The sequence below is a fragment of the Balaenoptera musculus genome, chromosome 11, assembly GCF_009873245.2.
Source record: "Balaenoptera musculus isolate JJ_BM4_2016_0621 chromosome 11, mBalMus1.pri.v3, whole genome shotgun sequence".
NCBI lineage: Eukaryota > Metazoa > Chordata > Mammalia > Artiodactyla > Balaenopteridae > Balaenoptera > Balaenoptera musculus.
This window is the reverse complement of record NC_045795.1, coordinates 16,848,461-16,992,639: the sequence shown is the minus strand read 5'-3', so window position 1 is coordinate 16,992,639 and position 144,179 is coordinate 16,848,461. Positions and strand designations below refer to the sequence as shown.

The window sequence follows — 144,179 nt, the reverse complement described above, 5'->3', positions numbered from 1 at the left end:
TGTGATCATCTTTATCATCTTTGCCCTTCACAAGAATCTTGGGGTAATTCTGAGATGTGAGGGTTCATGTACCAGATCAGGAGACACCAATTCCAGGGTTTTCTTTTTAAGAACTTGGTACCTTCTATACTGCTTGCACTGTGCTAGGCTTGAACGTGAATTATCTTTCTAGAACAACCCATGAGGTAAGGAACTAGCATTTAATGAGCCCATACAAGAGGCCAGGCTTGATGCCAGGTATGCTCCATGTGTTATTCCACTAGATTCTCACAATAGCTTTATACATCACATAGCATTCTTTCTATTTAACAGCTTAGAACACTGAGGCTTAAGGAGGCTAAGAAATGCGAACATCCTTCACAGCTGGTTGGTCTAAGAGGTAGCATTGTAACTCAGGCTTTCAATAAATCCAAGGCTCCCTCCTTACCACAGCTGTGATAATAAAGCCTAATACGCAAAGGCATTTTGGAAGCTCTTAAAGTGCCATTGAAACAATGTAAATTCAATAAATAACAATCAAATATTTACTGTATGCAACGAAACAGAGAAGGTAAATTTGGGGAAACTAATTATTTAAGGTCTAGTTCCTGTCCTTCAACAATTGCAGTCCAATGGAAGAGACCACTGGACTGGAATTCTTTCTGGAGAACTGGAAAGGTGGGCATTTCATTGTGTGCAGGACCTTGGATGGCAGCATGCGAATTTTGTGCTTTACCCTGGGCAAGGGGGAATCTGGCAGGTTTCTAGCAGAGTCTGAACACCAGATGCCTGGAATGGCTTCCCTCCCTCCCCCTTTGGCTTTCAAATGATAGCCAGAGTGAAGATCTGAAAATGGATAAGGAGATAATTTTCCAGGAGAATAGGGCGGGTAGCGTAAACGTTAGTAAATATGGGTTAGAGAGATATTGTACTACAGGACTCAAAGGAGGGGAAAAAAAAAGGCATAATAAAATAACCACAAAGAAAAATAAAGCATACCAACCTTCCACCCTGAGAAATCCAAATGGGTAAGATATATTTGTATTCTTACCAGAATTCTTAGTGTTTTCTTGACATATGGATCTATCCAGATGCTCCTTTAAAATAAATTATTTTAAATTTATGATTAAATATTCTGAACCCTAGCATTATCCAAACCATGTGTTCTGATTCGTGGGTACCCCATAAACCCAGGGAAGAGTTGGTAGGTGTGGATGTCCACGTCCTAGCCCTTTGCTTTCTCACTTTCTTCAGAATCCCTTAATGCCTCCAGCACCCCTGCCCCCTTCCCCCCCCCCCCCCCCCCCCCCCCCCCCCCCGCCCCAAGCAATGTGAGCAGAAAATCCAGGCACTCAGCCCACCCTATCAGCTTACATTTTTTCTTGGCACTTATAGGTATTCAACTAGGAACCGACAAAACTTGCTTAAGCAAGTATTACTGATTCACATTTCTAATGCAGCCCAGGGCCAGAGCAGTATCTTAAAAGAAAAGTGGCTTCTTATTCTTAAAATCTGAAATTTATGTTTTCTATTGATCCAAATTATCTGAAAGAAAAAGTCATACTAAACTATTTGGTCTCTCAGGTTTATTATGCCTTGTACCACCTAACACATAAGTATCCCTTATGAATAAAAACTGATTCAGAGGAAAGAAAGTACAAAAATGTTTCCTACATTTACTCTATCATCTCCTAGGAAGGACACACACTTTACTTAAGCTTTTGTTTTTAAAGCCATGTTATCGAAATTCTTAAAGAAAATAGTTAAAGCATCTGTCCTTACATGGAAAGTCAAGGAAGAATAAATGTAGTTCTAGCAGGAGAACCCTACAAAATAAAATATACTTGAAAAATTACAACATATAGTTTTCATTTATGTCAAGGTTTTCATACTTTGGATCTGAAAAAATTAAACAATCATATTATCACTACCATGAACAAAAAGCACTTTGTAGAAGAGTCCTTTTACAAAAGTCTTTGAAGAAACTTAAGATACATTTTTTTTTAAGATCTTTTTAAAAAAACGATATTACCATTACAGAACACAAATGCAGTTAAAACTAAATGTATTAGTGAACACATGAAAGAAAAATTTGGAGACTAGTAGCTAAAACGATCTTTAAAAGATGAAATTATACTGAAACGTGATAGTTGTATTGTTTTGGAGGGGGGAATTACTGCTTTTCATTGACCAAAAAAAATTGCTTGTTTTGGACTACAGGCTCCAAAAATCTCTTCGTCCAGCTGTACATTCCAGGATGAAGGAGACTTCCTTACCTACAAGCAATCCTGATGATTAAAGGGTTATTTCCACATACGTCTGCTTATTAACCCCTCCTCTCCAGTGCTGAAAAACTAGAAGACATATAAAGCAGACATTTTTAACAAATATTTGGAAGGGAAGATGGGTTTTGCTAGTTAATGGAAATTGTTAACCCTCAAAGTAAACAGTAAATTGTGCCCCTTAGCAAGGTGCAGGCTCCAAGCCAAATACCAACAGGCCTTAGGAAATTCAAGGCACTTTTTTCTGCTTGCATACACATCTCATTAATACTGTGCCTGATGATTATAGAAAGTATAAATCTCCACTAGCTGAATGTGTGCTATTCCCAGATTTGGGGGTGGGAGGGGGGGAATCTTTCCTCTTAGCCCTCATGGAGTCAACTTCTCCAGGTCACCCTTACTGTTGGCTTTTCATTTACATGAATAACCACGTTGGTCATGGCACAAAACGGAGATTTTGGCACCACGTGAAGCTGTTTTTGAGGAAAATGCATACTTTTATATCTCGTAACTGGTAATGCCTTTCTCCACCACAATATATTGGATAATTTAACAGGCATATTTGTTCTTAATCTGTGGGAAACAAGCCGCTAGTAACTCTGGGCAAGTCAAGGAGAAAGCAGCTTCAGGACCACAAAGTTAAAAAAAAGATCAGCCTGCAGGTTTCATCTGTAAGGAATTCTGTCCATGTTGCCCCTCCCCCCTTTTTAAAATTCAAGACAAAGGGCGCTTATTTAAATAGGGTAAACTCAGAAAATTCCTAGAAAGCATGTAGAGTTGACACATACTCAGCTGACAGCATCCTTTCAGGGTTAGGGCCTGTGAAATCTCCGCAAGAGGAACTTAGTAATTATTCCTCAATAAGATGGCATTTAACAGGCCTCTCTGAAACTCACTTGTTTCAAAGCTAAGGCAGATGGTGTAGTTTCTAGAAACCATAGGGCCCTTCCAATCTTAGGCTTTGGGCATAATAATGACAAAAGTCAAGATTTAGGGTTCAGTTCCAGCTGATTTTATTTCCTTCTCAAAAAAAGTTATTTACAGAAGGTATATATCAACAATCTGACAGGCAGTGAACTTGACATGATTAGCTGGCATGATTTTTTTCTTTTTTTTTCCCCCAAACATTGTTTTTTGTGGCCTTGAATTTTAAGACAAATATTCTACACGGCATATTGCACAGGATGGATGGCAAAAAAAAGTTTAAAAACAAAAACCCTTAACGGAACTGCCTTAAAAGGCAGACGTCCTAGTGCCTGTCATGTTATATTAAACATACATACACACAATCTTTTTGCTTATTATAATACAGACTTAAATGTACAAAGATGTTTTCCACTTTTTTCAATCTTTAAACACAACAGCTATAAACCTGAACACATATGCTATCATCATGCCATAAGACTAAAACAATTATATTTAGCGACAAGTAGAAAGGATTAAATAGTCAAATACAAGAATGAAAAACGCAGTACATAGTGTCGCGAACTCAAATCGGCATTTAGATAGATCCAGTGGTTTAAACGGCACGTTTTTGTTTATAAAAAAAGTGCAAAAAAGATGTGGTTTACAAGTTAAAGCTACAGGATCCCTTTTTGCTGTAAATGCCCCAGTTTTAAAGCCTCTGGATAAAACAGTATTTTGCTTAAAAAATTTGTTTTTCTTAAAATCATACAGTGTTTGGCTAATTCTCCTCCCCCTTTTTATAGGACTGAGATCGAAGGATGGACACTGGTGGCAGGTTAAGGGATACTGTCACTTTAAGAAGCCTGCAGATTGAAGTGTAAACATGGAGAAATTAGGGGCTGATTTTTTTAAACTGTGAGATATTAACCAGCCGCCCTATTATAAAATCAGGAAATCCAAACAGCGATTTACACCGATTAACACCCCCTTTATATATTTTTTACAAAAATACACTGAGAAAATAATCAAACGTTTTCATCTCTCTTGTCTTTTTTTGTTTTTTTAAAAGTGTCAAAAGTCTACATTTAAATATAAAAAATTAAAAGTTAAAACTCTAGCCCTTCAGTGAAGGAGACGTAAAATGGCGTGGGTAACAACAACTACAAAAAAAAAAGAAAGAAAAAAAGGAAGGAAGGAGTAAATAAGTAAGTAAAAAGAAAAAAAAAGCAAAAGAAAGAAAAAAGGGACAAAATAAAAAAAAAATGTTTGGCCAGTATAAATACGTCCACATATAAAATGGCATCTGATTACATTTACAAGGAAAAAGAAAAAAAGAAAAAAAAAAAACGAGGATGGAGCATCGGTGAGGGAAAAAAACACGTCTTCTCATTTACACCTATAAGGAATAAACACATACACACTGAGAAAAAATTTGGTCCTGAATTGTTTTTTAAAGTCCAGCACAGATTTGAGTTGCGTTTGAATCCTTTAAAGAGTTAAGAATGAAAAAAAGCTGGTGATAATTTCTGTCGTAGGAATCAAACATAGCGCCATCTATCTGCTTTTTATATTATCCTACACTATTTTAAAAACTGCTCAACAGTCTTATACAGAAATCTTTAAAAGATAGACAGGATAACATGCTATATTAACCCCACCAGTGAAATAATCCAACACCATCACGATTCCGATTAAGAGAAGCAAAAAACCTTTTTTTTCCCCCCGACACCACTCGCCCTCCACTGCCCCGGTACCACATCAGACAGTCTCCTCTCCTCCGCGCCTGCGGGCCTTGAAGTCTCACCTCACTGATTTCAGAGATGCGGGAGGCGGAGGCCCAGGAGACGCCGCCACCTTCTCCCCAACGTGCAAATCCATTTCAGTTTTATTATTCGCCCCTTTCCAGTTCGTGTCTTTCTCCTCCCCGCCCCTCGCCCTGGCTGGTGTGGCTTTCCAACTAGGTTCTTGGGTCATTTCCGAGCGCCGGTCACTCAACATCTCCTCCTCCGGCTGCAGGGGCAAGGAAAAAAAAAAGAAAAAGAAAGAAAAAAAGAAAAAAAAAAAAAAGGAGAGAGAGAAAAAAACCCCTCCAAAAACAAAACGGGAATTCGCCAGCGTGGAGTCTCTCAGTCCCGGCGCTCGGGTCCGTGCGACCCTCCAACATCCGCCGTCGGTCAAATTCGACTCCCCGGAGCCTTCTGTCTTCTTGGGGGAGGGGGGGGTTGGCGGAGAAGAAGGATGGGGGCGGGGATGCTGAGAACAAAACCCCCCGGGGGCGCGCTGGATTTTTTTTTTTTTTTCCTTCTCCTCTCCGGATCAAAAACCAAAAACCAAATATAAAACGCCAAGGGGGCGATGAGAGAGGAACGAGATTCCTTCAGTCTCTTAGAAAACTACCAACTCGGCTTCTGGCCGGGGGTGCAGACAAGTCCGGAAGCTCGTTGGAAGCGGTGCGGGGCGGGGGGGGGGGGCTCTTCAAGCAAAGGGGAGGAAACTCGAAGTCGCTTTTTCGCCATCAACAACAACATCAAGAACAACAATAAAAGGTCGCCCCTGTCTACCTCCGCCTCCGCCGCGTCCCTCCGGCCGGGGAGGTGGGGGATGGGAGCGCGGGTCCCCAAACGCCGCCGCGCTGCTCTCCGACCACCGGGACGCGGCCCAAGCCGGCCCTGCTCACTTTTTTTTTTTTTCCTTTTCCTTTTTCCTTTTTTTTTTTTCCCTTTTCTCTTGCAACTCTTTCTCTGTCCGCATTTTTTTTTTTCTTTTTCCTCTCTGCCCCCTCCCCCCGCCCCCCGGCCCTCTTCTCCCAGCCCGCGCGCCCTTCAGTAGGTGAAGACCAGGTTGGAGATGCTGGACTCCAGCCAGTCTCCCGAGATCATCTCGCTCACCTCGGGCGTACAGTAGTCCGGGAACTCGAAGTGCGAGCCGGAGCCAGGCTCGAAGTTAAAATCCAGGTCCCGGTCCAGCGCCGACGACGAGCTGAAGCTGCCCAGGGACATGCTCTCAAAGTTTGAGCTGGGGTTCAGGTCGAGCAGATCGTCTTCGAACTCGTCGTCCGAGGACGACGAACCGGAGGAGGAGGAGGACGAGGAGGAGGAGGAGTGATGGGACGAGGCCGACGAGGACGCGTGCGAGGGCGCGCTGGACGGGGCGGGCGAGGCGGCGCGCAGGCTGGCGTAGCTACGGTGGTCGGCGGGCGAGCGGCCGGCGGCCGGCGACGAAGCGGCGCTGCTGCGGCCGCTCAGGCTCGGCCCGTCGGGCGAGCAGCCGGCGCCCCCCTCCTCGTACAGGCCGAGGGGGTCGCTGGGGTCGGCGCCCGCGCCCACGCCGCCGACGGGCGAGGACGACGCGCCCAGGCCGCCGAACAGGTAGACGCGCTTCACCTTTTTCTCGGTCAGGTGTTTACCCGGGGCCGCGAGGCCGGCGGAGGCCGAGGCCGCCGCCGAGGCCGAGGCGCCGGGAGTCCGCGTCTTGTACAGCGAGTGGTGGTCGGCGGCGGCGGCGGCGGCGGCGCCCAGGGGCAGCAGGGCGGCGGCCCCCGCCTGCTCGGCCGCGAAAGAGGCGGCGGCGGTGGCCGCCGCTTTCCCGCCGCCCCCGCCCGCCAGGATGAGCTTGGCGTGGGGCTTGCCGACCCCGCCGCCCGCGCCGCCCGCCACTTTGGAGCCGCAGCTCTTTTTCTGCGCGGGTTTGGAGTTGGCGCCGCCGCCGCTCGCGCCGCCGCCTCCTCCCCCCGCGTTGCCGCTCCCGCCACCGCCGCCGCCCCCGTGGCCGCCCCCGCCGCTGCCACCGACCTTGTCGCCCTTCTCCCCCAGCTTGGAGGAGGAGGCGGCCGAGGAGCCGGAGTTAGCGTTGCCGGACTTCACCTTCTTCCTGGGCCGGTACTTGTAGTCGGGGTAGTCAGCCATGTGCTTGAGACGCAGCCGCTCCGCCTCTCGAATGAAAGGGATCTTGTCGCTGTCTTTGAGCAGTTTCCAGCGTTTGCCCAGCCGCTTGGAGATCTCGGCGTTGTGCATGTCGGGCGACTGCTCCATGATCTTGCGCCGCTCGATCTGCGACCACACCATGAAGGCGTTCATGGGCCTCTTGATGTGCCCGCTCGGCGTCTTGCACCAGCTCGGGTCGTCGGCCTTGCCGCCCGTGGAAGCGGTTGAGCCGGGAGTGGGGGAGGAGGCGATGCCCAGCTCGAGGCCGGCGCCCGAGTCCGAGCTCTCGCCGGCCAGCAGCGCTTCCGTGTTCTCGGCGTTGTTGGTTTGCTGCACCATGGCCCCGGCTCGGCGGGCGCCCACGCGCGCTCACACCCTTGCGGCGGCCGCGGCGCAATCGCCGGGCCCTCCCGGCTCCCGGGGCCAAGCGCACGCCGAGCTGGGGCACGCGCGCGGCGGCCGAGCGGGCGGCTCAACTCCCGGCCGGGGCGGAGGTGGGCGAAGAGAGAAAAGTCTCCAAAAGATGCGGGGCGGGAGTACTCCGCCTCTTGCAGAGGAGTTATAGTTCCCAGGCTGGAGAGTCTCCCTCCCTCTCTCTCTCGCTCTTCTCTCTCTCACCGCGCCGCAGTTTGCGCTGTCTCTCGGCTCTTGAGTCCTGGAGACCGTGCTAAAGTGGAGAGGAGTTTCTTGAATGCTGGTTGCTGAAGCTTCGAATGCAAGTTTCTCGCCGCCTCCCAAGCAAGTCTGTTTTTTTTTTTTTTTTCCTTCCCCTGAAGCAGTTGATTCCAGTTCACGAGCGTTCTCAGGAGCTCAGGAAAGCGACATAGTCTCTATCACTTAGTCCCTCTCCTACAATGCAAAGCAGAAAAGACTCTGGCTCCAGGACTCTCTGTGGGCGGAATCGGTACTAAGGAGTTTGTGCAATTATTTTGTTGCAAGGTAGGAAGCCAAAAAGCCTTCATGCAACAGACTGGCATGAATAAATGTATGTTTCCCCCTCCCTTCTGCAAGAAGGGAGCTGGTAATGGCAGAGTTCCTCCAATGCAGACTCTTAAAGAGCGTGCAAGAACCAGAGACCCGGGAGCGAAACAGGCCTCTTCCCCTCACACACTGTTTCCCTTGCTGCAGCTTAGAGCAGACCCCAATTCCGCCTCGCGTCTCTTTATCCTTTCCCAGTCTTGGCCGCGGCCAATCAGCCGCTGTAACCAACGCTTCCTCGAGCCAAGCCCCTCCCCCGGGCTTCCCATTGGCTTGGAACCCGATGCAATAATAATCTCCGCGTGCAATGAGAAGCTCCAAATCTGACCTCATTCCAATTTACAGAGCAAACTTTTTAAAAGGGCTAGAAGTACAGCTGAGATTTCTGCTGCCTCTTTTCCTTTTGCTGTGCGTGCCTGCGTGTGCGTGTGCGTGTGTGGTGTGTGGTGTGTGAAGAGGATGTTAATGCATGAAATTATTAAGGGGAGAGACGGAAATGTATTCTAACCATTATGTTAGATAACAAGGGGCTTAGAAGGGGGGGAAGGGTGAAATACTGTAAATGGAAGCTCTCTGCTTAAAAGCCAAGTGATTATTTTTATTAGTTCTTTTCAGTATTGGAATAAAGAATCAGCAGCCTCTAGTGCAAAATCTGTTCCTCGGCTCTTTCATAAAGCCAAGGATGTAAAAGGGGGAGGCAAAGCCATGACAATAAATCAATAGATATTGAAAATCATTAAGAAAGCAGTACCTAGACACCTGTCATCACAGTTATTTTAACAATTCCAGGTACAGCACAGATGTTGAAGTATTGTGTAAATCCCTTCAGAGCTATTTTGGTGCTGTTTCTGGAAGGCAGAGAAGAGGAATTTTTGCAATAATTACTTGCTCTCTTAACCAAACAAGGGTTAACTATGGTCATTTAATGATTTAAACTCCCCTATAAATCCTGGATAGCCCAAACAGAGGAGCTTTCCACTGGAACACATTAGGCAGTGTTCCATAGTTAACTCAATGGGAGAATTTCCGTAGAGTTTTGTGTAAGGTGATAATGGCAAGTAAAGGATGGGAATCAATTTTACTTTCTAAATATTTGTTTTCCACATTTTCAAAATTAAAGATAGCTTCACTCTCCATCCTTCTCTCCCCCACACCCTCCTCCTCCTTTCCTATATATATATTTTTTCTCCTATGTTTGTTACTTCAATCAAATGGAACTAAAAGGCCAAGGCAAAGAGAAACTGTAGAAGGCAGTGGTACTGGTAGCAGAGGAGAATGGAAACTCTGGATTTATATTAGACCTGGCTGCTAGTCCTTCTCACTGGTCCTGTGACCCTGGGGATGTGACCAAGTCTCAGTTTTCCTCATCTGTGAGGTGGGAACACTAGGAACTACTTTATATAGGGTTGTTGTGAGGGTTCAATGAGCTTGATGTATAATAAGCCCTCAATGAATGCAATTATCCTTCCCTTGATAATTCAGATTCCAGAGACACTCCTTAAAGTAGAAGCAGCATGTTGTTCAAGAGACTAAAATCGAGGATGGCCACCAATGTGAAAAAATAATTACAGGTCATGGATGTGAACCATCCAAGGACCACAGTGGCAACCTTGTCATCCCAATGATTTGAAAAGAAACTTCATGAGCATCGTGAAGAATGCGGCAAAGAAAAGGTGCCTAGGTAGTCAGAATACATGTTAATTTGGCCACAAACGTTGTTCCAAGGTATGAAAATTAAAATTTTAGTAAAAATTGGTCTTCCCTAACACCATAATAGTAAACTGTTTTTCTACAGGCCAGTGATAAGTGGTTAGGTAGGGCTAACCCAACACAATTAGGTCAGCTTTCGATTCAGATCAAACTAGTGCTAGGCAGCAGATTTCTATTTATCTTGTCAAACTTTTGAAGTATGTAGGCTGGCGAGAAGCCCAGGTTGTCAGATTTAGAATTTTACTGGAAAGAACACCCTTTGGAGACATCTGACTGGATCTCTGAGGATCAACCACAAGCAAGAATGTTTTTGTGGGTAAAAGCAAATAATTTTTGACCAGTAGTTACCCAAGTTATATATTTTTTCCTTTAGAAGGAGAAACAAATCTTGAAAACAAACAAAAAACCCACAGGCACCTCTTTTGCATATAACAAAGTTGGGTGTGTCATCACACTTTTCATTTTCTTTAGTATTCCCACTACAGCACACCCCAACATGTTACCAATCTGACATAAAAATTACTCTAAGAGGTCTATTTATAAAATCAATATTTTCACCAGAATAAAAAAAAGAATAAATACTACGTTTATTTTGGGATTTGCACCAACTCATGATTTGAGGGTATGGCTAGTTTGTGATATTTCAGTCAAGGTGAGTGAATAATCAATGTAATTGATTATATTTCCAAAGCCATTTATGAGTCTACCAGTGAATATGATCAGGGAAAGGTGGAAGTTAATCAAAGCAGTCAGAGTACTTTTGTTTATGTTTAAAGCACGCACACGCACACACACAAAAGCACACAGAGTTTTTAAAGTGTGTACTAAAAATAATATCCACTGGCCTATTTCTATTGTTAGATGTCTTTTCTATACTTCAACAAATCTAATCGATGTCTTTAAGACATACCATAGTCACATGCCATTAAGGGAGAAAAACTGCCAATGAAACTAACATCCCCATGGTTGTAAGACACCTGAGATGTTAAAAATGAAGAAGTTCTTCTTAGAATGAAGAAATATATTAGTAATTTCTATTGACTATAAGATTATTATAGTATATATGAATGCTTAGACTTCTGAAGTAGGTTTGTTCTTATGTGTTAGTAGTCCTCTTAAAATGTAAGAAAACATGTGACAAATGGCCTTTTATTAAAGTCATCTTTCTCACAAACTGAGTATGTGCACACTGGAATGTATTAGGCCTCTGAATACCAAATAATGAGATAAGATTTCTGTGTTCTCATTACCTAACTTCATGTGCTTTGTAACCAGTTTTCCATTACTGACACTTTTTCCCAAATACCAGATATTTGGTGGCCCCTACTAAATCAGTACTCAGTGTTCCCTCTGCTGGCTTTGCAGTACATGAAGTAATTCTTAATGCTACTCTTTAAGCCATATTAACAGTAAACTAAGATAAAAAATTTTGCAGAAAAATTTCTGTTTTAGAATAATAGACTAATTGTCTTTATTAGCAATGATGCTAGACATTCCAAATTTTGAATTAAGGTAAATATTTTATCTTATTTTATTTAGTTTCCATTGAATAATGGAACTCTATTTGAGATGTAATGTAATATTTGCTAATTCATTTCTTTTCTTCTGCTCTCACACACCTGAACAACATAAAATCTCACATCCATAAAATGGTATGGGGTATAGATGGAAGTAAGATTCTATCCTACTGCTAAATATATTTCTATAGTATAGAGGGAGAAAAAAAACCTGAAGGGAAATTAGTTTAACAAATCTCTTAGATTTGAACTGATTTGCAAGATTTTGCCTTGCCTTGGTTGTAGAAATTGTGACTGTAGGACCTAGTCTGACCTGAAAACTATTCAGTTCAAAGAACATAAAGAGGGGGGTGGGGAAACCTGCCTTTGTTACTTTAGCAGACAGGGAAGAAGTCTGAGAAATTGGATGTCATTGGCCTTTGCCAACTGAAAGGCCCCAGGCTTTTTGGTTCCACACCTTATGGAAAAGAACCCTCCATCCGAAGCTGATTTACTTCTCCATCAAGTAGACAAACATAACTTGCACTTCGTCTTTTTGGGCTGATGAAACTGTATTGGAACTGGACTTCCCGGGGAAGGGGTGGGGTTGTATTGAAAAACAATGTATGGAAGTAATTCTTATTTGCAAAATATCAAAATAGGATTTGAGGTAAAATGAAGTCCACGAATTATTTTTACTCTTGGAATAAACTAAGAGATAAGAACCCTGCATTTCTAATAATTTTTACCATTTTCTCTCCCCTCCTAACCAGTGACTGGCACCTGGTAGGTGTATGTATGCACTTCATACCACCGCTAACTCACTTTTCCTTTCCTTTCAATTTTCTCATGAGAACAAGCAGAAAATGAGTGTTTGCACCGGGCCACGTAGATTTGAAGCACGAATACGAGCTTCTGTCCCATTTCGCGAAGCAGGAGCAAGGCACACCCATCGGGAACCCCGGTTTGCTCTGCCACCAGCCGGCCCCCAATCCGGGGAGAAGCAGCCGCCAGGTGGCAGCGCTGAGCCTCTCTGCGCCCACGAGCAGACGTGGGAAAACGTGGGGACGGTCGGACTTCTTTCTTCTCCCCCTTCCTCCTCTCCCGAACCCCTATCATCCTCCACTACTCTACCTTCTTTAGGTAGCAGTTTAAACGATCAGCGGTTAATAGGGTGTGTCGGTGAATTCTGATCTTTTTAAAATCATAAATCAGAGTTTAGGGCAACGAACCGCCGCCTCCTGTTCACTTGTCAGAAGCTCCCAAAGACTGGGGACGCCAAGGCTGGCTCCCGTTTGGATCTAGTAACTGAACCGGGAGATTATCAATTACCGTGTCAGTGTCTTGCCGAAGCCGGAACGAGTTAGAAGGCTCTCTCCGAGGTGCGCCTTACTTAAGGACTAGGAAAGGCCGCCCCTCCTCCTCAGAAGATGGTTTCCCCCGGCCCGACGCCTCGCCGAGCGCCGCGACTCGCTGGCGCAGGCACCGCGCTCTTCCTGCCCTGAGCTCGGCGAGGATTCGGCGGGGATTAGCGGTGCTCAGTGTCGCTCCGCCGCGGCGGCTGAGCCTCGCCTGTCGATTACAGTTACAGGGAGGAAATAAATTGGAATCGACTCCGGCTGTGCTTTTTGGAGGAAAGTCTTTCCTACTGTAAACATGTTTCAGGCGATCCTGTCAGCAGCACTTTAACACCCGTCTTCCGTTAAGGGTTTACGACCGGGGAAGAAGCCGAAGAGACACACACACACAACACACACGCCCCCTCGCCCTCGCCAGCTCCTAGCCCTCCTTTGAAGTTGCAATTGGCCGCGCTAGCCGTGGGGTGTGGGGGGGGTCGTTTCCCGGGCGCTCGGCTCCTCCATCCCCCCACCCCACCCCCAAAGCCAGCTGGGCCCTCGGCTACCTTGCCCAGTTCCGTCCCTGACCGGAACTGACAGCCACTTGGCCCCCGATCTCCAGCGCGCCCACTGCCTTCGCTCTGGACGCCTGAACGCTCTGTGCGCGCTGTGCGTCTGGAACCCACGCTCCGGCTGGCATACGACATTCGTACACGGGCTGGGCAGCCCCTCCCTGGTCCCGTTGAGCGTGCAGCTGTCTGGTCTCTTGCAGGAGGGCAGAGCAGGGTGTGTACGCGGCGGGCGAGGGGAGGAAAAAAAGCCGCAGGGCGAAGGAAGGTTGACAATTGGTTGCACCCGACCCTTCAAGAGTCCCCAGCGACTTCGGAGGGGCCAGCGTGCCTCGGTGCCCTCCCTCGTGCGGGAAGGCGGGGTGGGGGTGGGGTGGAGTGGCGGTGCCAGGGCCCCATGGCAGGGGCGCACCGACGCCCCCAGTGCCTCGGCCCCGGGTCTCAGGTCTGGGAAGAGGGAGCTTCTGGCGGGTAAATCACTCGTAGAGGCTGCGCCCAAGGCGCAGTTACTTAGAAGTAGAGCGTTCTGGAGGAGGGGTTCTGCTCGCTTTGTCCCCCTTGGATTCGCGTGTTTCTGGCTTTCCACAGGCCACCGTGGCAGCCAGGCCCGGGAGCAGGCGTCCGGGTGGGGCTGCCAACACCGTCCCCCCGCGGGGCTCCCCGAAACCGTCCCAGTGACCCCAGCACGCGGTGTGGATGGGAGCACAGCCCGTGGGATCCCCATCCCCCCAACGCAGCAGCCAAGTCGAAGCAATTACAGTTGGAGCCCCACGGGGGAAGCGGCTGATTTCACTTATGGAAAAACGCTTCAACAAGAGCTAACCTAAGCTAACGTTAGCAAACGGGTTGACCTACAATTGGAGGGTGTGCGAGGGCAGGCTGGGGTGGGCGCGTCTGCCAGGGAGGGAAACCCGCTGGGGAGTGGGCAGAGGGAAGCGAGGCAAAATGTCAGATAAGAGACCGAGAGGAAGAGGGGAGGGGGAGGAAGAAAGGCGCTCGATTGCCGAGAGGGAGGGTGGGAAGGCGCGGAGACTGCACGGGCTGCCAGGTGACGCGAGTCAGAGGCGAAGGGAGGCGGGCGCTCGGCGGGCAGCGGGCGCAGGACGCGCGGGCTCCGCCAGGCACCAGATCTCCTTGCTCCCAGCCCTCCCCTCCCCGGGTCCCTCTCGGCCCGACATCACGTGTGGCACCGAGGGCGGCTCATGGGGATGGGAGGGGTGGAGTGGAGCAGGGACCAAAGAACTCCGTGCCCCACACCGCGCTGCACACCTGGCACCCGGGACTCGCCATCTGCTCCCAGCTCACCGCCTTTCGGGCCAGGGCCGGGGGCTTGGAGAGATGTAAGGATAGTGCCTGGGGAGAAGATGACTGCGAGTCAACCGAGGCAATGAACTCAGTCAGTCGATGTTTATGGTGCCCCTACTGTGTGCCGAGTGTCCCCTCCAGCTGCTGGGCTCAGGAGCGCACCATCTGTTCCGCTGCGTATGTTGTACATTGTAAAATAAATTCACAATTCGAACGATTATCTATAAGAAAATTCGCCGTGCCAGGGAGGGCGGTTGAGGCGGTTTGGGGGTCTGGAGAGGTGATGAGTCTGGCAGAGTAAGGCATGAAAATTCTGTGATTTTCCTCTGCTTTCTTAAGGATGAGTGATCCCCCCTCCCCGTGCTTCCCGTCCCACATTCTCAGAACACAGAGATCAAAATTAACAGTAACAATTTTAAAATAATAATTTAGTGACACTTAATCTGGGCTAGAAGGGTCCCCAAGTAACTGAAGCCTAGTTCATAAACGCTCAAACTTAACTCATTAATTTCACAAATATCACACCCAAACACTGCCTTATCAGAACCAGTGTTTTGTAATGTAACTTTACTATCCTGAGAGAAAATTTGTAGATAATATAACCTACTATGATTTAATATATTTTTTGAACCAACATAATGCTCAAACTACAATATAAAGGAGAAATAGGCACAAAATTTATAATACAATAATATACATTTAAAATGTGCATGCCCAGACTGTATTTCACTAGAACATCCAAAATGTTGTCTAAAAGTTCCAAAATTCTCCCTAGGGAGTACTGTCCAGATGTGAATTATGAATTAAGGGTGCCAGGCAAGTACTAAGGAATGGGAATGCTATTGATATACCAAAGTCTTTTTTTTTTTTTTTTTAATAAAGCCTTGAAACTGCAGTCTTTTTTTTTTTTGTTTTTTTTAAGAAATTCACGTTCTTTTATTTGTTTATTTATTTATTTATGACTGTGTTGAGTCTTCGTTTCTGTGCGAGGGCTTTCTCTAGTTGCGGCAAGTGGGGACCACTCTTCATCGCGGTGCGGTGCGCGGGCCTCTCACCATCGCGGCCTCTCTCGTTGTGGAGCACAGGCTCCAGACGCGCAGGCTCAGTAGTTGTGGCTCACGGGCCCAGTTGCTCCGTGGCATGTGGGATCTTCCCAGACCAGGGCTGGAACCCGTGTCCCCTGCATTGGCAGGCAGATTCTCAACCACTGCGCCACCAGGGAAGCCCCCAAAGTCTTAAATTCACAGTGGATGATGTGGATTCTTGCAATAAATCAGCCTTCTGGTATTTATGCCTTTCGTGGATCTTACCCCATCCACTCAGGATTTGGTCACATGACTTGTTTTGACCAATGGGGCATTAGCAAGCATGACCCATGCAGAGGCTTGATAAGTGCCTGCACTTTGGGGTTTGGCCACTGGAAATCTAAAGAGCATTGTGTTGTGAAGAAGCTAGTCTGACTTACGGAAGGATAAAGGGCCCTATGGGGAGAAAGTGATGCCTTGCCAGCGCTAGTGTCCCAGGCATGTGACTGAGGCTATCTTGGACTTCAGTAGGATTGTCAGATGACTACAGCCACATGAGTGATCCCAGATGAGTCCAGTAGAAGAATCACTAGATTGACAACGCACAGAATTATGAGAACAATACATCGTTGTTTTAAATCACTATGTCTTGGGTGGCTTGTTATGCAGTAAGAGACGACAGAGTAGTAGTAATTACAGTACCATGTGATAGATGCTAAAATACAAATCTACCCAGAAGATTATCTTTCTTTAGTGATTCCAGATCTTCCTTATGAGTTCAATCAATATATTAATTAATGCTCATGGTGGATATAGGTGTTAGCTGGACTTGAATAACCCAGCTAGCTTATCTATTCTCGTTGCAAGTTGGGCTCCTTTACCATTTCCCAGATTTTCCTGAAATTCTTTCTCCTCTCAGGAGACCTGCTGCCACCAGCACTGTTGTTTGTCTGTCATCTCTGTCACTCCTTCTGCTGTCTGTGGCCTTTCCTGGCTAGTGTGTTTCTCTCCATTATTTTCTTTTTTCTTTTTCCTTCTTCCTGGTCTCACTTTTCATTTTCTGCTATTGCTTCATTTATTTACTTATGATCCGTAAACAGACCAACCATAGTAAGCCTTCAATTATTTGATTCTTTAGCTTATCTTGGCTTTTTAGTCATTGCTCCTGCTTGTAAATTTCTTTCAGTCAATTGTTGGAGGTGGGATGAGTATCAACTCTCTAGACCCTGGAAAAGTGTAGTGGTCACATACAGGGTGTGATTCTAATGCCATGGGATGGTGTACTAGTTAGGGTTCTCCAGAGAAACAGAACTAATATATATATACTATATGTATATAGTATATATGTATAGCCATATATATGTAGTATATATGGCTGACAACTCTCAGGATTTAAAAGCCAATGGTGTGGTTTTAGTCCAAAGGCCAAGAGACTCAAGACCCCAGGAAGAGCTGATGTTTCAGTTGGAGTCTTAATGCAGGAAAAAAGCCAGTGTCCCAGTGTGCAGGCAGTCGGGCAGGGGGAATTCTCTCTTACTTGGGGGAGAGTCAGTCTTTTTGTTATCTTCAGGCCTTCCTTCGACCAACTGGTTGAGGCCCACCCACGTTAGGGAAAACCTTCATGGAAACCTTCACAAAAACTCCTTCACAGAAACACTCAGAACAATGTTTGACCAAATGTTCTGGGTACCTCATGACTTAGTAAAGTTGACACATAAAATTAACCATCACAGACAGTTACCAGTAGTCCTGCTTAGAGCATTGACTACTCAAGGATGGCCTTCAAGTATAGGTCGAATAAGTAGCCATCCAAGAAGGTGTTTTGATGAAAAATGGGAAGATCTTTAATCCTCCCTTCTGACATCTTAACCTTTCCCCCCACCGACCAATAAATAACAGCAAAGCTCATCCCTTTAGGTTATATATTTTTCTAATTAAAATGCAGATTATCCAAGAAGGTGTTGCATTGAGCTACTATTAGGCAATAACAGCTTACAGTACAGTTGTTTACAATAGCTTTTCTAGTAGGTTCAAGTAGGTTTTAACATGAGTGGGAGGGGTTAAGGAAAGGGGTAAAAGAGAAGATCACTTTGAGTAGGGAAGGTTTAAATGCAGTGCTCTCGGCTACAGAGTATGGTATGATGGATGAGAAAAGGAAGAACTAAAGGTTAAAATTTGCTGCCCCCTTTAAACATATAGCTTTAATTTCCTGAGACTGGAAAGTCCCTGATGTTAATATGTACAATAGTATCACTAAAATTACTTCAAGTTTAAGGTATGGTATAGCTTAGCTCAGAATAGATATAGTTTTTCCTTTCATGTATATGCCTCAAAGGTAAAATGGAAAAGAAAAAAAAGACTCCAGAGGAAACTGCATACCTTGTAACTAAAAGGTATTCTTCACTAACTTTCCCTTAGAAATAATTTTATTGTGATAACCATTGCCTATAACATCTAGTAATCCAAACAACAGTTTCTAGAATATTAGAATTTGGAGGATTTTAAAAAAACAGTAATCTGAGAAAATGCTGTGTCTTTGTGTGAGTTTAGGTATTCCTTGCTGTATTTGCCTTTATAGGATGGACAATGCTGAGATGTAGATGTGTCCCGAAAACTCAATGACTCGACACATTAAAGTTCTTTCTTACTGATGCAAAGTCCACTGTGAGCCCAGCAACTCTGCAAAGTGGCTCCCTTTCCCAGCAGTGGCTTAGAGAACCAGGCTGAGTGGCTGTATATCTAAACTTGTGACCTTCCTGGTTGTCATGAAAGGGAGAGTGTAGAGAACTCTTCCTCATGTTTAAATGCCTCTTCTTGAAAGCGACACATTTCATTTATGCTCATAGTTCATTGGACATAACCGGACACATGGCCCTGCCTGAAGGCTTGGAAATATGGCTGTCCTCTCTGCCCCAGGAAAGAGGAAAAACGGGTATGAGTGAACACTAGAAATCTGTTCCACGTTATTTTGGAATTGATAAACCTCATCTAACTTTGCTATAAAGTGGATTTATTGTAAGTGAATCTCATTCTCCTTTCAGCTGCATTTAAAATCAAAATTACACTCTACCAGGAAAAAGTTGTATCTGGACTAATATTTTAGGATATTTTTCTTTGTTTTTTATTTAAGCCACATTAAGATTAAAAAAATTATTAAAGACATGAACATTTCTGTTTCTGAGTATGATGTGGTAGTAGCAGAAAGCTATCACAACTAGAACAAAAGAAATTACAAAGTCATATTTTTAAAAAATATTGGAGAGAAGAATATAAGATTAGAAGAAATAAATTTTAGGGAGAGAAGAGGCTAAGGCTGCTGGGCATTTTCTTGCCTGGGAGCATCTGCTGAGTCTGGTCATAGGCTGTCGTAGTAAAGGAAAGGGGAAAACCAAAATTTTTTCTATCCATGTTGATTGGCATGGGCAAACTGGAATCTACAGGATCATCAAATAGCCATTTTCTCCCAGAGAATATTTGCTGAGTGCTAAGGCAGTATAGGACAGGCAAAAATCTAATTGTTAGTGATAGAACTTAGAAGACACTAAGGACACTGTCCATGAGGAGTTGACTGGACATGGCCATGAAAGAACCTTATAGAATACTTGAAATATTCAGTACATTTATCTGAGTAGTGTTTAAATGGGTATATACATGTGTAAAAATGAATTGAGCAGTTCACTAAAGATCAGTGCTGTTTATGCCTTTAGTGTCCATATGCCTCAATAGAAAAGATAAAAACAATCAGAAAAAGACAAAAGTTATTTAAAGAAAACCTACTTTTCAATACTTTAAAGCAGGAGTCAGCAGACATCATCTGTAAAGGGCCAGACAGCAGATATTTTAGGCTTGAAGGCCGTATTCTCTATCACAGCTACTTAACTCTGTTGCTGTAGTGCAAAAGCAGATATAGACAATATATAAACAAGTGACCATGGCCGTGTTCTAATAAATTTTATTTACAAAAATAGGTGGCAGGCCAGATTTGGCCTGCCAGCCATAGTTTACGGACTCCTGCTTTAAAGCATTAGCAAAGATATAACCCTATAGTTAAAATAAGTCACAAAATACAATTCCTTCGTCTATAATTTGAAGTAATTGTAGTAAGGTTTCTTCTAGCCCAAGTACAGTATGATTTTTTGAAGTACTGGAAGTAGGGTGGGTTTTTTTGTTTGTTTTTATAAAAACAAAAAGGAGTGTCAGTAATCATACCAAAATAGTTGTAAAATATCTCTCCCACTTTTTTCTTTTTCTATACCTTCTCCCTTCTCCCGTACTGAATCAGGAATGAATTTTCATTCAACATTAATTCAACAAAAACTTCTGGGACACTTATACTCTGTCAGGAACCAGTATGTAGTGGAAATCGAATTAGATATGGTTCCTAACCTCAAGAAACTGTCTGATCAAAGAGTCAGAAATGAGATGAATACACACAGAAATAAGTATGTAAGCATTGTAAGGAAAAATTAAACATGTGAGAAGGTAGAGTAGAGCATAATTTAAAGATGGAGTTGGTCAGGGCAGACTTGTCTAAGGTTGAGTCGTTAAGTATGAGACCAAGTTGTCCAGGTTAAGAATGGTGAGGAATGTGGGAGAGGCAGGGAGAGCACACCAGGTAGAGGGAACGAAATGGGCCAAGGCAGGAGAAAGGAAAGCTTGGTACATGAACCAGTGTGACTAGCATGTAATGAGCAAGGAAGAAAGTGGCACAGAAGAAAAGGAGTGGTGGGTAGGACCCAGACCATTCAGGGTACTGGGTTATATTAAGGAGCTTAGATTTTATTCTAAATGCAATAGGGAGTCATGGATTGATTTTAAATAAGTGAATGGCATGACCTGATTAACATTTTAAAAACTTCACTCTATTCTTGTTTTTATTTCCTTTGCTTTAGGAGACAGATGCAAAACTGTTGCTACAATTTATGCCAAAGTGTGTTCTGCCTTTGTTTTCCTCCAGGGGTTTTATGCTTTCCAGTCTTATATTTAGGTCTTTAATTCATTTTGAGTTTATTTTTGTGTATGAGGTTAGAGAATGTTCTAATTTCATTCTTTTACATGTAGCTGTCCAGTTTTCCCAGCACCACTTATTGAAGAGACTGTCTTCTCTCCATTATATATTCTTGCCTCCCTTGTTGAAGATTAATTGACCATAAGTGCATGGGTTTCTTTCTGGGCTCTCTATCCTGTTCTGTTGGTCTATGTGTCTGTTTCTGTACCAGTATCATACTGTTTGATTCCTGTAGCTTTGTAGTGTAATCTGAAGCCACAGAGTGGGAGAGGGATTCCTCCAACCCTGTTCTTCTTTCTCGAGATTGTTTTGGCTATTTGAGGTCTTTTGTGTTTCCATACAAATTTTAAAATTATTTTTTTCTAGTTTTGTGAAAAATGCCATTGGTATTTTGATAGGGATTGCACTGAATCTGTAGGTTGCCTTAGGTAGTATGGTCATTTTAACAATATTAATTCTTCCAGTCCAATAACAAGGTATATCTTTCCATCTGTTTGTGTCTTCACAATTTCTTTAATCAGTGTCTTATAGTTTTTGGAGTACAGGTCTTTTACCTCCTTAGGTTTACTCCTAGGTATTTTATTCTTTTTAGTGTGATGGTAAATGGGATTGTTTCCTTAATTTCTCTTTCTGATAGTTCATTGTTAGTGTATAGAAATGCAACAGATTTCTGTATATTAATTTTGTATTCTGCAACTTCACTGAATTCATTGATGAGCTCTAGTAGTTTTCTGGTAGCATCTTTAGGATTTTCTATGTATAATATCATGCCTGCAAACAGTGACAGTTTTACTTCTTTCATTCCAATTTTGATTCCTTTTATTTCTTGTCTGATTGCTGTGGCTAAGACTTCCAATACTATGTTCAATAAAAGCGGCAAAGGAAACCACTGACAAAATGAAAAGACAACCTACTGAATAGGAGAATATATTTGTAAATGATTTGACCGATAAGGGGTTAATATCCAAAATATATAAACAGCTCATACTGCTCAACATCAGAAGAACAAATAACCCAATTAAAAATGGGCAGAAGATCTGAATAGACATTTTTCCAAAGAAGACTTACAGATGGCCAACAGGCACATGAAAATATGCTCAACATCACTTATTATTAGAGAAATGCAAATCAGAACTATAATGAGGTATCTCCTCACACTGATCAGAATGGCCATCATCAAAAAGTCTACAAATAATAAATGTTGGAGAGGGTGTGGAGAAAAGGGAATCCTCGTACACTGTTGGTGGGAATGTAAATTGGTGCAGTCACTGTGGAAAACAGTATGGCATTTTCTCAAAAAACTAAAAATAGAACTACCATATGACCCAGCAATTTCACTCCTGGGTATATATCTGAAAAAAACAAAAACACTAATTTGAAAAAATACGTGCACCCCAATATTCATAGGAGCATTATTTACAATTGCAAAGATATGGAAGAAGTCTAAGTGTCCATCAACAGACAAATGGATGAAGAAGATGTGGTGTGTACACACACACACACACACACACACACACACACACACACACACACACACTGGAATACTACTCAGCCATGAAAAAGAGCGAAAATTTGCCATTTGCAACAACATGGATGGTCTTTGAGGGTATTATGCTAAGTGAAATAAGTCAGACAGAGAAAGACAAATACTGTATGATATCACTTATATGTGGAATCTTAAAAATACAACTAGTGAAGATAACAAAAAAGAAGCAGACTCACAAATACAGAGAACAAACTAGTGGTTACCAGTGGGGAGAGGGAAGCGGGGGCAATATAGGGGTAGGATATTAAAAGGTACAAACTATTATGTATAAAATAAGCTACAAGAATATATTGTGCAGCACTGGGAATATAGCCAGTATTTTATAATAACTATAAAATGAAGTATAACCTTTAAAGATTGTGAATCACTATATTGTACACTCTAACTTATTGTGTATAATATTGTACATCAACTATAACTCAATTTTTTTTTTTTTTTTTAGAAATTCACGTTCTTTATTTATTTATTTATTTATGACTGTGTTGAGTCTTCGTTTCTGTGCGAGGGCTTTCTCTAGTTGCGGCAAGTGGGGACCACTCTTCATCGCGGTGCGCGGGCCTCTCACCATCGCGGCCTCTCTTGTTGCGGAGCACAGGCTCCAGACGCGCAGGCTCAGTAATTGTGGCTCACGGGCCCAGTTGCTCCGTGGCATGTGGGATCTTCCCAGACCAGGGCTGGAACCCGTGTCCCCTGCATTGGCAGGCAGATTCTCAACCACTGTGCCACCAGGGAAGCCCTATAACTCAATTTTAAAAAAACTTCACTGTAATCACTCTGTGGAAAATTCATGGGGAGGGCAATAAGATAGCAGGGAGAATCTTTAGAAGACAACAGTGGTAACCCAGTCTAGAGATGATGATGGTTTGAGTAGCAACAAAGGAGAGAAGTGAATGGTTTGGGGTACATTTTGGAGGTAAAATTGATAGAACTTAGTGGTGGGCTCTTTTATGGAGATGAGGGAGAAAATGATTTGAGAATAGTAGGGAAGTACAAAATAATCATTAGGAAAATGATCAAGTGAGTTTACTGGAGATACATATTTAGGTTGCCAAGCAGTGTTTAGGTTGGAGATGTTGACTTTTCATTGAAACCAATCAGTTCAGTTGTGTGTTTTCTCCAGTTTGATCATGAGAACAAAAGGATAGATGGTTGGGTTCATCTAGGGTTGGGGTTTGGTGTGTTTGACAGAGGACAAAGAAGCATGGGGATTACTATAGTGTTTACAAAGGAGTTATTATACTGAGGGACTGTAAGTATCTAAATAAATAGAGAAGTAGGGACTTCCCTGGTGGTCCAGTGGTAAAGAATCTGCCTTCCAATGCAGGGGACGCGGGTCTGATCCCTGGTCGGGGAACTAAGATCCCACATGCCGTGAGGCAACTAAGCCCGCACGCCACAACTACTGAGCCTGCACACCTAAACTAGAGAGCCCGCCTGCCACAAACTACAGAGCCCACGTGCTCTGGAGCCCACGCGCCACAACTAGAGAGAGAAAACCCGCACACCACAACTAGAGAGAAGCCCACACGGCGCAATGAAGAGCCCACATGCCACAGTGAAGACCCAACACAGCCAAAAATAAAAAAATAATTTAAAAATAACAAAAATAAATAAATAAATAAATAAAAATAAAGATAGATTAGATTGGAAAAAAAAATAGAGAAGTAAAGGCAAGAGGGGCTCATGGGCAAAGAGAAAGCCATGGGGTTCTGGATTGGAAGTCTTCATGAGATGGAAGATGGTGGAAGAGAGGGGTGATGGTTTGAATAAGCTGAAAGTAAAAGTTTTATTTGAGAATGGGACATCCGATTCTGTGATTTTTATAGGTTGCTGAGGCAGAACTAACAGCTCTCCATTTTGCATGGGTCTCCAGTATATGTTGAAGTGGTCTTAAATGATGACAGGAGTTAAGGTGTACTGGAAGATTGGAAGCCAGGTGTTGAAATCTCAAGTGAATGAAGAGAAGTGACAGCAGGTGACAACAATAAAGAGGAGGAAAGTGTGACTCAGCTGAATGGTATGGGTCTCAAAGGAGAGGGAGGAAGCAAGTTTAATGTCTGGAAGTTTGGAAGCCAGGTGTTGAAATCTCAAGTGAATGAAGAGAAGTGACAGCAGGTGACAACAATAAAGAGGAGGAAAGTGTGACTCAGCTGAATGGTATGGGTCTCAAAGGAGAGGGAGGAAGCAAGTTTAATGTCTGAAAGTAGGCAAACATGGACCCAACTACCAAACCTGAAGTGAGAATAAGCAGTTTCTACTTAAGAGGGCTACAGGGGAAGTGATGTTCTTGGACAGGCTTAGGTTTTACCGAGGCAGAGGTGGAAAGAGTGGGGAGAGCAAGGTGGAGAGATCGGAAAGTTGGTTGAGCACAGAGCAGACATTTTCAAGGCTGTAATGACGTCCAGAGTTGGGTCAAATGGAATGATGGATGTGGTAAGCAGGTATGAGCTGAGAGATGATGAGATAAAGGATTTCTGGAGAGACTTTTATATCTGGCAGAGAATTTAACTCCTGAATGGTTTTTGGAAGAAGGTGAGCACTTAGCCTAACACTGAAATCTGAAGGGTTTTGTTTTAACATCAAATATGGTAACTTTGGGCGACATTTTCATTTTCAAGCTCTCTTTCCATTTTAAAGTTGATAATAAAAATACATATAACAGATTAATGAGTATAGAGATTCTCCTTGGGGTGATGAAGCTATTCTGGAAATGGATGGTGGTGATGGTTGTACAAGTTTGTGGGCGTACTTCATGCCACAGAAATATACACTGAAAAGTAATTAAAATGGTAAAATTTATGTTATATATATTTTACCACACAAGAAAACAATATTCAGCAAAGGTTGTGAACTAGCATCCCATTGGCTAAATCTGCTCCCAGACATGTTTGGTTTTGCTTCAAACTGTTTTGGACATCATGGTGTGTATAAAAAAAAAAAAGAGAAGGGGAGGGGATGGGAGGGAAGGGATTAATATCTGACATTTAGAAATCTGGAGATTTTGTATTAAATCCCTTTAAAAATTGGTCTATCGGGCTTGCCTGGTGGCGCAGTGGTTAAGAATCCACCTGTCAGTGCAGGGGACATGGGTTCGAGCCCTGGTCCGGGAAGATCCCCCATGCCACGGAGCAACTAAGCCCGTGCGCCACAACTACTGAAGCCCGTGCGCCTAGAGCCCGTGCTCCACAACAAGAGAAGCCACCGCAGTGAGAAGCCTGCGCACTGCAACGAAGAGTAGCCCCCGCTCACCACAACTAGAGAAAGCCTGCACGCAGCAACGAAGACCCAACGCAGCCAAAAATAAATAAATAAATATTTATTTATTAAACAAACAAACAGCAGAAAAATCTGTCTCCTAATTGTGGGCGCACAGTCCTACTTGGGCAGGCCCAGCTGGAGCCCAGGGACACCTGCTCCCCTCACTTGGAGCCTGAGCTTCCTCACTGTCTTCTTTTCACCACCGAGGCCTCAGCCCTCCAGCCAGTCAGCCTGATGCTTGCCCTGTTGGCTCTCTTTACAGAATTCATAGAATGGTGAAATAATTTTACAGCCGAGCCTCTGCAAAAATGGAAAAATGAAAGGTAGACTGAGCAGGGCCTTGTGTTTCAAGAAAAGTGGGAGAAAACACATTTGTGGGTGGAAGTAAAGCTGCGTGTTTAATGTGTAAACAGAGTATGTCCCGAGAATACAATCAGGTACACTTCAGTTATTTTTATTACCTGCCCAACTCCTGAGGGTGGTTGTGTTTGCCTCCCTGATTTATATAAACTGTTTATAACTTTAAGTTTTAAATAATTCGTGTAAAGCTGAAAACCTAGCAACATTTGAAGGCCATAGAAAAGCTTGAATTTTCATCTAGTCTTTGGCTAATAAAAGTATCCTGAAATAAATTTATAAAAGAAAAAAAAAGGGACTTACCTGGTGGCGCAGTGGTTAAGAATCCGCCTGCCATTGCAGGGGACATGGGTTCGAGCCCTGGTCCGGGAAGATCCCACATGCTGCAGAGCAACTAAGTCCATGCGCCACAACTACTGAGCCTGCACTCTAGAGCCTGCGAGCCACAACTACTGAGCCCGCATGCCACAACTACTGAAGCCCGTGCGCCTAGAGCCCATGTTCTGCAACAAGAGAAGCCGCTGCAATGAGAAGCTCGTGCACTGCAACAAAGAGTAGCCCTTGCTCGCCACAACTAGAGTAAGCCCACGTGCAGCAACGAAGACCCAATGCAGCCAAAAGTAAATAAATAAATACTAAAAAAAAAAAAAAGGATCCTGACTTTGAGCCTTTGGGGAGCAATCCATGGGGTATTAATTCATTAATTCATGAATTAAATTATTATTCTCAATATTTGCTCATATGAAAAATACTGATATATTTTCTGTTTTATATGTGTCTGTGTGTGCAAGTTAGTAAGAGAGAGAAAAGGGTCACGTAGATCTATTCTTATTCATTGGCACAGAAATGCATTGTTTGTGCCAAATCAATCAGTAGAAATGGGAACATTAAATCGTGTGTCAATATTGCTGTGAAAAAAAAAGTTCTAGTACACAAAATGGGCATGTACTGTCACCAGAAAAAGTGCACTGACTTCCTTTTGAAAGTAAAAAATATAGTAAACACCAGATATTCTGGTACTATGACTGACTCTAGTCTAAAATATCCTAACACTTCTAAATTTACGTAGAAGGCATTTTGCCTTTCTTTTTAGTTCTCTTCCTACTGGATGAACTTAACCTTTGGACATCTTTGCTTGGGAATAACAGTACATTGAATTACTGTATCACTGGAAGAGAGTTGAAAACAACACTTAATAAGAACGAAAAGGTCCAGTTTCTACTTAAAAATGGAGAATTGCCCCAGTATCTGTTGACCACAGTCTGACTTCTGTCGGTGCCCTGTGACATTAGGAAATATACCCATGACCCCGGCTAAGTTATATATAAGCATAGAGGGTATATTAGTTTCCTAGGGCCACTGTAACAAGATATTGCAATTAACATGGCCTTAAACAACAAAAATATATTCTCTCACAGTTCTGGATGCTAGAAGTCTGATATCTGGGTGTCAGCAGGGCCATGCTTTCTCTAAGGGCCCTAGGGAAGAATCTGTTCCATGCCCTTCTCTTAGCTTCTGGTGTTGCCACCAATCCTTGGCATCCCTTGGCTTATAAACACATCACTCCAATCTCTGCCTCTGTTGTCACATGGTGTTCTCCCTGTGTGTCTTTATCTGTGTCTCTCTGCCTCTTCTTATAAGTCATATTGGCTTAGGGGCCACTGAATCTTGACTACATCTGCAAAGACCCTATTTCCAAAGAAGGTCACATTCACAGGAACCAGGAGTTAGGTCTTCAACGTATCTTTTTGGAGAAGACAATTCAGCTCATAATAGAGAGACAGAACAATGGCCATACCATGACCATTGAATTAGCTCTTTAGTTAGACACTGGCCCAGCCATTTCTTTCTTTCTTTTTTTTTTTTTAATAATTAATTTTTATTGGAGTACTCAGTGCTCTGTGGTGACCTAAATGGGAAGGAAATCCAGCCATTTCTCATCTCAGCCATGGCAGCCTTGTTTCCTTCCTCACTTGTTTCTGAGCCTTCTCCTGCTTTATCCCTCTACCATGACAAACTAGTCAATGCTGGTCAACTTTCATCAATTTACAACAGGTGCCTGTCTGTAACTAGTCTCCCTCCTAGTGTGCTCTCTCCTTACCCCAAACCCTGGAAATAGAATCCCTTGATCAGAACCTGGAACGCCATTCCCATGAATTGCTTCTGTCCATCCTTTCCTCCTATCTTTAATTCTTCCCTGTTTGTTTTGATTTTCTATTGTCATCACTTCAGCCACCTTGCAACTCTCTTGCCCTGTCATCCCTCTCTTCCACTCACTTGTTGAAACCCAGTCTTGAAAAAGTCCAACTATTTTGTCTCTGGGCTCACACCTGAGCACTGTGAGAGGAGCTCACACAGCTGTTTTCCTCATCAGCTTTCTCTCAGTTCCCTGCAGAGGCATTTCATTCTAGCCATAAGCTCCTTAATCCTGTGACATCACTGATTCCCCCTCATTCACACCTTTCTCTTCAACTCTTGGTTCATGGAGAAAATACACAGGTTCCTTCTTAACTTCATGCCACCAAGTCTACAAATTAGCCTTGATCTGCACCCAGCACTTTTCTTCTTGCCAGTTGCAACAAAGTAAACAAAGTCCATGTCAGGTCTTCCCCGCCCCTGTCTCTGGACTCAGTCCCCTTTCCGTCTTCTAGCGAACTCCATGGCTTTGAATCATTTCACCTGTAGCTTCACTCTCCAGCCCCTTCATTGGCTCTTTCTCATCAAAATTTTGTCTCTTTCATGTTCTATAAACAAACAATCCTTCTGTCACCAACAACTCTTCCCTTAACCTGATGGTCACCTTCAGTTTTTTTAAACCATTATAATATGCTTCATTTTACAGTATTTTACAGGTACTAAACCTTCAATCTCTGTTTTCTGCAGCTCCTCCCATTCTCAGGTAAACTTCCTGAGTTATCTATCTTTGCTGTTTACAATGACACACACATGCATTCTTCGACGTAATAGAATCTCAACCAACCACTCCAAGATCATTGAAGACTTGCTTGTTGCTGAATCTAATAACATTGTTTTGTCTTTTATTATTCTTGCTTTTTCAACAGCAGGTGACACATTTTTACTTTCTACTTCTTAAATTTCTCTTCTTAGCTTCTAGATACCCAGTACTTCTGGTTTTTCTTATAACTCTCTGATGTGTCTTATTCTTTGCAGACTTCTCCTCCTTTCACTGTCCCTTAAATATTAGTGATCTTTGGTTCCTGCCCTTGCCCATCATTGTTCCTTACTCTATACAATTTCCCATGGGATTTCATGAATTTACATGCTGATAGTTTCCAGATCTGTAACTGTAGATCATATTGCTCTCCAAAGGCTCATATTCACGTATCCAACTGTCTCCTAAACACCTTCACTTAGATGTCCCATGAGCACCTCAAATGAACCATGCCAAAAATGAAACTCATAATCTCTATTCCCCACTACCCTTCTGTCTTGCTTTAACCCCTGGGTTCCCCATCTCAATTCATCCTTACCCTACTGACCCACACCAGAGACTGAGTGTCATCTGTAGCAAATATTCTTTGGGCCTCACCATTCCCTGTGCTCCTGCCCATTTCCGAAGGCCTGTATCTATGTCTTTTTTGCCTGAGGGCCTTTAAAGAAGCAACAGAAAGCTGCTCTGTCTGTGCAGAACAGGCTGGAAATGCTGGGGTATTAAACCTATCAGCCAGTGACTCATGGCAATTGGTTTATAAATTCCCCAGCTCCTCAACCTCTTGGGTGGGAGAACTCTGAGACATTTGTTTTATAGCATTTCCCAGGATTTCTCCATGACATTAATAGCATAGTTGGCTTGATAAAGCACTCTTTCTTGGCTATATTTCCTCCTTGATAGCACTTCCTCATTTTCCTACCCATATTCCCTGTTCTTCTCAAATGAAGTACTTGCCCTTGAACCTTTTCCTTGAGATCTGTTTCTGGGGAAAACCAAAGTAAGATATCATCCTTCTTTCCAATCCCTTCCTTCTTCCAGTTAATTACCAAATTCTATTAATTCTACTTCATCATCATCTTGAGAATCTAGCCACTTCTCTCCAGCCCGGCTGCCATTTCCCCGGTACCCACTGCCATCCTCTCTAGCCAGGATCACTGCAGCAGTCTCCTACTGCCCTTCACTATTGTCCCCCTTCAGTCTTTTCTCTTCCCTGCAAGCAGTGATCTTTCAAGTATGCAAATTTGATAATATCACCACCACAGTAAACTTTTCAGGTCTCAATTCAGAATTGAGAAGCTTTCCTTAACCTTTCACTTATGGGGACCTGTTAAAAAGAGCACCCTGTGCAGCCACTATGGAAAACAGTACGGACGTTCCTCAGAAAACTAAAAATAGAATTACAATATGATCCAGCAATCCCACTCCTGGGCATATACCCGGACAAAACTATAATTCAAAAAGATGCATGCACCCCTATGTTCATAGCAGCACTATTCACAATAGACAAAACATGGAAACAACCTAAATGTCTATCGTTGACAGATGAATGGATAGAAAAGATGTGGTACATATATACTACTCAGCCATAAAAAAATGAAATAATGCCATTTGTAGCAACATGGATGCAACTAGAGATTATCATACTAAGTGAAGTAAGTCAGAAAGAGAAAGACAAATACCATATGATATCACTTATATGTGGAATCTAAAATATGCCACAAATGAACCTATCTATGAAACAGGAACAGACTCACAGACATGGAGATCAGACTTGTAGTTGCCAAGGGGGTGGGGGAGGGAGAGGGATGGACTGGGAGTTTGGGGTTGGTAGATGCAAACTATTACATTTAGAATGGATAAACAACAAGGTCCTACTGTACAGCACAGGGAACTATATCCAATGTCCTGGGATAAACCATAATGGAAAATAATTTTTTAAAAAAAGAATGTCTATATATGTATAACTGAGTCACTTTGCTGTACAGCAGAGATCGACACAACATTGTAAATCAACTCTACTTCAGTTAAAAAAAAAAAGAACCCTGTTATTTCCCTATTAAAGCAGTTCTAACACTATACACGAATTGCCTATTCACTCAGCTGTATTCCTCACAATACTGTAAGCTCTAAGAATAGGAACATTGTTTTTTGTCTTTCTTTTCTTTTTCTTTCCTTTTTTTTTCTTTGTTGCTGGACTCCTAGGTTGTAACTCAATATAGGGTATAGAGTAGAAACTCAGTGAGTATTTGCTGAATAAATGAATGCTTAATGGGTCATTCCTGTCTTGCCCATCTTGGGCTGTTTCTGGAGGGCCAGAATCAGAAAGCTAGGGAACACGTTTGCAATTTGTACCTGTGTTTACTCTTCTGTTCTAAGAATTTTTTTCTATAAATAATGACAAGTGATCTCATTAGGGGATGAATTCATCAGAGGATGGTGTCAGGCATAGGACTGATTTTGTTTAAACCTTAATAGGTGATCATTCCTGTTATTTGGTATAAAAAGAGGTATGGATAAGATGGTAGCTTGGAACTTCCAAATTCTTTACATTTGGGGACTTTCCTTAATTCTTTACATTTATTCTTTCATAAGAATTTATTTCATAAGAATGTATTTCTTTTTTTTTTAAATTAATTTATTTATTTACTTATTTATGGCTGTGTTGGGTCTTCGTTTCTGTGCGAGGCCTCTCTCTGGTTGTGGCAAGCGGGGTCTACTCTTCATCGCGGTGCGCGGGCCTCTCACTGCCACGGCCTCTCTTGTTGTGGAGCACAGGCTCCAGACGCGCAGGCTCAGTAATTGTGGCTCACGGGCCCAGTTGCTCCGCGGCATGTGGGATCCTCCCAGACCAGGGCTCGAACCCGTGTCCCCAGCATTGGCAGGCAGACCCTCAACCACTGCGCCACCAGGGAAGCCCAAGAATGTATTTCAAATTTATTCTTTAAAAGAATAAATTCTTTCATTGAGAATAAATTCATTGAGAATTTAATTCATGAATAAATTCATTCATGATAATTATCATTTGAATTCTGTAAATTGAATTTCCACTAAGATAGACATGTTTGTATTTAAAAAGAAAAAAGCAACCATTATAATTCCTACCCAATTCTATAAAATTCAAACTGCAGAACTTTTGATTCTTATCCATGCCTCTTATTTAGAGTTTTCTTCTCCCATTTAAAAGTATTCTAACATTTCATTATTTATTCTAATTACATTGATAAAAACAGGTAGCCTGGATTCTAAATCATATTATTTGTAATATGGAATTTCAGCTACAGGACAAAAACCACTTTATTTTCCTCTCTCCTTTTTTTGTTAGTAGAGGGTACTTGTTAAAGGCACAGGTTTTCAAATGCAGTGGACAGGCTAGAGTCCTCATTCTGTCAATTATTAGGATGTGCGAGCAGAGGTACTTTGCTTCATCTCTCCAGGCCTCAGTTTCCTCATCTTTTTAAAGAATAAAGTGATATCTACGTCTTAGACTTGCTATGAAACAAGTGAGACAACAGATGTAAAGGGATTAGCACATAATAAGCACTCAATAAATGCTGTCATCATCATCATTATTTATTAGCTGTTAGTTGGAGAGGATGTCCTTTTATTATCTTATTTAGTCCTCATAACAATACTATGATGTGACCAATGCTGTCATCCCTATCTTACAAATACAGAAGCTGAGGCCCAGAGAATTTAAGGAAACTTGCCTAACAATTATAAAATAATAATAATAGAAAAAAATTATAAAGTGTTCGCTATGGACGAGGCACCATTCTAAATTGTTTACATGTGAATTCATTTCCTCAATCCTAATAGGTATATCTTATCTTTATCCCCAGTTTGCAGAACGAGACTAAGATCCAGAGCTATGAAGTAACTTGTTCAAGGTCACACAGCTCTTAAGTGGTAAAACTAGGATTCAAATCCGGGAAATCTGGTTTCAGAGAATGTGTGCTTAACCATATGTATATGCCTCTCTTGTGCTACCCTGGGGTGCTGTGCCTTGATAAAACAATGAATGAATACAGAATTGGAAGCTTGAGAAGAACACAAAAGCATATTTTGATTTTAAATTTAGGAACAACAGGTAAATTCCTATCTATATTCTGGTACAATTCAGGGCATACAAAACAAAAGAAAACATTTAACTGACCTACCTTCTTTTCGGTTCTCTGCAATGCATTTTAGGATTTTTTCCCCCAGCTTTATTGAAATATAATTGAGAAATAAGATTGCATATATTTAAAGTATACCACCTGATGATTTGACATGCATATACTTTGTGAAATGATTACCACAATCAGGTTAATTAACACATCCATCACCTCATCTTTGTGTGTGTGTGTGTGTGTGTGTGTGTGTGTGTGTGTGTGTGTGTGTGTGTGTGATGAGAATGCTTAAGGTCTACTCTCTTAGCAAATTTCCAGTACACAGCACAGTATTATTAACTATTATCATAATTCTGTACATTCGATCCCCAGAGCTGAAGCCTTGGATCCTTTGATCAGCATCTCCCCATTTTCCCTCCCCTGCTACCCCCTAGTAACCATCACTCTACTCTCTGTTTCCAAGTTTGACTTTTTGTTGGTTTGTTTTTAGATTCCACATATAAGAAAGATCATACAGTATTTGCCTTTTCTTTTTTTTATTTTATTAAAAAAATTTTTTTGGCTGTGTTGGGTCTTTGTTGCTGCGTGTAGGCTTTTCTTAGTTGTGGTGAGCGGGGGCTACTCGTCATCTCGGTGCATGGGCTTCTCATTGCGGGAGAAGCGGAGCACCGGCTCTAGGAGTGCGGGCTTCTGTAGTTGTGGCACGCAGGCTCAGTAGTTTTGGCTTGTGTGCTCTAGAGCACAGGCTCAGTAGTTGTGGCACATGGGATCTTCCTGGACCAGGGCTCGAACCCATGTCCCCTGCATTGGCAGGCAGATTCTTAACCACTGCACCACCAGGGAAGTCCCTATTTGCCTTTTCTCTCTGGCTAATTTCACTTACCATAATGTCCACCAAGTTCATCCATGTTGTTACAAATAACAGGATTTCTTTCTTGCTTATTTCAGCTTTGCTATTGAGTTGTATAGATTCCTTATATATTTTGGATATTAACCCCTTCTTATCAGATATACAATTTACAGATCTTTTTTTTTTACTATTCTGTAGGTTGCCTTTTCATTTTGTTGATGATTTCCTTTGCTGTGCAGAGCTTATTAGTTTGGTGTAGTCCCATTTGCTTATTTTTGCTTTTGTTATATGTGCTTTTGGTGTCATATCCAAAAAATCATTGCCAAGACCGATGTCAAGAAGCTCTCCCCCTATGTTTTCTTATAGGAGTTTTATGGTTTCAGGGCTTACATTTTAATCTTTATACCATTTCAGGTTAATTTTTGTGAGTGGTGTAGGGTAGGGGGTCCAATTTCATTCTTTTGCATGTGAATATCCAGTTTTCCCAGTAGCATTTACTAAAGAGACCATCTTTTCCCCATTGTGTGTTCTTGTGCCCTTGTCAAAGATTAGTTGACCATATTTGTGTGGGTTTGTATCTGGGCTCTCTATTCTGTGCCATTGGTCTATGTGTCTGTTTTGTACCAGTTCCATAATATTTGATTACTATAGCTTTGTAATAGAGTTTGAAATCAGGAAGTATGATGCCTCCAGGTTTGTTCTTCCTTTCCAAGATTGGTTTGGCTCTTCAGGGTCTTTTGTGGATCCATATGAATTTTAGGATTGTGTTTTTCTATTCCTGTGGAAAATGCCAATGGAATTTTGATAGGGATTGCACTGAATCTGTAGATCTCTTTGGGTAGTATGGGACAGGTTAAACAATATCAGTCTTCCAATCCATGAACTTGGGATATCTTTCCATTTTATTTGTGTCCATCCTCAGTTTATTTCATCAATGTCTTGTAGTTTTCAGTGTATAGGTCTTTCACCTCCTTGGTTAAATTCGTTCTTAAGTAACTGTTTTTAATGCTACTGTAAATAGGATTGTTTTCTTAATTTCTTTTTCTAATAGTTTGTTGTTAATAGAAATGCAGCTGATTTTTGTATATTGCAACTTTACTGAATTTGTTATTTCTAACAGCTTTTTGGTGGAGTCTTTGGGTTTTCTACGTATAACGTTATGTCATCTACAAACAGAAAAATTTACTACTTTATTTCCAATTTGGATGACATTTATTTCTTTTTCTTGTCTAATTGCACTGGATAGGACTTCTGGTACTATGTTGAATAGAAGTGGTGAGAGTGGACACCCTTATCTTGTTCCTGATCTTAGAGGAAAAGCTTTCACCTTTTCACCATTGAGTACAATGTTAGCTTTGGGCTTGTCATATATGGCCTTTATTATGTTGAGATATATTTCTTATATATCTAATTTAAGAGTTTTTATTATGAAATGATGGGATGTTGAATTTTGTCAATTTCTTTTTTCTGCATCTATTGAAATTATCGTGTTTTTATCCTTCATTCTGTTAATGTGGTGAGTCATATTTATTGATTTTTGTATGTTGAACCATCCTTGCACCCCAAGGATAAATCCAACTTGATCATGGTATATGATCCTTTTACAGTGCTGTTCAGTTCTGCTTGCTAGTATTTTGTTGAGGATTTTTGCATCTATATTCATCAAAGATATTGGCCTGTAGTTTTCTTTTCTTGTAGTGTCCTTGTCTGGCTTCAGCATCAGGGTAATACTGGGCTTGTAAAATGAATATGTAAGTACTCAAATTTTTTGGTAGAGTTTGAGAAGGATTGGTATTAATTCTTCTTTAAATGTTTGGTAGAATTCACTAGTAAAACCATCAGCTCCTGGACTTTTCTTTATTGGGAGATTTTCGATTACTGATTCAATCTCCTTACTCATTATTAGTCTGTGCAGTTTTCTGTGTCTTCATGATTCAGACTTGCTAGGCTGTGTATTTCTAGGAATTTGTCCATTTCTTCTAGATTGTCCAATTTATTGGCATACAATTGTTCATAGTTGTGTCTTATGATCCTTTGTATTTCTGTGGTATTAGGTTTTTTTTTTTAATTTTTAAATTTATTTTTATTTATTTATTTTTGGCTGTGTTGGGTCTTCGTTTCTGCACGAGGGCTTTCTCTAGTTGTGGCAAGCGGGGGCCACTCTTCATTGCGGTGCGTGGGCCTCTCACTATCGTGGCCTCTCTTGTTGCGGAGCACAGGCTCCAGACACGCAGGCTCAGTAGTTGTGGCTCACGGGCTTAGTTGCTCCACAGCACGTGGGATCTTCCCAGACCAGGGCTTGAACCCGTGTTCCCTGCATTAGCAGGCAGATACTCAACCACTGCACCACCAGGGAAGCCCTGTGGTATTAGTTTTAATGTTTCCTCTTTCATTTCTGATTTTATTTATTCGAGTCTTCTGTTTTTTTATAGTTAGTTTAGTTAAGGTTTGTCAGTTTTGTTATCTTTAAAAAAAACAGCTCTCAGTTTCATTGATCTTTTTCTATTATTTTTCTGGCCTTTATTTCATTTCTTTCTGTCTGATCTTTGTATTTCCTTCCTTCTGCTAACTTTTGGGCTTCATTTGTTTGAATTTTTCTAGTTCCTTGAGGGTCTAATGTTTAGGTTGTTTGAGATCTTTCTTTTTTCTTAATGTAGGCATTTATTGCTATAAACATCCCTCTTTGAACTGTGTTGCTGCATTTCATTAGTTTTGATATGTTGTGTTTCCATTTTCATTTGTTTCAAGGTATTTTTTATCTTCCTTTTGATTTCTTCTCTGATCCATTGGTTGTTCAGGAGTTTGTTGTTTAATTTCCACATATTTGTGAATTTTCTATTTTTCCTCCTGTTACTGATTTCTATTTTCATACCATTGTGGTCAGAAAAGATACTTGGTATGATTTCAGTCTTCTTAAGTTTGCTGAACTTGTTTTGTTGCCTAACATATTATCTATCCTAGACAATGTTCCTTGTGGGCTTGAGAAGAATGTGTATTCTGCTGCTGTTAGAATGTTCTATAAATGTCTGTTAGGTCCTTTGGTCTAAAGTATAGTTCAAGTGTAATGTTTCCTATTGATTTTCTGCATGGATGATCTATTCAGCATTGAAAATGGGGTACTGAATTCCCCTAATATTATTGTTTTGTTTATTTTACTCTTCAAATCATTTAGCATATACTTTATATATTTAGGTGCTCTAATGTTGGGTGCATATATACTTCAATTGTTATGTCTTTTTGATGAATTGACTCCTTTATCATTATATAATGACCTTCTTTGTCTTTTGTTAAAGTTTTTGACTTAAGGTCTGTCTTGCCTGATACAAATATAACTACCCCTTTTCTCTTTAGGATTCCATTGCATGGAATTTCTTTTTCCATTCCTTCACTTTGAACATATGTGTGTCATTAAAACTGAATTGAGTCTCTTGTAGGCAGCAGACAGTTGGGTCTTCTTGTTTTATCCATTCAGCCGCTCCATGTGTTTTGATTGGAGAATTTAATCCATTTACATTTAAAGTAATTATCAATAGGTAAAGACTTACCATCTTGTTAATTGTTTTTTGGCTGTTCTCTAGTTCCTTTGTTCCTTTCTCTCTTGCTGATTTGCTTTGTGAATTGATGATTTTCCATAATCTTTGTGTGTCTATTGTAAATTTTTGCCTTGTGGTTACTATGAAATTTACATAGAACATCTTATAGCTATAGCAGTCTATTTCAAGCTGATAACTTAACTTTGATCACGTACAAAAACTCTACCCTTCCCCCCCCATTTCATGTTTTTGATGTCACAATTTACATCTTTTTATATTGTATATCCATTAACAAATAATTGTAGCTATAGTTATTTGTAATGCTTTTGTCCTTTAGCCTTTATACTGGAGTTGATTAACACAGTACCATATTACAGTATTAGAGTATTCTGAATTTGACTATACAGTTACCTTGATCAGTATATCTTATATTTTCATATCTTCTTATGTTACTAATTAGTGCCCTTTCATTTAAACTTGAAGAATTTCTTTACTATTTCTTATAAGGCAGGTCTAGTGATGATGAACTCCACCAGCTTTTGATTGTCTGGGAACGTCTTTATCTCTCCTTCATTTTTGAAGGATAGCTTTACTGGGTAAAGTCTTCCTGGTTGGCAGTTTTTTTTTTTTTCAGTGCTTTGAATATATTATCCCACTCTCTCCTGACCTGCAAGGCTTATGCTGAGAAATCTGCTAATAGCCTTATGGGGTTCTCTTGTATGCGAGGTTTTTTCTTTCTCTCTGTTGGTTTTAAAATTCTTTGTCTTTGACTTTAGCTCATTTTATTATAATCTGCTTGGAGAAGATCTTTTTGAGTTGACTCCTTTTGAGGACCCATGAGCTTCATGAACTTGGATGTCTGTATTTCTCCCCAGCTTTGCAAAGTTCTCAGCCACCATTTCTTTAATTTTTCTATCTGTTTCTCCCTCTATTCTCCTTCTGGTACTCCATTAATTCATAGATTGTTTTTCTTGATGGTATCCCATAATTCACATAGGCTTTCTTCACTCTTTTTCATTCTCTTTTCTTTGTTCTCCTTTGTCTGGATAATTTCAAATGACCTGAATTGACTTCACAGCTTCTTTCTTCTGCTTGATCAAGTCTGCTGTTCATGCTCTCTATTGCATTTTTCCTTTCATTCATTGTATTTTTCAGCCCCAGACTTTCTGTTTGGTTCTTTTTTATGATTTCTATATCTCTGTTAAAATTCTCATTTTGTTTCTGTACTGTTTTCCTGATTTCTTTGAATTGTATTTCTTTTTATCACTGAGCTTCCTGAAGACAACTATTTTCAATTCTTTTATTGGGCAAATTGCAGATCTCCACTTCTTTAAAGTTGGTTATTGGAAAAATATTGTGTTTATTTGGTAGTGTCATGTTTCCTTGTTTTTTCTTGTTCCTTGAAGTCTTGTTTTGCTGTATTTGCATTTGAAGAAGCAGTCACTTCCTGCAGTCTCCACTGACTGTCTTCAGGAGAGAAATACCTTCTGCCAGCCCTGCTAAGTATTCTGAGGTTCTCTCAGAAATTTTCTATAGATATACATGCTCCACACTTCTTGTTCCCCCTTGGGGGCGGGGAATTCTTAATGATGGTATTCTTTCTCTTGATCCTGCAAAGGCTGGCTGAGTGCTGACAGCGTCCCATTTGCCTTCCCCAGGGCATAGCTGAATGCTCAAGTTCTTATGCTTTCTCCCAATCCTGTAGAGTTGAGCCAGCTTTCTGCACATACTCACTAGCTGTCTGCAAAGACTTGCACTTGTTGCCCTTGGGGGCATGAGCAGGGAGCTGGCCGTGTAGACATGGTGGTGGTGGTGTGTGTGGGTGAGCTGTGCAGAGTGTTGAGGGTGTCTGTGGGCCAGCTGGCAGGATCCTCAAAAGAGGTATCCCCAGTGACTTGTGGTTGAGCTTCCTGATGGATTCTGCATGGCATTTAGTGGATCTGCATCCCTTTCTGACCTCTAAGAGCCCTGGCTACTGTTTTTTAGCCCCTCCCCTCCTCTAAGTTGTGTAGCACATCTCAGTATTCTGGATGAGGCATGAACAGGACCAATGAGGTGGGCCTCTTTGGCTGCATCCTGTACAGCTGGGAAAGCCAGGCACTCACTCATGTGCTCTCACTGACATAGAAGGTCTCTCTTAGCACTGAGCTGTACCGTCTTGGGGCAGGGGGTTGACTTGGGTAAAGTGAAATTCTTCCTCTTACCTTCTTCATTGTGTCCAATCTCGGATTTTTTTTTTCTCCAACAATGTGTTGGAACTTCTCTGTTGAACTCCTGAATGCCCACAAAGGCACTCTCATTTGTGTGTCAAAATCGGTGTTCCTTGGGAGGAAGACAGTCAAATTCCTCCATTTTGTTGTCACCACTCCCTGCATTTTATGTTTTGCAATGCAAATGGCACAAATATCTAAGCTTTTGGGAAGAAAATAATTTTAATGTCAATGCAATGGACAACTATGGATTCTGTGTGGTTTTGTTCGACATAGACCGAGGTTTAGAACCTTTGCTCCTTGGAATTACACTTTGAACTCTGCTGGAAAATGTTACTCTTCTCTTTTCTCTATAATATTGATATACCTGTCACATTCAAGTAAGACCCATGATTAATCTAAATGTGCAGGTGTTCCTAACTGAGGCTGGAGGTTTGAATTTGCTTCATTCTATGCAGTCTGTTTTAATTTTGATTAATTGCCATCAGGAATAATAACTCCTCAGGGCAGATCATTAGGAAGCTACAGAATTGATTATATTTAGCCACAGAATATGTAAAACTAGTCACCACCACTGAAATGATCATAGATACCCTTGATGTTGCATTCACAAGGAATACTTAGGTCATTCCAACCGGATTTCAGAAACAAATTAAAATGGAATTGGAAATGCTTTTTCATAAATAAGTTAGCTTTCAAATTTGCCCTTTTTTTCCTCAATAGGTTTCCTTAATTCTGACATGAAAATTAGTAACCTCAGCTGGTAGTCATGGTTGGTAGGAATAATATGCTTTAGGTATATGCTAGGGAATTTATCTCAGTACACATTTGCAATAATTAATTGGGAGACTCATGATTCCCCGCTGCATAAGAAAGGACCCAAGCTTACCTGCTGTCCTCTACCTGAGACCACTGCCTTGGTGGAGAACTGAGTGCTTCACTTTGTGGCTAATGTACTAGCCTCCTAACTTCTTTACTTCTGGTGTAGTTTCTTCTTGGCCCACTCACACCTGAGTCTTTGCTCTTTCCTAATTAGAGCACACCAGCTCCTACCTTTGCACATGGCTGTCACTATCCCTGGAACACTGTTAACTCCCTTTTCCATCTACCTATCTCTATTCATACTTAGGACTTCTCTGAAATGCCACCTACTCCAGGAAGCTTTCTTTGTTGCATCACTCCCCCCACGTGGCTCTTCTATGTGTCCCATTGCACCTTGGACCGTTTCTACATAACTGCTATCATATTTATTGTCACTAAGTGTCCATCTCCTCTGTTAGAGGAAAATTTGTCTTGTGTCTCTACAGCCCAAGTTCAGTGGGTCCTAACCCTTTTGGCCTCACACACGCCTTTGAGAACCTGGTGAAAACTATAAACTTCCTCTCTAGACAAAGTAATCTAAATTCTGCAAATAATTTCAAGGGGTTCTGGGATACTCTAAATTCATCTGTGGGCCCTAGGAGTTCATGGACTCTAGGCTAAGAATCCCTGCACTAGCTCCTGGATACATCAAAATAGTTATAACTTAACAGATGCTTGTCGCTGTTCTGAGCACTTCACATGATCTGCCCCATTTATTCCTTACAACAACCCTATGAGGTAACTACTATAATTATCCCCAATTTACAGATGAGAAAACTGAGGAACAGCACGTAATTTGACCGAGGCTGTTCCTGAGTCTTCTCTTAACCAGGCTGCTCTGTTAACCATGGCACTACATCACCTCTCTGCCTCACTATGGTCCAGTTCATAAAAGGTACTGTGTGAATGTCTATTGAGTGACATCCTTCAAAGGATAAAGGAAAGTAATAGTGTTATACACCACGAACCATGAATAAGGTTAAAATCATGCAGAAAATAAAGAGGCGTAGCATTCAAATGGTTTGTACATGCTGTGATCTTTTTCAGTGGAGTAGATAGCATAGGAGATAAGCTACATTTAACCTTCAGTTAGCTTTAAGGATAAGGGGTAGAAAGGCAAAGAACTTGCACTGAATACTTAATACATGCCTGACATTGAGTTTGTACTTCCTAAACAGACTACATTATATAATAGTACTACTAGACCTGGGAATATAGTTGAATTTTGAGTACAGTATTGACTCTGGGGAAGGACTGAATGGGAAAATATAAAGTGCTGTGCTCTTTAAAGCAAGCATTTAGAAAGCACAGTTTGTAAAAGCCTAACTGTTGACTCCCTGTGGCATTAGGAATGGAAGTTTCACTGCTAGAATGGAGAAGGGTTAAGGAGGCAGGGGTGGGGTCAGTTTTTTCTTTCTTTTAGAAAAGATAAGCCTTGCAAGTCTTTTGTGATAAGAAGAAGTTTTACAATTACAGGTAGATGTGAATAGGACCTTCACTCAAGTGTGCACACACACACTTCTGCTCTGGTTTCAGAAAGGCAAGGAGGGAAGGTGGGAAAGAGAGAGGATGCGAGATCAATATGTCATTATCATGTGCCAGTAATTACATTAAATGATTCCAAATAGACACTCCCAGCTGATCTAGCCTCTAGCTCCTACGATGGCCAATGGTTCAATGGTCAGATGTCAGGTACTTGGTTGCAGAGGGGGCCTGGCAGGCGAGGCAGCAGCAAGGAGACTTTTCATGCTCCAAGAAACTTGCAGTCTTCTTCGGAACCTTATGAGAATACTACACTAACAATTCTAATCGTTGCCCATGAATAATTTTAACCATACTTGAGAAAATGCCCTTGGTGTCATTCATTCCCCACTGTTAAGAAAGTTGATATTACTGTGTTCTGCGTATCTGAGTCAGGAGATCTATCTCCAGGTATCCCTTGAACCACTTCTAGCCTGTGTGTAGAGGTGGCTCAGGTCCCCGCAGGGCCCATGTCTACCCATGGAGCTCTCGAGGCTAGGAATCTACATGTCTGGTGGGGAGGCACGTCCCAGATCAACCCCAGAGATCAAGGGTGTATGACGTTGGTCATTGTCCGGATTTCTGTCCTCTCTGTGGAGCTCCTCAGTAGTCAAAGTACTTACAACTCCATTTCACAAATTGTGGGTGTGGTGATACTTTTCCTATCAGTCGTTTTTATTGGCCTCACACTTATCCACATCACTGACTCGAGGTATCTTCGTTTCTCAGTGTTGACATATTTGGGTGAAGGAGAATGATATAAAGAACAAACTAAGGCTGGACTTTTGGGAACTAAATTTGGGGAAATTTTCATTTTTTATAATACAAAAAAATACTGTCTTTAAATGTTTTAGCAAGCAATTTAAAAATATTGAGTTGGAAATGTTTTAAAATTTTTCTAATACTAGCTTGAATATTCTTTATAACTTAGCTGTCTTAAACTACAACCAATATGGAACTCTTACTTTGAAATATAGCCATTTTCTCTAACAAATCATCAGAAGAGGGCTAAATCAAGCCAGCTTTCCACTGAGTTACAATTGGAGACTCTAATTATCCAGTCTGCATCTCAAGTTGTGTCATAATTCATTAAAATACTTTTTGCCCCTTTTCACTTAGTTGCATTTCAGCATTCTAAATTCTAGTCTCTTCCTGTTTCAAAAAAATGTAGACAGTTAATAAAGTATATTTGTATTTCATTTGTTTGTTAATTTGATTTTGTAATGATCTCTTTGTCCCTTCATTTCTATAACCCATGGCTGTGCCTATATTACCAGTCAAAATGCAGATTTTCTTAGAGTCCAGCCGCAACAGTCCTTAGCAAAAGAATTTTGATCTTGCAAAATGATTTGCATTTGGATGAAGGATGCCCACCACATGTATGAATTTGCACCTGGATGCAAATCCAGGGAGAGGGGGCTCAGTGGTGGCCTGTGGGAGAGGGAGTTGAATTCTTTGGGGTGAAGGAAGGTATTACCTTATGTGAGGGATGCAGCCTCATGCTACAGAACAGGAATGAGATTTCAATCCTTTGATTTTTGCCCTTTTGGAAGTTCTGCAAAGGTGTGTAGCTATAAGATGTTGGCAGGTTAACTGCATGTTGTCGGGGCAGTTGAGTGTATGTCAGTATTCCGCCCTTTGGCTTTCAAAGATCTTTCTGGGCAGCCCAACTAGGAGAGGTTATCTGGTCCCCTGCCTGCTTGGTGGGGACCACTATTTAACTTGTATAAACTTTGGGTGGGAATGTGTATCTTTCCTCACCATGGATCATATCATTTTTGTAACTAGGCGCCCAGGGAAGTCTGGAAGTATCCCTCCTAGGGATGCATAGCCTTGGAGCTGCCCATGTGAAGTTTATCTTTGTTTGTTCTAATGTTTGCTATCTGGAGAGGATTATCCAGGGAATAGTTTGGCTTAGGTGTGAGGCTGATCTTTTCATGTCTTCTCCCCCAGTGAAAACATCAGGGCTTTAGATTACAAACCAAATGTAATTCCATCAGGAAGAGTGGACTCTCAGGAGAAAATAAGAGTCGAGGATTACTGAAAAATGGGATACAATGTGTTTTTCTCCACAATTTTTAGAGAAGAAAGGTCTATGATTTATACTGGAGTTCTGCTTTGTGTTTTCAGATGTGAATCAGAGAATCTTTTAGACACCATTGCTTGCCCCAAGTCAAGAGGGGAAAACGAAGCTAGAAATAACTTTTAATACATATCCAATTACCTGAATATTATTTTACAGGTCTGAATAAAGAGAGAGAGATGATATTATATATATATAATAGTTCAATATTTGTTAATAATCTCATATAAAAATTAAATCAGATTGTGTATCATGTACTCTATATTTTACTTAATGTAGTTTTAATAAATAGGGATTTTCAAGCACAGTTCCCTTATTGCTAATCACAGTGAGTATACCGGTTAAGGGTTACACACTATAAGAAGATAAAAATATTTGAGCTGATTTAGGAATTTTGTCTAATTACACTGGTCCATTAAAAATATATATAGTATTTACTAAATGGCAAAATCATAACACCTAAATTTATTGCTGGAAATTCAAATGCTATCTTCCTAGCTTTCTCTTCTTTTATCCTGTGGAACATGGTGTACCAAAGATCTTATTCTGCAAGTTTTTGCAAGATGATTTTAACAGCCCTCCCTCTAAATTCCTTCTGCAAGAGTCATTCCTTTTTTCAAAGAGTGACTATATTTATAATTTGGGCCTTGAACCCCTGGGAACACTTGCAGTTACTTTAGGGAGTCCTGGAATCTATATTTATACCAAGTACTATCAAGGACAGAATAAATAATGCATTGGAATATATACACTACTATTTTTCATGTGGAAGTTGCTGTTGTAATGATTAATAATACAAAATATGCTGCTTTCATGGTAGCTTTTGGTATCCTCAATCAACAGGGACTAAAACAAAACTATTATTAGGTAAAACATGGGCTCCCATACTTGAAAAGATTGGAAACTACTAGAAAAAAGGAGTGGAAAGTGCCACGAATATGGCACATTTCCATTTGAATTGAAGTTCCTTGTTTACCTCTGAATTGCACATGGTCAAAGAGTTATTCAAGTCTAAGAATGAATCATGCTTATATAACACACTGGTAACAGAAGTGTAGAGTATTAGGATTTGTGGGGGGAAAAAGGAGCACATTCAAATGATCTAATATGAAGCCTTTTTTTTTTTTTTTTCCCATAATGCTCTCAAATTACCACATTGCGGCTAAGTAGATGACAGCTGGCTGCAGAGGTCTATAAACTCATTTTAATCGTGCTTCCTGCCAGCCAGCATCCACTGAATCAAATTAAGGAGAGGACTCCACGAAATGCACCCAACTCCACCCCCTTTCCCAAGCTGAGCTCCACTTCTCCCCACTTAGGGTTGATGCTGAGTGATGGGGGCAGAGTCCAGCTGGAGGCAGATGTACCAGAAAGTACCAAGGCCAAGTTGCAAAGAGAAAACGTCCTACTTGTTGAAGGATAGAATCTCGAACTAGCAGAGGGAGCACACAATCAGTGTCGAGTCCACTCCTACCCTCTGATGGAAACAAAACCTATAGTCTAACGTTTGAACATAAAGGACTAGGCAAGGGCGAGCACAGCACCAAGTTGTCAACTACCCGGAAAACGTCTGCTTCTCCTCTGAGTAGTCAAATAAATCCATTCACTTTATACACTCCGCAGAAGTTTTTATTGTTTATAAATAACTACAGCTCTCTTTCATGTTTCCACATTCTGGGTCTGAGGAGAGAAGGGAATTGGGCCTGTTAACCTTCATGTGCAACTAAGAAACAGTTTATGGCTGGCCAGGTGCAAATGCCCTATCTAATCTCTCCCTGTGTCTGTCGCGGAACAGCTGCAGCAGTTGGAGGGAGTTAGGGAGTTACGAAATATCAAGGAAATGTTTGTGCCAATATTGTCCCAGTTAGGGAGGTAAGAGAAATGTACAAGTTGTTTTCCATTTAGAAAGAGTGACAGTCATCACTGGGGAAAAGCTATTTTTACTGAGATCTCAACAATGGGGGTGAGGACGAGGCAACCAAGTCCAAATGGAAATTTGAGACCTTTTATCAGTCTGTTTCCTTTTTGGAACCATGGCCCCTATAGTTGCAAAAGCCTTTACGTGTACTTTTGTTACTGCCACTTGTTCTCTGTGATCATGGACAGGATACTCAGGTCTCAGAGCTAAAGTATATTAACCTGGAAAACAAAAATTTTCTTTAATTCCTCATGAACGCCCAAGGGTATTTAAAAGGTTAATAATATAATTCTGGGTTCAGTAAAATGAGATATTGAAGAGAGAGAGTATAAGACAAAAGGAAGTTTTGTATGAATTATTCAAATGGGGTGGTGCAATGCAGTGAACACTGGCTGAGAATCTGAGAGTGAGCACAGGCTCTAGGACTTGCCAGAAGCCTGAGTTGGGACAAGGCTTCTGAGCCCCAGTTTCCTTACCTGTACCATGAGAAGTTGATCTTTGCAAGACTCCTTTCGTTTTACAAATCTATACTGAATGCATACCACTCATCTGGGAGAGGGCTAGGCACTGTGTCAAATGTAAAAGAAATAAGACATAATCCATATGCTCTCATAGTGCTCATAATGTAGACAAGACTAGCACAGGTGAAACAATGAGCTGTTGACATGAACTTTTTACAAGGATATTAATGTAAGAACAATCTCTCTCTCTCTCTCTCTCTCTATACATATATATATATATATATATATGTAAAATCAAATCATCATGTTGTACACCTTAAACTTACACAGTGTTATATGTCAATTATATCTCAGTAAATCTGGAAAAAAAACAATCAAGCTGGAGGATGGTTTGTAGTGATATGCCATAGTTCTGTCTTTAGCTCTGTTCTGTTTCAGTATCTTTTATTTCCCCCAAATATTTAGATGAGACTACAGATGGCATCTGGAGCCCACAGAAATTGCATTTGCTAAATGCAACAGCACCCTGACGACAGAGGCTTAACCAAAGAGGGGTTGTTTTTGTCACAAGACAAAAAGACTCTGGGGATGCCTAGTGAAGGGCCTGTGCAGCTGCTACACAATGGCATCATGCCCCAGGCTACTTTTCTTTCCTCTCCATCTTTCTTAGAATCCGGTTTTCATCCTCATGGATCTGGCCTCTTTAATAAGCTTGCCTGGAAGCCTTCCCAGTGACTTCTGCTTTTACGTCACTGGCCAGAACTGTATCACATAACCACCCCTAGCTGCAAGTGATGCTGGGACATAGAGTTCAGTTGACTCTTGAACAGTCGAAACTCCCTGTGTAACCTTATAGTCTGCCCTCCGTATCTGGGCTTCCACAGCCTTGGATTCAACCAACCACGTGTAGTACGATAGTATTTACTATGGAAAAAAATCTGCGTATAAGTGGACCCGCACAGTTCACTCTCATGTTGTTAGGGGTCAAGTGTACTTTAATTGAACCCATTGCTACAATTTAACGCAATCAAGCATTTGTTAGTAAAGAAGAAGATGAAAAATGGATATTGGGTATGCAGTAGCAGTGGGTGTCACAGGCTTCTCCTGAGATTCACAGATCACACAGTCTGGGGAGGACAATAAATACATTGAAGAAATCAGAACACAGAAGGATCTTAGGAGAATGGAAGAAAAAAATGAATCTAACATGCAAAATTCAGTAGAGTTAAAGTCTTACCCCTGAGTCTAAAAGAATCAACTGTATACAGATAGAATGGGAAAATGTTTCTTAACAGCACCCTATAAAAACTCTATTAATTTAAATTTACCACGAGTAGTAACAGCAATCAAAATAATATTTTACATTTCTTGATTGTTTACTATTAGTTATCTCATTTAATTCTCATAGTAATCCTCTGAGGTAGATTTATTATTATTACAATCCCTATTTTATTCTTGAGAAAACAGAGAATTACAAGGAACTTGACTAAAGTCCTATAGCTAGTAAGTGGCTAAGCCAGGATTTGAACCTAAGGCCAGGGCTCTTATGAATTACCTCTATAGTATACTGTTTCCTAAGGAAAAGTGATCTACTGTCTAAAGTTAATTCGGTTGTGGACTACAGTCATAGTTTCACAATATCTATGTCTAGGAAGTTAACAGTCTGTCTTTTCTGATCAGAACGTGTTTGCAGTGTTGCTCGTAATTCTGGAAACCACAGTCAGACAGACAGTAGCTCCCTCGTATACCCATACCATCTTCGCTTCGGTGTCAGAGGATAAGAAGGATGCTGAAGGCCAGCTTCTCCTCCAAGGATGTACTCGGCCTCATCCTCTGTCTCTCTGGAACTCCATCATTTAACCCTTCTATCTTCCATATCTCCAATTTACCACTTTTTACTAATTATTTTTCCTCAGCCAATAACTTTATTTTTAAAGTTTCTATCCTAAATAAATACCCCCCAAATCTCATGTGTAGAAATATGTACCTTTTTTTTTTAAATTAATTAATTAATTTATGGCTGTGTTGGGTCTTTGTTTCTATGCGAGGGCTTTCTCTAGTTGTGGCAAGCGGGGTCCACTCCTCATCGCGGTGCGCGGGCCTCTCACTATCGCGGCCTCTCTTGTTGCGGAGCACAGGCTCCAGACGCGCAGGCTCAGTAATTGTGGCTCACGGGCCTAGTTGCTCTGCGGCATGTGGGATCTTCCCAGACCAGGGCTCGAACCCGTGTCCCCTGCATTAGCAGGCAGATTCTCAACCACTGCGCCACCAGGGAAGCCCAAAATGTACCTTTTAAACTACTCCTTCTAATGAGTCTTTGTTAACCATAGTTCTTAAAAGAATATTTCACATATGCTGTCTCTACCTCTTTGCCTCCCATTCACACCTTCCTCAATTTCCAGCTATGTTGAACGTCACCAGCCATTGCACATACAACTGGCAGCCGTCTTTATAAGTCAAAGGAGTTGAAAAACCGGATTCTTGTTGGATGCTTGTACGTTAAGGGCTGTTCATGTATCTGATTTGCATCCAGAAAGCATTCATAAATCTGTTACGAAGTCTAGTTTTCACAAATGTGTTCTCCTACAAAATCAGGATGACTTTTAATTCACTTTGAAACTGAACCTAAACACTGCATGATTTTATTGGCTCATTATTGGTTTTCTTATTATATTATTCTTAACATAACAAGGCTGACTACTTCAGCTCTTTCATACTTAGGAAATAATTTTTATGGCTGTAACACTAACGTATTATGGAAATGGTGGTATGTTGAGTGATACAGTAAATGAAAACTGGCTGGTTCCATTTTGAATTATCAGTGCAATAAGCATTAGTGACGTGAAGGATCTGAGAAAAGAAAATGTATTGTCTGCATCTACCCTGGGATTGGCACTGCCCAGCACCACGTCCTCTGAGAAAGGAAGAGACATGAGTCCCTTTGGCAAAATGCTTTGTAAGCAGATAATTTCACGATGGCATAGAAAACCTTAGGTTTTAATTGCAAGCATAATAGAATCATATTTCTAAACTTCCACCATCTAGAATATATCAGGAATACTGGTGGTGTTCAGAAGTTCTATTTCTTACCAATTTTAGCTCTTGGACTCTTTCTGTATTCAGTGGATTGTAGCAAGCAATATCCTTCAAGGGAAAATCCTAAAATTTCCTAAAGGTAGAAGGAAAATAGTAATTAACTTAATATCCTGCTAAGATACAAAGAACAAGTTTTCTACAAGATTTGGCTTTTTGCAGCTTTTTGGTTTTGACCATTTGCAAAAGCATGATTAGAACAAGAAATTGCCAAAGACAGGATGGAATGAGAGGCAGGGTCTAGGAGTAGCGTGGGGGCGGGGGGGGGGGCGTGGAGAGTGAGCAGTGGTATACAACCAGATCATGTGCGATTACTAGAATTTACTCAAAAATTTAAAGAATACTGTTACATTAGTGCCTGTATTTTAAAGTAGCACTTCTAACTTTTTAAAGCACATTCACGTGCGTTATGCATTTGTGTGCATTACTCACAAAATGTATTCATTCTCAGCTTAAAATTAATAAGCCTGAGATGGAGAAGGTAAGTGATTTGCCCAATGTCTTCTATCTCCTAGCTCAAAAACCTCTCTCCCCCATGCCACAGGCAAGCACTTATTTACTTTTATCTCATCTCTTTTAGCTTCCATTCCCGAAATGAGAAAGGAGACAGAGGGAGAAAGAAATACAGCCAGACTTGTTATTAGAATAAAATGGAATAAGAAGGCAGTGATACTTGGGGAGCATTCTGCAAGCACATCTAGATGCTAGAAAGACCCCTACATTAATAAACAAACAAGAAGCTTGCACAGCTATGTATTTTTCCAAAATAGACTGCATTTACGATCAACTTTTAAAAGCTAATAACCTTTACTCTACATAATGCAGGAAAAAGAAATCATTTCGTATTGAGTTCTAACCTATACTTAGAGCCTACACTCTAGTATATTTTACCAGACAACATTGTTCAAAAGAGTTATGGCTTAGCATTAAACAGAACCAAGGCAAAAAAAGAATAACTTTAAAGTGTTCCACAGGTACAAGAAACAGTTTAGGGAATCTTCTATTAAACCTGTTTTCATCTTCTATTAAACCGTGTTTTCAAATAGCATGCAGTTATTTAGTAACTGCCTGTCAGCCCCTTGCTGTAGCTCCTTGCTCATTTGGTTATATGTGCTTTACAAATTAGTGCCCCCAAAGATCTAAAAAAAATATTACACAGAACATGGTGATTATCCTTAGAGTTACTTGGTTTCTCCAAGGGTAATTGCAATTTAAGTTGCTAGGTCTGAATTCCTATCATGACCTCATGGTATTCATGTACTTACAGGGTGACTTTGCGTGGCTGTTGGAGCCTCAAAGTATTGTGCACTGGCTAAAGTATGGGAAAGCGCTTGGGAACAGGTGCGAATCCAAAATGGTGAGTGCAGTGTGTTTGTACGTGCTCCTGGCTCTACAGGGCTTGCAATAAATATTATTGAATGCATGTGTGAGGGGGAGCACATGCAAACATACACCTGCAGGCTCCTTTGTTCTCGCAAAGGCTGACCAATTCTCGGAGTGAGCAACCTTTTACCCAATCAAGGGTCACTCCCACTTAATAAGCTACATGCATTTGTTACGTTTATTAGATAGTCAAGGGAAGAGAAATACAAATGTCTCAACTTCCTTTAAAATCAAGAATAACAAAAGTAAAAACATCTTTCATTAAATACAAGAAGTACAGGCACACAGTTTGGGAGGGAGAATAAGAAAGATACAGGAGACTATCTAAGACCTTGAAGCAGCAGAGAGCTGGAGTTTAATCAGAGAGGTGAAGACTGTCCTGAAAGTAGAGGCATTATAAAATGATATGGCTTTTGGAGGCTTCAAGGGAACCCGCTGCTTGAGCCCAAACTGTGGTGCGCTGAGGGCTACTCCTGTTAGCTTGCTAGCACCAACTGTTAAATATTCAGGAATCTTGGGAACAGGTTGTTACTGTTGGAATCTTGAAACTGGCCACAGTGGGAGTATTTACACCATGAAAATTGGCAAACACTGCAAGCCAGGGCTCCCAGCCCCAACCCAAGCCAATTTATCAGCATGCCACTGAGTTCAAGTATCGTTAAAGGAACACTATAATGAGAAGCCCAGTTTTCTAATAATTTGTGTGGGACAGGGTCTCCCTACTCATCAACTCTCAGACTTTAAGCCTTCCCCTGAGTGACTCCAAGTCTCGCTTCCCTTCCTTCCTTCTCTCTCTAGCTCTTCCAACCCTCAAGAGACTATCACAACTGAACACTAATTTGTAAGAAGCCTGTATCTGAATATGAATAGGTAAGAGCATAGATTTGAATTTGAACCCAGGTCCGACAACCTGGGTTGGAATCCACAAGCCTGTATTTACCAGATGTGTGATTTGAATAACACCTCGTCAAGCTTTGGGTTGTAAAAGGGGCATAATAGCTCCCCACCTAATGGAGTGGTTGTACGAATACTAATATCTTCCTTAAAGTGCTGCTGGAGGTATTAAATGAGTTGTTATATGTAAAACATTTGGAACTCTGGCCATAGAAGGCCCCACATGTGTCTCTATTATTGTACTTACGATTGGGAAGACGATCATGTGCACAGGGGACACTGTAGACACTCACTAAATGGGAATTGCTTTTCTTCTTCTTTTTGCAGTTCCATTATTAGACAGAATTGGCATTGGGGTTAAAACACCTTTTTCTTTAGCAGCTGGCAGGCTGATGTCTCTTGGGCCACAGCCTGGCTATTTGGACAGTCTCTGTTGTCACATCGGATGCCATTTTCTGGGAGTGGAAATTCAGCTTTAAAAATGGACAAGCACCAAGTGGTTGGGCTAGGAGACCCACAACCCGTGGAAGCAGGCGGAGCAGGGAGAGCCTGGCGACCCGTCCTTTCTCTGAATTGACAGAACTTACTACCTGTAATAGTCTGTAAGAACTGCATGCATTTGTTCTGTATTCCCTTGGGATTTTATTAGCGCTAAGGGTACCATGGTGATAACTTTATCCCCTTTTTGCTCTTTTGTGGTTGGGCTGGGATGGGTGGAGGTAAGCAGGGTTCTGCCCCCACCTCTTCTCAACTGCCTCTCCACCCTCTCCCTATAATAGTGGTCCTGTGTTCAGTGACACTGACTGCAGAGAGGCCCAAGGATGGGACAGACCTGTGAGACCCATTCCAAGGACATGCCAGTGCCAACAGAAAATGGGGAGAGGAGTGTCTCCCTGGCTTGTAACGCTCTGGATAGAGCTGACTTGATGTTCCAACTCCTGGGCCTCTGAGAACTAAGTCTTCCCTGGCCTCCAGGCAAAGGGTCTTCCCTCAAAGCTCAATCTCGTTAACAGGGGAGTTCTTAATTCTGAAAAATACGGTATGTTTCAGCAGGTGTGCAAATTGGCCATTAGACTCTACAAGTGAAAACGCATTCATGAGGCTATAGGACTATAGGTGCAAGAGGCCTGATTGATTGCATGTGTTGTGTACAGTGATCCCTAATACAGTGTATAGTTTTAATTAGGCTTCTCTAAAATCTCTAAATCATGCTGAAACTACATCCATCAATAATTTCTCTGTTGAATTGTGGTACTTTCTTAGCTTCTACAATTTATGCAAAAATAACACCAGCCCTTCAAATCTCTATTATCCACAAGAGTCAGGAACCTCAGGGGAACCCTCCATTCTCCAGAATCCTAAATTGGTTGTATATGGTTTTTTTGGCTTTGTTTTCTGCCTGTAATCCCTTAAAAATCTCATCAGTTATTTCAGGGCAAACAATGTCAGTCTGCCATGATGATGAATTGAATAAGAAAAAGAAGGAGGAGGAAGAAGAAGGGGAAAATAATCATGGCTAACAGCCACTGGGAGCTTAGCCTGTGTGAGAATCCATGCTAAGCAGCTTATATGCACCACTCTATGAATATACAAAACAACCTGTGAGGCACACAATATTATGAGCCCTGTTTTATAGAAGAGGAAGTTGAGTCTCAGGGGAGTGAACTTACCCAAGGTCCCACAGATAATAAGTGGTACAGGATTCAAAGGTAGGCCCTCTAACCTGAGAGTTTCATGCTTAACCATTGTGGTTTATATCCTTAAGCATTTTGGATTCTGGGGTTGAAATAAAGGAACATATGATTACAAGTTGGCATTATTAAATATATTGCAGCATGTTAACCAGCTCTCCAGAAAAAAGCAACAACCCTAAATTTTTAGTATTTGTCCGTTTCCATGGTGTAAATATTCCCAGTGTGGCTAAGTTCAAGTACCCAGTTTTTAAAATCCCTGCACATCACTGACTAAATATCAGTACGAAATGGGAGAGGGTTTGCTGTAGGTTTAGGAGAGTTGGGTCCTGGGCTGTCTTCCCTCTTTACTTACATGCTGCTGTAGCAAGACTCAATCTTTTTTGAACTTCAGTGCACTCCCTCATCTATAAAACAAAAAATAGAATCCACTGCCTTTGGGGCTTCCCTGGTGGCGCAGTGGTTGAGAGTGTGCCTGCCAATGCGGGGGACGCAGGTTCGCGCCCTGGTCTGGGAAGATCCCACGTGCCACGGAGCAACTAGGCCCGTGAGCCACAACTACTGAGCCTGCACGTCTGGAGCCTGTGCTCCGCAACAAGAGAGGCCGCGACGGTGAAAGGCCCGTGCACCGCGATGAAGAGTGGCCCCCGCTTGCCGCAACTAGAGAAAGCCCTCGCACAGAAACGAAGACCCAACACAGCCATAAATAAATAAATAAATAAAATGCTGGCTTAACTCCTAGAGAGTTTCATTATTAAAAAAAAAAAAAAAAAAAAAATCCACTACCTTCACTTTTTTTTAAGCCTCAGGAAGGGTCTCTATAATGTGACTTGACAGTTTGGAAAGTATAGTTTTTTTAATGTGAAAATGAGGAATCTGCTAGTCACTAAAAAGGTCACTTTTGAGAAGAAACGTTAAGTTTCAAGTTTAATGAAGTTCAATAAATACAGTCATCTATTTCCCTCCCTCCACCTTTATCTTGTCTAGGCTCTTTTTTTTTTTTTGGCTGCACTGAACAGCTTGAGGGATCTTAGTTCCCCGACCAGGGATCAAACCCGTGCCCCCTGCAAAGGAAGCACAGAGTCCTAACCACTGGACCGCTAAGGAATTCTCATTGTCTAGGCTCTTCTTGAACTTTGCTTTCTTATTGGGTGATTGTTGGAGGAAAGACAATCAAAGTCACTTTGCAATTTTACCTTGGAAGTATTTTGATTTTCTAAGGCACAAGTTCTTCAGCTAGGATATTTAGGACAATTAGTTTTCTTTGTAATCCCATTTATTATATTGTATATGCATATAAAAGCATCCTTGAGAAATGATCCATAAACTTTACAAGACTACCGGAGAGTGTATGGCAAAAAAAAAAAAAAAAAAAAAAAAAGCACATATCCAAATGGAGAGTTCCAGAGGGCTTAGGAACAGAATTTTTTTTTCCTCATCTGTGCTGGGAGAGGGCAGATTTCTAGCAAAGGCATGAGGAGCCACCACTTCATTGGCCTCACTCTCCAAAATGAAAAGGAAAGTAAAACATGTGCCTTACTTTTCTGAATATTTAAATTTAACTGAAATTTATTAGCCATTAAATACTAATGGGATTTTGATTGACTTTTATAAAGCATGTCGTCCATTTTTCCACCACCACCCCCCTTTTTTAATCTTTCCTCAAAGCCAACTATAAATACTGGCTTTGAGTCAATATTTATAGTTGAGAATGAACATTCTTTCAGTCATTGGGAAGCATGTTCTTTCAGGATAATCTACAGTGAAGGAAAAGCTTGATCTTCTTGTGTTGGAAACTTGGGTATCGCTGAACTGTCTTCTCTCACAGGAAGACATCCTTTAGCATTCCCTCATTCCTTTCACAAATATTGAGGACATACCACTTGCCAGGCAGAGTGAAGGCACTGGGGCCATTAAGACAAATGTCCCCTGCCCCTGCCATTGAAGAGCTAAGTCCACGGAGGAAGACACTAGGTGAGCAAAAAGTCACAATGCAAGGTGCTGAAAGAGAGGAAGGAACAAGTTGCTGTGGGAGGATGTGACCTCCACAGGTGGCCAGACAATTACAGAGGACATATGGGTATATCGCAGCTGCGTAGATGTCCTCGATTGAAGTTAGTTTTTATTGATTTGTACAGAATTTTAACAGTAAAGATAGACACATTTAAGGACTCATTTTTATTGCTTAATTCTCATATTCAACTAAAATATATATTGTGTATTTGAATTTCCAAACAAAATTCACATGTGCATAAAGGAACACATTGCATTATTTAATCAGTAGTTCTCCATGTTGGATACACCGTAGAATTAATGACCTGATGGCAGGGGTGGCGGGGAGCTTTTTAAAAATACAAATGCGTGGGCCACTTTTCCTTGGCGGGCAAGGACCTGAGAGAAATCACAAGGAAAGATGGGATGCCCTTGAAGGGGAAGAGATGTTGCCAGAGTGTCTCCTGCCCCCATGACCCACACTGACCATACATATTGAGGGCACATGCTGGCTTTAGTGGGCTCCAGACCAAGCCTTACCTGCTCCACTGGCAGGTTAGCACCACGGGCACAGACCTGCCATATGATGGAGATGCAGACTCCCTGGCAGGCCTCCTCGCCCCACAGAAATGATTTCCCACCTGGAGCGCTGGTGCTTGAAATCCCCCCATTAGATAGCCGTGGCTTTTCTGGAAGTCTTGTGTTCTTCAAAGACATAAGTGCCTCTGAGGAATTACACGAAAACTTATTGGTTATTTGTACCATCCGGGGGCTCATTTCCTGAGAGCAGGTTTTGAAAGAAGGCGGCAAGGTGAATTTATGAGATTTGGATTCTTGACTGAGAGCTGAAAAAGGGTACAGGAAGAGAAAGTGTCTGTTTGGTTCTCTCCAGGTGGCATCCCTCACCATGGACCTGCACCCACTGACCACCTCAAAGTAGAATCACTGCTTTGTTTAAATGTCACTTACGACTCTTCGTAGTTCCCTAATGACAGGAAGATGCTCTTCCATCCAGTTTTGACCTCTCTGTTTGCTATGGAAAAACTTCCTCTTTCAAGTGGGATTCATGTCAAGAGAACCAAATAAGAAGCAAATAGAAAAATAAAATTCATAAGGCACAAATGGGGAGAAAAATCACTGAATCCTTACAAAACAACTGGCATTGGTCAAGGTGGTGCTCCTCTATATGCTACCTGCATGATACATCGATATATGTGTCCTTCTGGCTCAGAACCATAAGCACCTCTCCTCAGAGAGGCTGGGCGTGGATTGCTCTGTAGAGCACTTAGCACATCCTGAGTGCTCTGTAAATGTCGGGGATATGACATCATCTTCAGGGGATGTCGCCTCAGAGGAAGGTGCCATGCGGATACTAGTATTGTTATTCTTTTAGCACAAATTTATAATTGACTTTCTGTTAAACATTGCCACAAAAATTAATTCTGTATGATTACAGTCATTAAACAAATGCCTGGTAATGAATGCTTTCTTATTAGCATTCCTCAAATCACTGGGGTAATACCATATAAGGCTGTTGCTCCATTGTCAGATTAATTGGGATGCACAACCTGCCTTTTGCAGTAGAGCCTGCACACAGCTTTATAGCAGCCGGACCATGATTTAAGGCTACTGCTGGACTAATTTATCTTCGAGTTTTTTTCCTATTGCTCCGTTAGGTACAATTTACAAGTTAGGTACATTCCGTTAGGTACAATTTACAAGTTAGGTACATTCCGTTAGGTACAATTTACAAGTTAATTACAGCATACAAGTAGCTTAAGGCAATTTCTACCTGCTAAAAAAAAGCAGTGTGTTTTTTAAAACCAAAATGCAGGCGAGAGCTCTCCCACCATTCTTCTTTTGATGCCGAAACTAACCCAAATAATAAGGACTGTGAAGGTTTTCACCTGTTTTTGCATCGGGACGGTCACCCCAAGAATCACCTGCCTTCTTAGCAAGCAGGACAGAAATAGTTAAGTCCCGAAGGCTGTGAGTTAAAAACTCTGCCTGAGAGACACTCAATGTGAGGTGTGCCTGCCAGGTGTGGGGTGGCACTGCCAGGTGTGGACGGAGAAAGGCTGCCCTCCCGCAACTCCGCTTCACAGTCAAGGTCGTCTGACTGGTGCCACCTTAGAAACTGGCCCGGTTCTGTAGAGGACATTGAACGATCACACCCTGCAAGTCAGCTGACTGCCGTGTCATCGCTGCTGCTTTCTGCATCATCGCACTGCCCCAGCCCTGGTTCCTGCCGTTTCCTCATCACAAAGCATACAACTAGGCAAAAAGCGACAGTTGGGAAGTGTTCTTTTCCTGCTGCTACCTAGCATTTCTTCCGTGAGGAGTATTTACCTTTGTTTAGCCAGGAGCAGAGAAGCAGTCTGCATGCACACAATGGCTTCACACTTGGCAGCGTGCATTTCCAGCAGAGCAGGTACTGCTTGGAGCCTGGTGGCCAGATTGCCCCTGGTGGAGCGCGGCTGGGTCCCCAGCACTTGTGGGAATAGCGTGTGCGGGCTTCTCACGCCGCGCCGCTCTACCTGCAGGAATACAGGCTAGGACAAAGGAGATGCTGATGCCGTTTGTCTGGCTGGGGCCCGGGCAGGCAGACTCCACCGAACTGATGCTGTGTGACTCTCCCAGCTCCCAGTTCGGGCTGGTCACGGGGGCTGGAGCAGATCCCCGCTCCTCAGTTAGAACACGGTTTAAAGGAGAAACCAGACTCACTGACCTAAATGCATCCCAGTCCTCTCTGGATGCGGGGACAGCTGTCGACTAGCAGTGACACAGCCAGCCATCAAGTGGAGAATCGTTGCGACTGCAGTCTGGGTGCAGGTGGAGCCCGGGAGATTGACAGTTTAATTGCGGTCCTCCGATGGCTTCTTATTTTCCTAAATAATTGTGCTCGCTAAGTGTACAGTTGCCTGGATTAGTCTGCCTTCCACACAGTCTTCATCTGCGCTGGTGGGAAATCAGGGTGCCAGGCAAGGCTGTTTAGTGCTGGCTCCTTCCTGCGTGATGTGATTCAACTAGGATGGGTCACACTGACAACAAAGAAGGAAGCAGAAAGCATCACTTTATCTTCTCTTGTGATGTTAGCGGAACACAACTGTTCTTCTTCGCAGTGATGCCCTCCTCTGTGTGTGTGTGCGTGTGTTTGTGTGTGTGTGTGTTTTAATTCATCTAATCGAAGAGCCTAACAGATATCATCATGGATGTGTGCCTTTTTAAAAATGATTTGGAAAAAAAGGCAGCCTGTGGAGACAGCGATTTGAGACAGCTGCACATTTAGGTTATTGCCAATTTGAAATACTTTGGTTTGTGAAGCCGAGCCCTAAGAGACAAGCTGGGTAACTGAGAAAGAGATCGTAGATAAAGAAATAAAAATGACAAGCGTAATGGAGGCTCTGTGGAAGGACTGTCAGAGCATCAGTTCCTGGATGGCAATTTCGCCAGGCTGAGATTGAATAATTCATAGATTGAAATTACCCTGCTTTCACCTTTCCATTTAAACCGGCATGATCTGAATCTCTAATAAATTTTCCAGATAAAGTAAAATGCCAGTTTGAATCTGAAGAGCTTTTAAAACCAGATGCTGCATCCCTGAATCTTTCGGTATCTTTCACAATTATCCTGTGAGGACTGCACTTCATCACGAAGCAGCATTACCAGTGAAAATTACTGTGATTACAATAGCAACAGTAGAATACCGTCAAATGATCTCTAATTTACCTAATTTGCTAAGACTGTGTGCTTTTAACGCCCATTGTATGTCACCCTGCCGGGCACCCGGGATCTCTCTTGCACCGAAACAAAAGTGAGGCAGTGTATGTGATACCTTAACTCCCAAAGCAAAGAACATTCTCCTAGGTTACAACGTCTCTTTCGTTGGGTTTGCATTTGTGTGTGTGTGTGTGTGTGTGTGTGTGTTTCCATTGCCTATACCCCAAATGTCCATTTGGGGAATTGGTGAACGTGTTGTGTATTTGGGGTTGATTCTTGGATACAGGAGAGCACAGACTTCTTAATTTATACACCCTTTTAATTTTAATGTATACAAGCATGTGTTTACCAGAAGGGAGGGAAGATTCTGTTCTAGGAGGAGTTTAAAAATGCAGCCAAGATGAAGTGTTCATCTTTGTTTCTTTTTTGAAACCCCTCTCTGCTTTCAGGTTAGAGAGTCTTTCAGGGAATTATAATCCTGGTGTGATGTGTTAAAACAAAAACAAAAACAAAAACGTTTCAGATTGAGAAGAAGCTCAAGAGATATCCAGTAATAACTCTGTGCAGCCCTTATTGAGAGCATGTGTGCCTGAGTGAGTACAGGAAGCTTTGGTCCTAGACTTTGGTTGTGTTTGTGTCTGCTCGCTCTCCAAGTAGAAGTCTCACCCAAATAAGTGCTGCAGGTTTTGCCTCAGGGGTCACTGTGCCACCTGCGAGAGTGGCATGGTTCTTCAAGCCTCCGTGGAGAACAGACTGTGATCATTTGATAGGCACAGGCACTTGTGGAATTTCACCCTCAGTAGCAGACAGTATGTGGGCTTCTGCTAGTCAAGTGATTTAAGTTTGACTCTCTAGGTAGGGTTTCCGAGGGATGACAATCTCTGCGGAGGAAGGTGGGTTTGAAACATACCTGTCTAATATTGCGAGTTGTTTGCTGAAGACCCTGAGCTCTGGTATATTTCTTAATCCATTATCCCAGCTTTACCTCTTCCTGCACGCCTGCAAACACCTTTGGCAGAAGGAGGTAAGTTGTATTTCTAATCATTTCTATAGTCGATGATGTTCCTTGTTGTCTGGTTTCAGTGGGTATATGTTTTTTATGTTATACTTTCTTTCCACTTATTGTTATTCTCACTAACCTTGGGATAATAAACAACTTTTTTTCCTGTGTTTTTTCTAAAGACAAATGAAACATGGTATTTTTAAAAAGTGATTTAAATATAGTTTTTTTTCCCCTTTGTCTGAATACATACAAAGTTTTAAGGCTTTCCAAAGGAAAGGGGGAAACAGTTTTACATTGTAAATAATTTGTTTAAAAATAGCAGCAATTCACTAGAGATCAATTCTGTTACCATATTGTTTTGTGAGATAGCTCACATTTCTAATACTGAACCTATTATTCTTATCTTTGGAGGAAGAAGCTTGGCTCTTAGTGACAAAGGGCTTTTCACAAACCCACACTGCCTAAGTGCCAAAGTGTTTTCTTTTGTAGCGGGGTGGGGGGGGGGGAGAAAGAAACATAGTCTTGATATTCTGCACAAGGTTTGAAATTCCTGGCATTTTAAAGCTCTCCAATAGGCAAAATTGGAGCAGGGTAATTAATCATTGATTGAGCAAACTGGTTTACAAGTCTGATATTTAAGTAGTAACAGGTATCCTAAAATTCTCTAAGAATAATTGGAAATCAGATTTTTGTTACTTTTTTGGGAATGAGAAACTAATTGTATTCACTTGATAAAATAGCAAATTTGAAACTGATAGTTTTATGATTCAAGTATTTGCACTTCATATTCTTGGAAAATGAGAGGTTTGTTTTATTTTGTTAGGATGCAAGTGCCACTAGTGCTATCATGTGTTAGTGCTTGATGATATTGATGATATTGAAATTCCCTTGTTTTGCCACAAAAAAGAAAAGATTCAACATTTAGAGCTGCTAACTTAAAAATCTTGAACTCCAGTATTTCTCTAAAATTAAATTTTCTTTTCAAACTATATTTAAGTCATTGAATGTAAATGATCATGGTATTATAAAATAAGTTCTTTAGATAATTTCTAATCCATTGTTGACAACTTTTTTCACTATGGATATGTCTTACTTATAATGCTCTAGATAAGCATAACAGTTGAAAATGACTACCAGGATAACTTTACAATTGCAAGTAATTTGAAAAAATTAAAGAATCAACTGTAAAGTAGGGATTACTTTGGGTGAATCTCAGATACTGTCATGGCTTAACACTATTTTGTACCTTTTTTTTTTTTGATGGGCGTGAGAAAGATAGGTATGGGCGTGAGAAAGATAGGTAAAAAGTTATCCCCTCCCTCCTAACTCCTAACCCCCAATCACTACAGAGCGTCAGCTACACTTAGCAGGAATGATTTAAAATGTAAACACCAGAACCACACTTATAGAATCCACAAGAATGCCTCGTATTTTAAGATAGGACGTGCAAACTTTATCACTTAATAATTGCAGTCTTTTCTGCAATACAGATACTTTGGTGAACAGATGCATTTCACATATAGTCAAATAGAATATTCCTAGTTGATATGAGATGTCTCTAATTAACATATGCTACAAGGACAATGGCAGAATATAGTTTTCCCTAAGTTTTAGGAGTGTAGTAATGAAACATGCTTTTACCAAGTACAAATATTTGTGCTATCCTAGGCTGCCAAAGAGAAAAAGGCAGGTGAGACAAAAGAAACAGGTGAAGATCAAAGAAAAGCACTCACATTATTCAGTGAGGCTTTTTTTTAAAAAAAATAGCATGATCAAAAAGACTGAAAATCTTGTGTCTGTGCACTGTCTTTTTAAAGAGCCTCTTCTCTCTAGTAAGAGAATCTTTCCAACATTTTACCATGAAAAATTTCAAACATACAGAAAAGCTGAAAAGTTGTAAACAGCCAGATACCAACCCTCTAGACTCTGTAAATACCATTTTCCTGTACTGGCTTCATCACAAGTATATCCAACTATCTACCCTTCTGTTTATCCATCAATCCATCTTATTGTTTTGATGCATTTCAAAGTAAGTTGCAGGCATCAGTGTACTTTACCCCTAAGGAGATGCCTGCTGAAGTGTTTAACTAGAATTCAACATTTGTTTATAGTGTTTTCCTAAGTAAAATTTATATATGATGAAGATAGAATTTTGAAAACAACATACTGTTTTTTCTTACGTGGCATTAATTATTTCTTTAACGTGATGAGTGGCTGCCTGCAAACCCTCATGATCCGATGTTTTAAAGGTACAAATCCCCCATTAATGGTGGAGCAAAAGAAGCCCTTCCCAATCTCAATCCCCATCGCCCAGGTGAGCCTTCATCCGCTGAGCCCGGGGACCACTAGTAACTCAGCATCAGTATTGGGATGCAGGAGGTTTCAGGGCATACGTAATTAATTCCCAAGGTCTATCCCCATTCTTGAACCAGCTTTCCCTTCTTTTATCTGCAGGCCCTTGAAAAGTAACCCCTTTGCCTCTGGAACAATCACCAGCTGTTCTTTTACTTGGGTTCTTCTCTGCCTCTTCCCTTTCCTCCCCTACCTTTCCCACTTGGTTTTTCCCTTTTCCACTTCCTTCTGACTCCCAATTTTTTTTTCTCAGAACAAAGAACCAAATCTCTTCATTTTTCAAGTCATTCTTCTGCATGCAATTTCAGGGAAATGATTATGGGAAGCAAAGGTAGGGAGTTAAAGAATCACAAGAACGCTTAAAGGGATTGGTCATTTATGTTATAAAAACATAAATGAGTTAAGGATTGCCCTCTCAAGACCTCTTCATGTATCCATCTCTTGAATGCAGTCTTGTGGGTGAGATTTATCCAATCCTCTCTTAACTGAACCCTAGACCAAGCTTCTTTATAATCTGGACTGGTGTAGTTCCTAAGAATAAGGACATTCTCTCTGCTTCCCAAATGTGCTAAGTTTCATAGACTCAGCTTCTGGTCACCAGCTCTGGTCCATAACATTTCCATCAGTAGCAGCACAAGGCCTGCCTCTTAAATTATGCTTGGCCTTGACCCCCCAGGATGAGGAAATTCTCAAATCTTTGGTCCATGTACACATGGCACTTTCTAGGTGGCTTCTCCCTCGGGCCATCTTTCTTCATTCAGTTCAGCATGCCTAAAGCTTTCATTAGATATTAGATAAAAAGATCATTAGATCGTTGTGGCTGGGTCTATCTTTGGCTGGATTGCCACCAATTCGCCTATTTTTATAAAGTACTAGTTGGTTATAACAGACCAGTTAAAAGTTTAGGTTTTGTTAATTAGACAAACCTGGATTGTAATCTGTATTGCCACTTAACTAGCAACATTACTCTAAGCCAAGTTACTCAACCATTTTGAGCTTCACTTCTTCAAAGGGTTGCTGTGAATATTAAATTACATTTATATATTATATAACATATACATATTATCTATATATAAATAATATATAAATTATAATTAATTTATATATATATATTTTTAAATTTTATTTATTTATTTATTTATGGCTGTGTTGGGTCCTCGTTTCTGTGCGAGGGCTTTCTCTAGTTGTGGCAGGCGGGGGCCACTCTTCATCGCGGTGCGCGGGCCTCTCACTATCGCAGCCTCTCCTGTTGCGGAGCACAGGCTCCAGACGCGCAGGCTCAGTAATTGTGGCTCATGGGCCCAGTTGCTCTGCGGCATGTGGGATCTTCCCAGGCCAGGGCTCGAACCCGTGTCCCCTGCATTGGCAGGCAGATTCTCAACCGCTGCGCCACCAGGGAAGCCCTAATTTATATATTTATAAATTTTTATTTATATTATAATTATATATTATTTATATATAAATGAAATGTATATATTATATAATATATATAATTATATGACATTCTATTAAGTATATATAATGTATTCAGCACAATGCTTGGCACCCACTTGGTACTCAGTATATATTAATGTCCTTATCATCATCATCACCACCATCATCATCATATCAACCGAAGGTGCCATCCTCCTAGAACTCAACTGGCCCTCCATCAATCTGGGTTCTCTAATACAGCAGTCCCTAACCTTTTTGGCACCAGGGACTGGTTTCGTGGAAGACAATTTTTCCATGGACTGGGGTGGGGTGGGGGGATGGTTTCTGGATGATTCAAGCACATTACATTTATTGTGCACTTTATTTCTATTATTATTACATTGTAATATATAATGAAATAATTATACAAAGCAATTGATTTATATGGTGTCTGTGCGGTCAGACCTCTCTGCTGATGATAATCTGTATTTGCAGCCTCTCCCCAGCACCAGCATCACTGCCTCAGCTCCACCTCAGATCATCAGGCATTAGATTCTCATAAGGAGCGCGCAACCTGGATCCCTCACACGGGCAGTTCACAGTAGGGTTTGCGCTCCTATGAGAATCTAATGCCGCCTCTGATCTGACAGGAGGCGGAGCTCAGGCGGTAATGCGAGTGATGGGGAGTGGCTGTAAATACAGATGAAGCTTCTCGCTTGCCCGCCACTCACCTCCTGCTGTGCGGCCTGGTTCCTAACAGGCAACTGACTGGTACTGGTCCGTGGCCCGGGGGTTGGGGACCCCTGCTCTAATAGATCCTAGCAGACTGCCCTCTCTTACCATGTCCAAATTTGCTTATTTTAATGGACCTCACATTAAATTTCCCCCTTTTTTTAAGGTCTAAGAAGGCCCCTCCCCCCAGCTTTCAGTTTGGTGTGGAGCAAAAACAACCAATAGAACTCACTGAATGATCAAGCTCTTCCAGGTGAGGGCTCCAGGTTTTCCTCAGCTGTTCCCCATGAGACTGCCCTCCTTCTTTCAGAATTCTACATTACAAAGTCAAATTGTGGAATATGTGCAAGCATAGGTTTAATTTAATTTTAACAAAAGGGGGAGACACAGGGTCTTTCCGTCTAGGAGGGTCAAAGGTAGAATTGTGGAAGATTAATTTCCTACCACATCACTGCAAAACATAGCAGATGACTGAGGACGTACCAGAGAAACACAGCCTTTAGGCTCAGCAAGAGGGGCCTCTGCCCTGGGCACCGTGCTTTTGAGAGCTGCACTTCAGAGGGCCCTGCTCTGCCCCTCTGCTGTCATGCCCTGTCACAGCACCCCCCACAGGGCAAAGTCAGTGGGTCAAGGGGACTCGTCCATCCAGAGCCTGCGCTTCCCCTCCCTCCTAGAGCGCGCTTCCTGGAATCCTGAATTCCTGCATAAGCATCCCTGTGTAAACATCCGCGGCTGAGGATGAAGGATGCTGCCAGTGTCTGTACTCCTAGGCCTGAGAGGCGGGCAGAGGAGGCCGCTGGGGAGCAGCCTCAGGGTGTAACCGAGCAGGACCCTGTGGGGCCTTCCCGGGAGAGACCCCTCCCCCATAGCCTCTGCTGAAGCTCCTCTCTCAAGTGCCCAGGTAACAGTATCTGATGCACGTTTCTTGAGTTGTTTTACAGATGAGAAAACCTCCACCACGTGGAAGACATTAACTGCTTGATGACCATGAGCACGTAGCCCTCTCGCCTACTGGGGCCTAAGGATTGAGCACGTTAACCCCTGTGACGCCTGTTACCTCACCATCAACCAATCAGAGAATTGTGCACGAGCTCATCACGTACCCTGGGACGCCCCTCCCTCACCTGGCCTTTAAAGATACTTTGCTGAAACCCATGGAGGAGTTGCGTGTTTTGAGCACTAGCTGTCTTGGACGCCTTGCTTGGTGCCCTGCAGTAAACGCTGCACATTCCTTCATCACAACCAGGCGTCAGTAACTTGGCTTTACTGCGCGTGGGTGAGAGGACCCAAGTTTGGTTGGGTAACAAGGTGGGCTGGAGCGTCCACACACGTGGGAGACGCCTTTCCTAACGCAAGAAAGCACCGGGAGTGAGCAGAGGGGTTGGTCAGGCCAGAAGCTGCTGCCTGTACCGCCGCCTCATTCTGGCCTAGAAACCCGGAGCAGGGAAGAACCGCACGTTCCGTTCTGGTCTTGGGAAGGAGGATTTGTCAAGGTAAGAGAGTAGAATTTATTTTCTTTAACAACATGTTGGCTTTATTTGTACCTTTTAAGTATTTAGAGATGGTGTGGAGGCCTCTGTCTGTACTCTTGCCCAGACCCTGCTCATGGTGGTCAAGCCTGAACCTGAGCTCGCTTTTGGAGGCTCAGTCCCCCCGAAACCTGATTGGTTGGCCGTTATTGTGTTCGTGGACAAGTCAGTCTTTACTGTTAGTACAAAGGGAAAAAGGCTGTTTGCTCACTCAAATCTAGGAAGCTCATTCTCTAATTGAGGTTTTTAATCCCCAAAGTTTTTGAAAGTTAGTAAATTCAGAAAGTATCAAAGTTCCATTTTGTATTTATGTATAGAACATTATGTGGGTAAAAAAAAAAAAAAAGTGAAAATGATTCATGATTCTCTCTACTGACATATTAAAGAGGTAAACTGGTTTTTTGTACTTGACCTAGGCAGAAAGCCAGCAGCTAACTGAATTAGATAGGGGGCTGGGCAGGATTGGTACATTAGAGGCTATGGACCCAAAGTCGCCATCTTATTGAGCTACTTAAAGACATGATCTCTCTTTCACTGCACTGACTACGATATTCGGTACTGAAGATGTGAGTTGAAAACAGATAAGTTAAAAAATTAATACCTGGCAGTAGGAGAGTCCTGTTTCATAAAATAAATCCTAGAGTATGTATGATTTTTTAAAAATTGGACTTCCAAAAGAAAATTCAGGGGTCAAAAAGAGACTTGGGAAGCATGGAGAGGGAATATGCCCAGGGCTGTGGGTGTTTTACACACAGTAAATGATAGACGTGTGAAATGTCATTTAGTCCAGCATAAAACACAGGGGCTAACGTAGCCGAGTCTGGAACCAGTCAGCCGGGATTTGAATCCTGATTTTGTTGCTTTACCATCTGTGTGAACTTTGAGTTTTTAACCCCTCTGGTTTTCAGTTTCCTCATACGTAAAGTAGGGATAATAGTGCCCTCCTTGGGCTTCCCTGGTGGCGCGGTGGTTAAGAATCCACCTGCCAATGCAGGGAACACGGGTTCGAGCCCTGGTCCAGGAAGATCCCACATGCCGCAGAGCAACTAAGCCCATGAGCCACAACTACTGAGCCCGTGCACCTAGAGCCTGTGCTCTGCAACAGGAGAAGCCACCGCAATGAGAAGCCCGTGCACCACAACAAAGAGTAGCCCCCGCTGACCACAACTAGAGAAAGCCCGCACACAGCAACAAAGACCTAACGCAGCCAAAAATAAATAAAATAAAATAAATAATTTTTTAAAAAGTGCCCTCCTTGGAAGGTAGGAACGAGGATTAACTTAGTTAATATTCGCAGAACTCTTAGGAGAGTGCTGGCACAGAGTAGATGCTGTAGAAGCATTTGTTAAATAACAGAGTAAAAATGGAAGATGAAGAAATTCAAGTCAAGAGAAGTTATTAACTTGTTCCCCATCACACAGTGAATTAATAAAAGATCCACTGTCCAACACAGATATTCAAATATCAGACCTGATTCTGAGAGTGGCACATTGCCCAAGAGCTGATTTTGGCCAAAATAAAAATATCTATTTGTGTCACTTATTAGATGTCTAAAGGAGAAGGAAAAGGAACTTTAAAAAATACTGTAGTACATTATCCTGATATATTTTTAAAGTTTTTGTCCTACCCTTTCTGTATTTAAACGTTGTTTTTTAAATTGTTATTCCCTTTTCAAGTTAACTCTTATTCCTAGCCAATAATCTATCAAGAGAGCTTACTACCTCACTCCAGTGCGTTAAGTACTCCAGAAAAAGGGCCGTTGCCACACACACATACACATCCCATCATTGTATGGTGCAGTGAGTCTCGTTACAAAAATAATGCAAATATATGAAAGAAATTGGGAAAATGCACAGAAGCGTAAGAAGCAAAATAAACCTCAACAATAATCCCACTCCTCTTAAGACAAGCATTGATTGTCTATATGATACAATTGTGTGTGTGTAAATAAATTATAAAGATTGGACTTAAATTGCATATCCTGCTTTGTAACCTTTTAAAAAATGAGTATATCAAGAACAGACCCCTTTAATTGCTGTATATTATTCCAATATACAATCCTTTTAGTGGGACATTTAAATTTTTCCAGATTTCTACTATTATAGATGTAATTGGAAACATTAAAAGTTTAACGTGGCAGAATACATTCAGAAGCAACCAAGGTCTTTCTTTCCTCCTCTTCCCAAGGACCTGCATAGGCCTTTGAGTCGTGGTTATCTATACTTTCCTTGGTCCCTAGGGGCAAGTCAGTAGGCCCTTGTGTTTTCAAAAGTGTGTGTTCAGGGAGATGAGTCAACTGAGAGTCCTACATAGGAAAGCGTTGGAGGCTTTGAACTTCCAGAGTCAAGAGGGAAAAGGGCCAGACCGGAAGCAAAAGGTGGACTATTCCAACATTCACAATGAGGGGTGGGTTCCTCAGGAGGAGGCAACCGTCAGGAGGCTGTGGTGGCATCAAGCTGGTGGTGGCATCCTGGAGGTGCAGAACTTTGAATGGGGGACTGTGGGATTGCCTGGGGAATACTCTACATTCCTGTGGCTGAGGTGGGTCCAGAGGGTTGTGGTGTCATTAGCAGAGGCTCTGGCCGTGACAACATGCATGCAAGCCTAGAGAGTAAAACTTCTTGGAACTGCCTTCCCTAGATTCTTCAACTGCTTAAGCCCAAGGATTCTCCACAACCCCAAGGGCTGCAAGAGGAAAACTAGAACTCGGAAAATAATTAAGCATCCCACCAACTCTAGCTGGTGGTGATATACTAGCCTTAATATTGTTTGGAAAGATGATATGGTACCCAAGTCTCAGGGGTACACTTCTTGTATGTATAACTTAGTATGCCTGATGATCTGCTTAGTATAAATTCCTAGAAATGCAATGACTAAAAAAAAGGGTCCAGTTGAAGGCTTTTTGTATATCCTGTGTCTTATAAGTTTCTGTATTTTTCAAGTCCACTGATTCTTCTATTTATCTCTCACAAAGGGTTGTTAGGGAAAGGGGGAAAAGCAAAATTAGCCAAGCTAATTGATCATTAAGTATAAATTTCCATTTATAATCTTCCCCATCTCAGAAGACTTCAATTACTGGATTACTCTATTGATAAGCCCAAGTGATAGTTAATCATTAAGTATTTAAGCAAACAACATAAATTCCCACATGAGCAAGTGACATGCACTTTATCAGTTATGCAGACTGTCAAGAAATTAAAAAACCCAACTCCTTGGCACCCTTGCCAGTTGTATGACCTTGAGCAAGTTACTTAACTTCTCCGAGCTTCAATTTCCTCTTCTCTAAGCAATGGGTAATAATAGGACTGACTTCTTGGGGTGATTGGGAGAATTAAAAGTGGTGATACATGAGATACACTAGAAGAGTACCTGGCACCTGGTGAGTACTCTATAAATGTCATCATCAGAGCACGCAGCATGCCCTCCAAGGCGGACCTCCTTCCTGAATCCCCAGTGTCACCTCTCCTGCTCCCCTCACCTCAGGCGCCAGCTCTACTGAAATACTTGCTATACTCTAACCTTGCCCTGCTCTCATTTGTCTTGCCTACGATTGTACATGCTGCTTTTCCGCCTGGAATGACCTTGACTCCCTTCTTTTCCTAGCGAATTCTCTTATCATCCTTCGAGATTTAGCTCCTGTGTTATCCCTCTCCCTGCAAAGCCCTTCAGCCTGAGCTGGGCCACCCCTCTGCTGTCCACTTATGAGATGTGGCAGAGTGTATTTTAATTGCTTGTTTACGCTGCTGTACCCCACCCCCAGGTAAGCTCCCCAAGGTCAGGGAACATGCTAGATTTTCTGTTGTATCTCCAGGGCCCAGCCCAGTGTGGCCCATCATAAATCCTCAATAATCATGTGCTGAATGACTGCATTTGTCACAAGATCACCAGGGGAAGAACGGAACCATTTATATTCGTAGTGTTTTCGAGCATTTCCACATACATCTCATTTGATTTCTATGTACCAAACAAGCAGGGATAATTCCCACTCTTATAGATGTGGAAACGGAGACTCAGGGAAGTTAAAGCTCTTACCCAAGGAGACCTAGCCTGCAAGAACCGAAGCCCAGTGCCTCTTCTCCTGGCCAGGTTTTGTTTTGTTTTGTTTTGTTTTTGCATTACACAGCTCCATCTTTCTAGAGCAGTCTCTATAAGACACTGTCTGTGCTTTTGACTAAGGGCTGATCTCTCCAAGTAGGAGTTAAAAGAAGGTTAGAAACAGCAACGTAAATCCTGGAGACAGGTGAGCTGGTTGGAAAACTGGAGTAGCTGATGAAGGAACGGAAGACAGAAGAGGCGGGGTTTGTTTGTTTGTTTGTTTTTCTCTTTATTGGAGTATAATTGCTTTACAATGTTGTGTTAGTTTATGCTGTATAACAAAGTGAATCAGCCATATGTGTACATATACCCCATATCCCCTCCCTCTTGAGCCTCCCTCCCACCCTCCCTATCCCACCTCTCTAGGGAGTCACGAAGCACCGAGCTGATCTCCCTGTGCTATGCAGCAGCTCCCCACTAGCTATCTATTTTACATTTGGTACTGTATGTATGTCAATGCTACTCTCTCACTTCGTCCCAGCTTCCCCTTCCCGCTCCGTGTCTTCAAGTCCATTCTCTACATCTGTGTCTTTATTCCTGCCCTGCCACTAGGTTCATCAGTACTGTTTTTTTGTTTTTTTTTTTAGATTCCATATATGTACGTTAGCACACGGTATTCGTTTTTCTCTTTCTGACTTACTTCACTCTGTATGACAGACTCTAGGTCCATCCACCTTGTTACAAATAACTCAATTTCGTTCCTTTTTATGGGTGAGTAATATTCCATTGTATATATGTGCCACATCTTCTGTATCCATTCATCTGTCGACAGGAGGACCCGGGTCCTGTGGAGGTGCTTTGGGAAGGTGCGAGAATGGACCCCAGGGTGATGTGTCCACCTCTGAGTTTGAAAAGTGGATCAGAATACTTACCATCCACTTTTCCAGAGGGCTTTAGGCCAACGCAAATCATTTTGATTCTCTTTCCTTCTTGAGGCCTCAGGACATTTTAAATTTATTTATTTATTTATTTATTTATTTATTTATGGCTGTGTTGGGTCTTCGTTTCTGTGCGAGGGCTCTCTCCAGTTGTGGCGAGCGGGGGCCACTCTTCATCGCGGTGCGCGGGCCATTTTAAAACCTGCCTCTGTGATTCTCACCCGTGGGCACGTGGAGCTGATTCGGGGTCCATCGACCAAATGGACATCAGCTGCCTGCTTTCCTCTGCTGTGCTCTGAACTTTCCATTCAGAAGCTGTAATTGATACCCCACTAGTTACCTTTCTTGGTTCGTAGAAGATTGGTGAGGCAGGAAGGAGCCACTCTTGACCACGGTTGCATTTACGTTCAAGAAGAACGAATGCTCTTCAGAATTTCATGCCCCAGATACCAGTAACAAAGGAGCTGTGATGGACAACGTTTAATTTCATTATCCCTCCTTGGAGGCTGATAATTAAATGATGCTTTATTAGAAGCGTTGTAGAGTTAAGCCGATGTGCTCTTCCGTGCTGCCTTTAATTTTCAGTCCCTTCTGCTTTGTGAGTTAGGATAATGGCCATTCTTCATATATTACTTTCCAATTTTCAAACCACTCTCAGCTGTGTTATCTCATTTGTTTCTTATGACCCTGAACTTGGAGCATAGAGAATTGAAACAACTTAAAGTCATCCAGATGGTGAGCAAGCAGATCCAAAACTCAGCTCCTGACTGCAGACTCGGGTTCTCTGCTCACCTCTCTGAGGATATCCTGACCAGGATTCACCTGATGCCCAGTCTAAGGCTACCCTCCCGGGAGCATGAATTAGCATTCCATACAACTTCAAGGCTTCTGAAATCAAATTTTGAAGATGAGTGGTTTGGGGAGGAAAGGACTGAGTGAAAACTTTCAGACCCAAATCAAAGGCAGAGTCCCCCTTTCCATTCTCATACCATGAACGTTAACTCTTTTGGCAGAATAATTGTAAATGTTCAGGAATTGTAGTCGCAAAAAAGATTTCATGCATTTCTAATGAACGGGTCTTTTATGATAAGGCCAGTTGATAGCAGGAAGGGAGCAAGATACTGGGTGAAAAGCATGGAATAGGGAGTGAAACGGACTTGCCTTTCAAGCCAGCTTTGCCATGGACTGGCTGTGTGACCTTGAGAAGTTATTTACTCTCTCTGGGCCCTTAGTTTCTTAATTTTTACAATGTAAATAATAACTACCTTGTAATGTTGTGAGGGTTCACGGAGTAGCATGTCCCTCCAACACTTAGAACACCAGTTCATTAGTAGATGCTTGATAAAAAATCTGTTGAATTGGATGAAATGAATTTGAGATACATATGGTGCACCTATGTGGAGTCTGGAGCCTGGTGAAAACAACAAGGGCTTTCAGCTATCAAAGCTCTACAGAAGCACCAGAGGCGAATAAGTTACCTTAAATTAATCTAGCAATGGCATAAAAATAAATGTGTATGAAAGAGATGATTTGTTTGCTTATTGTGAAATCAATACCAACTCTCGTTCTGGTCGTTTAAGAGACTGGAGGGGAAGAAAGTGCTTTTATTTTTTATTTTTTTTTTAACATCTTTATTGGAGTATAATTGCTTTACAATGTTGTGTTAGTTTCTGCTGTATAACAAAGTGAATCAGCTATATGTATACAACTGACAAAGGATTAATCTCCAAAATGTACAAGCAGCTCATGCAGCTCAATATCAGAAAGTGTCTTTTAGATCATCTTGAAACATGGTTAAGTAAAGGGACTTTGCCCCAGTCTTCCTCATGCTTTCCGGCTGACAAGTATAGACTTGCTGGAATCTTCAGTGGGTTTGTGAACTTCAGGCCACTGGTACACCAAAATTGTACCATATTTGCAAATCTTGTGTAAGTTCACAATGGGGCATTGTCTTCTCTGCTCCAGGGTATGAGGATTGTCTGGAAAAAAAGGTTAGTTGTTGCCATGACGGAACTTGATATAGCCAAGACTACAGTGTAGTATTGAAGCAGAAATAAACCATGGGCTCTTGACATGTTTGCCAAGTGATTTACAAATGTGTTTACTTAAAAAGTAAGCATAACACATAATCTTATATGATATTATGTCGAGGGAAGTTTTATGACTCTAAAGTGCCCACATCATATTCAAGTAATGGCTTCACATCTCTCTAATACGATCTTAGATCAATTTTTAGTTTTATCCAAATATCTTGATTTCCTGATCGTTTACTTATGTCTCATTTATCCAGTTCTCTCTTTTTTTTTCCTTGACATACCTGAAACTAGTTTTGAATAAGAGGAACTGTATTAACCTTAGAACCTCTAAAAGCAAAGTGTTGTTGGAAGTTTTCCAGTGAAGTAGATGGAGGGGGAGAAGGGTGTCCTTGTATTTTTTTTGGTATTTCACAGCGCTTTGAGAGGTAGGGAATGTACAGCTTTGAAATAGTGAATCAAATCATCATGGACCTAATGAGATCACCTGATCCAATCTCCAGGCTTCAGGCAACAGAATGTCTAAATCTTCTAAGATACGTAGTAATGAATATCTCTCAACTTCAAGATCTTGAAGGATAGAGACATTGCTGTCTGCCTTAATAACCTGACTAAGGGCTAAAAACTTTTTTCTGCATCCAACTGAAACTTCTTTTGTCATCTAAATGATAAAAATAACTGATCAGACTTCTTGTGGAAGACACATAGATTGATAGACCCAACACCCATTCCTATCACTTTTTCCCTTTCTGTCTCCACTATAGAATCTTGGAAAGTTAACCAGTCACTTTCCCAACTTCCTTTGTAGATAGAAATAATGCTGCAAAATTTCAGGTTAATATTCAGCAAATGAATATCTGCTGCGGGTGGTGATGAAGCAAGGCTCTGGATAAACTTTTGTTGTCCTGATAAAACATGACAAATATGTCTTGTGATACCCTTTTCCTTTCTTCCTGTCTTAAATGCAGATGTGAGGCCTGGTGCTACAGTAGCCATCTTGAAACCATGAGGGAAAGGCCAAGAGAATCACACAGACATTGGTCCTACCTTTTTGAGCAATTGAACCACTTCCAGCTACCACTAACCTCCAAACTTCTGATAAGAAAAATCCACCCCTATTCCTTTAAGCCACTATTGCTGGGTTTTCTACTATTTGCAGTTGACCTCAATGCTATCTGAAATTCATTATCTAAAAGATTTCATGTGGCCAAAGAGTCAAATCCATTCAGCTTCTCAAGGCAGACTCTGTTCTCCCACTGCACTTTTATAAGTTCCTCCCTTCCCCAATCAATGCACGCTCATGAAGGCACTGGTTCCTTGGTTACTTTTCTGTGTTTACTCTTTTTTAAAAAAGTTTTATTGGAGTGTAGTTGCTTTACAATGTTGTGTTAGTTTCTGCTGTACAGCAAAGTGAATCAGCTATATGTATACGTATATCACCTCGTTTTTGGGTTTCCTTCCCACTTAGGTCACCACAGAGCACTGAGTAGAGTTTCCTCTGCTATACAGTAGGTTCTCATTAGTTATCTATCTTATACATAGTAGTGTATATATGTCAATCCCAATCTCCCAATTCATTCCACCCCCCCCCCTTTTCCCCCCTTGGTGTCCGTATGTTTGTTCTCTATGTCTGTGTCTCTATTTCTGCTTTGCAGATAGGTTCATCTGTACCATTTTTCTAGATTCCACGTGTATGTGTTAATATATGACATTTTTCTCTTTCTGACTTATTTCATTCTGTATGACCATCTCTAGGTCCATCCATGTCTCTGCAAATGGCACAATTTCGTTCCTTCTTATAGCTGAGTAATATTCCATTGTATACATGTTCCACATCTTCTTTATCCATTCCTCTGTTGATGGACATTTAGGTTGCTTCCATGTCCTGGCTATTATAAATAGTGCTGCAGTGAACATTGGGGTGCATGTATCTTTTGGAATTACGGTTTTCTCTGGGTATATGCCCAGGGGTGGGATTGCTGGATCATATGGTAGTTCTATTTTTAGTTTTTTAAGGACCCTCCTTACTGTTCTCCATAGTGGCTCTATCCATTTACATTCCCACCAACAGTGCAAGAGGGTTCCCTTTTCTCCATACCCTCTCCAGCATTTATTTTTTGCAGATTTTTTGATGATGGCCATTCTGCCTGGTGGGAGGTGATACCTCATAGTGGTTTGGATTTGCATTTCTCTAATAATTAGTGATGTTGAGCATCTTTTCATGTGCCTCTTGGCTATCTGTATGTCTTCTTTGGATAAATGTCTATTTAGGTCTTCTGCCCTTTTCTTTCTTTTTTTTGGCTGCATTGGGTCTTAGTTGCAGTACGCAGGATCCTTGTTGGGACATGCGGGATCTTTCGTTGTGGTGCGCAGGTTTCTCTCTAGTTGTGGCTTGTGGGTTTTCTCTCTCTAGTTGTGGCGCGTGGACTTCAGGGCGTGTGGGCTCCAGAGCATGTAGGCTCTGTAGTTTGCGGCACTTGGCCTCTCTAGTTGAGGTGCAGAAGCTCAGGAGTTGTGGCTCATGGGCATAGCTGCCCCACAGCATGTGGGATCTTAGTTCCCCGACCAGGAATCGAACCCGCATCTCCTGCATTGGAATGCGGATTCTTTACCACTGGACCACCAGGGAAGTCCCTTCTGCCCATTTTTTGATTGGGTTGGTTGTTTTTTTGTTATTGAGCTGCATGCGTTGCTTGTATATTTTGGAGATTAATCCCTTGTTAGTTGCTTCGCTCGCAAATATTTTCTCCCATTCTGAGGGTTGTCTTTTGGTCTTGCTTATGGTTTCCTTTGCTGTGCAAAAGCTTTTAAGTTTAATTAGTTCCCATTTGTTTATTTTTATTTTTATTTTCATTACGAGGCGGGTCAAAAAAGATCTTGCTGCAATTTATGTCAAAGAGTGTTCTGCCTATGTTTTCCTCCAAGAGTTTTACAGTGTCTGGCCTTACATTTAGGTCTTTAATCCATTTTGAGTTTATTTTTTGTGTATGGTGTTAGGGAGTGTTCTAATTTCATTCTTTTACATGTAGCTCTCCAGTTTTCCCAGCACCATTTATTGAAGAGACTTTCTTTTCTCCATTGTATATTCTTGCCTCTTTTGTCATAGATTTATTGACCAAAGGTGCATGGGTTTATCTCTGGGCTTTCTATCCTGTTCCATTGACCTATATTTCTGTTTTTGTGCCAGTACCATACTGTCTTGATTATCTCTATTTACTCTTGGTTTACTTCCCACTCTGCCCTCATCCCTAAATCAGCTCCGTTTTTAAAGGCACATAATTGTCTGTAATCTCTGTTATAGACTGAGCCCTACATAATTCCCCAGTAAAACACTTATGTGTGATCACTGTGTTACCTAGACTTTCCTGCTAAGTCTCAATTGTTCATCTGCTTCTCCAAGTCCCTCTACTGGAAATGCAAAGGAGAGGCAGGATAAATACTTTGAATGACATGAAGAAATGACATTAATAGCCATGGATTACTTCGAAAATGTTATATAGCATTAGTTCTTCCATCATTCCGGGTAACCATGGAGCATCTATAAATAAAAAGGAGGTTCTTTAAAGCAGTGGTTTTGACACCAGAAGCATTTTTATAATCATAGTTTCATTAATGCAAAAGTTTTCCTTTATAAGACTTAATTTCTCATTAGTCAGAATAAGAAAAATTATCCCTAGAAATTAGTTACTAAATGAAATCAGGTGGTTGAGTTAGATTATCTTTAAGTTTCCTTCTAGCTTCGAATTTATGATTATAATGAACTTTTCAGACTTGTGCTTGATAGAAACACATCTCTCCAAATAATCGAGTGAGATCTTGGGGAACTAAACAAAATCATTTCCTTCTCTTCCTGTGTAACTCAGTCCCAAAGCCATTAGATGAAGTAGAGGAAAGTAGAAGTTCATGGTGTGGGGAGAGAGGGAGACAGGATGGCCCAGAATGGGAAATTGGAGCCCAAGTGGGGTGTCCCCATAGAGGAAAGGGTAGCCAAGTGTGGAAGGTCGGATCCCAAATGAGGAGATTGATCAAATAAGTATATTAAGAGTGACGGAAACCACGTGTATTAGTCTGCTCAGGCGGCCATAACAAAATATGTTAGACTGAGTGGCTTACACAACAGAACTTTATTTTCTTATGGTTCTGGAGGCTGAACATCTGAGGTCAGGATGCTAGAATGGTCCAGTTCTGGTGCAGGTTTCTTCCTGGCTCTCATATAGCTGGCTTCTGTGTCCTCACATGGCAGAGGGCTCTGGCGTCTCTTCCTCTTCCTATAAAAGGAAGAAATCCATCACAAGGGTCCTGCCTTCATGAACTCATCTAAGCCAATTACCTCCCAAAGGCATTATCTTCAAATACCATCATATTTGGGATTAGAGCTTCAATGTATAAACTTGGGGGGGATATAGTTCCATCCATAGTATCATGTTCCTCACTACCAGAGAAGGGAAGTATAATGGGAGGAAACTAGAATTAACCTGTGGGGTTGGATTGGGAGTGGAGAAATTAGCATGAACTCAGGATTTCCAATATATAGATAGATATAGAAATATAGACTTAAATGTATGTGTAAACACGTATCTGTATATATATTCCCTAGCTCTGTCCACTGAGAGTGTCTGGGAAATAAACACAATTAGGGTCCAGATCTTGGCCTCTCCACTAAATGGAACCAGAGCTCCTTGGAGAAATGGTCAATTCCATGGTCAGGTCAGATGAAGTACAACATGAGCCTGAAACACATTTTTTGTGCCAGAAACTAAGGAAGTGCTCAAAAAAGGATGATGTCATGTAAAAAAGCACAGAAGTCAGCTTGAACAGACTCCTATTGCGGCCGGCCAAATGTGGGATAAGCTGAGCATTAAGTTAAATAATTATGTAAATAGATTTAACAGATCAACTAAAATAGGAAATAATGAATCCTTACATTATTAATAAATAAAGTAAAACTCAAATGAGGAATGGTATATTTACATGGTTACAAAATATCACCCCACAAAATACTTACTAAGAAGGGAAAAAAGAGGAACTGCAGTGGAGAAGCTCGGCAAACATCACCTTAAGCAATCAAACTGAGCAATGCCTGTAAGGGGACAAGGTGTAATCATACACCATCATACCAGGATGCAAAGAGAACAGAGTGCTGCCTCTGTGTTATTCCTGCCAAAGTTGCATAACCTGAATCTAATCATGAGACAGTAGCTGATAAATCCACGTGGAGGGATATTCTACAAAGTAAACTGTCCTGTACGCTTCAGAAGCACGTCAGGCTCATGAAAACCAGAGAAAGATTGAGGAACTGTTTCTGACAGAAGAAAAGTGAAGATGGGTGATCACTAAAGGCACCGTGTGACTCTAGATCTTTTAGCTGTAAAGTTGGACATTGATGAGACGATGGAAGAACCTTGAATAGGCTCTGAGGATTAGAGGGAAGCCGTGTATCAATGTTAATTTCCTGACTTTGATGGTTGTATTGTGTCAGGTAGGAGAATGTCCAAAATAGTATGAAAAAATCCACACTAGAATATTCAGGGTGATGGGGCATCTGAGCAGCATTTACCCTCAAATGGTTCATAAAAGAAAAGTTCTTTGTACTGTTGCTCTAATTCTTCTGTAAATTTATGATTATTTTGAAATTTAAAAAATTCTAATGGGACTTTTAAAATCAATTTTTTTTAATTACACTATACTAGGTGTGCTTTATTTATTTATTAATGGCTGTGTTGGATCTTCGTTTCTGTGCAAGGGCTCTCTCCAGTTGCGGCAAGCGGGGGCCACTCCTCATCACGGTGTGCGGGCCTCTCACTATCGCGGCCTCTCCTGTTGCAGAGCACAGGCTCCAGACGCGCAGGCTCAGTAGTTGTGGCTCACGGGCCCATCTGCTCCGCGGCGTGTGGGATCCTCCCAGACCAGGGCTCGAAACCGTGTCTCCTGCATTGGCGGGCAGATTCTCAACCACTGCGCCACCAGGGAAGCCCGGGACTTTTAAAATGAGTCTAAAACCAAACTAAATTAATCTTAAATGAAAACTTTTGATTTTGCTTTTATCAAAAAGTTGACAGCCCGAACCCATAGAGTGTACAACACCGAGAGTGAACCCTAAAGTAAACTATGGACCTTGAGGGGTTATGATGTATCAATGTAGGTTCATCAGTTGGAACAAATGAACCTCTCTGGCAGGGGATGTTGATAATGGGGGAGGCTATGCACCTGTGGAGGTATACGGAAAATTGCTGTACTCTTCTCTCAGTTTTGCTGTGAACCTAACACTGCTCTAAAAAAAAAAAATGAAGTCTTTAATAAGAATAATAAAGTGTGAACAGCAACTTGTGTGTTGTGGAGTTTGCACAAATATAAACTTAGCCTTATTACGGAATACAAGTACAGATGGTCCGCAACTTACAATGGTTAGACTGACGATTTACAACTTTATGGTGGTATGAATGTTACTGAGTCCAAGCCCATACTGCTCACTGTACTACAGGCCAACAACTTGAGAGACGAGTTATTGGGGCAAGGAATAGTGACTTTATTCGGAAAGCCAGCAGACTGAGAAGATGGCAGACTAGTGTCCCAAAGAACCATCTAACCAAGTTAGATTTAAGGCTGCTTTTATACCGAAAGGGAAGAGGGTGTGGCTGATTGTTGCAAACTTCTGGATATAAGAATCCTTTGTTCTTGCATCTATCCCCACTAGGTCAGGTCATGAAGTTCCTGTAAACCTCCAACAAGACAAATGTTATTCTCTGTTCTGCAACTTTTTATCTTCATATGAACAGAAAAGTTTTATACCTTTAAAGGTCAGAGACTTGAGAATGAGCTCTCTTGTATATTTCAGGTTATAGGGAACATTCTTAACTTGTAGCAAAAGCAACAGAATACAAAAGTGAAAGTAAAAGAAACAGATCCAATATGGAGTCAGATTTGTTCTTGCCTACTACATGAAAGTGGTATGCATTCAGTAGCACTGTACTTTGAATTTTGATCATTTCCCCAGGCTAGCAGTATGTGGTACAATACTCTCGTGATGGTGGGCAGCAGCAGCAAGCCACAGCTCATGGTCAGCCTCACGATCATGAAGGTGAACAGCTGATAGACATACAATTATTCTGTACCCAGACAACTGTTCTGTTTACCACTTTCAATACAGTATTCCATACATTACATGAGATATTCAACACTAGCATAAAATAGGCTTTGTGTTAGATGACTTTGTCCAGCTGTAGGCTAATGTGTTCTGAGCACATTTAAGGATAAGCTATGATGTTCTGTAGGTTAGGAGTATTAAATACATTTTTGACATATGATGTTTTCAACTTACAACTGATTTATCTGGATGTAACCTCATAATAATTTGAGGAAGATCTGCATATACTGGGCTTGCTTGACAGACGTTTGCTAGACACCAATGTAATGCCAGGCCAAGTGCTGTAAGGATTTTTTAAAACTACAGTTGACCCTTGAACAACATGGGTTTGAACTGTGTGGGTCCACTTGTAAGCTGATTTTTTTTTTTCAATAAATAGAGCACCTGTACGTTCATTTTACAGATTTTTAAATGAACTAAGTGTGGGGAAAAGTTTGTGTTTGATGAGAGATCCCAGTATGTGGCATCAAAAGAACTAGGGTCTGAGTCCTGATTCTATCCAAACAGTTTCAGCTTCTTGCCCGTGGGTGAATCATTTTATCAATTCCTTTGTTTTGAGGCAGAGATAGCAGTATGTGGATTTTTGACTGGTGGGTAGTGGGGTATGGGGGGGTCAACACTTCTAACCCACCACATTGTTCAAGGGTCAAGTGTAGTCATATGTGGACTCTGCCTGCAAGGAACTCATGAGCTGGTTACACATGCGTGTCGCTTAACCACAATCCCATTATGTATGATTCTAGTGGACAAAGCATTTATTTAAACCTCTCCTTAAAACTACGTGTTAATGACTAACTGCAGAGAGGAAAGGAAATTGAGCTATGGGTTCAGAGTTGACTTAACGCAAAAGAAAGCCAGCATATTCACAGCAAGCTGTAGATTCCTAGAGCTGGATGCTCATGGCATGCATTTGTATGTGTATGCTCTATCTTGTATCTTTGTAATATCTACTACATGGGTCTATTTATACTTGATAAAAATCTCTCTGGAGACTTTTTTTTTTTTTAAACATCTTTATTGAAGAATAATTGCTTCACAATGGTGTGTTAGTTTCTGCTTTATAACAAAGTGAATCAGTTACAGATATACACACGTTCCCATATCTCCTCCCTCCCGCGTCTCCCTCCCTCCCACCCTCCCCATCCCACCTCCCCAGGCGGTCACAAAGCACCGAGCTGGTCTCCCTGTGCTATGCGGCTGCTTCCCACTAGCTATCTATTTTACATTTGGTAGTGTATATATGTCCATGACACTCTCTCACCCTGTCACATCTCACCCTTCCCCCTCCCCATATCCTCAAGTCCATTCTCTAGTAGGTCTGTGTCTTTTTTCCCATCTTGCCACTAGGTTCTTCATTACCTTTTTTTTTTTTCCTTAGATTCCATATATACGTGTTAGCATACTGTATTTGTTTTTCTCTTTCTGACTTACTTCACTCTGTATGACAGACTCTAACTCCATCCACCTCATTACAAATACCTCCATTTCATTTCTTTTTATGGCTGAGTAATATTCCATTGTATATATGTGCCACATCTTTTTTATCCATTCATCCGATGATGGACACTTAGGTTGCTTCCATGTCCTGGCTATTGTAAATAGAGCTGCAATGAACATTTTGGTACATGACTCTTTTTGAATTATGGTTTTCTCAGGGTATATGCCCAGTAGTGGGATTGCTGGGTCATATGGTAGTTCTATTTTTAGTTTTTTAAGGAACCTCCATACTGTTCTCCATAGTGGCTGTATCAATTTACATTCCCACCAACAGTGCAAGAGTGTTCCCTTTCCTCCACACCCTCTCCAGCATTTATTGTTTCTAGATTTTTTGATGATGGCCATTGTGACCGGTGTGAGATGATACCTCATTGTAGTTTTGATTTGCATTTCTCTAATGATTAATGATGTTGAGCATTCTTTCATGTGTCTGTTGGCCATCTGTATATCTTCTTTGGAGAAATGTCTATTTAGGTCTTCTGCCCATTTTTGGATTGGGTTGTTTGTTTTTTTGATATTGAGCTGCATGAGCTGCTTGTAAATCTTGGAGATTAATCCTTTGTCAGTTGCTTCATTTGCAAATATTTTCTCCCATTCTGAGGGTTGTCTTTTGGTCTTGTTTATGGTTTCCTTTGCTGTGCAAAAGCTTTTAAGTTTCATTAGGTCCCATTTGTTTATTCGTGTTTTTATTTCCATTTCTCTAGGGGCTGGGTCAAAAAGGATCTTGCTGTGATTTATGTCAAAGAGTGTTCTTCCTATGTTTTCCTCTAAGAGTTTGATAGTGTCTGGCCTTACACTTAGGTCTTTAATCCATTTTGAGTTTATTTTTGTGTATGGTGTCAGGGAGTGTTCTAATTTCATACTTTTACATGTAGCTGTCCAGTTTTCCCAGCACCACTTATTGAAGAGGCTGTCTTTTCTCCACTGTATATGCTTGCCTCCTTTATCGAAGATAAGGTGAGCATATGTGTGTGGGTTTATCTCTGGGCTTTCTATCCTGTTCCATTGATCTATATTTCTGTTTTTGTGCCAGTACCATACTGTCTTGATTACTGTAGCTTTGTAATATAGTCTGAAGTCAGGGAGCCTGATTCCTCCAGCTCCATTTTTTGTTCTCAAGATTGCTTTGGCTATTCGGGGTCTTTTGTGTCTCCACACAAATTGTGAAATTTTTTGTTCTAGCTCTGTGAAAAATGCCATTGGTAGTTTGATAGGGATTGCATTGAATCTGTAGGTTGCTTTGGGTAGTAGAGTCATTTTCACAATGTTGATTCTTCCAATGCAAGAACATGGTATATCTCTCCATCTATTTGTATCATCTTTAATTTCTTTCATCAGTGTCCTATAATTTTCTGCATACAGGTCTTTTGTCTCCTTAGGTAGGTTTATTCCTAGATATTTTATTCTTTTTGTTGCAATGGTAAACGGGAGTGTTTTCTTAATTTCACTTTCAGATTTTTCATCATTAGTATATAGGAATGCAACAGATTTCTGTGCATTAATTTTGTATCCTGCTACTTTACCAAATTCATTGATTAGCTCTAGTAGTTTTCTGGTAGCATCTTTAGGATTCTCTATGTATAGTATCATGTCATCTGCAAACAGTGACAGCTTTACTTCTTCTTTTCCGATTTGGATTCCTTTTATTTCTTTTTCTTCTCTGATTGCTGTGGCTAACACTTCCAAAACTATGTTGAATAATAGTGGTGAGAGTGGGCAACCTTGTCTTGTTCCTGATCTTAGTGGAAATGGTTTCAGTTTTTCACCATTGAGGACAATGTTGGCTGTGGGTTTGTCATATATGGCCTTTATTATGTTGAGGAAAGTTCCCTCTATGCCTACTTTCTGCAGGGCTTTTATCATAAATGGGTGTTGAATTTTGTTGAAAGCTTTCTCTGCATCTATTGAGATGATCATATGGTTTTTCTCCTTCAATTTGTTAATATGATGTATCACATTGATTGATTTGCGTATATTGAAGAATCCTTGCATTCCTGGAATAAACCCCACTTGATCATGGTGTATGATCCTTTTAATGTGCTGTTGGATTCTGTTTGCTAGTATTTTGTTGAGGATTTTTGCATCTATGTTCATCAGTGATATTGGCCTGTAGTTTTCTTTCTTTGTGACATCTTTGTCTGGTTTTGGTATCAGGGTGATGGTGGCCTCGTAGAATGAGTTTGGGAGTGTTCCTCCCTCTGCAATATTTTGGAAGAGTTTGAGAAGGATAGGTGTTAACTCTTCTCTAAATGTTTGATAGAATTCGCCTGTGAAGCCATCTGGTCCTGGGCTTTTGTTTGTTGGAAGATTTTTAATCACAGTTTCAATTTCAGAGCTTGTGATTGGTCTGTTCATATTTTCTATTTCTTCCTGGTTCAGTCTCGGCAGGTTGTGCATTTCTAAGAATCTGTCCATTTCTTCCAGGTTGTCCACTTTATTGGCATAGAGTTGCCTGTAGTAATCTCTCACGATCCTTTGTATTTCTGCAGTGTCAGTGGTTACTTCTCCTTTTTCATTTCTAATTCTATTGATTTGAGTCTCCTCCCTTTTTTTCTTGATGAGTCTGGCTAATGGTTTATCAATTTTGTTTATGTTCTCGAAGAACCAGCTTTTAGTTTCATTGATTTTTGCTATTGTTTCCTTCATTTCTTTTTCATTTATTTCTGATCTGATCTTTATGATTTCTTTCCTTCTGCTAGCTTTGGGGTTTTTTTGCTCTTCTTTCTCTAATTGCTTTAGGTGCAAGGTTAGGTTGTTTATTCGAGATGTTTCCTGTTTCTTGATGTAGTCTTGTATTGCTATAAACTTCCCTCTTAGAACTGCTTTTGCTGCATCCCATAGGTTTTGGGTCGTCGTGTCTCCATTGTCATTTGTTTCTAGGTATTTTTTGATTTCCCCTTTGATTTCTTCAGTGATCACTTCGTTATTAAGTAGTGTATTGTGTAGCCTCCATGTGTTTGTATTTTTTACAGATCTTTTCCTGTAATTGATATCTAGTCTCATAGCATTGTGGTCGGAAAAGATACTTGATATGATTTCAATTTTCTTAAATTTACCAAGGCTTGATTTTTGACCCAAGATATGTTCTCTCCTGGAGAATGTTCCATGGGCACTTGACAAGAAAGTGTATTCTGTTGTTTTTGGATGGAATGTCCTATAAATATCAATTAAGTTCATCTTGTTTAATGTATCATTTAAAGCTTGTGTTTCCTTATTTATTTTCATTTTGGATGATCTGTCCATTGGTGAAAGTGGGGTGTTAAAGTCCTCTACTATGATTGTGTTACTGTCGATTTCCCCTTTTATGGCTGTTAGTATTTGCCTTATGTATTGAGGTGCTCCTATGTTGGGTGCATAAATATTTACAATTGCTATACCTTCCTCTTGGATCGATCCCTTGATCATTATATAGTGTCCTTCTTTGTCTCTTGTAATAGTCTTTATTTTAAAGTCTATTTTGTCTGATATGAGACTTGCTACTCCAGCTTTCTTTTGATTTCCATTTGCATGGAATATCTTTTTCCATCCCCTCACTTTCAGTCTGTATGTGTCTCTAGGTCTGAAGTGGGTCTCTTGTAGACAGCATATATATGGGTCTTGTTTTTGTATCCATTCAGCCAGTCTGTGTCTTTTGGTGGGAGCATTTAATCCATTTACATTTAAGGTAATTATCGATATGTATGTTCCTATTCCCATTTTCTTAAATATTTTGGATTTGTTATTGTAGGTGTTTTCCTTCTCTTGTGTTTCTTGCCTAGAGAAGTTCCTTTAGCATTTGTTGTAAAGCTGGTTTGGTGGTGCTGAACTCTCTCAGCTTTTGCTTGTCTGTAAAGGTTTTAATTTCTCCATCAAATCTGAATGAGATCCTTGCTGGGTAGAGTAACCTTGGTTGTAAGTTTTTCTCCTTCATCACTTTAAGTATATCCTGCCACTCCCTTCTGGCTTGCAGAGTTTCTGCTGAAAGATCAGCTGTTACCCTTATGGGGATTCCCTGTGTGTTATTTGTTGTTTTTCCCTTGCTGCTTTTAATATGTTTTCTTTATATTTAATTTTTGATAGTTTGATTAATATGTGTCTTGGCGTGTTTCTCCTTGGATTTATCCTGTATGGGACTCTCTGTGCTTCCAGGACTTGATTAACTATTTCCTTTCCCATATTAGGGAAGTTTTCAACTATAATCTCTTCAAATATTTTCTCAGTCCCTTTCTTTTTCTCTTCTTCTTCTGGGACCCCTGTAATTCGAATGTTGGAGCGTTTAATGTTGTCCCAGAGGTCTCTGAGACTGTCCTCAGTTCTTTTCATTCTTTTTTCTTTATTCTGCTCTGCAGTAGTTATTTCCACTATTTTATCTTCCAGGTCACTTATCCGTTCTTCTGCCTCAGTTATTTGCTATTGATCCCGTCTAGAGTATTTTTAATTTCATTTATTGTGTTTTTTATCGTTGCTTGGTTCCTCTTTAGGTCTTCTACGTCCTTGTTAAATGTTTCTTGCATTTTGTCTATTCTATTTCCAAGATTTTGGATCATCTTTACTATCATTATTCTGAATTCTTTTTCAGGTAGACTGCCTATTTCCTCTTCATTTGTTAGGTCTGGTGTGTTTTGACCCTGCTCTTTCACCTGCTGTGTGTTTTTTTGTCTTCTCATTTTGCTTATCTTACTGTGGTTGGGGTCTCCTTTTCACAGGCTGCAGGTTCGTAGTTCCCGTTGTTTTTGGTATCTGTCCCCAGTGGCTAAGGTTCGTTCAGTGCATTGTGTAGGCTTCCTGGTGGAGGGGACTAGTGCCTGTGTTCTGGTGGATGAAGTTGGATCTTGTCTTTCTGGTGGGCACGTCCACGTCTGGTGGTGTGTTTTGGGGTGTCTGTGGCCTTATTATGATTTTAGGCAGCCTCTCTGCTAATGGATGGGGCTGTGTTCCTGTCTTGCTAGTTGTTTGGCATAGGGTGTCCAGCGCTGTAGCTTGCTGGTCGTTGAATGAAGCTGGGTCTTGATGTTGAGATGGAGATCTCTGAGAGATTTTCGCCATTTGGTATTACGTGGAGCTGGGATGTCTCTTGTGGACCAGTGTCCTGAAGTTGGCTCTCCCACCTCAGAGGCACAGCCCTGATGCCTGGCTGGAGCACCAAGAGCCTTTCATCCACACGGCTCAGAATAAAAGGGAGAAAAAAATAGAAAGAAAGAAAGAAAGAGGATAAAATAAAATAAAATAAAGCTATTATAATAAAAAATAAGAAAAAAAAATTAAGAATAAATTTATTAAGAAAAAATTTTTTTAAGTTTTAAAAATAGATTTATTAATTTTTTATAATAAAAAATAAGAAAAAAATTATTAAGAAAAAATTTATTAAGAAAAAAATTTTTTAATTTTTTTAAAATAAAAAATATGAAAAAACTTATTAAAAAATTTTTTTTAATTTCTAAAAATAGAAAATAAGGAAAAAATTATTAAGAAAACATTAGGGAAAAAAAATTTTTTTAAGTGAAAAAAAAAAAAACCAAAAAAAAAAACGGACGGACCTAACCCTAGGACTAATGGTGAAAACAAAGCTATACAGACAAAATCTCACCCAGAAGCATACACATATACACTCACAAAAAAAGGAAAAGGGGAAAAATTAATATATCCTGCTCCCAAAGTCCACCTCCTGAATTTGGGATGATTCTTTGTCTATTCAGGTATTCAACAGATGCAGGCACATCAAGTTGTCTGTGGAGCTTTAATCCGCTGCTTCTGAGGCTGCTGGGAGAGATTTCCCTTTCTCTTCTTTGTTCATACAGCTCCCAGGGTTCAGCTTTGGATTTGGACCCGCCTCTGCATGTAGGTCGCCTGAGGGCGTCTGTTCCCCACCCAGACAGAACGGGGTTAAAGGAGCAGCTGCTTCGGGGGCTCTGGCTCACTCAGGCCGGGGGGAGGGAGGGGCACGGATGCTGGGCGAGCCTGCGTCGGCAGAGGCCGGCATGATGTTGCACCAGCCTGAGGCGCGCCGTGCGTTCTCCCGGGGAAGTTGTCCCCGGATCACGGGAGCCTGGCAGTGGCGGGCTGCACTGGCTCCCAGGAGGGGCGGTGTGGAGAGTGACCTGTGCTCGCACACAGGCTTCTTGGTGGCGGCAGCAGCAGCCTTAGCGTCTCCTGCCCGTTTCTGGGGTCCGCGCTGATAGCCGCGGCTCACGCCCGTCTCTGGAGCTCGTTTAGGCGGCGCTCTGAATTCCCTCTCCTTGCGCGCCACGAAACAAAGAGGCAAGAAAAAGTCTCTTGCCTCTTCGGCAGCTGCAGACTTTTTCCCGGACTCCCTCCCAGCTAGCACCGAAGCCCGAGCCTCAGCTCCCATCCCCCGCCCACCCCGGCGGCTGAGCAGACAAGCCTCTCGGGCTGGTGAGTGCTGGTCGGTGCCGATCCTCTGTGCGGGAATCTCTCCGCTTTGCCCTCCGCACCCCTGTGGCTGCGCTCTCCTCCGTGGCCCCGAAGCTTCCCCCCTCTGCCACCCGCAGTCTCTGCCCACGAAGGGGCTCCTAGTGTGTGGACACCTTTCCTCCTTCACGGCTCCCTCCCACTGGTGCAGGTCCCATCCCTATTCTTTTGTCTCTGTTATTTATTTTTTCTTTTGCCCTACCCAAGTACGTGGGGATTTTCTTGCCTTTTGGGAGGTCTGACATCTTCTGCCAGCGTTCAGTGGGTGTTCTGTAGGAGCAGTTCCACGTGTAGATGTATTTCTACTGTATCTGTGGGAAGGAAGGTGATCTCCGCGTCTTATTCTTCCGCCATTTTGCCCAGACCCCCCTGGAGAGTTTTTATTATAAATGGGTGTTGAATTTTATCAAAGGTTTTTGGTATCAAAGGTATCACACCACATCAACAAATTGATATGTGGATATTGAAAAATCCTTGCATCCCTGGTATAAATCCCACTTGATGCTGCTGTATGATTCTTTTAATGTATTGTTGAATTCAGATTGCTAGTATTCTGTTGAGGATTTTGGAGTCTGTGTTCATCAGTGATATTGGCCTGTAATTTTCTATTTTTGTGCTATTTTTTGTCTGGCTTTGGTATCAGGGTGATGGTGGCCTCATAGACTGAGTTTGGGAGTCTTCCTTCCTCTGCAATTTTTTGGAATAGTTTCAGAAGGATAGGTATTAACTCTTCTCTAAATGTTTGATAGAATTCACCTATGAAGCCATCTAGTCCTGGACTTTTATTTGCTGGAAGATTTTTAATCACAGTTTCAATTTCAGTACTGGTGTTTGGTCTGTCCATATTTTCTATTTCTTCCTGGTTTGGTCTTGGGAGATTGCACCTTTGTAAGAATTTGTCCATTTCTTCCAGATTGTCCATTTTATTGCCATACAGTTGCCAGTATTAGTCTCTTATGATTCTTTGTATTTCTGTGAAGTCCACTGTAACTTCTCCTTTTTTGTTTCTAATTTTATTGATTTGAGCCCTTTCCCTTTTTTTCTTGATGAGTCTGGCTGAAGGTTTATCAAATTTGTTTATCTTTTCAGAGAACCAGCTTTCAGTTTCATTGATCTTTTCTATTGTTTTCTTTGTTTCTATTTCATTTATTTCTGCTCTGATCTTTATGATTTCTTTCCTTCTGCCATCTTTGGGTTTTGTTTGTTCTTCTTTCTCTAGTTGCTTTATGTGTAAGGTTAGGTTACTTGTGAGTTTTCTTGTTTCCTCATGTAAGATTGTATTGCTGTACACTTCTCTCTTAGAACTGCTTTTGCCACTTCCCATATGTTTTAGACCATTGTGCTCTCGTTTTCATTTGTCTCTAGGTATTTTTTTATCTCCTCTTTGATTTCTTCAGTGATCAATTGGTTATTTAGTAGCATATTGTTTAGCCTCCACCTGTTTGTGTTTTTTAGAGTTTTTTTTCTTGCATTTGATTTCTAATCTCATAGCATTGTGGTTGGAAAAGATGCTTGATATGATTTCAATTTTCTTAAATTTACCGAGGCTTGTTTTGTGGCCCAGCATGTGGTCAATCCTGGAGAATGTTCCATGTGCACATGAAAAGAATGTGTATCCTGCTGCCTTTGGATGGAATGCTTTATAAATATCAGTTAAGTCCATCTGATGTAATGTGTCATTTAAGCCCTGTGTTTCCTTACAGATTTTCCATCTGGATGATATATACATTGATGAAAGTGGGGTGTTAAAGTCCCCCACTATTATTGTGTTACTGTTGATTTCTCCCTTTCTGGCTATTAGTGTTTGCCTTATATATTGAGGTGCTCCTATGTTGGGTGCATATATAGTTTCAATGGTTATATCTTCTTCTTTGATTGATCACTTGATCATTATATAGTGTCCTTCTTTGTTTCTTGTAACAGTCTTTATTTTAAAGTCTATTTTGTCTGATATGAGTATTGGTACTCCAGCTTTCTTTTGATTTCCATTTGCATGGAATACCTTTTTCCATCCTCTCACTTTCAGTCTGTATGTGTCCCTAGGTCTGCATTGGGTCAGCATATACATGGGTCTTGTCTTTGTATCCATTCAGCCAGTCTTTGTCTTCTGGTTGGAGCATTTAATCTGTTTATGTTTAAGGTAATTATTGAAATGTATGTTCTTATTGCCATTTAAAAAAAATTGTTTTGAATTTGTTTTTGTAGGTACTTTTTCTTCCCTTACTCTTTTGTTCTCTTTTCTGATTTGATGACTAAATTTAGTGTTGTGTTTGGATCCCTTTTTGTTTTTTGTGTGTATCTATTGTAGATTTTTGATTTGTGGTTAACATGAGGTTTTGGTACAGCAGTCTGTATATAAAAAAGTTTGTTTTAAGTTGCTGGCCTTTTAATTTCAAATGCATTTCCAATATCCTGCATTTATGCCCTCCTCACAGTTGCTGGTTTTGATATCATATTTGTGTGAGGGTGATTTCCAACCTTTACTGTATGTTTGCCTTCACCAATGAGCTTTTCCATTTGTAATTTTCTTCTTTCTAGTTGTGGCCTTTTCTTTTCCATCTAGAGAATTTCCTTTAGCATTTGTTGTAACACTGGTCTGGTGGTGCTGAATTCTCTTAGCTTTTGCTTGTCTGTAAAGCTTTTGAGTTCTCCATCAAATCTGAATGAGAGCCTTGCTATGTAGAGTATTCTTGGTTGCAGATTTTTCCCTTTCACTGCTTAAATATATCGTGCCACTCCCTTCTGGCTTGCAGAGTTTCTGCTGCAAAATCAGCTGATAACCTTTTGGGAATTCCCTTATTTGTTATCTGTTGCTTTTCCCTTGTGGCTTTTAATGTTTTTTCTTTGCCTTTAATTTTTGTCAGTTTGATTACTGTGTGTTTCGGCACGTTCCTCCTTGGGTTTGTCCTGACTGGGACTCTCTGTACTTCCTGGACTTGGCTGAGTATTTCCTTTCCCATGTTAGGGAAGTTTTCAGCTATTATCTCTTCAAATATTTTCTCAGGTCCTTTCTTTCTCTCTTCTCCTCCTGGGACCTCTATAATGCGAATGTTGGTACATTTAGAGTTGTCCCAGAGGTCTCTTAGACTGTCCTCATTTCTTTTCATTCTTTATTCTGTTCCGCACCAGTGATTTCCACCATTCTGTCTTCCACCTCACTTATCCATTCTGCCTCAATCTGCTATTGATTCCTTCTAGTGTATTTTTCATTTCAGTTATTGTATTGTTCATCTCTGTTGGTTTGTTCTTTTGTTCTTTTAGGTCTTTGTTAAACATTTCTTGTATCTTCTCGATCTGTGCCTCCACTGTTTTTCTGAGATCTTGGATCATCTTTACTGTCATTACTGTGAATTCTTTTTTGGGTAGATTGCCTATCTCCACTTCATTTAGTTGTTCTTCTGGGGTTTTATCTTGTTCTTTCATCTGGGAAATATTCCTCTGCTGTCTCATTTTGTCTAACTTTCTGTGATTGCTATTTCCGTTCCGCAGGCTGCAGGGTTGTAGTTCTTCTGGCTTCTGCTGTCTGCCCCCTGGTGAATGAGGTTGTCTAAGGGGCTTGTGAAGGCTTCCTGGTAGGAGGGACTAGTTCCTGCCCACTGGTGAGTGGAGCTGTGTCTTGCCCCTCTGGTTGGCAGGGCCGTGTCAAGCGGTGTGTTTAGTGGGCAGCTGTGTGTTCAGAAAGACTTTAAGCATCCTGTCTGCTGATGGGGGGGCTGTGTTCCCACTCTTTTGGTTGTTTGGCCTGACGTGTCCCAGCACTGGAGCCTGCAGGCTGTAGGGTGGGGCCAGGTCTTGGGGATAAAATGATGGCCTCCAAGAGGGCTTATGCCAGTGAGTACTCCCCAGAGCTACCACTGCCAGTGACTTTGTCCCTGCAGTGGGCAAAAGCTGCCCCCACCCCCACCTCCACAGGAGACACTCCAAAATTAGCAGGTAGGTCTGGTCCAGGCTCTTATGAGGCCACTGCTTCTGCCCTGGGTCCTGGTGCGCACGAGACCTTGTGTGTGCCCTCCTGGAGTGCAGTTACTTTTTCCCCCAGACCTGTGGAATTCCTGCAATCAAACCCCATGGGCCGTCAAAGCCAGACTCTCTGGGGGGCTCCTCCTCCCATTGCCACACCCCCAGGCTGGGTAGCCCGATGTGGGGCTCAGAATTTTCACTCCTGTGGGAGAACTTCTGTGATATAATTATTTTCCAGTTTGTGGGTTGCCCACCCAGCGGGTATGGGATTTGAGTTTATTGTAGTTGCAGCCCTCCTGCTGTCTCATTGTGGTTTCTTTTTTGTCTTTGGATGTAGGGTATCTTTTTTGGTAGGTTCCAGCATCTTTTTGTTGATGGTTGTTCAGCAGTTAGTTGTGATTCTGTTGTTTTTGTAAGAAGAGGTGAGCCCACGTCCTTCTACTCCACCATCTTGTCTCCGTCTCCCAAGATTGGATTTTTTTCCCAGGATCTTTTATATACACTGAAAGCTCATGGAAAAGTGTCCTTATGAAACAAATTATGATGGCTTTATCCCAGCTGAAGAAGAGAAAATTGTGGAATGAGCACTTGCTTTATCTGCAGCCAGGCATCCACTTCTCACCGCTTCTGCACGGTCCACCCCACGGCCCCTCGCAGATTCTGCTGACTCCTCCTTGTCTGTCAGACCTGCACACTGGCCGCTCTGGGGTCACCAAAAGTGCACCCCAGGAACGCAAAAGCCCCCAGTTTAAATTTCATCCTTTACCAAAGGGATATGTTCAGAATAGTAATAGAATTCTTATTAATATTAAATTAATATGCATGAAACAGAAAAATCTAAGGTTTTCAGCTTAAATGTACAGGGAGGTATCATTTTCCATTTCTGAATTTAGACCTCAATAAACCCATGCAACTTAGTTATGGTCGCACAAGCAGATCTTAGGCGATGGTCTTTCATGTCACTGGCTAAAGCAAAACTTTCTTTCATTTTGGTAAAACCACATTCTAATTTCTGTATTTATTTTGTCATCTTCGTCAGTGGTCATGGGTTGTTTAACTTCATCTATTTGTTTACCAAACGTCTCTAATGGCTTACTGCCTGCTGGGTATCAAACTAGGCACTGAGATCTATCAGTTAATGGGATCATCATGGTCCCTGCCCTCATAGAGCCTCACTCTGTCCTGTGTACAACCCGATGCTGGACTGCAAGCCATATGGAAATATGGGGGAACTGGGGAGCTTACCCATAGTCAGGGGTACTAGCAAAACAAATTACTACATGAAATTGTGAAAACTTTATTGGAGATCACTGACAGTGGAGGAGTGTTTACACATGCCTTGGTTGGGTTATGGTCACCTTTTCTGGAAAAACAGAGTGGACAACCTTTTTAGAGCTTTAAAATTTTTTTTTGTTTCATCTGTGTATTACATAAAAATCTTTCTTGGTTTTCAAACATAATAATGACTTCATTGGCCAATTGTCTGGTTTGCTTTTTTCCAGAAGTTGGGATAGATTGCTCCATTCTGTCCACATTCTCCTCTCTGGTTTCTTTGACAACTGACATCATCAGACACTTGATTCGGAATTCAAGAGAGATTTAGGGTAGAGACCATTAAAAAGAGGGAAGCTAATTACCTGGTCCATGTGGACTTCAGATTTATGTGAATATGGATAAAATAATACAGTCAGGAGGGAATGATCTAGATAAGCAACCTGAGAGGTGGCAAGGATAAAGGAAAGAACTTGGGCATCACATTGATCACTTTCATGTGATTTTGGCCAAGTTACTTGAACTCTGTGATTCTTGGTCCTCTCACCTGTGCAATGTGGGTAGTAATATCTATCACATAGTGCTATTGTAAGGATTAAAGGGAGATCATTTATGTGATGTGCTGCAGGTCTGTATATAAACGGTCTTAGCATACAGAGAAATACCTTGAGGTGACTCCTGTGTGTCAATCCTACCTAGGGTGTGTGTGGTCTAATCTGCTCTAATCTCTTACATGTTAACACAGTTAATAATGGTTAATCATCGTCTCATAAGTTAGGAGAGGCTAGGTAATGCTGCAATACCAAGCCATCCCTAAGTCTCACTGGCTTTCAAAAAGAAACTACAGTTTTTTTTTTCCACTTAAGCAAAGGCCACTGCAGGTCTCTGTGACTCTTCAGGGAAGCTATCCTCCTTCTATGGCTCAGCAAGATGCCTCCTTATGGAAGTAGGTTTCCATGACACTGAGGAAGGAGAAGAGCGTCCTGTAACTGAGGACCAGTGGTTAGATGATTTGACTCAGATATGAAATGCCATGTCCGCTCACTTTCCATTGGTAAAACCAAGATATATGGCCATGCCTACACTCAAGGAGCTTAAAGAAATGCAACCTTCTGTGTTCCCAAAAAGAGGACCAGCTGATGCCTGTCAGTCTGCCGTGGTGAATGATCTCTAACCGAGGGAGCACTGGGGTGGCGGCTAAAAGTTACTAGAAGTTACTAGAAAACTTAGTAGAATTCTAAACCTCGCAAACTATATAAAACCTTTAGTGGCCACTACAGTGGTTTCTGAAAATGATATTCTGTTTCAGAATAGCAAGGCTGTTTCTTTACTTATATTGCCATTAGCATGCTTTCTCTTCCCCATTTTTCATCTTTTCTGCACTTTTGTGACTAAGAGAAGTGGCAATGAATAGTACCAAGCACATAGTGAGTGCTTACAACTCATTTGTTGATAAATTCAAACCATCGTAAAGAAATCACATTTGTAAGGGCAATGAATTGATATGTTTCCTGCCCAAAGTCACGAGGCAGTGAGGGAGCCAGAAAGAGACGTTCATGCTGACTTGTCATTGGCCACAAGGGTACATTTATTACTTCCTCGAGAAAAGCTGGCCCCAGAAAAGTTATTCATGTTTGTTGGCAGTTTCCAAAGGTGATTGCCACTTTTAGCCTTGGACTGTAGTCATGCCCAGAATGTTAGGAGCAATAATGGTACGAAACAATGTCAGACACAATTAAAAGATCCTGACGGTAGGTCACTCCCCAGTGTCTACGCGAAGAAAGTACAAAACTACCACCCATCTTTCAAAAGCCAGCTCAAATGTCAGTTCCTCTGTAAAGCCATTGCCCGTCCCCAGTTGGAATTGATAGTTTCTGTAGCTTCTTATACTTCTAGTGCTACACAGTCACATTTATATTTATAGAATTTCCATACCCTTTACTGGATTTTGACCTCCATGAGGACACAGATCTGAGATTATACAGACTTATTGCCCCCAGCACCCAAGAGACTTCTTAGACAAAAGAAAGACAAAATGACTCTTTGCTGAATTGAAGCCCTGCATTCACTTCAAAAACCCAAACTGTAGTACTTGCCTCACCCCTTGCTGTGTTTTAAAATTGCAAACCAACATCTATAGGCAAAGAAGGAAGATGGGGACAGTCTGTGTTTGTAATCTTGGTCCAAAACACACATCATGCCAAAGAGAGAATTTGATTCCATTTTAGAGCCGAGGTCTCAGGTCCAATTTAATTAGATCCCCAAATGACCAAGCTGATTAACTGTCAGCTCCAGCCTTTCTTCACTGTAAACCTTAATCCCTCCTAATTTGCCATGAAATTAGTGGGAGCTGACTGTTCTAGGCATGAAAAACCTAGGTCTTGTTCAGACCTCCCCAGGCCTTACTGAGGCAAGGAGGGGATGGGTCTCGAAGCCCTGGAGAGGAGCAGGTGTCGTGAGGATTAGGTCACATGGGGAAAAGGGGGCTGCAGTAGGTAGGCAGCTGGTGCGGTCCCAGGTGTGTGCGAGTTGGCAGGGATACAAAGAGAGGAGAGCTGCAAACAGCTCAAAGTCCCTGGGCTGTGCAGCTGCTTGTTTGGCACTTGCACGGGACCCACCTGTAGTGTTGATGGGCACAACCCACTCACAGGAGCAGGGAAACATGAAAGGTCCCCAGTGAGCTGTGGCGGCCCTGCCCGTCCCAGGCAGAAGGCTGGAGGAAGCAAGCCTGCCTGAGGACTTCTGGGTAAAGCATCTCTCTTGCACTTTGCAGTCTCCCCCAGGCTTAAGAAAAGGCAGCTCTGGCTTTCCTTTTTCAAACGATGGCCCTGAGAGGACTAAAATAAAGATAATTATTATTATTTTTCCAATCAGGGGGCTTGTTCCCAAGTACACCTAGAAAGTAAGTGAAAAACTCCCCAAGCTGGAGAGTAAGTCAACAGGCAGAGATACTCAAGGAAAAAAACAGGCTCAAGGCTGAGAAGCAAAAATAAATGATCATCCCCTCTCCTGGGCTGCAGGGAGCTCATGTAAACAAACTCATCATAACAAGCCTTTCTTAATCTGTTTCTGTCCCGCTGCTAATCGCTTGTGTAGTTTTTGCAGGACAGAATGCATTCTTGGTGCTGAGGCTAGGGTTTCAGATTTAGTTACTGTGAATTATGGAACGTCTCTTGATCTCTGAGGACAAGAGGGGACTGATGGCCACAAACCCAAATGACTGTTGTTCATTCAAGGTGAAATAGCAATCTCTCTCCAGTGTACCAGCTTGTAGAGGGTGGTGACCTCTTCTCTCCATATTAAGCCAGCCTCCAGAACAATTATGACACAGGTTAAGGCCATCTTGACCACTTACTGCTCTACTTTGGTGTCTCCCATCTCTGCTTTTAAGTGCAAATAGCAGAACCTGCCAGTTTCCCTGCACACAGCATCCATCCCCCTGTTCCTCTTATTAACAGAATCCCAGCTTCGGGGCAAGGGGACAACGGCAATGTACACAGTTAACACATACTTACAGCAAGACTCTGTAGCATCCGGGCATGGCTGTGTGTCATTTATTGTCAAGGAGATACCAGCAGAGGATGTCTGGGAAAGATAGAGGCCCCACCCATTCTGGATTCACCCATTTTTTCCTACCTGGCATGCAGATGCGGCATATAGAGTACATCTTGCTTCCAGGAAGATGAAAGTCACATGCTGAAGATGTCAGAGCCGGGGGAGAGAAGTAGTCGGCCTCCTCTGCATTGCTGAGCCAGGGTACCAGCCCTACCTGCTCAACCCCAGGCTTCCTGTAAGAGAGGATAACGCCTGTGGTTCCCATACTCCAGTGGGCATCTTAATCATCTGGAGGGCTCATTAAAACGCAGGTTTCTGGGCCCCTCCCCCAGAGTATCTGATTCAGAAGGTCTGGGGTGGGGCCTGAAACAAGTTCCCATGTGCTGCTGATTCCGCGGGTCAGAGACCAGCCTTTGAGAACCACTTGGATAACTGAACTCCTATCTGTTGAGGCCACTGTCTTTATATATTCACAGCTGAATACAGTCCCAACTGATACACTGCCCTCTAACCCCTCAAGAGCCAAACAGCTACCTAGTCCTTTACCTCTGAAAAGTGGCTGAAAACTTAGTGAATCACAAGGCCTAAATAACCAATGAGGTTTACAATCTATTAAGATTCTCATCAGAGAGATATCATTAGGTCAAAGAAAGGAATCTCTGCTTTTAACTTTGAGGCATCATTGGAGCTAACTGGAAGAGCGATTTTGGAGCAGAAAGGCTTACCTGGAATCTCTGAAATCACACCAGACGCTTACCTTTTATACTTACAAGTGGATTTTCTCTGGCACTCTTTCTAGAGACCATTAGCCTAAGGCTGTAGGGTACATTAGCTATGGGACTTGGGGCAATTATTTTTTAATTAAAATTTTTTTCATTCTTTTTTCATATTCTTTTCCACTATGGTTTATTACAGGATATTGAATATAGTTCCCTGTGCTATACCAGCAGGACCTTGTTGTTTATCCATCCTATATTTAATAGTTTACATCTGCCAACCCCAAACTCCCACTGATCCCTCCTACACCCTCCCTCCTGCTTGGCAACCATATGTCTGTTCTCTATGTCTGTGAGTCTGTTTCTGTTTTGTAGGTAAGTTCATTTGTGTCATATTTTAGATTCCACATATAAGTGATATCATACAGTGTTTGTCTCTTTCTGACTTACTTCACTTAGTATGATAATCTCTAGGTCCATCCATGTTGCTGCAAATAGGAAAATTTTGTTCTTTTTTATGGCTGAGTGGTATTCCATTATGTGTGTGTATACATACATACATATACATACAGAAACCACACTCTCTTCATCCATTCATCTGTGGATGGACATTTAGGTTGTTTCCATGTTTCGGCTATTGTAACTAGTGCTGCTATGAACATAGAGGTGCATGTATCTTTTCAAATTATAGTTTTGTCTGGATATATGCCCAGGAGTGGGATTGCTGGATCATATGGCAACTCTATTTTTAGTTTTTTGAGGAACCTACATACTGTTCTCCATAGTGGCTGCACCAGTTTACATTCCTACCAACAGTGTGGGAGGGTTCCCTTTTCTCCACACCCTCTCCAGCATTTGTTATTTGTAGACTTCTTAATGATGGCCATCCTGACCGGTGTGAGGTGGTACCTCATTGTAGTTTTGATTTGCATTTCTCTAATAATTAGTGATGTTGAGCATCTTTTCATGTGCCTATTGGCCATCTGTATGTCTTCTTTGGAGAAATGTCTATTTAGGTCTTCTGCCCATTTTTTGATTGGTTTTTTTTTTTTTGATATTGAGCTGTATGAACTGTTTGTATATTTTGGAAGTTAAGCCCTTGTTGGCTGCATCATTTGCAAATATTTTCCCCCAGTCCATAGGCTGTCTTTTCATTTTGCTTATGGTTTCCTTGGCTGTGCAAAAGCTTGTAAGTTTGATTGGGTCCCGTTTGTTTATTTTTGCTCTTATTTCTATTGCCTTGGGAGACTTACCTAAGAAAACATTGGTACGATTTATGTCAGAGAATGTTTTGCCTATGTTCTTTTCTAGGAGTTTTATGGTGTCATGTCTTATATTTAAGTGCTTAAGCCATTTTGAGTTTATTTTTGTGTAGGGTGTGAGGGAGTGTTCTAACTTCACTGGTTTACATGCGGCTGTCCAACTTTCCCAACACCACTTGCTGAAGACACTCTCTTTTCCTCATTGTATATTCTTGCCTGCTTTGTCAAAGATTAATTGACCATAGGTGTGTGGGTTTATTTCTAGGCTCTCTATTCTGTTCCATTGATCTATATGACAGTTTTTGTGGACTTGGGGCAAATCTTTTTTTAAACTGAGGAGAAAACTTTATTTTTGGGGGGGAGAGGGTTAAGAGAATTTTAATTTGAAAACATTTTCAAACTTACAAAAATGTTGGGAAAATAGTAGAAAGAACTCTTATATACTCTTTACCCAGATTCTCCAATTATTAACGTTTTGCCTCATTTGCTTTATCATTCTCTCTATACATGCATATTTTTCTGAGTCACTTCAGGTTAAGCTGTTGGCATTATGCCCCCTTACACCTAAATCTTTCAATGTATATTTCCTAAGTATACGAACATCTCTTATATTATCCCAATACAATGATCAGCTTCAGGAAAATTAACCTAACATATAAGACTTTAATCTACCACTCATAATTTTGGGGGCAAATTTTTTTAACTTCCTTGAACCTCAGTTTTCTCATCTGTAAAATTGTAACGATAATACTCGTCACACAGGCTTGCTGTGAGGCATAAGTGATGTTGGGGAATTAGAGACAACCTGAGTGTCCATCAATGAGAGGATGGACGAGTAAGATGTGTGGGTGAAAATCACAGAATATCATGTAGCAGTCCGAGCAATAGAATAGCTGCACACATAGCAAGACCTTGAAAACACAGTGCTTAGTGAAAAAAGGCATATAATGCAAACATTTTATGAACTAAAGAATTAAAAGTAGATACATACCAAATACTACCCATCCTGCAGAATATAAACAGATATATATTAAATATATTAGATCGGTTGTCTGGGAGGGGGAGGGAATGGCAGTATGATATGGGTATAAAAGTTTTTTTAAAATAAACGAGTACCTATCAGATTAACAAAAATCAGTGTCTGACAATACCAAATTTTAATGAAAACATGTAAGAAAAGGAACTCTCATACCCTGATGATAGGTGTGTAAATTGGTACAAGACATTGGTATAGTCTACTAGTTATCCCAATATCCATTTCCCCTTCTTCTGTTACCGACCAGGGTTCCTGGCCTCCTTAATCAATAGAAATTGATCAGAGGCCAGACAAGAAATTCAGGCAAGGCTTTACTGGGGACCCTGCTGCAGCAGGGGGGAGTGAGAACAAACCACAGGTTCCCTTGCTTGCTCGCTTGCTGAGGGGGGAGGCGAGCTGGTTCCTTGTATGGGGTGAGGGTAGGGATGTGTCCAGGGGTCTGGCTGGAGGCGTGGCTTAGGTGGTTTGCCCACCCCTTTGATGGTGGTGTGTGCAGGGCACATGCACAGTACCCTGCTTTTGCTCCTAACCCTCTGCTTTTGTTCCCAGCTTTTCAGAAATGGCAGTTGGGCTTTTGGGGTTTTTTTGTATCTTGTTGTCCAGAATTTGCCCCAACTGCACATGTACACAGTTATTTTTAGTACTCAAGGAGACATCTGTCCAGGTGAAAGCATTGCAGCACTGCAGCAAAGGGTCCCAGGTCCCAGCCTGTTTCACTTCTACAGAGTTGAACCCTGATTCTTTAACTTGGCCCATGGCCACTCAGAATAACTCTCCATTTCCCAGACTCCTTTGAAGCTAAGTGTGGACATGTGAATAAGTTCTGGCCAATGATATGTGATTGGAAGCATCATTTGACATTTCTGGGAAGTGTTATTAAATGAAAGGGGGGGGTCTCAATATATGACTTGGGACAAAAGAGGCGGGCAGAGAGACATGGAAATAATCTGTAATGGCTAAAGTCTCCCCCTTAGCTGACCCAGCCCCAAACTGAGCAGCAAGTAATCCAGAATGCTCACTTTATTCTTAAAGGAAGAGGGAAATAGGCCTGCAATACACAAAATGATCATACAGTATGTAACTTAGCACTGGTATTGCAACGCCCTAAGAGGATGAAACTGTTAGAAAGGGGCAGCTATAAACAAATTTAGATTGAAGTGATCTGAAGCACAGTGGTAAAGGAATCTTTATAATTACCTTCTAAACCGCTGCCTCAGCCTGGAGATATGTTAACAAAAACAGTCCTCCCATTTGTTGTACACTGTTCAACATATGCATAAATAAATATCTTAGAGTTTGTTTTTGATGGTTAGGTGACTCCTTGAAGAAAAAGATGAATTCAATTTGTTAATATTTCTCTGTCCTAAAAAAGAAGATATTATGGTTCTTAGCTGCTTGTTTCAATAACAGTTTGTCTACCACTCAAAACCATAGCCCTACATCTGTTCCTAATAAAAATCTATAATCAGCAATGCCCATTGCCTTTCAAAACTTATTTTCATCATCCCCAAACTATGCACAGACCTGGCCAAAGCTTATTTCTGTTGTCACCAAGACATAATGGCATTGCATTTATTCCAGGATAAATAGATCAACAGTGATTCCAAGTAGAATCAGTGTCAGCCACTTAGGCGATTGAAAATTTGAGCCTTAATTACAAATTGACATTTTCACTTATTAAAATGCTGGCGTAGGCAGGTTTTTTTGTTTTTAAGTTTATGACATTCAAACCTTTGTGATACTTTGTTTCAGGTCACAGGGCTAAAAGACATTTGATAATAAAAACAGTTCACATTTTCTGGAAAAACAGACTCTCAAAGCAGCAACCTTAAAACACCCTTTCCACAAGAAACCTTTATTTATAAGAATTGTGGACTTCGAATTGAGCCCGAAAGACAGCAGACCAGGCCACTATCTAGCAAAGAACTTCACCTGGAACTGGCCTGAGGCCTGCAGGTTCCTGGAGAAGAGGTTGAGAACCTGCCCACGACCCCATTTGGGCGGACTGTCTTGTTGCTATGTGAGAACCAGCCGGGGTGTTTAAAAACAGCCTTTGGGAAAGGATAGTATATAATTCCGGGTGAAAGTTTAGTGCCGCTTTTCCTGGCAGTGACAAACCCTCCATATTTTCTTCTTCCTCGGAGAACGGTTGCTCCTCAGTGTTTTTTTCAGCTTTGAGCCATTTTTAAAGAGAAGCATGAGCTGGGAGCTTAAGCAAACTCCTGTTTGTCCTAAAGTGATAGCAAAGTAGGGTGAGTGTGCAAAGCCACGGTGTAGAGTAACAGGAGACTCAGCAAGACCAAGGCACGGAGACAGTGGCAGAGTGAGGTGGGGTCTGGGAGCGGCCTTAAGGCCTCATGGTCTCGGGAGCAACCATGTGAAGCTCACATGAGGATTTCTTTATAACTCTAGGACCATCGTTCTTCATGATTCAGAGGTGGGCACCAAACTTTGGTTACTTTAGACAATAGTATTTTCCACTGGTGACATCTAACAGGCATCTTTTAGCTACAACCAGATCATTAAAAGATGCTGAAAACAGCATATTCCCTTTTGAAGGATGTACATTAGTTTGTTAAAAATCCATATTTTTCAAACCCAAGGCCTGTAGTGTCACAAATTGATCAAGGCTTTGTGTGGAGCAAGGGAGAGGTTTAAAAGCATGGAAAAGATATGAAAAGGGCATAATTTTGAATTATGAGGATGACTTAAGAATGATATTTTTTCTCTACCAGGGAACTCTTACTTGTGGTGTGCAAGAATACTAATTTTTGAATTTAGGGCAAGCGGCCCTAAATCCATTAGGGCTGTGCTGGTTTGTGCTTCGTTCAACGAGAAGCATGTGTATAAAGAAAGAAAGATGTGGTTTGTGCACAGAAACCTGCAGCAGATTTTCCCAGAAACCCTCAAGATAACTGGGATTGTGTTCCCAGCAGGGGAGAGTAAGAACTGTCTCCTGAGCCACAGCATGTGAACTTGAGTCAGAAACAGAGGGTGGGCTGGCACCCTAGGGGACCCTCTAAATAGAATGAGGATGAGCTACAGGGGGTCCTGTTAGGACAGAGGCTGGAAACTTCTGGCCCGTGGGTGACGACTCCAGCTGCCCAATCCCTAGAATCCGTTTGCAGAGACATCTGTGTTGGGTGCGGGAGTCGAGGGGTGTTTATTTTGCGTGAGCACCTGGAAGGAGAAGAAAAGGGAGCAAGTTCCCAACTCTCCCACCAGCCTGGAAGTTGCCCATAAAACCCGCACACCCAGACCCCAAAGCAGCTGTCGTCACTGAAGACTCGAGACAGACGCAGAGTTGCTTGCCCTCCTCCCCTCACTCCCCCAGAGCCCACAGAGCAGCTCCAGGCCTGAGGAGAGGAGACCCCCAAGTGGTTCAGGTGGTTGGCATCCTGAGGACCTTTCTCAAGAGGGCACCGGCAGCAGAGATGGTGCGCAGGTGCCTTGGCCAAGTTGGTGTGGAAGAACATGGCAGAAATACAGAGAGGGAGGTGCGTCGAGGGCCTGCAATTACAGGGGGTGGGAGCTGAGAGCGCTTAGATTTATATTTCAATGTAAATATAATCTCCTTTGTCTCCACAGAAGGATGAGGCTTGAGATACTCAGTTTACGCCTACAAAGAGCCCCCTCACTATTCACCCTTTACCAGGTCATTGACCAATGAAAAAGGGGATCCATCAGATTTCAGGCTTTCAGGGGCACAACCAGAGTCTGTGGGGCACCTGTGATCAACTGTAGAGGTGCCGTCACTGAGAACCATGTGGCCCCTGAGAAAGGATGAGCTGGGTTTCCTTGGCTGAGGGTAGTCAGGATGGCAGTAAATGGCCCTGGGTCTGCCCTCAGTCTGTTCCTTCTTCACATTTACTCAACAAATGTCCACTGAGCAAAGAGTATGTACCATGCACTATTCTAGGTGCCAGAGATACAGGAATGAACAAAAAGGATGGAAGATTTGACATCATGGGGTTTATGTTTTAAAAGGCAGACAGATAATAAGATACATTTTCCAACTACATAGTACATCAGGCAGTCATGAGTGTGCTAAGGTTAAAAATAAAGCAGAGAAGGAGGATGGGAAGAGTGTAGGAAATTACATGAAACCATGGAAAGGTATGAAGCAGAAGCCTGAAAGATCTGATCTCAGGAGGCCTTTCTTCTTGGGAGGGAGAGAACTTGCAGTTCAAGTCAGAGCTATTCTCTCCCTTGGCATGTTTGCGAGGAGAAGCTCTTTAGGGAAAAAGTCATGGGGTGACAAAAGCTTTGGAGTTTGGGGTACTTGAATTTTTAGAGCATCAAAACACTTATCTCACCTTCACCCTCAGTAGAAAACCATCTGAAATGAAAGTTCCCCAAGATAGAGCAGTTTCCAAATTGTGTTGAAGATGGAGGCCTGGACACAGAGAGGAGTGAGGCTGAGCCAGTCCAACAAAGCCCAGAGAGAAGCAGTGGGGACTTGGAGTCACCAAGCCACCCTGCGGCTCTTCTCTCCAACCCTCAAACGTGAGCTGCACAGAGGGTCCCCCAGGAGGAAAGAGGTAATGACTCCTGCTGAGAATCTGACCAATGGCTGGAGGCCAAGAGCTGCCATCTGAGGAGACTATCATGAGAATGATCAAGAGGGCATTTGAGCCAGCGCTCAATGTCCTGGCTCCGACTCTGAAGGTGCACTGAGCCTGTTTCCTTTAAAGGTGGGGTGATATCTCTGGACTTACTTTTTTTTCCCCACTTTAAAAAATTGTGGTAAAATACACATAACATAAAATTTACCACCTTAAGTAATTTTAAGTATACGCTCAGTGGTATTAAACATATTCATAATGTTGTGCAACCATCTTCACCATCCAGAACTCTTTTCACCTTATAACACTGAAACTCTGTACCCGTTAAACAATGACTCCCCATTCTCTCTCCCCCCGCTCCCTGGCAATCACTGTTCTACTTTCTCTCTGGACCTATTCTTAATCGCCCTATATAAGGTCAGGGAAAACGTCTCATAAATCAACGGATTCATTGGAGAATGGGCCCAAATCAGGGTTCTCATGTGGAGTTCTGCAGGGCCCACGCCTTGACCTAAGGCTGCCTGTTCCACTGCAGCAGGAAAGCAGGGAAGAGGCCGAGAGTCCTCCCACTCTGCTTTTCCTCCATGGAGGCTGGCTGAGGCCCAGCAAACTACAAGGGACCCTCTGTAAAGACCTCTGGACTCTGGCCACAAAATAAGAGCTCATTACCATATGGGATGTTTCCTTTTTTTTTTTTTTTAATTGCTTTTGACTAGAAAAGCAAACAATTTGGGGAATTTGTATGGCTGATAAAAAGGCAAAAGGAGATTGGACTGTTAGAACTGAACAAATATCTACTACCAAGCAGGACGAAACTTGTCTTTATTGAAGAAGTGGAAGGTTAGAAGGTACTGTTTGCTACAGGTTGAGATTTGCACACAGAATTTGCAGAGTGCTGAATTTCAGCAGGATGCCTGTGGAGAAGTTGGAACGCATCTCCTGCGAACTTCTCAGGTGAAGGGGGACTTGAGACTTCACTAATAAGTGACAAAAATTATGTGGGTAATAATTGGACATTTTTAGTGTGAAAGTCTCTATTGAAGTAGAATGCGTAAATTAATACTCTTAGGAGACCTGCTTACAGGAGAAACAGAATGGAGATCGTGAACCCTATTAACTCACGTCTCAAGCCTCTAATGAAAAATTCCTGAGGGAATGGGAATGAGTAGGATGCTCTGGGTATGTAGGAACTTTAAGACACAAGCATGTGGTTTGTTTAGTTTGCTTGCTTTTGGTTTTTTAATTGATTAATTAATTTATTATTTATTTATTTATTTGGCTTCGCAGGGTCTCAGTTGTGGCACGCGGGATCTCCATTGTGGCATGTGGGACCTTTTTTAGTTGCGGCATGCAGACTACTTAGTTGTGGCATGTGGATTCTTAGTTGCGGCATGTGGACTCTTAGTTGTGGCATGCAAGTGGGATCTAGTTCCCCGACCAGGGATCGAACCCGGGTCCCCTGTATTGGGAGTGCAGAGTTTTACCCACTGGACTACCAGGGAAGTCCTGTCACAAGCATGTGTTTTATAAAGTTGCACAGCAGAGTCCTCAACTGATTTTATAACTGAGATTTATGTCTCTAGCAAAATAAGATACATAGCAAGAGAATCACTCTGCTAGCCTTTTCTGGAGAGGGAATGATAAGTTCTCTAAAGATATTGTTTACTCTGCCGAGTTATCTATTTTTTCTGTAGATATTCCACATCGCCCCAGGTTGGAACTCCAAATCTGTTGTTCCCATCAAATCAATTTCCCCAGAGAATGAAGAGTGCGGTAAACACCATGCTTAAAATTCATTGTTATCTGTTAAGAACCCAACTCAACAAGAATCACTGAGATTAAGAGGGTCTATGTAGTGCAGGTGGAGAGAATGTAGGAAAAAAGAGATCCACACGCTGATTATTTTCTAATAAAACTTGTCATTCTATCAGTAAGTGGAGAGAATTAAATATAAACAGATTTGTTTAAACCCAATTTCACTACTATTCTGTAGGCTGCCTTAACCGTATTCTGACATGTTATTAAATAAATGGTGATATTTTCACAGATAGGAAACAACTGAGCTGAAGCTACCCAGGATTAGTGTGTATTTAAATTTAATGTACACAGGTTGAAAAAATTATATGGCTGTAGAACATATTCGCAGATTTCACGAGCTTGGAATTCCATCCAACAAAATGACCATTTGTCAGGAAGTATAACAGAGTTTTTAAAAATTAAAATAGAAAATAACAGTAATAGCAACAACTTACTCAGTGTCTACTATTTGACAGAGACTTTATATATATACATAGTTTATACCTCTCATCCTTCCAACAACCCTGCAAAATAGTATTAATATTCTGATGTCACGGAGGAGAACACTGAAACTTACAGAAATTATCTAAGGTTAAATAAAGTCTAATCCATGGTTAACTAAAGCATAGAACCAAGATTTTGCCTGAATTTGTCTAACTCGTAAGTCCTATATACTTTCCGTCACTGTGCTCTGTCCAATACTACAATTAGGTAGTTGTCAACTGGAAATTTAAAAACCCTAGTTTTCATAAATAAAATTCCAAATCCACAGTTAAGGGACGTAAATTGATTGCAAATGTATTTGTGTGCATGCTTCCCTAATCAACTTCCTTGATTGAAATAAAATTTAATGGACTTTAAAATGAAAATAGAAAACCTGGTTTTATTTCCTTCTTATTTATTAGGTACCTGCTAGGGCCCAGGCACTATGTCAGACATTGGGGATATAGAGGTACAGAGGTTTCAGTCTCCGTCATTCATGCTTTAATGACTGCCGTTGTGAGCGCTACAGCAAGTTTTCAAACATATTGACTTAAAAGGACTGATACTATAAAAGGAGAAAAGGGCTGTACAGTCTTATTAGGTGTTTCAACTTACCTCTACTAAACCCACATGACAATTAAGCAATAAAGCAGAAAAGCGTTTCATACTGCATTTTTCTTTTGTTTTTAATTGGACTATAGTTGATTTACAATGTTTCTGCTGTACAGCAAAGTTAGTCAGTTATACATATACATATGTCCACTCTTTTTTAGATTCTATTCCCATATAGGTCATTACGGAGTACTGAAGAGAGTTCCGTGTGCTATTCAGTAGGTTCTTAGTTGTTATTCTATATATAGTAGTGTGTATATGTCAATCCCAATCTCTCCATTTATCCTTCCCCCCTTCTCCCTTGGTAACCACAAGTCTGTTTTCTACATCTGTGACTCAACTTCTGTTTTGTAAATAGGTTCATTTGTACCATTTCTTTAGATTCCACATATAAGCAATATCATATGATATTTGTCTTTCTCGGTCTGACTTACTTCACTCATATGACCATCTCTAGGTCCATCCATGTCACTGCAAATGGCATTATTTTGTTCTTTTTTTATGGCTGAGTAATATTCCATTATATATATGTACCACATCTTTATCCATTCCTCTGTTGATGGACATTTAGGTTGCTTCCATGTCCTGGCTATTGTAAATAGTGCTGCAATGAACATTGGGGTGCATGTATCCTTTCGAATTACAGTTTTCTCCAGATATATGCCCAGGAGTGGGATTGCTGGATCATATGGTAGCTCTGTTTTTAGTTTTTTTAGGAATCTCCATGCTGTTCTCCATAGTGGCTGTACCAATTTACATTCCCACCAACAGTGTAGGAGGGTTCCCTTTTCTCCATACCCTATCTAGCATTTATTGTTTGTAGATTTTTTGATGGTGGCCATTCTAACTGGTGTGAGGTGATACCTCATTGCAGTTTTGATTTGCATTTCTCTAATAATTAGTGATGTTGAGCATCTTTTCATGTGCCACTTGGTCATTTGTATGTCTTCTTTGGATAAATGTCTATTTAGATCTTCCACCCATTTTTTGATTGGGTGGTTTGTTTTTTTGATATTGAGCTGCATGAGCTGTTTATATATTTTGGAGATTAATCCCTCATCGGTTGCTTTGTTTGCAAATATTTTCTCCCATTCTGTGGGTTTTCTTTTCATTTTGTTTATGGTTTCCTTTGCTGTGCAAAAGCTTTTAAGTTTAATTAGTTCTCATTTGTTTATTTTTGTTTTTATTTTCATGAATCTAGGAGGTGGTGCATTTTTCTTTTTATATGGCTAAGAGTAATAAATGAAAAGTGAAAAGAACGTTAGCTTGGAAGCCAGTTCTGGTCTATACCAACCTTGTGACCAGGCTTCTCTGAGTATAAAAATGGGGATGGTAATATGGTTTTACCGGGCTTTTTGCTCAGACTCAGCACAGTTTCCAAGAACTGTTAATAGTCTCCTTTCCAGGCCAGTCTACAGCTCTTTCTATCACTCTTGAGTACCCTGAGATCCTGTCTCTTTGAATGACTGGCTTTCTGTGACAGACCAAATACTTTCTGCACTTCCACGGCTCTGCTCGGTTCCTCATCTATGACTGCCTGGCACTTCCTTGCCTATGGAAATCTCTCCCCCTTGGAAACCGTCTTCCCAGTATCCCCAATCTGAAGAGCTCCCTCCTTACTTCTCCTTGAATGATAGATTATCATCTGGACCATGTCTTAATCCTTTCTGTTCCCTTCAGTGTGCCCAGGACGGTGCTCTCCAAAGAGTGGCACTCAAGACATGCTGAACGAGTGAATGAATCTGTTCTCCATTAGCACAGCAAAGGGGTTGGGAAAGAAGGTCCTCTTCCTTTGACTCCATTCAGTAATTAGTTCAGTTGTTAAAAAACATACATAAAATTTTTAAACAGTGTATTTTCCATTGAGGATATATATGATTCTCCAGCACTTAAAATCTCAGACTCCAATAAAGAAGTGATTTTGAAGGATGATAAATGGTGATCTCTAAATGTTTTAATTGTGTACTCCTATCACAAAAATATTTTGTATTTTATATTTGTGTAAATATACACAAATTTTAGTTAACCCCAATATATATATACATACTAATTTATAAAGTATGCATATATCCTACTGTATTAACATATATGATATATACAGAAAATATAAATTTTTTAAATGAAGAAATAAAAATAAAGTTTTAATATTTTCTTTTCCCACCCCAATAACTGGTTTGCACAAGCAGAGACTAATTTGGCTGAGCAGCTACATTTTCTGGTAGAAAGGAGAGCATGTTTTTCTTTTCCTAGGATATTCCCTGATGTTGTCTATTTCCTCTCTCTATCCAGGTTTCCCTTATGAGACCACCAACATTCTTCAGATATTAGCGAAATAGAACAGGAGGAGGGTTTAGAGCTCTGGATTCTCAGTCTGGAAATGTCACAATTTGATCTCAAAGGTTTGCTGTGAAGTCATAAGCATGACAGTGTGAAACTCCACATATTATTCTTTTTTTTTTTTAATGTTTTTCTTTCTTTCTTTTTTTTAAATTTATTTATTTTTTGGCTGTGTTGGGTCTTTGTTTCTGTGCGAGGGTTTTCTCTAGTTGCAGCGAGTGGGGGCCACTCTTCATCGCGGTGCGCGGGCCTCTCACTCTCGCGGCCTCTCTTGTTGCAGAGCGCAGGCTCAGTAGTTGTGGCTCACGGGCCCAGTTGCTCTGCAGCATGTGGGCTCTTCCCAGACCAGGGCTCGAACCCGTGTCCCCTGCATTGGCAGGCAGATTCTCAACAACTGCACCACCAGGGAAGCCCCACATATTATTCTTGAATTCCTTGTTTGTTTTCATTGTGACCTGACTCTCATAAAATTTTATTTTATTTTTTTCTTCAAAACTCCCAGGATGTGTGATCATATGATTTAAATGGAGAAAAACACTGTCAAAATAGTATCAAGGAATTATCACTTTTACAACGTGTTTATTATATGAAAAGCCCTAATATTCAGATAATCTAATACTGTAGTTTTTGTCTATATCTTCAAGAAAAAAAAATCAATAAAGATTTAAACAAAGAGTTTGTTTTCAAAGTGTATAAAATGCCCACAGTGTTAAAACTATTTTAATTGTGTGCACACACACACAGAGACAGGGGAAAAAATGTCATATGGATATTCTCCAAAAGTTAATAAGGTATATCCCAAGATGGTGAGATTGAAGTTAATTTTGTTTTCTTCTTTGTGCATTTCTGTAATTTTCCAGACATCCTATAATGGCCAAGTACTTCTTTTAAAATTGAAGTATAGTTGATTTTACAATGTTGTGTTTCAGGTGTACAGCAAAGTGATTCACTATATATATATATATAAAATTCTTTTTTAGATTATTTTCCCTTATAGGTTATTACAAAATATGGAGTATAGTTCCCTCTGCTATACAGTAGTTTCTTGTTGGTTATCTGTTACATATAGGAGTGTGTATATGTTAATCCCAAACTCCTAATTTATCCTCCCCCCTCCACTTTGATAACCATAAATTTGTTTTCTATGTCTGTGAGTCTATTTCTGTTTTGTACATAAGTTCATTTGTATCAGTTTTTATATTCCACATATAAGTGATATCATATGATATTTGTCTTTCTCCGGCTTATTTCATTTAGTATGATAATCTCTAGGTCCATCCATGTTGCTGCAAATGGCATTATTTCAGTCTTTTTTATGGCTGAGTAATATTCTATTGTGTATATATACCACATCTTCTTTATGCATTCATCTGTTGATGGACATTTAGGTTGCTTCCATGTCTTTATTGTAAATAGTGCTGCAATGAACATTTGGGTGCATGTATCTTTTCGAATTATGGTTTTCTCCAGATATATACCCAGGAGTGGTATTGCCGGATCATGTAGTAGCTATATTTTTAGTTTTTTAAGGAATCTCCATGCTGTTCTTCATAGTGGCTATACCAGTTTACATTCCCACCAACAGTGTAGGAGTGGTCTCTTTTCTCCACACTCTCTCAAGAATTTATTTGTAGACCTTTTGATGATAGCCATTCTGACGGGTGTGAGGTGGTACCTCATTGTAGTATTGATTTGCATTTCTCTAATAACTGGCGGTGTTGAGCATCTTTTCATGTGCCTTTTGGCCATCTGTATGTCTTTTTTGGAGAAATGTCTTTATATCTTCTGGCCATATTTTGATTGATTTTTTTTTCTTGATATTGAGCTGTATGAGCTGTTTGGAGATTAATCTGTTGTCTGTCCTAGTTTGCAAATATCTTCTCCCATTCCATAGGTTTTCTTTTCATTTTGTTTATGGCTTCCTTTGCTGTGCAAAAGTTTTTAAGTTTAATTAGATCTCATTTGTTTATTTTTGCTTTTGTTTCCATTACTCTAGGAGACGGATCCAAAGAAATATTGCTGTGACTTATGTCAAAGAGTGTTCTGCCTGTGTTTTCCTTTAGGAGTTATATAGTATCTGGTCTTACACTTAGGTCTTTAATTCATTTTGAGGGGTATTTTTGAGTATGTATGGTGTTAGAGAATGTTCTAATTTCATTCTTTTACATGTAGCTGTCCAGTTTTCCCAGCACCACTTATTGAAGAGACTTTCTTTTCTCCGTTGTATATCCTTGCCTTCTTTGTCATAGGTTAACCATAGGTGCGTGGGTTTATGTCTGGGCTTTCTATCCTGCTCCATTGATCTATATTTCTGTTTTTGTGCCAGTACCATACTGTCTTGATTACTATAGCTTTGTAGTCTGAAGTCATGGAGCCTGATTCCTCCAGCTCTGTATTTCTTTCTCAAGATTGTTTTGGCTTTTTGGGGTCTTCTGTGTTTCCATACAAATTAAAAAATTTTTTGTTCCAGTTCTGCAGAAAATACCATTGGTAATTGGATCGTGATTGCATTGAACATGTAGGTTGCCTTGGGGAGTATGGTCATATAGTTTTGACAATATTGATTCTTCCTATCCAAAAACACAGTATATCTTTCCAACTGTGTCATCTTTAATTTCTTTCATCAGTGTCTTATAGTTTTCGGAGTAGGTCTTTTGTCTCCTTGGGTAGGTTTATTCCTATGTATCTTATTCTTTTTGATGTAATGGTGAATAAGATTGTTTCCTTAATTTCTCTTTCTGATCTTTTGTTAGTGTATAGCAATGTAAGAGACTTCTGTGTGTTAATTTTGTATCCTACAACTTTACTGAATTCATTGATAAGCTCCAACTTTACTGAATTCATTGATAAGCTCTAATAGTTTTCCTGTAGCATCTTTAGCATTTTCTATGTATAGTATCATGTCATCTGCAAACAGTGACAGTTTTACTTCTTTTCCAATTTGGATTCTTTTTATTTCTTTCTGTTGTCTGATCGCTGGGGCTAGGACTTGCAAAACCATGTTGAATAAAAGTAGAAAGAATGGGTATCCTTGTCTTATTCCTGATCTTAAAGGAAATGCTTTCAGCTTTTCATCTGTATAATGTTAGCTGTAGGTTTGTGATTTATGGCCTTTATTATGTTGAGGTATGTCCCCTCTATGCCCAATTTCTGTAAACTTTTTATCATAATCGGTGTTGAATTTTATCAAAAGCTTTTTCTGCATCTATTGAGATGATCATATGGTTTTTATTCTTCAATTTGTTGATGTGTATTGCACTGATTTGCAGATATTGAAAAATCCTTGCATCTCTGGGATAAATCCCACTTGATCCTGGTGTATGATCCTTTTAATGTGTTGTTGAATTCGGTTTGCTAGTATTTTGTTGAGAATTTTTGCGTCTGTGTTCATCAGTGATATTGGCCTGTAATTTTCTTTTTTGTGCTGTCTTTGTCTGGTTTTGGTATCAGGGTGGTGGCGGCCTCATAGAATGAGTTTGGGAGCGTTCCTTCCTTTGTAATTTTTTGGAATAGTTTCAGAAAGGTGTTAACTCTTCTCTAAATATTTGATAGAATTCACCTATGAAGCCATCTAGTCCTGGACTTTTGTTTGTTGGAAGTTTTTAAATCACAGTTTCAATTTCAGTACTGGTGATTGGTCTGTTCATATTTTCTATTTCTTCCTGGTTCAGTCTTGGGAGACTGTACCCTTTTAAGAATCTGTCCATTTTTTTCTAGGTTGTCCATTTTATTGGCATATAGTTGCTTGTAGTAGTCTCCTATGGCCCTTTGTATTTCTGTGGTGTTAGTTGTAACTTCTCCTTTTTCATTTCTAATTTTATTGATTTCAGCACTCTGTTGTTTTTTTTTTTTTTTTGATGAGTCTGGCTAAAGGTTTATCAATTTTATTTATCTTTTCAAAGAACCAACTTTTATTTTCATTGATCTGTTCTATTGTTTTCCTCATCTCTATTTCATGTATTTCTGCTCTGAGCTTTATGATTTCTTTCCTTCTAGTAACTTTGGGTTTTGTTTGTTCTTCTTTCTCTAGTTGCTTTATGTGTAAGGTTAGGTTGTTTATTTGATATTCTTCTTGTTTCTTGAGGTAAGCTTGTATTGCTATAAGCTTCCCTCGTTGAACTGCTTTTGCTGCATCCCATACATTTTGGATTGTCGTGTTTTCGTTTTTATTTGTCTCTAGGTAATTTTTAAATTTCCTCTTTGATTTCTTCAGTGACCCATTGGTTGTTTACTAGCATATTTTAAAACATAGTATCCTCCATGTGTCTGTGTTTTTGTAGTTTCTTTTCTTGTAGTTGATTTCTAATCTCATAGTGTTGTGGTCAGAAAAGATGCTTGATATGATTTTAATTTTCCTGAATTTACTGAGGCTTGCTTTGTGTGTTAGCATGTGATCTATCCTGGGAGAATGTTCTGTGTGCACTTGAAAAGAATGTGTATTCTGCTGCTTTCAGTTGGAATGCTCTATAAATATCAATTAAGTCCATCTGGTGAAATGTGTCATTTAAGGTCTGTGTTTCCTTATTGATTTTCTATCTGGATGATATGTCCATTGATGTAAGTGGGGTGTTAAAGTCCCCCACTATTACTGTGTTACTGTCAATTTCTTATTTTATGTCTGTTAATATTTGCCTTATATATTGAGTTGCTCCTATGTTGGGTGCATATATATTTACAATTGTTTATCTTCTTGGATTGATCCCTTGATCATTATCAAGGGATAATATGTCCTTCTTTGTTTCTTGTAACAGTCTTTATTTTAGAGTCTATTTCGTCTGATATGAGTATTGCTACTCCATTTTCTTTTGATTTCCATTTGCACGGAATACCTTTTTCCATCCTCTCACTTTCAATCTTTATGTGTCTCTAGATCTGAAGTGGGGTCTCTTGTAAACAGCATACATATGGGTCTTGTTTTTGTATCCATTCAGCCAGTCTGTGTCTTTTGGTAGGAGCATTTAATCTGTTTACATTTAAGGTGATTATTGGTATGTCTGGTCTTATTGCCATTTTGTTAATTGTTTTGGATTTGTTTTTGTAGGTCTTTTTTCTTCCTCTTTTGTTCTCTTGTGATTTGATGATATCTTTAGTGTTGTTTTTGGATTCCTTTTTCTTTTTTCTGTGTATATCTATTATAGATTTTTGTTTTGCGGTTCCCATGAGGTTTCGATATAGCAGCATATATATATATATATATATATATATATATACACACACACACACACATGCACACACACACACATATACATACACACACACCTCTATATATACACACACATATATATATGTGTATATATATGTATATACATATGCATATGTATATACACATGATTGTTTTAAGTTGCTGGTCTCTTAATTTCAAATGCATTTTAAATATCCTGTATTTTTACTCTCCTCCTCTAATGATTACTGGTTTTGATATCATATTTGTGTGTGGATGATTTCCTACCTTTACTGTATGTTTGCCATTTCTGGTGAGCTTTCCCATTTTGCAATTTTCTTGTTTCTAGTTGTGGCCTTTTCTTTCCACCTAGAAAAGCTCCTTTAGCATTTGTTGTAAAGCCAGTTTGGTGGTGCTGAATTCTCTTAGCTTTTGCTTGTCTGTAAAGCTTTTGATTTCTCCATCAAATCTACCTTGCTGGGTAGAGTAATCTTGATTGTAGGTTTTTCCCTTTCATCACTTTAAATGTATCATGCCACTCCCTTCTGGCTTGCAGAGTTTCTTTTGAAAAATCAGCTGATAACCTTATTGGGATTCCCTTGTATGATATTTGTTGCTTTCCCCTTGTTGCTTTTAATATTTTCTCTTTAATTTTTGGCAGTTTGATTACTCTGTGTCTTGGCGTGTTCCTCCTTGGGTTAATCCTGTATGGGACACCCGGCACTTCCTGGACTTGGGTGGCTGTTTACTTTCCTATGTTAGGGAAGTTTTCAGCTATTATCTCTTCCAATATTATCTCAGGCCCTCTGCCTCCAACAAGAGTTCAGTAGATGAACACTCCCTGATATGTCTGCCACCAGCTTTTATGACCCCAGAGAGAGCCACAGCTGCCCCCTGCCTCCCCAGGAGGTCCTCTAAGACCAGCAGGTAGGTCTGGCCCAGGGTCCTGTGAAATCACTGCTTTTTCCCTGGGTCCTGGTGCACACGAGACCTTGTGTGCACCCTCCAAGAGTGGAGTCTCTGTTTCCCCCAGTCCTGTGGAGCTCCTGTAATGAAGCCCTGCTGGCCTTCAAAGCCAAATGCTCTGGGGGCTCCTTCTCCCAATGCCAGACCCCCCCAGGCTGGGGAGCCTGATGTGGGGCTCAGAAATCTCACTCCTGTGGGAGAACTTTTGCAATATAATTATTCTCCAGTCTGTGGGTCGCCCGTCTGGGGGATATGGGATTATATCACAAGTGCGCCCCTCCCACTGTCTTGCTGTGGTTTCTTCTTTATGTCTTTGGATATAGGATATCTTTTTTGGTAGGTTCCAGTCTCGTTCAGCGGTTAGTTGTGACTTTGGGATGCTCATGAGAGGAGGTGAGCTCAAGTTCCTTCTACTCCACCATCTTGTCCAGGAAACGAACTACTTTTTAAAAACAAAAGTATACATATAACCAATTGTAAATAATTTATATAGGTTTCTATAATATAAACTTCCCATAGAAATTTTTAAAATAGCTTTTGGAGTTGTTATTGGTATTGAGGAGGAAATTATTATTTTCATGTTTTGTGATGCATTGTAACACAATTTTTAATGTTATTTTGGTTTCACATATGAAACTTGCATTTTAAATCAAATGAGTCATAATGGAGCCTCCCTTATCTAGATTTTAGCCACATTTTATATTTGGGATACAAAGAGAGGCAGAGCACCAGTCCAGAGGAGCTTGTAAACTAATAGAATCAAAGCAGAGAAGAAGCTCCTAGAAGCTCCTATATCAGAAGGTGGGTTTATCTGGAGAAGATTAAGATTGTGGAGAGCCCCATATAATCCCAACATGTGATAGTCCTTGTAAGGAAAGCCATCATCATATAAATAGACAGTCTGGAATCCCAGTTCCCCTCATTTTTTCTGACAGAGTCTCAATTTGGCTTAGATGTCCCATGTGCCCAAGTTGGTCTAAACTATATATGATGGTCTCTTCCCCTTGTCACTGACTCACTTAGGAAATCCCTGCCATTGGGACTCAAGAGGTATTCTGTTGAGGGTATTCTGGTTAGACTTTCCCCTCCTTATGAAGGCTGAACAAAATATTTAAACCATCCATTGAAAGCCATAAAAGAACAGTGAAGGCAAATAGGACTTGCTTGGCCAAATTTCTGGAGAGAGAGGAGACAAACTGAAAGAAGCCCTGCATTTTTTTTTTGTCCATCAGAATGCTCTAATTCTACCCATTAATGGTGTGGGGAGTGAAGGTGGAGCAGAAAGTGACAGCCAGCACAGAGATGATCTCTCTGGCCTGGAAAAAGTTCAGGTTTGGCATTTCCAAAGAGGATGAGAAAACAGAGGTTGAAGTTTGAGGCCCAACATGATTGAAGGCCCCTAATGTTGTTGAGACCCCAGATGACTCTACTGTGAGAGTCAGAACAAACCATGAAAAGATCAAGCCTAACAAAGCCTAGGATCCACCCTTAGGATATTTTCAGGTCAACTTGTGTTGGCTCTCTGCCTTCCAGAAAAGAATTAAATCCTCTGACCATTTAAGATTTGTGTATGTATGTTATACTTTTTAAGAAGCTAAGTAATAAATTCTAAGAGAAAGAGAAAGAAAATGTCTAACTCATCTTCGCTGGACATCATCATACCTGTGATTCTTCAAATTAATGAACTTCTCTCAACCATGAAGGAAGACACTGTCAATGTGATAAAGATGGCAAAGTAGAAAGCTGGAAATTACCTAGGTCCAGGGGTGATATAGCAAATAGTTAAAACCAGTACACTACAGGCACCAACCAATCAGAATGTACACCAACTGTAAATCAAGTGGTATACTTGAATTTGTGTTTTCTATCATTTATGAAATTATAACCAATGAATTAACTATTTGAGAAGAGTCCTATTAGAATAGTTAAACGAGTAGGATCTGGAGCTGGACAGCTTGGGTTTAAATTCTGGATCTTACACCTAATATTTGTGTAAACTTTAATAATAATTAAACTTTCCATGCCTCAGTTGCCTCATCTCAAGGTGGGGACACATCATGAGCTTTATATAAGGGAATAAATGAGTTAATACATGTTAAGAGCATAGCATAATACCTGGGACTTAGTCCTTAATGTTATTTCTTGAATAAATTATTATTAATATTATTCCTTATGGATTTTTGTTATGTGAAATAATAAACCCCTTCCTGTTTAGGCTTTTATTTGGATCTTCTGTTACTTGCCAAAATCATCCCAGTGCATTCATGTGGCATCCAGTAAAGACAAAAGTATAAGGAAATTGCTCATTAGCCTTAAGTGTTCATCCAGAAGGAACTCTTACCTTATGTAAGAATTCTCTCAACCTAGTTCTTTCCCTTTTCCCTCCCATGAATCAACCTGAACACAGGTGTACTGCTGCTATGATACAGATTTCTCCACATAGCTGCCACATTTCAACAATGATTCAAGTATGCTTTTCACATTATCTTATTTAAAACATTCCAAAGCCTTTGTTACCATTGTAGAGCAGTATGTATACTTGAGAAGTGTAGCAGCAGAGCTGTGAAACACACTTCTCTAGCCCAATACCTCTCATCTCTGGGATTCATGCCACCTTGTTTGGAGTTGCTTTCAGTTGCTGTCCATGGTTACCAATACCCATCCAAAAATTTCCTTTTCTAAGACTTGGTTCTAAGTTGTCATAGTCTTTTTCTAAGTAATTTTACTTCTGAGACTCCTAAAGATAAAATCCCAAGTCAATCAATCAAGCAAGCAAAAGCTGTGTTCAGGAAGGTGTTTATGGCAGGGTTATTATAATAGTAAAAAATTGAAAATAATCTAAAGTTTCAATAATAAAATATTTAAGTAAATGATTATATAGCTACTCAGTGGAATAATCTGTTGTCATTAAAAGGATAACCATGAAGATATATATATATATATATATATAGCAACAAGGAAAATAGTTACGAGATAGTACATTTTAAAAACAGGATGTAGAAATACAAAGGATCATAAGAGACTACTATGATCAGCTCTATGCCAATAAAATGGACAACCTAGAAGAAATGGACAAATTCTTAGAAAGGTACAATCTCCCAAGACTGAACCAGGAAGAAATAGAAAATATGAACAGACCAATCACCAGTACTGAAATTTCATCAGTAATTTAAAAACTCCCAACAAACAAAAATCTAAGACCAGATAGCTTCACAGGTGAATTCTACCAAATATTTTAAAAAGAGTTAACACCTGTTTCTGAAATTATTTTTTAAAATTGCAGGCAGAGGTACAGTTCTGAACTCATTCTATGAGGCCACCATCACCCTGATACCAAAACCAGACAGAAATACCACAAAAAAAGAAAATCACAGGCCAATATATCACTGATGAACACAGATGCAAAAGTCCTCAACAAAATACTAACAAACTGAATCCAACAATCAATTAAAAGGCTCATCCAGGAAAGGGAACCCACTTACACTGCTGGGAATGTAAATTGGTGCAGCCAGTATGGGAAACAGTATGGAGGTTCCTCAAAAAACTAGAAATAGAATAACCATATGATCCAGCAATCCCACTCCTGGGCATATATCCAGACAAAACCGTAATTCAAAAAGATAACATGCACCCCCTATATTTATAACAGCACTATTTACAGTAGCCAAGACATAGAAACAACTTAAATGTCCATCAACAGATGAATGGATAAAAAAAGAGATGTACATGTATACAATGGAATATTACTCTCAGCATTAAAAAGAAATAATGCCATTTGCAGCAACATGGATGGACCTAGAGATTATCATACTAAGCGAAGTAAGAGAAATAGACAAATACCATATGATATCACTTATATGTGGAATCTAAAATATGGCACAAATGAACCTATCTACAAAACAGAAACAGACAGACATAGAGAACAGACTTGTGGCTGCCAGCTGGTTGGGCGGGGGGTAGAGGGATGGACTGGGAGTTTGGGGTTGGTAGATGCAAGCTATTACACTTAAAATGGATAAACAACAAGGTCCTACTGTGTAGCACAGGGAACTATATTCAATATCCTGTGATAAACCATAATGGAAAAGAATATGAAAAAGAATGTAAATATAACTGAATCACTTTGCTGTACAACAGAAATTAATACAAAATTGTAAATCAACTATATTTGAATAAAATAAAAATTTTTTAAAAGGCTCATACACTACAAAATTTAGATTTATCCCAGGGATGCAAGGATTTTTCAATATCTGCAAATCAAACAATGTGATATACCACATTAACAAATTGAAGAATAAAAAGCATATGATCATCTCAATTGATGCAGAAAAGGCTTTTTGATAAAATTCAACACCCATTTATGATAAAAACTCTCCAGAGAGTGGGTATAGACAGAACCTACCTACCTCAACATAATAAAGACCATATATGACAAACCCACAGCTAATATCATAATGGTGAAAAGCTGAAAGCATTTCCTCTAAGAGCAGGAACAAGACAAGGATGTCTACTCTCATCACTTTTATTTAACATAGTTTTGGAAGTCCTAGCCACAGCAATCAGAAAAAAAATAAATAAAAGGAATCCAAATTGGAAAGGAAGAAGTAAAACTGTCATTGTTTGCAGATGACATGATGCTATACATAGAAAATCCTAAAGACTCCACCAGAAAACTACTGGAGCTCATTAGTGAATTCGGTAAAGCTGCAGGATACTAAATTAATATACACAAATCTGTTGCATTTCTATACACTAAGAACAAAAGATCAGAAAGAGAAAGAAACAATCCCATTTACCACTGCATCAAAAAGAATAAAATTACCTAGGAATAAACCTACCAAAGGAGGCAAAAGACCTGTACTCCAAAAACCATAAGATGCTGATGAAAGAAATCAAAGATGACACAGATGGAAAGACATACAGTGTTCTTGCATTGGAAGAATCAGTATTGTCAGAATGACTATACTACTTAAGTCAATCTACAGATTCAATGCAATCCCTATCAAATTATCAATGGAACTAGAACAAAAAATTTTAAATTTGTACAGAAACACAAAAGACCCTGAATAACCAAAACTATCTTGCAAAAGAAGAGTGGAGCTGGAGGAATCAGGCTCCCTGACCTCAGACTATACTACGAGGCTACAGTCATCAAAACAGTATGGTACTGGCACAAAAACAGACACATAGATCAATGGAACAGGATAGAAAGCCCAGAAATAAACCCACGCACCTATGGTCAATTAACCTATGACAAAGGAGGCAAGAATATACAACGGAGAAAAGACAGTCTCTTCAATAAGTGGTGCTGGGAAAACTGAACAGCTACATGTAAAAGATGAAACTAGAACATTCTTTAATACCATATACAAAAATAAACTCAAAATGGATTAAAGACCTAAATGTAAGACTGGATACTATACTCCTAGAGGAAAACACAGAACACTCTTTGACATAAATCACAGCAATATTTCTTTGGATCCCTCTCCTAGAGTAATGGAAACAAAAGTAAAAATAAACAAATGGGCCTAATTAAACTTAAAAGCTCTTGCACAGCAAAGGAGACCATAAACAAAACTAAAAGAAAACCTATAGAATGCAAGAAAATATTTGCAAACAATGTGACTGACAAGGGCTTCATTTCCAAAGTATACAAACAGCTTATACAGCTCAATATCAAAAAAACAAAACAACCCAATCAAAGAATGGGTAGAAAACCTAAGGAGACATTTCTCCAAGAAAGACATACAGATGGCCAACAGGCACATGAAAAGATGCTTAACATCACTAATTATCAGAGAAATACAAATCAAAACTACAATGAGGTATCACCTCACACCACTCAGAATGGCTGCCATCAAAAAGTCTACAAGCAATAAATGCTGGAGAGGGTGTGGAGAAAAGGGAACCCTCCTACACTGTTGGTGGGAATGTAAATTGGTGCAGCCACTATGGAGAACAGTATAGAGATTCCTTAAAAAACTAAAAATAGAGTTTAGCATACAATCCAGCAATCCCACTCCTGGGCATATATCTGGAAAAGATGAAAACTCTAATTTGAAAAGATGCACACATCTTTTGTAAATAGTTCATAGCACTATTTACAAGAGCCAAGACATGGAAGCAACCTAAATGTCCATCGACAGATGAATGGATAAAAAAGATATATATACATCTATAGATATGTAATGGAATATTACTCAACCATAAAAAAGAATGTAGCAACATGGATGGACCTAGAGATTATCATACTAAGTGAAGTCAGAGAAGGACAAAATATCATATGGTATCACCTATATGTGGAATCTAAAAAAAAAAAAAATGGTACAAATAAACTTATTTACAAAACAGAAATACCAAAGGGAAAGGGGCAAGGGATAAATTGGGAATCCTGGATTAACAGATACAAACTACTATACATAAAATAGACAACAAGGACCTACTGTATATCAGAGGGAACTATATTCACTATCTTGTAATAACCTATAATGGAAAAGAATCTGAAAAAGAATAAGTACATATGTGCATGTATAACTGAATCACTTTGCTGTACACCTGAATCATTGTAAATCAACTATACTTCAATAAATTAAAAAAAAAATCTAGGATGTAAACTTTTACAGCAAATGTCAGTATAAGTATGTTTGCAAAAGCATGCATAGGAAAAGCATGCATATCAAAAGAAGTACACCAAAGTGCAAAGCATGGTAGTGTTAGGGTGATAGGAACTACAGGTTTTGGGGTTGTTGTTTATTTTCTCTGTATAACAAATTCTCTGTAATAGAATTATATTCATCCTATTAGTGGAAATTTTACAAATTAAATTAATTAAAAATAAATAGGATGTTAACATATTGTATCATCCTAAAAATATGAAATTAAAAGCCAGAAAATTGAACAAAAGTTATGTGTAATCTGGGTATCTCATATAAATCTCTATCAGATGCCTAAATTCTATGCTATAATTAGCACCTTTTATTAATTTCAGTGGTACCCCATTTATACAGTCAGCTCAAATCTTTGGAATGTGGTCAGGAGGCAGATAAAAGTAAAAAGGATTCTAGCAAGCAGTGAATGTCACTTAACTCACAGGCTCCTACTAAAAGCCAGTTAGATTCATTCCTGCCACAATTCTAACAAGTTAGAGTTTTAGGCCATAGCATGTGAGAAGCAGGAAATTGAAAAGTGGATGGTGACATCTGCCAGCCTGACAGTAAAGTCCAGAGGTAGAGCAGACCACCCCAAAGTGGACTAAAACATTTTGAAAATGATTTAATATTAGGTGCCAAGCATAACTATATTCCAGCATTTTCTATGGCAGTTGGCTCTAATAATGACATTGGAGCCCTCAATTGCAGGACACTTACCCTCTTTGGGATGCTGTCTAGTCAGAGAAGCATGTGGAATACACATTTCAGAAAGAATTCCACTGAGTATGGTTTCTTATTAAAAAATATTTTTGGTACTTGTTTTGCCTTAAAACACACACAGATACACACAACTGCAAGGAATTGCTCAGTCTTCCATTACAGGCAATAAATGAGGAGTTAAACTTGAGCTTTTCTGGAAAAAAAAAAAAGTGGCAACTTTTTATAGAAGCAGTTCCCTCCTCAAATTTCTGTGGTTTTGCTGTGTTACTAATGAAACAGGATGAGAACATGTTTCAATTTCAAGGCTTGCAGGGTGTCCTTTGTCTCCCGTTCCATACCCTCCTCTACCCATGCCTGTTTTTTTCCCTCTATACTCCATCCCCCCACTTGCTTATCACAGGCTTGAGCTGCACTAGTCTGCAGGGAATTAAAATTGAGATATGTAAATGTCAGATTCTATTATAGCTAAAAAGAAACTCTTTCCCCAGGATCTCTGCAAGCATTGTAACCCCTGGGAGCTGGGTTCCCCAGAATCGGGGCCACCTGCGGATTGCAGCAGTGGGGTCTGTTGGGAAAGTTTTAAGGTTGTTTGCTTTAATGGATTTGTTCCAAGTGAGGCGCATGTTTTTCAAAAACGAATGCCAAAGATAACAAAGACTGCAAAGGAGAAGGGAAAGGGAGACTTATCCAGAATATATGAGTGAACCCGGATAAGACTTTACTAAACAGCAGAATGTTCAAGGGCACTTGGCTCTCCACCTCATTTAGAATGACCCAGAAAGACTGAGGTTAAAAACAATGTACATAAGCACTTGGAAGACAGTGATTTGGGACCCGGAATGTGTTTAACATCTTCTTCATGTCAGTTGGGGCCTAGGCCACTGCAATATTCTGTTATTTAAGCTGTTTACAGCTATATTTGAGTGGTCTTTGTTGACAATTTTGTTTCCAAGTAATTTTCTAAAAACATTCTAATTACCGTTCCCTGTCATTAGCTACTGTAATTTGTTTTCAGGGCTGATGGTCAGCACTATAATTGCCTTTAGGAAGCTGAATGGGTTTGCATGATCATTTGGTGCACCTCCCTGTTAAACTAACTGCTGTTTCTTGAACCCACTTTAGATTTAAGAGTATGTCACTGACATCTTTAAAGAAGATAATGGAAGATGATTGTTTTCTATTATCATTTAGCATTTGCATAGCACTTCCATTTCCAAAGGCATTACAGTCATTTATTAATTACCCAGCCCTATACCCTTGAGCGCTAAGTCATGTGGAGTCTCTCTGATTTCTAGATAAGCCACTGAGGCTGGCGAAGGGCAGTTGCCTGGTGAGATGTTCCTCCCTTCCTGTTAGGATTCCCACCCTTTTTCCAGGCCACCCCACCCAACTGGGATCTGTACAGGCTGGCTTCATTGCTGTGTTTGAAGTTTTGTGTTTGATGTTCTCTGAACGTGTGTATAAAATACATTCCAAAGTCATATATAGATTACTTTGGGATTATTTGATGTTTGGGATTTTCCCTGTTACTATTCACTCCCATCCCTTCATTTCTCCCTCCATTAAAACCTGTATCGAGTTGCCCCTCTATGTCAGGCAGTGAGCTAGGCTCTGGGGAGTGGGGACCTTCAGTCTCACCATGCAAATCATTAAGAATAAGACTGAAAATACTGTTAGATGAGGTGTGGGATGGCATCTGAAGGAAATACCATGCAAGAACCAGTGGAATTATTTCTTCTTGGGAGGGCAGGGGTGGTGTTTTTTGAGCTGGAAGTCGGAGGGTCCAGTTTTGTGTGTGTGCATTGGGTGGGAAGTGGGGAGGAAAGGGTGAAGAAGAGATGGAAAGAAATAGGAGTATTCCAGGGAGAAAAAAACAACAGCATGGAAAATGGGAACTCAGGGGGAACAGTAAGTCACTTATTTGCCCTGATTAAAGGGTTTGATGTAAGGAATGATGGTAAATGAGGCTGGAAAAATGGTTTAGAGGAACATTCTGGGTGGTCTTGAATTGTCTGCTGATCAGGGTGAACTTCACCATTAAGCAATATCTCCCCAGTTGGACTAAAAGTGATTGAAAGCAGCCAGAAATATAAGGAAAGTAATAGGTATAGTTGCATACACTGTATGGGAGAAAGTTACACAGGGAGACTAATTATATGGATGAAAACCCAAACAACCAAGAGAACCAAAGAAAGCCAAGAGAATAGAAGGAAAATTGATAATTAAGTAAGGGATTGATTATTCTAGAGAATATTGAAAGCAACAAGATTGAGGAGAGTTTTCTCATTTTCTATCAATAGATATAGCTTATCATAAACAACATGGGCTTCACTCAATCATTTATTTATTTGTAGGGGATTAAAGGTTTGAATACTCTGAATTTCAGCTCTTATTTACTCATGGATTCCTCTTTTTCTCCTCCCTTCTGACTTTTTGTCTCAACCCTGTACTCTAATACCAGATTGGTGCCAACCACCATTTCATGCTAACTTCCACAGGAAGTCCAGTCATATCAGTGACACTGTGATGTGTGCAGTTTATAGAGACGTGCAGGATGTTGGGAGTGCGGCTCACATCACAACCTTTTATCATTTCCCTCTCCTCAGCATCACCCAGCTTATAAAGTACCCCCTCTGACTCAGGAAGCTCCCCTTCATGATACGTGGCCCTCCCCACCTGCTCTCAGCCTGTCGACACTGAAGACCTGGCCTCTGATCCACAATCTTGGTTTATAAAGATACAAGCTATAATAAAGTTGGAGCAGCTACGATTTATTGAGCATCTACTATGTGCCAGGTCCCAAACTAAGAGCTTACCTGCCATTATCTCATCTGACTCTTCAATTGTATTACTAAGCTATGTTACAGACAAGGAAAGAGAAGCACAGAGAGATTAAGTCACCTGTCCAAAGTAATCCCGATTTTAAGAGGCAGATATATCAGTCTTAACAAAAGTGTCATTAAAATTGTCTTCATTACTCCATGCTAAAGACATTGTCCTAGGCATCCTCTGGATAAGAATGAAGTAGGCTACAGCAAAATTTCAAATACAGGAACCTCAGTTATTCAGAATGAAAAATCAGTGAGTGAGGTATGAACATATAAGTTTAAGTCACTGATAATTAAAACGATGTTCCTTCAAATACCGAGTCTTTTAATGGTTTATATACCTTGTGGTGAAAATCTTTCCAAAAGGTCCTGGGCACTTCTGTGTATTGGTTAATAGAACACAGTGAACTTAATCTGACTGCTTCTAGGAGGTTTGTTTTTGAGACACTGAAAGCATTTGTTTTTGCACTGAGCGTATCAGTGAGGCTACCAGAAACCAGCAGTGGGTGCGCCTTACACGGGTTTTCACTGATGCCACACTTCCCCCACATTATGGGCTGAATTTCATCCCCCTCCCAGACAAATTCATATGTTGATGTTCTAACACCTAATACCTTAAAATGTGAACTTATTTGGAGATAGGGTCTTTACAGAGGTAAGCAAGTTCAAATGAGGTCATTAGGATGGGCCCTAATCCAATATGGTCTGTGTCTTTATAAAGGGAGAAATTTGGACACAGAGCACTTACAGAAGGAAGACGTAGGGAGAAGACGGCCATCTATGAGCCAAGGAGAGGCTGGGAATAGATCCTTCCCTCACAGCCCTCAGAAGGAACCAACGCTGCTGACACCTTGATTTTAGACTTCCCAGCCTCCAAACATGTGAGACAATACATTTCTGTTATTTAAGCCACCCTGTCTGTGTACTCTGTTACAGCAGCCCTAAAAAACTAAAATACCTACCCCACGCCCCTAATACTATGATAGTTGGAATTCCCTCTCCTTTCCTCGTGTTCATCCCATTGACTAAGAACCAACAGAACTGACAGCACTTTGATGAGCTTTCACTTTCTGAACAAAGTACCGGACAGTGAGCTTGTCCTAAAAGAGTTTCCTTTGAGTTGATCTGCTCAAATGATTGAGTATGTAAGAACAAGTATTTGAATATTACTTTTCCTGAATTAAAAAGAAAAAGGAATGAGTTATCTAGGGTCTGTAACAACTTTTGAGTCTGAGCCGCACTGTAGCAGGGGCTGATTCTAACACAGACGGGACTCTTCTATGAGATTACTGGAGAGTGCCAGTAGGATTCCAAATGGATCTTAAAACAAGTATATGCAGCTTCTTGCTTAAGACGTGTAAATAAAGTGGCAGCCAAGTCAACAGCCCCTTGTCTATTCCTTTTTTTAAGTAAGTAATTTTCAAGACAAGCTCAAACATAACTCTCACAGTTGGTAACTAGAGGAGTTAATGACTCCAAGCTCAAAAGGAATGACTTTTTTGAATTATCCATTTGACAAAAGTCTCCCTAAGGCAACACTTTTTACCCCATGCCTGCGTCCCTTGTCGAAGGCAGCAATCGTGTATTAATTACTTGAAGCCAAATCCCAGGAAGCACTAACCCTTGCCTTGTCTTTTTAAGAATACTGAGTTCACATTAGAAGACAAGTAACTCTAAATTACTTAGAAGCTTCTTGTTATGTGAACTGAAAGTTTCCTGGTGAATATTTTCTACAAACTACCAAATTAAGGACCTTTCATCTCAGTAGGACTGATGTGCTCTGAAGGCAGTTTGTTCCCTACTTGAAAAGATTAGAGAGTTAGCAAAACGTGTTCCTCTCCAAGGCACTGCCTTCACTGGCTTGTTGCAAATATCACAACAAATACATCAGTTTTAGAGTTAATCGTTGCCTTTGCTTCTGCATCAAAATGTACCATGCCTAGAAGAAGTAATTTCTGGTTCTTACACGAACCCACTCACGTGGAGGGGGGCCCAGCAGAGACAGGTCAGAAGCCCCCCACCCCAGGCCCTGCAGCGTGAAGCTTAGTTTTGCGGGGATCCATGGGACAAATGGTAGCAGAAGACGTGCTCCTGGCAGGGTACTGAAGGTCAAATCAGGGCTGGCAGCCTTTTTTGTAAATAAGTTGGACTTTCAGATCTTCCTCCTGTTGGGAGTCAAATAGTTCATAGTTTGGTGGTACTACCTGGGTAAGAAGTCCATTATTGGATCGACAGGTAACATTTTAAGTTGCTTGCACGTTGGTAGGAATTAGGCTTTTTCTGTGTGATCAAATTGATGCTAGCCGGATGAGAGGACTGGCCCCCCAGGGGGGGCTGTGGTGGGCAGGGCCACCAAAAAGGATAAAAGAGGAAACTGGAGACAAATGTCCAGCCTCCAGAACCGTGAAAAAATAAATTTCTGTTGTTTAAACCATCCATTTGTAGTACTTGGTTACAGCAGCCCTAGCAAACTAGTACATTTGCCTTGCTTTAGTCTTCTTTATTTGTGTGAAGCTCTGTAAGAGATTGGAAATGCCTTTCTCCAAATACTTTGCTTCTTATTGTGGTGAGCTACAACTATAAATTCAGCCCACATCCAACCCTGTTGGATCATTTGAGGTATATTAAAATCTATCTAAGTCCTGTTCTTGATGAGACACTTATCAAGTCTGCCATTGAAAACGTATACCTAGAGGAGATGCTGAGATAATCCTAAATGTAAAGAGAGTTCATGGAGCCAGAGATGATGATAACTTATTATCTGTCAGTGCTTACCATCCATCAGCACCTTAAATGCACAGACTCAATTCTTATGACAATTCTATGATTTGGATTTTAATGCAGACTAATGAATAGTTACTACTCTATCCCTCTTTACATGAGAAAGATGAAGCATAGAGGAAAATAGGGTGCTTTCTTAAGATCATACAACTAGTAACTGAATAAAAGGAATTTAAATCTCAGCAATTAGATGCTAGAGCCTGAGCTTTTAATCACTCTGCTATTCTGCCAAGACATTTCATTTTAGCAATGGAAAAACAAACTGAAGTTGGAACCCTACCTCACGCCACATATAAAACTAGATTAAAGACCTAAATGTAAGAGCAAACTATAAAATTCCAAGAAGAAAACAAAGATATGTCTTTTTGATCTGTCATTAGACAATGATTTCTTAGACATGATACCAAATGCACAAACAGAAAAAATTAATTTTAAACTTTTGCACTTTAAAGGACAGTATCAAGAAAGTTCAAAGACAATCCACAGAATAGGAAAAAATATTTGTACATCATATATCTGATAAAGGTCTAGTATCCAGAATATATAAAGAACTCTTAAAACTCAACAACAAAAAGACAAACAGCCCAATTAAAAAATAGGCAAAGAACCTGAATAGATATTTTCCCAGAGAAGATATACAATGGCCAACAGGTAAAGATGCTCAATATCATTAGTTATTAGGGAAATGCAAATCAAAACCGTGATAAGATACCACCTCACACCTTCTAGAATAGCTATAATTTAAAAAATTTAAAAGACAATAACAAGTATTAGGTATAATGCGGAGAAATTAGAACCTCTTACCTTACTGATAGGAAAGTAAAATGGTGCAGTTGCTATAGGAAACGGTATGGCAGTTCTTCAAAAAGTTAAACTTAATTACCATACAACCCAGCCATTTTGTATACATGCGAGAGAACTGAAAACATATTTCCACACAAAAACATTTTCATGAGTGTTCATAGAAGTATTATCATAATAGTCAAAAAGTGGAAACAAACCAAATGTTTATCAACTGACGAATGTATAAACAAAATGTGGTATACCCATACAATAGAATATTATGCAGCCATAAAAAGGAATTAATTACTGATACATCTACACCACAGACGAACCTTGAAAACATTACACTACATGAAAAAAGTCAAACATGAAAGATCACATATTGTATGATTCCATTTATATGAAATGCCCAGAACAGGCAAATCTATAGAGACAGAAAATAGATTTGTGGTACCCCACTGTTCATTGCAGCACTGTTTACAATAGCCAAGACATGGAAGCTACCTAAATGTCCATCGACAGAGGAATGGATAAAGAAGAGGTGGTACATATATACAATGGAATATTAGCCATAAAAAAGAATGAAATAATGCCATTTGCAGCAACGTGGATGGACCTAGGAATTATAATACTAAGTGAAGTAAGTCAGACAGAGAAAGACAAATATCATGTGATATCACCCATATGTGGAATCTAATTTTAAAAAATGATACTAATAAACTTATTTATAAAACAGAAACAGACTCACAGATTGCAAAAACAAACTTAGTTACCAAAGGGGAAACATGGTGGGGAGGGATAAATTAGGAGTTTGGGATTAGCATACACACACTACTATATATAAAATAGATAATCAACAAGGACTGACTGTAAAGCACATGGAACTCAATATTCTGTGATAAACTATATGGGTAAAGAATCTGAAAAAGAATGAATATATGTATATGTATAACTGAATTACTTTGCTGTACACATGAAACTAACACAACATTGTAAATCAACTATACTCCAATAAAATTTAAAAAATTAAAAGTTAAAAAAAAGGAGAAAATAGATTAGTGGTTGCCAGAGACTGAGTGAAGGCGGAATGGGGAGTGACCATTAATAGGCTAGGGTTTCTTTCTGGAACAGTGAGAATGTGGTGGTCGCACATCTTTGTGAGTATATTCAAAACCACTGAATTGTATGCTTTAAAAGAGTGAATTTAATGGTATGTGAATTAAATGTCCCTAAAAAAAGTAGGTCCCTTAAATAAACTTTAGCCAAGATAAAAGCAAAATAATTTCAGATGTACTGTATTTGTTTATTAGGGAACGCCTTTGGGGGAACAAAAGGTCTGTCCCTTTCCATTAATATGTATGTACATTAAAAATAATTTTAAAGCTCCAAAGGGGACTTTCAAAACGACTTAAATAGCTGTCGCACATACTGATAATATAGTTATGTGGAAATAGTTGGAAAACTAAGCTGTTTTGTGGAAAAAGGAAATTTCAACTTTGCTTTGAACTAAAACTTCCTCCAGATAATCGAGAACTAAAACTAACCAGATTTAACATACATTTAAAAAAATTCAGTACATTCAAATAAGATTTATAGATATTGAAAATGTAGAATTTTGGATTTGGACTCTGCCACTGATAAAAGACCTTGGGCAAGTTTTCTAATCTCTTTGAACATGAGTTTTCCTATTTGTGAAATAGGCAAAATAATATCTCCTGTGCAGGGGATTTGCCAACATTCAACGAAATAACAAATTCACAGTACCTGATGCGTATTTCATTTCACGGTGGCTGTGTTGATGAGGAGGAGGAGGGACGCAAGGATCCCAAATGAGCTAAGTTCCTGCAGACCCAACAATCCCCGGCACAGGGCTAGACATGAAGTAGGTCCTAAACAAACACATGTGAGTTGATCAGTTATTTCCTACTGGAAACCACACAAATTGAAAACATTTGTCTTCCGATTTGTCATCTCTTTTCAAGGGACCTCCTACCCCTAGGCTTTAGCATATACTCTTTAACTAGCAAATGCACCCTCCCCACTCATTAATACTGGCTCAGGGCAAGCTGCTCTACAATATTATTTTCTTTTGATTACATTTTCCCCATCTAAGAATGTTTACTCATTCTGTATTATGCCAAACCGCATAATCTGGAAGAAGGTACTACAAGTCCAGTTGGAAAGACCTAATTGGGCTTCAGCCATTGCTGGGAAAGTTGTAGTCCTTACTTAAAATCATTACTATTTTAACTGGCCAAGTGCCCTTTTGTTCCCAGATTAATAATCTCTGCATCATGCCTGAAGCCATGACGTTATTTTCACTTTTACGCTAAATTTCAGCAGATTCTTTTTGAAAGAAAAGCACACCCTCATTTTCAGAGGTCAAAACTCCTGTGAGTTTTTCTAGTTGCCTATTTCAGAGGCCTAAGCGTTTGAAAAGAAATCTCACCGCATTGGTTTTAGCTCTCTTTGGCCCATCCATTGAGCCAGCTATTTTCACTGGCAAAAGGAAACAATATTTGGTTACTGTTCATTTATTTGTTTCAGAGAAACTTTGTCATACCCCAGTTTAAACCATACATATTAACATTAGTCTAGAAACAATGCAATATTTTGGGACCAAATCGGTTTCAGACCATTGCATTGGAATATTACGATAGACTGAATTATATACAATACGTTCAAGCTAATATGGCCCCCTCACCAAATTACTAAAAAGTCTAAAAGTAGATGTCAAAGCATAAAAGAGAAGTGTTGTTTCTTCAATAAGGTGTTTAATCAAATGTAAAATTTTGAAACTATTCAGCTAATTCTCAAGTGTTCCATGGTAATTAACCGGGCTACTGAAAACCTAAAGTAATCCAAAACTTTTGCTTTTGCCTCCTCCAAGATAAAATTTGAATCCATTCTTGGTAACAAGGAAAATAATGTATTGGTTTCCATGCCTTTCTTTTCCCCTGTCACCCTCTCACCTCCAAGTTCTGAAATAGCCCAAAGTCAGAGATATGTTAATTCCAACCCAAGGGCCAGTTAACTGATGGTTTGTGCAATTTGCCTCTGAAAATCTGAAGCCGACTGCAATTCCAGGAAGATTTCTGAGGAAGAGACAGTCTACTCGATCAGTTCAGGAGGCTCCAGTTAACCCTGTCACCATGGGGCCCCCCCGGGGCCCATCAGCCCAGTCCTGCCCCCGTGAGGGGGCATTTGTGGGAGGGAATGAAATTGCCCTTGGATGTGAACTCCTCTCCCCAGCTTCCTCTCAACAGCCTATTATTGATTTATTGTCTGTATATTTGTCTAAACCCTAAAGCTATTTATCTTTTCACCGGGATAACAAGTTCTGTATGTATTCAATCTACTACATAAGATAGAACTTCTTTTCTATTTTTCCCTTAAACTAGCTCCTTTAAGCTTCAAAAAGATTCTGAGATTTGGGGAACAAGTTCTTACACAGATTTTCTCTACCTTTCATGATTTTGTGGACTTTCATCAGTTCCCCTCAGCTTTAGCCTTTTACCGCCAATACTTTCATCCCAGCAGGCATCAAGAAAGAGGTGGGAGAGAAGACAGTAAACTATGGGGGTGGGGGGAGAATGGAATAAAAGACACAGGATGTGGGAGCCGGAGAAAGATGAAGGCTTGAAGGGTTGGCCATTGCACTAGAAAAGGCTTCTGGTAAAATAACAGTGATAACCTTGGAAGAAACTGTTTCACATTCATTTATTTAGCCATTTCAAGTGGTATGTACTTGAAAGGAAGAAAGAGATACAGGTTAGACCTATTGCTACATGTGCCAATAGGATTAAAAACAGTCTTGCTTTACTAAAGACTTTAAGTCACATATATTGAAACCTCACTGACAAAAACAAATCCAATATTGTAGGGTTCCATTTATGTGAAATATCCAGAATAGGTAAATCCATAGAGACAGAAAGAAGATGAGTAGTTGCCAGGGGCTGGCGTGAGGGAGGGAGTCGAGGGGGAGGTGGTGGTGGACTGCTTAATGGGGGTGGGGTTTCCTCTTGGGGTGATGAAAATGCTTAGAAACTGGATAGAGGTGATGACTGCACAACATGGTGAATGTATGAAACACCACTGAACTGTATACTTTAAAACAGTTAATTCTATACTATGTGAGTTTTCACTCAAATTATAATCCAGTCTCATTACGTATACTATATATGCATATAAATATATATAAGTTGCATTCAATTTAACAAATATAATATGAGTGTCAATGATATGCTAACCACTTTGCAACTATTGGGGATTCATCAGTGAAAAAGATACAGCTCTTACGGGAGTTTTTAATAAATTAACCATGAAAAATCACCCTGCAGTGTGAGAAGTAGTATAACAGGGAAAGCACAGACAGCTGTGGGAGGGACGGACGGTTCACAGAGACTTAGAGGATCATGGAAGGCTTCCTACAAAAGTAACATTTAAATGGAATTAAAAGGTGCCATTCATTCCACAAACGTGTACTAGAAGGTATTAGTCACTGGTATAGGCCCTAGGGACACAGCCGTGAACAAAATGAAGTCCCGCCCTCATAGACCTTACATCCTCGTAGGAGAGACAAAGGATACAAGTAAGTATACAAGTATAAGTGATAAATGCCATGGAGAAAAATAAGATAGGTAAGGGGGTAGAGAGGTGTATGTGGGGAGCAAAGGTCCAAGTGCAGCTTCAGACAGTCGGGTCAAGGACTCCCCCACTAGTAAGCTGATATTTGAGCAGAAACCCAAAGTTAGGGTGGAAGTCGGGTTGCTGTCTAGGGAAACAGCAGTCCAGGCCAGTCATAGCAAGTGCAGAGACTCAGATGCAGAAGAATTCTTGGTGGGCTTAAGGAAAAACAAGGGGGACGGTAGGTCTGGAACACAGTGGGTAAGAGGAAGAGGGGCAGGAAATGCGACCGGGAGCATCAGTGTGGCCTCTCGTCCGTAAGACACTGGCTTGACTCTAAGACGGGAGGACTCTGGACGATCCTAAGCAGAGCAGCAATTTAAACAGGGCTCCTCTAGCTGCTGTGCTGAGAAAGCAGATGAAAGGGCACAAGAGGGGAAGCAGGAAGATGAGTTAGGAAGCTGTTGCGTTTAACCAGGCGAGAGACAAGGCGGGGCTTGGGCCAGATACAGACGTAGGGGCGGCAGGAAATGACTTGATCCTGGGTTGATGTTCTTTGAAGGTGGAACCAACAGTTTTGTGATGGATTAGATGTGGGTAATGAGGGATGGGATGATACCAAGGTTTTGGCCTGATCGTGGGGAAGAGTGGAGTTGACATTTGCTGAGATGCGGAAGACTGCAGGGAGAACAGGTTTGCTGGATGGGAATCAGGGATCAAGCTTCTGAACATGTGAGGTTTGAGATGCCCAAGAGACATCCCAGTTGTGATCCTGAAATAAGAAGCAGGAGTTCAGGTGAAATTCTGGATTAGAGGACAAAGCAAGTTGGGAGACATCAGCAAACAGATGGTATTTAAACCCTGAAACTGAATGAGATCACCTAGGAGTGAGTTACCCAATGTTTGAAAGTCAAGTAAGAAACAGACAGCCTTGAGTCTTATGCTGAGCAGATCATTTATGTGGGGAGGGAAGCAGTTGTTACAGAGCTTGGAAACTCAGCAAGCATTTACATGCCAGATCCAGTTTTCACCAGACATCTCAAAGTGGTTCAGGAAAGAGTCAACACATGTGTACAGACAGGAAAGGTGGCATATCTCCAAAGACAGATAGGAGCTGATTTAAGCAGGAGAGACTGGACAGTCATGGATCACAGCTTGCTGCTGCCCTGCCTGCTCTGCTCTACAGATTTCAGGGACGTTGTGTTCTTAACAGGAACTGTATCCCAGTTCAAGAAAGCTAGAAGCACGGGATGGATTGCCTCTGAGTTTATCCCATCTTGTTTTGTTCCATTTTATTATTTTGAATGAACACTTGTGTTTCCAGTAATTGGAGAAACTTTTCAAAATATATAGCATGAGATTTTTTTTTTTTTTAGCATGAGATTTTTTAACCAGCAAGATCATTTCTTTTTCACTCTCTTCAGCTAGCAGAAAGGTAAGGAATAGACCAACTTTTGCTGTCAGAGGGACTGGTTGTTATTCAGGGCTCCATCTTCAGACAGACCAGGTATCAGTGGCCCCAAATGCCCACTACCCCCTCCAGCTGGCCTAAGTGCTAGAAGACCCTTAGGACAGGAATCCCCCCCCCCAACATGTACCTGGTGATCAAACATCATTTGCAACACTACGCTAGTGCACATGTTACCGAACCAAATTCATTTGCCCGACTTGCAGCAAGCCAGACGCTGAGCACTGAGGTTTGCAGCAGAGAAAGGGTTTACTCATGAAGCAGCCGAACTAGGAGACAGGAGAACAAGTCTCAAATCTGCCTCACCAAGGCGAGGGGCTTGGGGTATTTGTGGCTGGAGAGTATAAGGTGTTTGGAGGTACAGAAAAAGGTGAGGTAATCGCTGCTCTACACAGGCCTGTGTGAATTACACGCTTTTTCATGGGATGCATGTTCAGGAAATGGAGGCGTTAGCATGTCTGAGGGTGGAGTTTGTGACCCTCTGACGTCAAAAGGTTACTGAGCGGACACTTGCGCATGCCCAGTTGGCGGGTTGGTGGTCCCAGCCAGTTTTAATTGGCTCAGGTTCGAATCGGACAGCAGCTGACTCCAAGTTCCTGAAAAACAACTTAATCAACCATTACCACAGCGATCCATACGTCAGAAGTGTTATCTATAGGGGGCAGTTAAAGGAGTCGTGTGATATATATTGCCTAAGCTATGTGAAGCTAGGAGGGTATGCAATTTGCAAGAACAATTAGTCAGTGAAGGCAGGTTACAGGATATTCTTTCTTAATTAATTAAGCTATAGTTTAAGGGCTCTAACTGATGATTGCCCTCAGTTTCACAGATAGAAATTATACTGCCTGTTCTCATTGAGCTTTCAAGTGAAGAGTTCTTTATGGTAACCCTGCAGGTTGTTGTTGGTTGGTCTGTCTTACTGATTTTTCTTTGGCTCTCACTCACCCAGAATTCCCCATTATTGACCCAGAACTCCCACATTTACTGGTTACCTTATTAAAGTTAGACTCTGCATTTCATAATCTACAGTGGTAACACTTTTGTTCAATTTGCTGACACACCGAACCTGACCAAAACTGCTTGGACCAGGATCCCTGTAAGAACTGTTGATTGCATTTATTCCTTTCCTGGGGCAAAAAGCTTCCATTTCCTTTAAGACAATATCCTTCGCAGCAAAACCAGATCTGTTTCCTAGCAAAGCTACCAAAACCCCTGGCTGCCATTGCCAGTTGTCAGTGGACACTCATAACATAATCTGCCCTGGCAGAGCTAACCGTACAAAGAGAGGGGCTGGGGGGCTGCTGCCTGGTAGGATTTAAGGACGGGGGAGAGGCTCCCGTGCAGAACTCCCTCCCAGGCCACCTGAGCCCTGCTGCCTGGAACTCCACCGCGAGTGAATCATTTGTTTACAGTACACATTGCCTTTTGGAAAACATTCTTCAAAGAGGTATCGTATTTAAGTCAGTTGGTGGTTAAGAGGGTGGTGGTGGGGAATTACAAAGAGAGGCAAAGAGGAAGAGAGTTGAAATGAAGGTGGTAACGTACAACTTTGTGTGCGGAGAGCCTTATTAAGGATCGTATTGCAACACTGGTGTAAACAGGGTAGGTAACGATTATGAGAGAATGATTTCCAGTATGGCTCAAACCCACAGGCTCATGCCTAATGTGGTCTTATTATTTATTACGTATTTGTAGGAAAGCTTAATAAATAAGTGAAGATTCAACCTGATTTGTAATTGGCCTACTAATTCAATATAGATTATAGGTTTTGATTAAGACAGTGATTCTCAGCTGTGGGCAGTTTTGCCCCATCCTCCCAGGGGTTAGTGGCAATATCTGGAGACCTTTTTGTTTGTCACAAGTAGGGGATGGGAGCGGGTGTTACTGGCATTGAATGGGTAGAGGCCAGGGATGCTGCTAAACATCCTTCAAGGCACATGGAAGCCTCTTCCAGAAAAGGACGATCTAACCTGAAATATCAATTGTGCTGCAGTTGAAAATCCCTGCTTTAGGGTTATAGGTGAGTAGCCAGGATTGTAGAAATGACAGAACTGTCATGTAGTAATTTCTAGTTACATCTTGCACAGGAACAGGAATGCATGGATATAGAGCACGAAGGCAAAAAGAGGTGCTGAATGTTGTTCATCTTCAGAAATTCATCGTTACATCCAGCCCCACAGTCTGCTATTTGGAGCGTTGGTTTTTGGCCTCTACATTTAATCTCTTCATCACCATCTCAGAAGCCAGAAGGAGAAGGTTAGGAATCTTAGCCAATTCGTTTTAAGAAGCTCTGGGCCCCTGTTTCAGTGATACCTCTTATCAGTAAGTTCTATGGGAGGCAATTTCCTATAAATAAATCACTCAATTGATGGATCTTGATGAGGGCAAGAATGTCTTAGTTCCCAGCTTCTAACTGTTCCAGCCAAATTCATGGCAGACAGATGCCATGAGAAGCCATCTTCTTCTCTAGCCTCTTCTGTATTTCCTTCCCTCTGATGAGAGTAGTTCCCTCCCACCGCCCCTCCAGCACAGTGTGCACTCTTTAGTCCTCACCTATTCACCTTCTCCATCCCACCCCCTCCTTTCCCAAGAGCAAGAGCAGGTGACTAAGAGCTGGCACAGAAGGAGCTGCCATCACTTACTTCCCGTTACCGATCAATGCACTTTAATAGCAACTCATCCACAGCAACCACGACTTCATAGGGTACTTGGGGAATAAAAGGATTTCTCCATTCCACCTTCCACTTTGGCAAAGCCACTCTAGACTTTAAAAGCAGCAGAGAAATCTTGAGAGAGGGCAAACCAAATGTGAAAATTTCACTAAGCCTACTGCTTTGTCTGAAGGTAAGTCTGATTTGGTCTTGAAAACTCATCTGGGAAAGAGGAGAGGTGTCATGATCAGTGCATGCTCAGAAGGGACCAGCAGTGAACCTCTGTTACCTCACACCCCCTGACTTAGGGAAGACCTACCAACTTGGCCAACCTGGGAGTAGAAGTTTTTTTCAATCCTTCCTGAACAATCCATACCCTTAAAAGAACAGCCTCTGCTAGCTATCTGCTCCCTGCAAGCTTTCTTCTGGTGTTGGACAATCAATCAATCAACCTTAACACCAAGGTTTCTGAAACACATTTTTAATATCTTCTTGCACATATTACTGGAACCTACATTACTATCGGATGACTCTTTTTCTTTTAATGCCAGAAGTGCCCTGACGTAGCCCCGTGGAGCCCTCCGTTAACCCTCCTATAGTCTGACTCTGATTGTTTAGTTTCTGATAATACGTGTCCCTGGAATGCCCCTCTTGGCTAATGGAGGCATCACTGTACTGCAGTCACAATCCCTCTTTAGGAGACTCTGGTTTTAACCCGATTGGAACCTGACTGGTATCTGCAGGATAAAAGAGAAATGTTGCTGAGTAGTCAAGAGAATTTGTCCAGACCTCCGGCCACAGGGAGAAAAGGAAGGAGGGTGGGAAGGAACCAAACTAATCTTCATTCTTCCAGCAGAGATACAGAGGCTGGGAAACATCTCATCTATAACAACCAAATCATGGCTCACTCCCTTTTATGCTCCTTTCTGTAAGGCACTTCAAGAGGAAGAAAAAATTAAGTCCCTCTTTTCCCCTTGCCTTTATTCTTTCAGCCAAGTTGTGACAAGCCACTGATTTCTACCCTATAAATTATTTAAAATTCCACCTTCACATTGGGATTGGAAAATCAATCTCCCTGATTAAAAAGTGACCAGCTTCACATTTCTAAATGTCTCTTTAATCTTTTAATTATGTCTGGTTACAGACAGCATGAGTCTCAAAGAAGCAGAGAAATGCACTCTGTGCTAACTGAACTCAAAAGATCTATAAGTCCATCAGCCTTTTTACTTAACCATGTGGCAGTGTTACCGTCACATAGGACTGCTTGTAGAAACACTGCCTGAAGACGAGTATCTTCATATACTCTTGATTTCAATGTCATGTGTGAAGTTCTGTTGTTTCTAATTTCCCCAACTAAATTAAATATTATTGCATCTAACTGGAGACTTTGTAGATGCAAACGCTAGTTTTAATACAAAGCACTGAGGCATATGAATTCATGCACAGGCCTGAGAATTCACCCAAAATCCACCATCGTAAATAGGGCAAGCCAAAGCAACCCAGCTAAATGTATACATTTTTAAATTGACTCCGGTGCCAAGATTGTTGGAAGAAGAATTACAACCACTTCAACAACCCAATTCTTCATGAAAAACTACTCCTCTCTAGTAAGCTAGATGAAAAACAGTCTCCAGCAGGCTTTGAAATGTAAGCGACAGACGATGGAGTGCGAAACAAGGGGAGAGGGATCCAGGTAAGCCGTACAGTGATTCTTGGAGACGTCATTTATTATGTGTGTTGTTTGAAAATGCGGTGAAGTCTGCGATAATGTGGCCCAAGAAACCAAAGCATTTCAAAGCCCAAAACACAGACATGCAGCCAGCTATTCTTAACTCGATATCCCAGGGGCCATCAGCAGAAATCCCTGCTGACTAATAAGCTTGCTTAAACACCGTAAACCACTGTTTTAAAATATTCTTGCCGTGATATGAATTGCGCTGTAAATTTCACAGCTCCTTTTCCAAGTGTCTGGTGGAGAAAAAGCACATTTAGTGTTTTGAGGTCCAGTCTAAACAGAGACCAGAATGGAGGCTCCAGGGAGACACTTCAGAATGGAAATGGACGATTCCAATTCCCTCACTTGTAAGTCTGTGCCTGGTTGGGATGTTTGGGCATATGAAACACAGGGGAATCTGAAGCACCACAAGAGATGGTTGCAGGCAAGAGGAGAGATTCACTGGGAAGGTTCTACGGCCGTGAACCACTCTGATGGTCTAACCTGCCTTCGGCCTAGCAAGTTCAGTGGGCTTTTCCCATCTCATCTAGGCGGGGAAGTGACAGCATCCACTGGAGATGATGTGTTCTGTGGTCTTACCACCATGTGCTTGTGATAAGATGAGTCTGTATAACTCTTGAACTTAAAGGACAACCTCCCTATCTATCCTTGTGTTTCAAGGACCACACCTGAAATCTCTTGGAAATAAAGAAAACTTGTATTCTCCAAGACTATTCTGAAAAAGATGATTTAAGTCATGTCTCCTATAATATTGCACAAAATTCTTCTAATCTCAAGTCCCAGATGCCTCAAAAATCCAACCTTGAGCTAATTTACACACTCCTGTTGAGTTGATATGGCACTGTCATGGCCTAATGATTTCCTTTATAAAATCAACTTTCTAAAAATGTTGTGTATTTATGTCCTTCCTTATGACTTAATTTTTAATTTTCCTGGTCTGAAGCCCTATAATCATCTCTGGAGAACACACTGGATCTGTTCCTTCCCATGGGATTGGAAGGATCTTCAGCTCAAAGCACTGCCCTTCTGACCTAACCTGAGTTAAATATAAAGGCCAGAACAGTGAAGCAAGACAAACCATCGAACACTCATTAGGCATCTACAGAGGCCAAGTGATAGAGGGGTATAGAGATAAATATACATAGCGATATCCATATAGACATACATTTAAATCTACAGGTATAGCCGGAGAGAGAGAGAGAGAGAGTTTAAAATCAAGTGAAACATACTAAAATAACTAAATAAATACAAAGTAGAATAAAATAAATTTCAAAAGAGAGGAATACTGATTTGTGCAAAAAGGTAATAAACTTCCTTTTAGGTGTATTGATTGTGAATTTCCTAAGAGGTGGAGATGAGTGTGTAGGTTAGCTGTCATTATCATAAAAGTCATAATTAGAGCCCTGGAAGTAAATGAGATTCCCCTGGGGAAAGAAATGAAAGAGACATGATCAGCAGTAATATTGGTGAATCAAAAAGCGTAAGCTCAAAGAAGTCCTTGTAAAAGAGTTTAATCTAAAAAGGTGTTTCACGGAGTCAGATGTTGCAGAGTTCAAGGAAACACTAACACAAGAGGCCGCTGGCTGGTAGATCCCTTCGGAGCAAGGCGTGTGCCAAGCACAGTGGGAAAGAAATGGGGAAGGCATGGTTTCGGCACACAAAGGACTTCTAACAATAACTGGGAGGACAAAGCTGACCCAAAGAGTGGAACTAAAACTCAGAGCTAAATTGCGTGATGCCAATTATAGAAGGTGGGAGGTTCTACGATGGTCCAAGATGCCAGCTGCCAAGGAGCCCTAGACCCCACAAAGAGCAAAAGCAGATGCTGCCCAGATTGCTGCAGTAAGGATGACCCTGAGGCTAGAACTTTTTAAAAATAAATTGCCCTAATATAATGTAATTGCCCAAGCTAGAAAATGATGAAGGCTGTTTAGCCAAACATTGCTCCTGCATTCATGAATGGAAGAGTGAATGGAAGATTTGACAGGAAATGCCCCACTCCAGCTCTGTGGATGAAAGCTACCAGTGTATGAAAAGACACATGATAAAATTAAAAAAAAAAAGACACATGAACTCTTCATCACACCATCTCCTCTCGCCCTTTATTCTCATTGCAGATTCTCACAGCCAAAGACTCTTATCTGCAGACCTGCCAAAGGAAGTGATTGCCAAAGGGTCTTTTAAATGAAGAATGGAGACAATCTGTTGCCTTTTTTCATTCCGAACCACCACGGTATTGGATTTGAAGTGCTATTTGGGCATTTAAAAATAATGTTAGTGTTCCTTAGCTCTATTTGCAGCTCTTAGCACTTAGCACTTAGCACTTAGCTTTATTTGCAGCACTAGAGAACCAGTAATCCAGGAGCTCAGAAAAGAATAGTGGTTTATTAGGATCAGCAAATAGTCAAGAAAATACATTCTAAAGGAAGAAAATAGCAAATGATGATGATTCATATGTCAGGAAAATAACCTCAACTCATATAATCCAAACATTCTTTGATTTATTCATTCATTCATTAAATATGCATTAAGTGCCAACTTCATGCCCAGCATTGCATGAAGGGTGGGGCTACATGTAAGAAGAGCATATGGTCTCCCCATTTGAGAGGTTCACTCCCTGATGGCGAAGGAAGAAAAAATAATATCTACCATTTATTCTGCACCTACTTCCCATCAAGAAATACCCATAACCCTTTATCTGCCTTTGTTCATTTAATACAACCAATCTGGGAGTTAGGTATTATTATCTCAATCTGATATAGCAGTAAATTTAGGTATATAGCAAGACTGAGTAATTGACCAAAGTCACACAGCCAATATGTGGAATTCAAACCCAGCTCCCCTGCAAAAGACCATATTCTTTGCACTGCACCACAGGGCCTCCTGAAATGAAGAAGACCTTCAACCTGCCCTCAAAGATTAATCACGGACATGTTTAGAAATAATAACAATGATATGATTATTGTAATAATACCATCACTTCCAAGGCCTACCTAGGATTCTTGTCAGCACTGAGGAGCATTTTTGAACCCATACACACCACTGGATCAACTCTGAAGGGCATAGCCTGGGGAGTCTCTCCATGATGAGGAGAAGATGTATTTAGAGCTTCTATCCATCTCTGGTGATGCTCCTCTAGGGTACAGGGCCTGCTAAAATATAGCGTCTAGCTATCTGTTTATCTATTTATCTGATCTATCATCTATCACATATAGCTATATATCTAGGATAGAGCATATAGCTATATGGACTCATTTCCAACCTTCACACTAGCCAGAGCCTTGGATCCTACATAAAGAGTATCAAGAAAAACTGACCTAGGCATTTTTATCACCTTTAGGCGGAAATGGTACTCCCATTGCACTGGGTGCATATTTCTAAACTAAGATGAATTACATTGCCTAATATTTATCTGTTTTCTTGACAGTCTCTTTCGCTAGACTGTGAAGCTCTCCAGGCTAAGGACTCTTTTTCCTTCATCATGATATTTCCAGCTCATACAGAAGTTTATTGCACTTACTTGATCATTAAAATGTTTAGCGAAGAAAAGAAGAAAACTGCAGCTGTATTAGTTCATTGTTGTTGTTTTTAAGTTTATTCGTTAAAGATCTGTGGGCTGGGCTTCCCTGGTGGCGCAGTGGTTAAGAATCCACCTGCCAATGCAGGGGACACGGGTTCGATCCCTGGTCTGGGAAGATCCCACATGCCGCAGAGCAACTAAGCCTGTGTGCCACAACTACTGAGCCTGCGCTCTAGAGCCCGGGAGCCACAACTACTGAGCCCAACGTGCCACAACTACTGAAGCCTGTGCACCTAGAGCCCATGCTCCGCAAAAAGAGAAGCCACTGCAATGAGAAGCCCGTGCACCATAACGAAGAGTAGCCCCCGCTCGCCACAACTGGAGAAAGCCTGAGCGCAGCAACAAAGACCCAATGCAGCCAAAAATAAATAAAATAAAAATAAATAAATTAAAAAAAAAAGTCTGTGGGCTAACTCCTAGGAGAATGGTTGATACAAAACCGAATAAAACAAACCCTGGTCCTGGTCTAACCTAGTTAGTACATCCAACTTTCACATATTTTTTAATTTATAAGGGAAGACTGGGTCTGCATGTATTAACCTTGAAATAAATGCTATGTTAATATGATATTTAAATTCCCACTCTGATTTCATTTATCAA

At 40.8% G+C, this 144,179-nt stretch overlaps 1 protein-coding gene and 1 long non-coding RNA gene across 4 annotated transcripts; one reads left to right on the top strand and one right to left on the bottom strand.

Annotated features, from left to right (window-relative positions):
- Positions 1 to 3,217: 3,217 nt before the first annotated feature.
- Positions 3,218 to 8,610, bottom strand: SOX4 (SRY-box transcription factor 4). Its single transcript, XM_036869193.1, has 3 exons — positions 6,056 to 8,610; positions 4,972 to 5,177; positions 3,218 to 4,563 (listed from the first exon to the last, which is right to left on the bottom strand). The coding sequence occupies exons 1-3, from the start codon at positions 7,427 to 7,429 to the stop codon at positions 4,554 to 4,556; spliced, it is 1,590 nt and encodes a 529-aa protein (XP_036725088.1). The 5' UTR covers positions 7,430 to 8,610; the 3' UTR covers positions 3,218 to 4,553.
- Positions 8,611 to 57,443: 48,833 nt separating this feature from the next.
- Positions 57,444 to 143,605, top strand: LOC118903770. Of its 3 annotated transcripts, none has more exons than XR_005021862.1 (5): positions 57,444 to 58,843; positions 59,931 to 59,975; positions 64,618 to 65,944; positions 142,117 to 142,272; positions 143,427 to 143,605. It is a non-coding gene; the product is annotated as an uncharacterized LOC118903770 (long non-coding RNA). The 3 variants fall into 3 exon arrangements; XR_005021863.1 differs by having other exon boundaries at positions 57,444 to 59,975; positions 64,618 to 64,704; positions 65,393 to 65,944; XR_005021861.1 differs by having other exon boundaries at positions 57,444 to 59,975.
- Positions 143,606 to 144,179: the final 574 nt, after the last annotated feature.

Bases quoted from the DNA above. Each gene is read 5' to 3' on its own strand.
- SOX4 (XM_036869193.1), bottom strand. From the start codon at position 7,429: ATGGTGCAGCAAACCAACAACGCCGAGAACACGGAAGCGCTGCTGGCC. The intron at 5,178-6,055 runs GTGAGCGAGATG...TTGCCCCTGCAG, and splicing joins CGGACTACTGTACGCCCGAG to CCGGAGGAGGAGATGTTGAG.